At 40.6% G+C, this 144179-nt stretch overlaps 9 protein-coding genes across 22 annotated transcripts in view; 1 reads left to right on the top strand and 8 right to left on the bottom strand.

Moving 5' to 3' along the window:
• neb (nebulin) overlaps positions 1-3649 on the bottom strand; it is a 67704-nt gene extending 64055 nt beyond the window's left edge. For 7 of the 8 annotated variants that reach the window (XM_083902638.1, XM_083902636.1, XM_083902640.1 and 4 more), the window contains exons 1-2: positions 3574-3649; positions 2577-2681 (exon numbers count right to left, since the gene is read on the bottom strand). In XM_083902638.1, coding sequence (XP_083758764.1) covers positions 2577-2660 — 84 coding nt within the window. In that variant the 5' untranslated portion in view covers positions 2661-2681; positions 3574-3649. Of the gene's footprint in view, positions 1-2576; positions 2682-2874; positions 2970-3573 lie in introns of all 8 variants that reach the window. The other variant, XM_083902637.1, reaches the window with a different exon arrangement.
• A 3897-nt stretch (positions 3650-7546) lies between these two features.
• Positions 7547-14785, bottom strand: arl5a (ADP-ribosylation factor-like 5A). The gene is made up of 6 exons (XM_083902772.1): positions 14467-14785; positions 10505-10565; positions 10069-10216; positions 9891-9974; positions 8844-8995; positions 7547-8186 (listed from the first exon to the last, which is right to left on the bottom strand). Exons 1-6 carry the CDS (start codon positions 14510-14512, stop codon positions 8138-8140), a joined length of 540 nt encoding a protein of 179 aa, XP_083758898.1. The 5' UTR covers positions 14513-14785; the 3' UTR covers positions 7547-8137.
• Positions 14786-17865: 3080 nt separating this feature from the next.
• cacnb4a (calcium channel, voltage-dependent, beta 4a subunit) lies at positions 17866-34323 on the bottom strand (the record flags this gene model as incomplete). Of its 5 annotated transcripts, none has more annotated exons than XM_083902991.1 (14): positions 17866-18141; positions 18304-18480; positions 19492-19587; positions 19733-19954; positions 20035-20083; positions 20182-20240; positions 20597-20677; positions 21916-21935; positions 22093-22172; positions 22512-22639; positions 23084-23206; positions 23293-23412; positions 33651-33734; positions 34228-34323. In XM_083902991.1, the coding sequence occupies 14 exons, from the start codon at positions 34288-34290 to the stop codon at positions 17866-17868; spliced, it is 1578 nt and encodes a 525-aa protein (XP_083759117.1). The 5 variants fall into 5 exon arrangements, with proteins under 5 accessions (XP_083759117.1, XP_083759113.1, XP_083759114.1 ...); XM_083902987.1 differs by having other exon boundaries at positions 19733-19884; positions 19974-20083; positions 34228-34290; XM_083902988.1 differs by having other exon boundaries at positions 19733-19884; positions 19974-20083; positions 34240-34290.
• A 3896-nt stretch (positions 34324-38219) lies between these two features.
• Positions 38220-48741, bottom strand: stam2 (signal transducing adaptor molecule (SH3 domain and ITAM motif) 2). The gene is made up of 14 exons (XM_083902115.1): positions 48608-48741; positions 46128-46212; positions 45688-45763; positions 44640-44735; positions 44394-44540; positions 42361-42427; positions 41962-42160; positions 41253-41347; positions 41062-41144; positions 40865-40952; positions 40720-40774; positions 39755-39899; positions 38834-38994; positions 38220-38445 (listed from the first exon to the last, which is right to left on the bottom strand). The coding sequence occupies exons 1-14, from the start codon at positions 48645-48647 to the stop codon at positions 38232-38234; spliced, it is 1551 nt and encodes a 516-aa protein (XP_083758241.1). The 5' UTR covers positions 48648-48741; the 3' UTR covers positions 38220-38231.
• A 1178-nt stretch (positions 48742-49919) lies between these two features.
• On the top strand, positions 49920-55941 carry hacd2 (3-hydroxyacyl-CoA dehydratase 2). The gene is made up of 7 exons (XM_083902250.1): positions 49920-50060; positions 52580-52697; positions 52922-52940; positions 53194-53282; positions 54082-54203; positions 55063-55241; positions 55614-55941. The coding sequence occupies exons 1-7, from the start codon at positions 49936-49938 to the stop codon at positions 55694-55696; spliced, it is 735 nt and encodes a 244-aa protein (XP_083758376.1). The 5' UTR covers positions 49920-49935; the 3' UTR covers positions 55697-55941.
• A 2503-nt stretch (positions 55942-58444) lies between these two features.
• tnfaip6 (tumor necrosis factor, alpha-induced protein 6) lies at positions 58445-73441 on the bottom strand. 3 transcript variants are annotated; one of them, XM_083902124.1, is made up of 9 exons: positions 73369-73441; positions 71980-72167; positions 64907-65067; positions 64501-64676; positions 63019-63156; positions 60866-61027; positions 58840-59068; positions 58723-58763; positions 58445-58643 (listed from the first exon to the last, which is right to left on the bottom strand). In XM_083902124.1, the coding sequence occupies exons 4-9, from the start codon at positions 64598-64600 to the stop codon at positions 58516-58518; spliced, it is 798 nt and encodes a 265-aa protein (XP_083758250.1). In that variant the 5' UTR covers positions 64601-64676; positions 64907-65067; positions 71980-72167; positions 73369-73441; the 3' UTR covers positions 58445-58515. The 3 variants fall into 3 exon arrangements, with proteins under 3 accessions (XP_083758250.1, XP_083758249.1, XP_083758251.1); XM_083902123.1 differs by lacking the exon at positions 73369-73441 and having other exon boundaries at positions 71980-72273; XM_083902125.1 differs by lacking the exons at positions 64907-65067; positions 73369-73441 and having other exon boundaries at positions 71980-72273.
• Positions 73442-75009: 1568 nt separating this feature from the next.
• itgb5 (integrin, beta 5) lies at positions 75010-112706 on the bottom strand. Its single transcript, XM_083903256.1, has 16 exons — positions 112156-112706; positions 110897-110982; positions 109462-109669; positions 109130-109379; positions 107924-108092; positions 106613-106774; positions 105615-105710; positions 105422-105511; positions 103867-104001; positions 99212-99386; positions 97631-97885; positions 82795-83017; positions 82610-82710; positions 77110-77229; positions 76860-77026; positions 75010-75582 (listed from the first exon to the last, which is right to left on the bottom strand). Exons 1-16 carry the CDS (start codon positions 112232-112234, stop codon positions 75487-75489), a joined length of 2412 nt encoding a protein of 803 aa, XP_083759382.1. The 5' UTR covers positions 112235-112706; the 3' UTR covers positions 75010-75486.
• A 978-nt stretch (positions 112707-113684) lies between these two features.
• Positions 113685-119820, bottom strand: LOC310938361 (uncharacterized protein; the record flags this gene model as incomplete). The annotated part of the gene is made up of 9 exons (XM_083902854.1): positions 119240-119820; positions 118168-118253; positions 116562-116769; positions 116230-116479; positions 115698-115714; positions 115523-115596; positions 115340-115413; positions 114991-115213; positions 113685-113978 (listed from the first exon to the last, which is right to left on the bottom strand). The coding sequence occupies exons 1-9, from the start codon at positions 119316-119318 to the stop codon at positions 113685-113687; spliced, it is 1305 nt and encodes a 434-aa protein (XP_083758980.1). The 5' UTR covers positions 119319-119820.
• A 13332-nt stretch (positions 119821-133152) lies between these two features.
• etv5a (ETS variant transcription factor 5a) overlaps positions 133153-144179 on the bottom strand; it is a 14827-nt gene continuing 3800 nt past the window's right edge. The window contains exons 6-13 of the mRNA XM_083903090.1: positions 141377-141500; positions 140394-140702; positions 139971-140299; positions 137325-137387; positions 136360-136428; positions 135988-136157; positions 135791-135892; positions 133153-134970 (exon numbers count right to left, since the gene is read on the bottom strand). Coding sequence (XP_083759216.1) covers positions 134740-134970; positions 135791-135892; positions 135988-136157; positions 136360-136428; positions 137325-137387; positions 139971-140299; positions 140394-140702; positions 141377-141500 — 1397 coding nt within the window. The 3' untranslated portion in view covers positions 133153-134739. The remainder of the gene's footprint in view (positions 134971-135790; positions 135893-135987; positions 136158-136359; positions 136429-137324; positions 137388-139970; positions 140300-140393; positions 140703-141376; positions 141501-144179) is intronic.

Below are 144179 nucleotides of genomic sequence, written 5' to 3'. Positions count from 1 at the left end.
TTAATATCCTCGCCGACACGACATGTGATCCCGAGCGCTCTAAATCTGTGAAGTCTATAAACGCCGGACAATAACGTGACGCTAGCTCTATTTTTGTGTGTCATTTCATCGCCTGTTGTCCGCGGTTATCAGTAGCTAGAGCACACAGCAATACATCAGCTGCTTACACAGCTTCATAATCCCCTTTGCCTGTTCAACCACAGCGGGTAGCTTCATCCAAATGACAAAAACTGATTTCCAACCAGGCAAAATAGGTTTAAACACATTTTCTCTCAACCGTCTGTGAGTTTGCTGCTTTTAAAAGACATTTAAAGGTGACATTTAATGGTAGAAATTCACTTCAAAAGTAACTAAACTATACGGAGGCCGCCATTATGTGCCGCCATGTTTCTACAGCAGCCCAACTGGACAAAATAGCCAGAGCGCAATTTCTGCACATTTTGACGGAGAAAACATCAATCTTGAACATGTAAATGACACTATTTATTTGGATCTGTAAATTGCCTGAACAAAAGGACAAAAAAGGTCTTTCTTTCAGCTAACCCGACCCATCTTCATAACAAGCTGTAGACACCTACACAGAGATGCTAGCCAGACCTTAGCTAGGAAAAAAATAGCTAAAATTCACAGTTTCACCACAGATCAGAACAACTTTCAGTGTTTTAGGAGCGAAGTTTTGATATGCGGTTTGGGTATGCGTCACTACCCGATCTGTAGCTGTATTTGTTCTGATTTTTTCCGACTACTTCCTGTTACCGCTAATGTTTCACGACAACTGTGGAACGACCGCTAAATAAAAACACAATGACATCATTTTATTCAATAATAAGTAATAATATTTCCTTCTGAAAGACAGCTCGGGTAGTAAAACCGCTGAAGCAGCGATGCTAGCCAGAAGCTAGTTAGCTAGTTGCGAAGAAATGTGTAATGCGACTAAAATTCACTTTCACTACAGACAACATCTTCCAGTGTTTTAGGGGCGGCGCTTTGACAAAAAGGCTAATTTCTCTAGCCTATGTTTGCTAGCATTTCCTCACTTGCTAACACTAGCTTTAATGCTTTTAGCACCTCATACAAAATCAAATTCACCCACTTTATCACTGAAGCACACTATCCAGACAGAAAATACTTTTTTTTAATACTTAAAGAGGGAACTAATGCTTTCCTATCAAAAAACCTCACACTACGGAATTTTTCCACAAATAGAACACCCGCTGCTCCGCGAATAGCTCGTCTAACTTAGCCTCCCTGAAATTAACCTCCCTGTATTCAACTGGTATCACCTTGAAACTTCTACAGTCACACCAGGTTAAACATACTGTATGAGCAACCAGAGCTGAGAGAAAGAACATCTCAATCGTTTTATTCAACATTTTGTTCGTAAGTAGGCTTCCGTTATCCGGATCTATCAGACAGGAGAGAACCATAGTGATACGACAAAAATACCTTTTTAATTTTTTCCCTGAGTAAAGTTGGTTTAAAGGCGGTTAAAGTCATTTGCTAAGCAGATTCGCAGCACCGACTGTGACGTGAACATATTCAGAGTGTGATTTACAGCTCTCCTGACTTCTTCGTCCACTCCATCTCTCTGCCAATGTGCCTTAGATGTCCACTTCTAAATTTGTCTGAATGCCAGACGGAGAACTCTACACTGGAGCCCTCAGTGACCTGAAGAGTTCATTCAGACTTTTAAATTAAAAATAAAGGATTTATACACAGTACATTATCAAATCTGAGCCTCGGTATGTTTCTCCCCATTCTGTAGAACAGATAAGAAGCCATCTTACTTTCTTTGGCTCAATAGAGAGCAATATTTCTCCACAGTGTAGATGAAAGTGTTAGTGAAACCAGAGTGTATTCTACTCCCGTGTGTCCCGACTCCGCCTCCCAGGCGATTTACATCTTTACGGTTGAAAAAGATGCTAAATCGCAAAGCTCGTGAGTTATACGGGAGTGAAATGATTCCATGAGTAATTGTTATTGTTGTTACAACAAACTCATTCAGACTCCCCTATAAGATACGAGCGACCGATATTGCGAAGGAATACGAGGCAAGGCTTAATCCCATTTCGCCAGGAAATAAGGGATTAAGAGGTTAGCCTTCTGTTTTCACTCTTCCATTGGACACTGACGCTGAGATAGATTCAACAAAAACACAACACAAATACACAACATGGAGCCTGAACGCAGCATGGAAACAAGAAAACACTGAAATCTTATTATTAGGAAGATGGAATTTTCCTAATAAATAAATCTGGCACAGCCTTAGATTATGTGCAACTCTAACGACGTCTTATAAAAGAGATTACAAATTGGTTCAACGGTTGAAAATCTTTGCTCAAATGCTGCAAAATGCAAATTAAATCCAAATTAAAACTGTTATTCATGTATTATAATAGCTTAACTTCAGTTTGAATGGTTTTCTGTAGGATTTTTTGACTAGTCGTAGATGACGAGTGATAATCTGGACCTGCAGAACCAGGAAATGGGTTCAATCTGCTGAATCCAATCAAATTCTAAGCATATTTTTTGCAGATTACGTCAGGTAATTTAAGTAAACGGCGACGTCCACTTACCTCCTCCTCTATATACTCCTCCCCCTCTTCCTCCTCTTCCTCATATTCCACATATTCCTCATATTCCTCCACCACTTCCGTCATTTTGAGACGGCGTTAGAGGCTCTACGGAGGGGGAAAAAAAGAAAAATCAGTAAATTATACTTAAATGTGCACAAAGAAAGGGAAAGTGACTGAAATGTTGAACCACTGTTGTCAGTAGAGAGTGACTTAAAGGACAACAGAAAGACGGTTTATGATGAGGGTTTTCCAACAGTTTTTAGACTAAAATAATAATAATAATAATAACAAATCGTACCAGCAAAAGATTCCCGCGGTATTTGCTGACAGTAAGAAGGCCTGCCTTGCCATCCACTAGGGCGCTCACACTTATACTCCCACTATGTCCAGATCCTAAACAAATAAATGAAGAAATAAATGAATGAATAATCGGTTCAGGTTGAGGCGAGGCCTTTCAGAGACAGAAGTTTGACGGCTGGCGACAGCTGCCCAAACAGCGCTCCAGCTATTTGACATGTAAGCTAATGCCGGCGCGGCCTGATTGGTGGACTGCGTTTAGCAAATGGGAGATGCAATGCCTTCTGAGGCTGCAGGTTAAATATAGGACGGCAGGACGAACACCCACCAAACCCGCGCCCCCACTTTTTTTTTTTTTTTAGCCCTTGATTAACCTCATCTTTGAATGAAATATGTTTTTAAACAAGAAAACGCGACACACGAGTGGATTAGTCGAGACAGAAATGAGCAGGAAGCTGCTGAGATTTGTGCTTCTGCTGCTGCGTCTTCAGATAAATCCAAAAAGGTTTGAAGAACCCCGTGAGATCTTGAACGGTTTGGTTACTCCATCACTGTGCAGCAGAGCCTTCAAAGTCCTTATGTCCGCTAAGCTCCCTCCAGGATGCAGATGGCAGCAGAGGATGGAGATAAGGGACGTCCAAGCAGATGCAGCAAATGTAGATATGTGTAAGGTTGTTGTCGTTTCCTTCTCTTTGCTTACCAGTTATCTTTAAAGTCTCCCAAGCCGCTATAGCCTCCCCAGCTTCCCTCCAGAGAAACGCTGGGCAACAGCACACAGCTGAGGTTTGTACCCAGGTTATCATGTGGCCCGCTCGGCCAATCGCGGGCCGGCGCTCTCGGGTTTCAACGTCTAAATATACCGAAGTGATCCTTACAGAAAGGAGCACCTGTTGGGGCGAATGCATCAGCGGTACAGTTTTGAGGGAGGAAGGCTTTAAGGCACGAGTGGTGGTGGTGGTGGTGGTGAGTTTTTGGGGGGGGGGTTGGTGGTGGTGAGGGTCTGGAGAAAACAACAGTCCCCACCCTGAGTCAGTGCGTATCTACTGGATGAGATGTTGACAAAATGCTGCCTCTGGTTGTTTGGAAGTGGATCCGACCATGAGTAAGAACCGAAGCCCGTGAGGAGAAGGTTAGCTGAAGGCCTACACGGGCGGCTAGTGCCAGATCGATTGAGGTCATCATGTTAAAGTGAACCCTGCCCCCACACCCCCACACCCCCATCCCTCAGAAATGAGTGGGAGTCACAAACAGAAGACAAAAATGCCCTTTAGATCAATGACAACACCACCAAATATAATGGAAATCACATGTTAATTAAGGTACAGTGACTTAAATTATTTGGTTTCAGATGAATATTCCTCATCTCAACTTTTCCCATTCAAATATATTAAAGAACCTATGTAGCCTCTGGGTAGCATCAATGCTAAACATATGTTTAGTTAAATTTCTGCCAATTGAAAAAAGCATTTTACCCAAATTTCACGTAGTGCACCTTTAAAAAGGACATGTATTATATTGTTCCAAATATCACCTACTGCGTGGATCATGCTCCTGTGATGGATTTGTGATTTATATAAAATAGCCTGGAGAAAATTCTACCTGTTATACATGGGGGTTATTAAAGGACCTGTATGTAAAATTTAGTACTAGATTATTTTCATTTGGCAGAAATTGAGGATTGTATGAATTGTTGTTTATCATTAGTTCATTTACAGAAGCCCGAAAGGACAAACTAAACACCTTTTTGAGTTATGATGCTAGCTGAAGGCTAACTGCTACATCTGCTATATTAGTGATTTGAGTGCATGAAAATACTACCGAAATCTAAGGGGAATTGTTTGAGTTAAAATCTGGATGTAAACATAAACTGAATACATATAAATAAAAGTTTTCTATCACAAATTTTTGTAGTTCATTACCCATATTAAACCTTTTGTGACTTTAATGTCTTATATTTCACATTCTACAGTCTCCTGCTGCTGTAATGCAATAACTCCCCAGTTATAAGGTCAATAAAGTGCATTAATCTATATTTCTATATGTAAAATACAGCATTCCCTGTGTGAAAATGTAAGCTTCTGTACCTCTTCTTGACTCTGACACCGGGGGAATCACTGAGACGGATGGCAGCAGCTGAGTGTTTCCCTCTCACCCTCTGGAAAGAGGTCGCCGTCGTCCGACTGTGTGTAAGACGTCCTCTTACAGCCCGGTCGTCATTGGCAACATCAACGCTGAAACTGAGACTTTTAACAGGCGTCATAAACACATTTACTACACGTTAGACTTTTAATGGCTTTACATTGCTGTTGTTCAGAATAATAACCCACAACTGCACTAAAGAGCCGTTTTTAAACGTCATTTAACCCAGTTTGTGTTAGTCAGCGTCTGTTTGTTTTTAGGATTTCATGTTAGCGAGACGAGGACAAATTTCCACCTTAAGTGAGCAATTAAGTGAGATGCTCTCCCAGTGCCGAAAATGTCAAATTAAAGGCGCCATATGTAAGAATGTGGCCAAAAACAGTTACTACACTCAAATTCAAAATACCGTGTTCTATTAAGTTTCGTTCAATCCGCCATCGTAACTCAGACGTAAGTGGCAACTCGTGGTAGCTCTGCAGCTGAGACTCTACTGACTGCACATGCTTAACAAAAATAAGATAATTCAGTTAGCAAAGCTGCTGTTAGCATTAGCATTAGCGAACAGTACCCACTGTCACGTTACAAAGTTTTTGTTTTTAATTCATGAGCGAAGGTTGAAAATAATAAAGAACAGATATTCCATTTGCTAAGCCACCGTTAGCATTAGCTTAGCTTGTTTTCAGGTCAAAATTATTCTCTTCACCTAAAAGCAAGATAAAATACAACACTTTTAACATTTATTTAGGACGCAGGATTAGCCAAACCTATACTTTCTTCTGAAATGTTGGATTTTTAGACAATTTTACCGAGAAAAGTCACATTTATATGGTTGTTTATAGTGAGCGTCTGTTTCTTTTTATGACTTAATGTTGGCGAGAAGTGAGCAATTAAGTCAGATGCTTTTTTTTGCTGTGAAAATGTCAAATTAAATCGAGACAAAATACACTTTAAGCTTTTAACGTGACTGAAATGTTTGGATTTTTGGACAATTTTACCTCGAAAAGTTCCATTTATATTAAATGATCTTCTGTTGACATTTGGTGGCACAGACTGTAATGATATAAAGAGTCAAAATAAAGCTGCGGCTACAGACCGTGTGATGCTTAGTCACTGGAAAAAATGAGCGATGATGACCAACAACACAACACAACACAACAGCTGCTGGAAACACAAACCACAACAACAAGCAAAGCTGCCAACTGTCAAGATTCTAATAATGAGGTAATGACGCTAAAAAGAAACGGATGAAACACACAATGACTTTTCAAGACCATACTGGGGAGTTACAGGACAAAAACGCCATGTTTTATACATCACAGAGTCACTGTTTTAACATAAATTAAGACCAAAGGGTTTAAATAGTTTGATTTTTGTTAATTTGTTTGTTTTACGACAGAAAAATAGCCATACGCATCATTAATGTACCTATTTTAAAGCGTCAATGCAGAATCAGCGTTAAGTGGCAGAAAATGGAATAAATACAAAAAAATCCACTTACATGAGATTTTTCCTGATTCTTCTCATTCCATCACAAGCAGATAGAGGTTTTTTTTTGTAAATTACGTTTTAAATCATCAGAATTCAATAGTGAAACAATAAAATCACTGGCGACTAATGGAAATTAGAAATTATTTTCTTTTGAATTTTGCTATTTCTTCGCACCTGAAATTAAACTTTGTAATTATCAGCAAATAGAAAGTCCCCTTTTAACACAAAAATCTCAAAAAGGGCCGGAGCCTTTAACCGTTACAGCCTCGACATCATGTTTTTACGTAATAATTCCTAAAAAAGGAGAGTATCTAACGCTGAAACGATCGATCATTAAATTAATCATCGACTATTTTAATAATCGATTAAACAAGATTTCTGATTGTTTTAGCTTCTTAAATGTGAATATTTTCTTTGTTTCTTTGCTCCATAATAACAAATAAATCATTAAAACTGAATCATTTTAGTTTGTGGTCAAAACGAGACATTCGAGAATTTCTTGACATTTCATGGACCAAACGATTCATAAAGAAAATAATAGAAAAAGGAAAATAATGGTTTGTTGCAGCTCTAAACCCTCGTTAAACAGTGTCTCCCAAACCTCAAAAAGTGATGCTTTCAAATGTCTTGTTTTACTATAAATAAAAAAAATACTGTTTTAATGATTTATTTGTTACACGGAGCAAAGAAACCGGAGAAAATCCACATTTAAGAACTTGTGTTCACATTCTGTACCTGCTCTTATTCTTCTTCTTGACTCTTTCTCTCCTTCCTTTTTTTACTCCTGCAGCTGCCCTTCATCACTCTGTCCCTGCAAACTTCACGTGACAAATCCTGCCCCCTATAGGTCTAAGAGGGAAAGAACAACTCGGGTTACAACACAATCGACACACATACACACACACACGACTCAAAAGTGACGTGAAAGACACCAAGCAAATCCCCTCAAACAGATAAAAACACTTTATTTCACCCATTATTTTCACAGAGACTGAAAGACTGAAAGAGGGCGCTGTTTGTGATTTCACCCTCTCTTATGTGTCTTCATCTTCTTCATCTTCATCGTCGTCTTCGTCATTCTGCTGCAGGCACCACATTAAAAGAGAATACTGGACTGTACACACAGCAGCAGAGTTAGAGTTAGACAGAGGAGGGCGATGAGAATCGCCACAGTCAGTCCGGCAAATACTGAAAGGCCACGCTGAGCTGCAGGAGCGTCAGTTCCACGTCGGACGCTATAGCGTCGCTGACCTCTTGTGTTTGTTTGTTTTTTTCTGAAAAGAAAAAATAATAATATAATAATAATAATAATAATAAACCGTGCACAAGTTTTTTCAATTTTAAATAATTTGAAGTCAATTTTTTTCCCATTGTCTCATTTTTCCGTCGTTTCCTTCGGAAGAAGGCGGTAAAATAAATTATCACAGGAGAACGGGAACGTTTTGGGCCGCTTGACCCCCGCGTGTCCACTTCACAGAGGGGGACATCTGTCCATCCGTTTGTCCGTCCGTCTGTCCGTCCACGACCTCACCCCGCTTTCCCCTCCTCTCCACCGTCCTCTATTCAAGCTCACGATTGGAGGCAAAGACAGAGAGAGTGAAGGGGGGGAGCGCACTCCTGACCGAGGTCAAAGGTCATCATCTCACGCGCAGCCGTGACATCATCCACTCCAGACCCTGGCACAACCTGGATGTCAAAAAAGAAAAAACAAGATGGCGGCAGGAGCGTCGTCAATGAGGAGAGAGAGAGACGGGAATTTAGACTAAAACTCTCTATGTTCATATTTAACAGTGATAATAAAGTTATCCCATACAAACTGATGATATAGAATCATAATAATACATAAAAACACATACAAATTAGGGCTGAAACTGACAATTACTTTCATAGTTATGGAGTGTGTAGTGTGCGGTAAAAAAACAAGATGGTGGCAGGAGTGTCGTCGAGGAGGAGAGAGAGATGGGAATTAAGACTAAAACTCTGTATGTTCATTTTTAAACGGTGTTAATAAAGTTATCACATACAAACTGATGATATAGAATCATAATACCACATAAAAAACATCCAAATTAGGACTGAAACTTTCATAATTCATTAATATGTCAATTCTTTTCTTGATTCATTCGTCGTTAATGTCCAAAAATGTCCATCAAGAGTGTTTCCTTTCAATATTAGGCCTCAAATTAACGTTAATCATCATTAACTGTGACTGTGCCCAACGTTGTTTTACAAAAACACGATTCTTTCTTGTTTGAAATCAAAGAATCACGTCACATTGAATAACAATAAGTGTCCCCCCCCTGAATGTGAGCTGTAGGGTGTACTGTAGGGTGCAGTACTCACCCCTCCCCTGTGAGGGCGCAGCAGGCCTGGATGTGCCACTGGTGGTCCTTGATGGACGTGAGCTGCAGGCTCTGTGAAATCTCAGCCACAGACATGCAGCCTTTCACATCTTGTTTGTTGGCGAAGATCAACAGTCCGGCCTTTTTCAAATCCTGGAGGGCGAAAAAAAAAAACACTACTCTTTAAACACTGTAGTACCTACGTCAGGCCAGTAGGTGGCTCTTTCAAACATCGCAGCAGCAGCAGCTCAACAGATGAATAACTAAATCTGGTGTGACGTGGATTCTTCTTCTCAATCAACATAAAACGAGGGCTGGGCTATATATCAAGAATATATCTGGATTATATCTTATATAATATATATATATGTATATGCGTGTGTGTGTGTATATATATATATATATACACACACATATACATAGATATATACATATACACATTCTCCTCAAATTTATGCAATAAATTCTAACACATAAATATCCATCATTTAAAGGAATAAAGCAAGCAATTACAGGTAATAAAAGGTGTAGATTAAATATTTTAAAAGGTTTTGAGCCAAAACCTCTGATTTTACCAGTTTATGACCAAATATTTAAGCATAAACAAGCATTTAACACCGACCGACAGACATTTCTTCCTTTATTTTCACGTCATCACCAGGTTTACAGGTCACAGTGACACGAAGCTTATTTTAACCTCACTGACCACACCTGTTGCGATGAGTTTACTCCGTGTAAACACTGTGATCCAGATTAGTTTTGTTTTCACGGAGCAATTTAAGCTGTGCTGGGAGAACAAAATAAAAAGTGTGAGTGACATTTTCCTGCTGCTTCTACCTGTGGTTTGTTGTCGCGGTCATTGGCAGCCAGTTTGTAAAGATTAGGGTGGCGTATTATAATAATATTAAGAACGGAATCTCACGTCAACGACAGAGAGAGAGCGACAGTGGACAGTGTCCTGCGTAGGCCTAGTTTAAATAATAATAATAATAACAATAATAATAAAAATAAATCATTCATAGATATTTTGTCAGTAAGTGGTGCTCACTTCGTGTGCCAACATCCTGTAGAGTTCTTCTTTTGTCACAGAGATCCTTTCTCGGTCTGTGCTGTCGACCACCACGATGACAAACTGCGCGGAAAAGAAGGCGCACAATAAAACGTAATCAGAAACAAACAAACAAAATGTCCGACAGAGGACGTACTACACTCAGTGTGGTCATTACCTCTGTATTTGTGTAGTACGTGTTCCACGAAGACCTAAGCGACTCCTGTCCGCCGATGTCCCACATGAGGAAGTGAGTGTTGTTGACCACGATCTCCTCCACGTTGCTCCCGATGGTCGGAGACGTGTGAACCACCTCGTTCATAGAACTGGAGCAAAAGGAAAAGGGAAAATATGGTTTTAAGAAGTCAAATTATAAGAAGAAGGGTCTGAATATTACAAGAATTAAGTTGTATTATAATGACAAAGTTCTTATAGTACGACATTTTGCCTCCATCCACATGATGTCACAGCTAATTCTGTCAGGACCGTAATTAATTGCAAATAGGGCTGAAACAAGTACTCGATTCATAGATGACTAAATTGATCGTTTCAGCTTCTTAAATGTGAATATTAGACCATCGTACAGCACTGCATAGACAAAATTATTTACTTACAACTGGTACAGTATTGTGGTCTTGCCGGCGTTGTCCAGGCCCACAACAATAACTTTGTGCTCTGAAAGGCAAAAACAGACAAAAAAAAACTTATTATTATTTAATGTCCTTAAATGAAATCTGTTTCAAAGACTATGAAAGAGCAGCAACACCAGTGAAAAGCTGTTCCAGTAAGCGTTCAAACACGTGGTTATAACACTGTGCTTCTTTCACACATGAGTTAAAAGATAGTGGGTGTGTGTGTTTCTTTTTATTTATACAGCAGCTGTAGAAACACAGAGAGGCTTCAGTTAAGACCGTTCAGTTTCGCTTTATTGACAAAATAAAGCTGTGAAATCCTGCAGTCGGCACAAGGATGTGATGAAGTTACTTTTCCTAAACAATAATCTTATAATAGTTAGGAGTTATACGAGTGAGGGTGCGGTGGAACAGAAACCTGTGAGGGCTTTAAAAATAAAAAAACACAAGAGTATCATTCAGAAATGAACTGCACTTTTTTGACATTTCATGGATCGTATCATGAGTCCATTTCCTGAAGCGACGCCATGTTCACTGGAATGTTTTTCAAACGCGACGAGGAACAAAGATCGTTTCCTTGTACAATAAATAGAGCCTGAACCATGTGAACCTGAAAGACTCACACCTACTATGAGGAAGATCAAAACCACATTCCACTTTCTCATCAGCATCAGCATCACGTTTGGTTTTTTGGAAAAAAATTCTGCATCATAAAAACGATCAAAAAGAAAAGCCAACACCTTTGACACAGACTCACATTAACATATAATACCGGAGTAGTTCTTCCAGTTTGAGCATCAAGTTCTCTTTAATATTCTAATGCCACAAAGGAGCGTCAGTTTTCAACGCCATTGTAGTTGCAGGGTTACGAGTAGAATTTCAGCGAGTGTAGAAAACCTGTTATTTGTGTCACGTGAGGTAAGTGAATTACCACACGCACTTCAGACTCCAGCTGTTACCAACGCCTCGCTGCAGCTGAGGAAGTGAAAGTGGCAACAAACACAAGTTCACAAGACCAAAATGTGGGCCGCGGTGTTTTGTATAAACTCCACAGTTTCGCGTTCAACCTCACACGTGTCACCGACTTTAACTGTCGCGCAGAAGTTTGAGGATCATAATAACGGTTCAAATCTAACGTCAGGACGCAAATAACAATTATTTTCCTTCTTTTACGACCAGCGACGCCAAGAAAAAAGAATACAGGGACAAAGACGTGCTGAGGATAGTTTAAAACAATTATACCTAAATAAAACAGGTTATAATAACATAGTAACAGCAGGGCGTTACTGAAAATAATAAGAAATGATCCTAGCAAAAAGCCTGACAGTAACTGAGGCTGCAATTAACCATTAATTTCATAACACATTCATATGTGGTCATTTTCTCCAAAATTCTCCAAACCCAAAAAATCTGATAAATTCATATCTGAAAAAGAAACAAATCTGAATTTTGTAAATTCACATCCGAAAAAGAAAAAATCTGGTAAATTTAGACCCGAAAAGAAAAATCTGGTAAATTCAGCCCCGAAAAAAAAAAAAAAAATTGTAAAAAAAAATTCAGCCCTGAAAAAAAAAATTATCGTACAAAAATCAGACCAGAAAAATAAAAACTCTGGTAAATTCAGACAGGAAAAAAAAAATTGTAAAAATAAATTCAGATCCGAAAATAAAAAATTATTGTACAAAATTCAGACCAGAAAAATAAAAAAAATCTCATAAAAAATTCAGACCTGAAAAATAAAAAATCTCGTAAAATATTCAGACCTGAAAAATAAAAAATCTCATAAAAAATTCAGACCTGAAAAATAAAAAATCTCGTTAAATATTCAGACCTGAAAAATAAAAAATCTCGTAAATTCAGACCAAAAATAAGAATTATTTAATGAACTCAGAAAAACTGTTTTTTTTCAAGTGAATTCAATACACTTCTACAGTTTTGAAAGTAAACTGAGGAAAACACTTACTAAAGTCAAACTTATGAGGGTGTGTAATGTTAGCTTTTATGTCGATAGAACAACAGATAAATAAACTATTGTCTTTTTAACGTGCCGTTTAGTTTGGTCTCTGCAGGGACTGAGTGTCGTCAGCTGACTGTCCTCATGTCCTCATGTGACGTGGCGTCAAACTGCACACAGTGAAGTAGTCACTTCACCTGCTCCTTTCTTACACATTGGAGGATAATAAATACTGCGAGTACAAAGTCGAGTGATTCATCCTCACGTCATCCCCGGGGCGATTTGCTGATGTGGCTGATATTTCTGCTCCTGTGTTCTGTTTGTGCAGAGATCTCCTGTGATCACTGCGGTCGAGCCAACGCTGGACCAGACGCAGCAGCAGAAACAGCAGCAGAAACAGCACGAGCTCAAGTTACAGATGTTTGGAAACCACCTGTTTACTGATTCAAGATCACAAAACACGGAGGAGGAGGGGGAGGAGCCACTCGGTTTCATCTGACCTGGACTCAACACTGAAAACACTGGAAACACAACACTGATAATCTGACGTTAATCTGAACTAGGGCTGCAACAGTGAAGCACTTAATAAACAGTGAATGATTGTCAGTTAATTTTATAATCGCTTAAAGGCTTTGAATGTTTCTTAAAAGGGAATATTTTCCAGTTTCTTTGATCCATAAAACAACAAGATATCATTTTGAGGTTTCATGGACCAAATTACTCAATTAATCTGGGAAATAATACCAAAACTGATATTTTAAGACCATATAATAACTAAAATACACAACAGTAGAGATGATACAAAATTATCACACATCATGTTAAAAGTCTCTCGCAATCAGTAATTATAAATTCTAGCTTTTCTAGTAATTCAAACAAATCGAGACATATCTCCAGATTTGTGTATGTTTACGGGAAGCTGATCATATTAAAATAAAGTCACATATCAAATTATCACATATGAATTTTATTAATCGCAATAATTAAAATAATAATAACTGCAATAATATTTAAAATTGCAATTATTCGAGTCAGATTCAGAGGAAAAAAAATCTGAATAATTCATTCAGAAAACAGAACAACATATCGTGAATCGCAATTTCCCGGTCACGGTTTTATCGTCTAATAATCTCTACTCAACTGAGGATAGTTTAAAACAATTATACGGAAATAAAACAGGTCATAATAACATAGTAACTAGGCTTTTAGCCAGCAGGTCATTACTGAAAAGAATAAGAAATTATCGTAGCTAAATCCTAGCTAAAAGCCTGATAGTAACTGAGGCTGCAACTAACCATTAGTTTCATAACACATTCATATGTGGTTATTTTCTCCAAAAATTCTCAAAACACAAAAAATCAGGTCAATTTAAATCTGAAAAAGAAAAAAATCTGTTAAATTCAGACCCGAAAAAGACGAATTTTGTACATTCAGACCCGAAAAAGAAAAAAATATCAGAAATTCACACCCGAAAAAAGAAAAATCTGTTAAATTCAGACCCAAAAAAGACGAATTTTCGTAAATTCAGACCAAAAAAAAAGGAAACAATCTGATAAATTCAGACCCGAATGAGAAAAATCTGGTAAATTCAGACCCGAAGAAGACGAATATCGTAATTGCAATTTCCCGGTCACGGTTTTATCGTCTAATAATCTCTACTCAACAGGTCAATTATCAGTAATATATTGAGGTCCTAATCTGAAAAACATGACATTATTATATATTAAATGTGAGTACAATAGAATTAAAGTGTGATGACTGATTGTCGTAACACACACACACATGAAGAGTAAAGTGACAGTGACACACCTTCGGTTCACAGAGCGTCATGTTAGCCGAGGCTAACGCGAACCGAAGCGGACCCGTGTTGTATCACAGCGGGCCTCCTCCGTCTCCTCCTCCCACCACTGAACCACCACCTTCCACACCATTTCTCCCCGTCATTTTTAACACACAATGACACGACACTATTCCGCCTCCTCCTCCTTACCTTGGTGATTAAAAAGCCTCCATAGTTTGGTGAATAATATTCCCATGGCTGACGGCGACGGCGGCGCGTGGTTCCGATGCCAGCTCGCGACGGTCCGCTTCTCTCGTAGCTAGCTGGCTAGCGTTGATGCTAGCAACTTTTGCCTAGCTAGCTGGCTCGCTAACTACACAAACGAGCATTGTCGCGTGAATTAACGTGTACCGTGTCTCCTCCATACGGGCGCGTGTGTGCGTGGACGTGACGCTTCCGTTCGGTGTCACGGTTTTTAAGAATGAAAAGAAAAGCGAAACGCGAAGCGAGTGAACTTTCGCTGATTAGCGTCAGCGGTGAAGTGGAGCGCGCTCGGGCTCGTTAGCTGTCAAAAGGTAGCGCGCATGCGCAGTAACGCCGCGCAGCAACAACAGCGTGTGCTGCGACACTGGACTGCTTTACGGTAACAGTGCTTTATTTACTTTATTACAAGAAATAATAATACCTTTTTAAAACAATACAGATATTTGTTTTCCTCTGAAATGTAAGATTTATATGAAAACGTGTATTTATTTTGACAAAATTTAAATGGAAAAAGGCTGTTTTCCTCTAAAATTGACTTTTAAAATGGGATGTTGATATTATTTTCGATAAAAAGTACATGGAAAAAAGCTGTTTTCCTCTAATATTGAAGTTTTATATGGGATGTTTATATTATTTTTGACAAAAAGTACATGGAAGAAGACTGTTTTCCTCTCGTATTGAAATTTTACATGACATGAAGTTTTATGTGGGATGTTTATATTATTTTTGATGAAAAGTAGATGACAAAGGCTGTTTTCCTCTAATATTGTTTTATATGGGATGTTGATATTATTTCTGACAAAAAAAGTACATGGAAAAAGGATGTTTTCTTCTAATATTGAAGTTTAATATGGGTTGTTGATATTATTTTTGACAAAAAGTACATGGAAAAAGACTGTTTCCCTCTAAGATTGAAGTTTTACATGACATGTTATATGTATCTTTAGAATAAAGATGTGAAAAAAAGATTAATTTTGAAGAATTAAGTTTAAAAAATCAGTTTTCTGCTAAGATTTTTTTAATGAAATTTGAAGCAGTACAGAACATCTTATTGTACATGGTAAGTTTCGCATAAATGTGATTTATCCTTATTTAACCCGTCTATATCATTACATAACTCATTATTTAACTCATTTGTCTAGTGTTGTACTTTTTCATTATTTTCTTACCCAGATGAACAAATAATAAGTGAGAGTGTGTGTTTTTCAAATATCAAATATCAATACAACAGCATCAGGGCAGTTTATTTGTTTTTAAAATGCACACAGACGTCTAAATCGATCAACGCCTCGTTCTCTTTGACGACAATAAAAGCTACTGTAGTATGTGGCGGAGAAGAGCGCGACTTCATCTCCACGTCAGTGTTATCTTTACAAATAAATAAATGTCATATTAGAGCAAATATTAAATGACAAGACACAAGAACATGTCGGTTCGTTTGTCTGATTTAAAAACAAGTGCTTTTTTTTATATAGTTTATCACTGATTCTATGTCAAAAAAAATCGTAAATAAATAACAAAGTAATCATGGAGAAATGTTACAAATGGAAGCCCTCAGTTTACAGTAAGTCATTCGATAAAATCCTAGTTCCACTGGTCCAAAGAGATTCATGGCTCATGACGAATGTTTGACGAGTCTCCTGAGCTCCTGATATTAAAGGGCCAGTTCAGGGTTCGTTCACCTCATAAAATCGAAAATTAGAACCGTCTTTTCCAGGCAGAAAAAGTGAAGTAAACCGCTCACTCGCCACACACCAAACCCCATAGAGAAAACAAGCGTTTTTGTCTTCACTGCACACAGGAGCTGTCCATCCACTGCTGCCTATGTTAGAATATAACACATAACACATAACGTGTTGTTGAGTGACATTCGGTGTTTGATAAACTTAATTCAGATTTACCTCGGTGACACAATTGTATCAAATGTGGCAGAGGTAGACCAGCAGCTACTGTGCGCCAATGAGCTAAAAACGCTGATTTTCTATATGGGATTTGGTGCAAGAGAGCTAGCGGTGAACGGATTTCAATTCCCAGTAAGAATTAGCTGTCTTAACAAACTTTAAAGATATTGTAGACACAAGTGGACGTGGTTTTTGGTATAGACTGAAGCTACTAATCACACTAAGTATGTGTTTATAAGTCTATAAGTTTATAAGTATCTTAGTTTGTAGCCTTAGAAAAGACTTTGAGGTGAACTTTCAGGGAAGGGTTTTGCTTTATCGGGGCTGCCATCGAGTCACGATATATCTCTCAGTACCTCATACAACCACAATGCAAAAAAAAAACAAGTGCTGGACACTAGGCTAACGCACATTAGCGCACATTAGCCAATGACGCGTTTCCATGACGACTGACCAGAAAATGACGCGCGTGACGTCATGTTTACATGCCGCGACACCAGAGTCCAGGCACCGTTTACCAGTTAGCTCCTTTAGCTGCGTTAACTCCTTTAGCGGCGTTAGCGTTAGCCTACAGTCGAACCCGAGCCTGAGTCTGTTTATTAAACGAAAAGACATGACGTCATGCACGCCTTTTTCTAGTCGGTCGTCATGGAAACGCGTCGCCCGTTAACGTTGACGCCGTTTAACGCCGCCATCGCGTTAGCGCGCCCAGCACTAAAAAAAACAACAACCCTGAACTATCACTTTAGTAGTTTTTCTTTCATAATATTGACATCTTTTAAACAGAACCCTCTGTCCCTGACATAAACGCTACATCTGTCAACGTCGCACACCTCGGTTACGTCTTGTTCCTGAGGTTTGGAGCTTTGAAATGTTTGTGTTTTTATACGGAAAAAAGACAAAGAAAGGATGCAGGTGAATGCACACGGGGTGGTGGGGGGGTGGGGGGGAGTTCCTGCAGAGGACACCAAGACGGCGTCCAATGTCAAATCTGTAAAACTCTGCATTTCCACGATGTTAATAATAATAATAATAATAATAATAATAATAATAATAATAATAATAATAACACGCACACCAAAGGGGGACAGTGGCTTTAAATTCTGCTTCTATTTTCCGGCTTCTGGGTGCGTGCAGTCAGGCTGGAGAGTTCTCCCGACACCTGGCACTGGATTCTAGGACCGGAGTGAGCCCTACCTGCATGCTACAGTGACAGCTGAGGTTCAGAAGAGCCTACACTACCTCACAAACCACAAAGTCTTCTCCTTACTCTTTGTGTGCTACATTCACCGTCCCCTTTGTTCACGTCCACAGAGTCTTTTTCAGAGTTCAAATGTCCGTTTTTTTGGCAGGAGCCGAGGCCCGAAGGGAAGAATGAGGTTCTACACATGGATACGAGGTTGTTAAAGAGTCCAGACGAGTGCAGTCGTTTGTTTTAAAGAGCTCAGAGCCGGTGCCTGGATTCCTGGCTGAAGCCTCCCGGCGAGCCCCGGTTGCGGTGAGGCTTGTAAGCGTCCTGGTACGGGTCCTGGTACGGGTCCTGGTAGTCCTCCTCCACCAGAGGCGAGTGGTCCCGGCTGTGCTGCGAGCCCGTCGACAGGCGGTTGCGGTTCTTGCGCGCCCGCTCGTTGTGGTAGTTCTCGTCGGCCGGCATCAGGCTGCGGCGTTCCACGGGCGAGTGGTCGACGGTCGTGTGGTTGCTGTTCCGGTTTCTCTGGGCCTGTTTGAGAAGAGAGGAGGTTTAAGGCACTTTATACAAGACTGACGACACCAATGGACGTCCAGTGAAACACTAGTTTTGTCAGGAGTTCAACTTCTTTGGTTCCAGAACTAAAGAAGCCTCATGGTCCTAACCCCACAGCTACAGAGTTTACTCGTGCACCTGAATGGCGGCAGGATACGGAGACAGCGCGGTGGAGCCCAGGTTGCGTCCGAGGAGGGGGTTGAGCGGCGGGCTGAGTGACGTGTGCGTGGCGCGCCAGTACGCCTCCAGATACTCGGCCAGATGTTCGCAGGCGTCTTCCAGCTGGTTCTCGTCCAGAATGATGTCAAACATCTCCTGAGGTTTGGACGGGAAGACAGACACGGGAACGTGAAGCTGCATATGTTCGCTTTTCACACACTTTTACACATTCATGGTTGATGTGTAAAACTTTTTAGATGTTTAAAGGTCTTCTGAGCTCGCTCCGCCCTTTCCCAAGAACTACGGTGGCCTTCACACATCACCCAAAAGGATGACATTCTCCTCTTTTATTTTCTCCTCTTTACTTTTCAAGTAAAAAATCTGACTTTTCTATACAGAATCAGACTTTTCGAGTAGAAAATCCGACTTTTTTATAGAAAATCTAAATTTTCAAGTAGAAAATCCGACTTCTCAGGTGGAAAATCAGACTTTTCTATGCATAATCTAACGTTTTGAGTAGAAAATCAGACATTTCAAGATAATACGACTTTTTGAGTAGAAAATGACTTTTCCAGTGGAAAATCTGACTTTTCAAGAAGGAAAACTGACTTTACTATACAGAATCAGACTTTTCTATAAAGAATCTGACTTTTTGAGTCAAAAATCTGATATTTCAAGAAGAAAATCCAACTTTTTGAGTAGAAAATCCAACATTTTGAGTAGAAAATATGAATTTTCAGGTGGAAAATCAGACTTTTCTATACAGAATCTGACTTTTTAAGTAGAAAATTCGACATTTCAATTGAAAATCAGGAGTTCTCGAGTAGAAAATCTGACTTTTCTAGTACAAAATCCAACTTTTTGAGTATAAAATTCAACATAACAATAGACAATCCGACTTCTTGAGTAGAAAATCTGACTTTTCTATAGAGAATCTGACTTTTTGAGTAGAAAATCACACATTCCAAGAAGAAATTCAGACATTTTGACTTGCGACTACAACCGGAAAGTAGCACAAGTGTCTGTTTTCGAAGTGAGAAACATGTCCTTGCCTAGCGCAGGATTATTCCGAGGTGATTTTTAACCTAAATTGTTTACAGTTACCTAGTTGACATACTTTTATGGTGGTATATTTTTTGAAAAGTTTCCAAAGTGACGTTTACTCACAGAAGGACACTGTGAGAGTTTCTCAGCAGCGACGAGCTGCACATTCAAGTGTTTGCTCTGAGATTTCCCTCTCGATTTGATCAGACGCTGGAGAACCTGAGGGGAAACACGGAGATGAAAAATGTCTTTAAATACCAAAGACTGAGAAGTCAAAATCTGTGTTTTTTGTGACTTTGGTGAATCCAAACAATCTCCAAAGTCACAAAAAGAGAGAGCTGCAGACGTGACCTTGGACCTTCACCTTTGGCGAGGACACTTTGACGTGGACGATGATGGGCGCCAGCGAGGTCTTGATGAGCTGTGCGGGGTGGTTGATGGTGTCTGCGTCCAGCACCACCAGCTGCAGAGACCGGGCCAGCTCAAAGATCCTCTCGATCTCACTCTGCACCTCGGCTGTGAGGAAAACACGAGATTTAACGATATCATTTATATATAAGTTATGTTCTGTCCAAAGACGAAGACGCTGAGTGGTGAAGGTTTACCGAGGCTGGAGCGAGTGTTGGACCTCTCGATGATGGCCCTCTTGCTGGGGTTGTTCAGCACTGACCTCTTGGCCAACGATATGTCAGCGGTTACCCTGGTGATGGATATCCTGCAACAGCGTGGAAACGTCGTCTTTTTCCTTCTATGTCGAGTGCATTGTAACTTGTTTTTGAACAAAACAGCGTAAAAACTCCCAGAGAACCTTACCTTCCATCAAACTTGTGCTTCAGGAAGTCAAAGAGTGCTTTCTGCATCATGTCTGTCACCTGCAAGGAGGACGGTACGATGTGATGAGAAGAAGACGACAGTGTAGATCAGTCTCCTCAAAGCCTTGCTGTGACGCAAATTATCCTCTGCTTCTAATTTCAAACGGGGCTTCACATTTTCCAGACTGGAGCAGTTTACCCAGAAGGTTGTTGCCATAGCAACGCCCAGGACGGGGAGGCGAGGACAGTGATTCCATGACAACAGACTCCCAACTCCTCCGCCTCCTCCTCCTCCTCCTCCCTGTCCTCTTTTACTGTTTGTCCTGAGGCTCCAGTAGTAAGTGGTGAAGGCATGAGTCAGCAATAATAATAATAATAATAATTATAATAATAATAAGGAGGTCTCATGTCCTCACCTCATAACCTTTCAGAGACGGACCTACGAGGACGACCGGCCTCATGGAGGGAACCACATCGTAGGGAGGGACGTGTTCAGCCTGCAGGGGCGTACATATGAAACATTTACATACATGTATCCTCAAGTCTCCGCCTCCAAAAACCACATAAACATAACTTTAGTGATGTTTTAAACCTAATGATGTTCTATGTGCAGTGATCTTTACTGTGTTTGAGTGCAACATTTATCATGTTCATGTATTTATGTTTTCTACGATGTGTTCTTTGAGGTTTTACTGCAGTATGTCCTGACATATATTGTATCATATCACGCTGTCTTGTATCATATCACGTTGTATTTTACCACACATCATATCGCACAACACAGTGTTTTATTGTATTATATCGTATCGCATTGCATCGTACTGTATCGTACCATATCTTATACCATACCATAACACTGTATGGCAAAGTATTGTAAAGTAAAGTAACGTATCGTATCAGAAAGTATCGTATCAGAAAGTATAGTATCTTATTATAAATTACTGTATCGTAACGTATTGTATCAGAAAGTATCTTATCGTATCATAAAGTATAGTATCGTAAAATATCAAAAAGCATCATATCATAAAGTATCGTAACGTATCTTATCATAAAGTATCGTATCGTATCATAAAGTATCGTATCGAATCATATCGTAACATATCAGAAAGTATCATATGATAAAGTATCGTATCATAAAGTATCATATTGTAACGTATCGTATCATAAAGTATCGTATCGTATCATATCGTAACATATCAGAAAGTATTGTATCAGAAAGTATCGTATCATAAATTTATAATATCGTAACGTTTCGTATCAAAAAGTATCATATCGTAACATCGTATCATAAAGTATCGCATCGTATCATAAAATATTGTATCGTATCAGAAAGTACAATATCGTATCAGGAAGTATCGTATCGTAAAGTATTGTATCGTATCTTAAAGTATCGTATCGTATCATATTGTAGCATAAAGTATCGTATTGTATCATATTGTATAATTTTATATCGTAATGTTGTTATATCATTTTGTATCATTTCATATTGTATCTCATTGCATATCTTAAAGTGTCATATACTATCTTATCCTTTGGTATTGTATCATATTATGTAAAAAGTGATCGTACACATGTAACAGTTGTGGTAACATGTTCTTACTTTACTGAACGAGTCATCAGTAATTAAAGTTATTTTAACATGTTTTTATAGAAACTCTGTGGCCTCCGTCGGTTTGATGAATAGCAGGAGTTAAAATAGTGAAGATATTTTTGAGGTGATTTATCGCACACTCACCACTTTCTGCTTCTGCTTTCCTGTAAAAATAAGAGAGAGAGAGAGTGAAAAGTGCGAGTGAGTAAGTGCTGCGTCCTCAACTGGGACGACACCTGAGATTATATTTAGCCGCGATAAATCCACACAGAGCAGATGAGCCAACGTCGCTGTGACGTCGCAGACCTAAACGAGACGAACCTGCAGAGTTGGGGTTGGGCTTGAACGTTCCCGACACCATTTCTCCAAGACTGGACGAGGAATTCCCACTGGCTTTATTACTGCAGAGGACAGAGAAGGAGAACGGTGTGAGGACATGAAACCAGACGGTGGTTCTTCTGCCAGGTTCTTCTCAGAGTTTCTGTTTGAAAGCACCAGACGTTCTTCTCCATTTGTCTTTTTAGAACTTCACTTCAAACTGTAGGGGGCAGCATTGCACCTGGTGGTAGAACTGAGAAGAAGAAGAGCTTCCATGTTTGGCCTGGATCCAGTCACACCTCTGAGAACTTAGACCTCAGGCTTTCCTCCACCTGACTTCCTCTCCATCTGCTCCTCAAACACTCTGTTGTCTTATTTAATCCACAGAATCTGAACCTCCTTCTCCATCGTCCTTCACTCACCCGGGGAAACGTCCTCTCTTCTGCTCCAGCTGCACTCGGATGTTCTCCAGCTTTAAAGGACTCGGGATGAAGCCGATGTCGCAGCCTTCCTTCACCAGGCGGCCGATCCACCAGTCGTTGTTGTACTTCTACAAAAACACACAAAAACAACTTCCTGTTTACAGTTGTTCACCGATCAATGTGACATTTCTGTGATGGGAAGATGCTAATTATTATTATAAATTACATCATAATGAATGAATGAATGGATAAAAGAATAAAATATATATATATAATTAAGTGAGAAGTAAAAGCCAATTTTCCCATTGACTTCCATTGAAATGGACTTCGCCCCCTGGTGGCTATTCACTATATTCTTACTTCCAGGTTGGCTTCAGTAGGAAACTGGAAGACTATATATATATACAGTACAGACCAAAAGTTTGGACACACTTCCTCATTCAAGTAAATGGAAAGGTGTGTCCAAACTTTTGGTCTGTACTGTATATGTATATACATCCATATATACATATATACAGGTATATACATCCAAACATACATATATACACATATACACACATATATACACACACCTCTTTGATGTGGAGGAAGTCCTTGGCATCGAAGGAGACGGCAGTGCCGGCCACAGGGACGTCCTCGTCCAGCGCTCCGCAGTAGCTGACGTTTGTCCTCACGGCAAATGCCACCGCTTTAGTCTGGAAAACACACCTTCAGTTACACGTCTTAACCACTGGAGGGCGCACTACAGTGTTATTTTTTCCCCTCCCTGGCCGTGACTGACCTTTGCCCTCTCGAGCTGAACAGTGGCCTGCTGCTCCTTCTCCTGCGGGCCGCCCTCCTTCTCCTCGTCCAGGGACACATCTGAGTCTGACGGTCGGCTTGTGTACGAATCAGCTGAGCCCTGGGACACAGAGAGGGACATGGGGGAACACAGAGGGACACAGAGGGGGACACAGAGGGACACAGGGGGACACAGAGAGGGACATAGAGGGACACAGGGGGGCACAGAGGGACACAGAGGGACACAGGGGGACACAGAGGGAGACATAGAGGGTCACAGGGGGACACAGAGAGGGACACATGGGGACACAGAGGGACATAGGAGGGCATAGAGGGACACAGGGGGACATAGAGGGACACAGGGGGACATAGAGGGACACAGGGGGACATAGAGGGACACAGGGGGACATAGAGGGACACAGGGGGACATAGAGGGACACAGGGGGACATAGAGGGACACAGGAGGGCATAGAGGGACACAGGGGGACATAGAGGGACATAGAGGGACACAGGGGGACGTCAAAATAATAATCATAAACCACCAAAAACAACCTTGTGTCAGAGGTTAAACTTTACATCACTTTTACATCAAGAACCACATGATCCTCCATTACACACACTTCCTGTCACTGAAATTATGGGATGGCAACAGGGACGGAAAAGGACCCACATCACTTATTGTATCTTAAGAACACGTTTACAGCGTTTTCCTCAACCTTTTCTGGATGGAAATATACGTTTGTTCACCACTATCACGCCTTCACCAAACCCCACAGGGAAAACCAGCGATTTAGTTGACTGTGGCTAACGGCGCAATGTTTTGGTGCTTTGTTACCATCAGGCATCACATGACTTATGTACCCGACCTGCAGCCGAAACACAAAGACGAGCCAGCTTCACAAATAGTCAGATATACCTATATCCACGTTCCTTTGACAGCATAATAACGTTAATGTTGACAGTACGGCAGGTGATGTCGCGTCGTCCTTGTGTCAGTAAAGAACAGCACTTACCAGGAGATCATGTTACATAGAGTATGAACATGTGTGTGTGTGTGTAAACACTGATCTCACACACAACAACGCTGCCTTAAGGTTAAATTCAATTCAATTCAACTTCAACAAATATGCCCAGTTTCTGTGAACCGGCCTGGATCAGGATCTGCCTGAAAACAAGGCAGTCAAGCTGATTTTAGCCATTTAACAAAACAATCACTTCATAATATCTACACTTGATTAAGTCTAAGTCGCTTTACAAACTTCAGTTCTTCAGCAGAGTCGGACTTTTTGTCACAAATCGAATCAGTTAATTAAGCAGAAACTATTCATTAGTCGCCGGGAACAGAATGGAAATCATAATTAAGCGCTTTCTGCTCGTCAGTTTTGAGCGGAATTCACTGGTTTCTTTCGTCCTGCAGATTCAGCCAAACGCGACAAAAAACCTGGGCCTCAGCACAAATGTGTGTGTGTGTGGAACAGATGACGGCACAGTGTGTGTCCTCACACACACACACACACACTACATATGCTCCACTTCATTTGTCTCACGTGAACATTTCATTAGCAGAGTTTGTTACTTTGTGACCACAGCAAGTACAAAAATATGGCTTTTGTAAATATAAAAATGATTTACACATTATTATATTATTATTTGAAGCTAAAAACACGCGTGGGCAAAATTAAAATTCACTCACGGTGTAAAGCTCACGGGAGGAGGAGGAGGAAACATGCTTACCAAGGTTTGTTTGACATGAGCGCTAACACATGATGTATGGCTTTTAAAATTGTGCCGCGCTCATCACTTTCTCCGTCCAAACGCCCGCGTTCAGCAGAAACAGCGGTGTTTTTTATTTAATTCCACGATGGCGATCGTGTTTACGGCTCAATATTTTAACGTCTGTTCTGTCGTTAAAAATGTTAAAGTGCTATATAAACTGTCTGTTACTACAATTTCTCATTTCACCACAACCTGTCTAGGCAGATGGCCACACATCTTTGAGTCTGGTTCTGTCTCATTGTGTTGATCTCTGATTGAATCATTGAATCTGGCGGTCCGTGGGTCCGCTAGGGGTGGACAATTTTTTAAATTATATAGTAAAATATTGCAATATTTTCCACTGCAATATTATGTCGCATGTATTAAGCGTATTCTTTTTTTAGCTGCACTTGGCACCACCTAGTGGACTGAAACGTAAAAAAAATTTCATGCTAATCCACGAAAAGTTTCACGCTCACTAGCGCTGTTGTGTGAGTTTATCGCAATAAATCCTCGATATTTTGCAATATGTGTGATAAATTTGCATTGTGGTTTTACACCAAATAGTAAATAATACGTTTGCTAGTACATTATTATAAAAGTAGTAATACAAAACCGGTTCTAATTAAATATGCTCGTTTTCTTGCATCATTAATATATTTAAGTCTATATTGCTAATACGTCATTCGATATGAAAACGTATTTAGCATATGAGTTCTAGTGAAAGACAGAGAAGGTTCTATTGCATAATCAATAATTCAATGATAATAAATGGTGAGTGTGTGTGTGTGTGTGTGTGTGTGTGTGTAGCAGAGGATTTGAAGTGTAGTGAGTGTGAGAGGGTGAACGGCGAGGATTAATGCGAGTGTCCACAGCTTCCAGGCTCTTCCGCTAACGATCCGCCCAGAGCCCGGGGAGTCTTTCCACCGTACAAACAACTCTTATTTACTGCCTCATTACAAATGAAATCTACAATTGGAGAAGTGACGGGGGGGGGGGGGGAAGAAAAAGCACAAACCTCAGTGGTCACTAAACGCACAAGCAACGGCATAACAAATACCACAAATTACCATAAAAAATTGAATTTATTGAAGAATGATCTATTTCGCTGACCAGTTAGCTAGCTTGTTAGTTGGTTAGCCAGCTAAATCATCTGCTAGTTAGCTTGTCGGGTAGCTAACAAGTGATTTAGCGAGCTAGTTTAGAAAAACATGATTTGTTCTGTGTATGTACAAAGTGTAGCTATACTTCTTGTTACCTTTAATATATCACAACAGTTTCTTAAATAAACGTTTTAACTTTATAAAGTTAAATAATAGAACGAAAAATATCATAAAAGCTTGTTTGTTGTTTAGCTAGCAAAAATTGGTCCATAGTTAGCTTGCCAGAACGCTAACAAGAAAGTTAGCTAGCTAGTGTTGATCTGTTTCCATTTGTTCTGTGCATGTTTTATTTTATGTTATTAAGTTAATTGATAAAATTAACAATATCATGAAAAAAGTGTTTTTGTTTTTTTTAAGAACTATCTATTTAGCTTCCTAGTTAGTACGCTATTTAGTTAGATCACTTGTTAGTTGGTTAGCTAGCAGAAAAACAGTTTATTTAGCTTGCCAGTTTGCTAACAGGTACCTTAACTGGACTGCGAACCATCTATTTAGCGCTCTAGTTAGTAAGCTATTTAGTTAGATAGCGTGTTAGTTGTTTAGCTAGCAGCAAAACTGTTGTTTATTTGGCTGGCCAGTTTGCTAACAAGTAGCTTAGCTGGACTGCGATAAAGAACTTCAAACTGTGATCAAGAACTTCACAACCCGCCGGAAATTAATATCATTATTAGAAGACACTAGCTAGTTATTAGTAAGTTAGTTAGTTAGTTAATATATTAATTTATACATGTGTAAAAGTTGATGATTATTATTAATTCACACTCAGATATGAAATGTCTTCATATAACGGGCTAATATTAGTTTGTTTGGAAACAGCAAATGTTCAACATTTTAGCTTTAAAAACATGATTTTACTAATTTAATCTCCGTCTCACACACACTCACACACACACACACACACACACACACACACACACACACACACACACAGTGAGTTGTTTATGTGGTGATTATCAGCGAGTGTCGAGTGTGTAGTCTTGACTCTGTCGTGTCACACTCTGGTCTTATCCGTCCAGACGCCAGTCGTCCGTCCTCTCGTCTGCGTCTGAACTCTTATCACAGGACCAGGATAAAAGTCTAAAAGTGGTCTCTCCTGTCTCTATCTTCACGACGTCCACCGGGAATCCATTATCTCTGTCACAATTTAAAGCCGCTGTAGATCGGTAAATATGTTGTTTTTGTTGTTGTTGTCGTGTCGCCCGGTGACACTCGTTCACAGTTTGTCATAAAACACAATCCTGAAGATTTATTGGTGAGTTAAAGAAAGGTCTTGACAGATTCTGGTTCAGTGGGGTTCCCTCCTCCCTCCCTCCCTCCCTCCCTCCCTCCCTCCTTTCCTGCCTGCTTCCTTCCTTCCTTCCTTCCTTCCTTCCTTCCTTCCTTCCTTCCTTCCTTCCTTCCTTCACACTACAGCTTCTGCATCTATTGATTTCCTTTCCCGGCCACTTTGACCCATTTTTATCCAATGGCTGCTCGTCAATAATCCTGTTTGCTTCTCTGTGACAAAGACAGTGTGTGTGTGTGTGTGTGTGTGTGAGTCATTGAGTTTATATAAAAAACATACTGCCATTATTTTATGGACAGATATTGCGATGAGATCCGATTATAACTGCAACGAATTATCGTTTTTATACATTTAATAAAATATTTTATGAAAAACATAAAAGGCAAGTCCAACAATTTAACATGACAGTATTTTTGTAGTATTACGTAACATCAGGAACATTTTTTGTAATTTTTTTGTAAAATTAAGAAAATCACAAAACCGAACAAACATGAAACATTAGGAAATGCACGTAAATGTAAAAAAAATGTTGTAGCGTAACTTTAAGTGTAACAATTTTGTAAAAGTAACATTTTTTTGGTAGCATCGGAAAATTTTGTAAACATTTTAGGCGACAGAAGTAATTGTTATAACACTAGTAACATGTTCTGTTGTTCTGCGTTTTGGTAAATTTGCGGGATTAGGTTAATTTTTTGACAAGACGTTATTTTTGTAATTTTACGTCACAAGTTTTTGGTTTGTTTTTGTAACTATGTTAGTGTGAAATTAAAATTTTGTAAAAACTTTGCTACTTTTTACATGTTTACGATTATCACAATAATATCACGGATTGTGGTTATTTTTGGGTGATTTATTGTGTTGAGAGGAAACTTTTTCTCTTCATTTAAACACACATTTACTACATGGAAACAACATCTGAGCTCTTCCTAATTCGTCAAAATTTTGTGGATTCTGTCAATTTGCTAAACATATTGTTCTCGTAAAATCGCGATTTTTTGGGATTTTTGAATTTCACCCTAACACACATTTTACATCCTCAAATGTCTCTCTTTTTTTCGGGAGGCAGAGGAACGCGAACGTTTTCTTCTTCGCGAGGCGTTTAAAGACGTCGCAGCAGCAGCAGCAGCAGCAGTTACACCACAGCGCGAGATCATTATCTGCCTTTTTTCTTCACAAAACCCTGATGATGATGATGATGATGAAGAAGATGAAATGTGAAGGCTACAAAGGACGAAGATGCTCCACATAAACAGAGCAGATCAGAGCACACACACACACACACACACACACACACACACACACACACAGCAATATCTCACAACATCTCCCCGGGAGAAAAGTGCACATTCAGGCTGCACACACACACACACACACACAGAGAGAAGGTGTCTCCATGGAGACCACACACACACACACACACACACATGCACGCACACACACACTCGCTCACCGCCTCCTCCGAGTCTTCGAATCCATGCAGGTACAAGTTATCGTACATGGAGGATCGGGGGGTTTCCCCCAGAGCTCTGCTCTTCAAACGCAGGAGATCAAGACGTTCCAGAGAGGACGGATGAAGAAGAAGAGAGGAAGAGGAGGAGGAGGAAGAGGAGGAAGAGGAGGAGGAGGAGCAGGAGGTTCTGCCTCCACATGAAGCTCCAGAGCAGCAGGTGGACAAGAAGAAGAAGAAGGTGTGGTGGAGCTGCTGCTGCTGCTGTGGATGTTACTGCTGTGGAGCGCAGGAGTGAACGCTGGTTCCCATCATCATCATCATCATCATCATCATCATCATCATCATCATCATCATCAGCAGGAGGTGTGTTTGTCTCCAGAGGCAGAAGTGAGCAGCAGAGCTGGCATCATCATCATCATCATCATCATCATCTCATCTGCTCATCGTCCAGGCTTCACCTCACACCAGCCAATCCCGTCACTCAGTGACAGGGGAGACACGCTGCCTGCTGATTGGCCGACGCAGGCTCCAGTCAGAGGAGGTGAGGAGGAGGAGGAAGAGGAGGAGGAGGAGGTGGGGTCTGCAGTTATCCAGTAGATTTTAAATTTAAAATTTAAAAAAAATCACTCACAATGAGTCGATGACGATGACGTTAATGACTTGATTGAACAGCGAAGTGCCACAAGGGGGAGCTACATCTCTCTGCTCAATTAAATATATAATACTTATATATATATATATATATATGTGTATATGATTATAATATTTCATAAATGTTTTCTTACATTAGTGTCCAGTTTTTACACGATTACAGTAAATTTAGTAAATTATAAATGTAAAGTTTTGGATTTTTATAGTCTTATTACTTTTTAGTGGAATTAAAGAATTATAAATTAAGTCTTTTTTGGTAAAGATAGATACATGTTTTTTGTAAAATTCCAACTTTTTTTGTAATGTCAGAGTTTTTCATACTATGCAGAACTAAAAATAAATAAAAAATAAACGGGAACATGAATTTCAAAAAATGTAAAAAAATGTGTGGGCCTTACCTTCTACAGAAAATGTCAAAAAATGTTGATTAATTATTATTTATGAAGTTAAAAAAGTGACTTTTAAGCACACAGTATGTATTGCAGATGTAGATCTTCTTTATAGAAGAACAACATCGCCCTCTACTGACCAACTATGTTATAGCAGCTGCACATGTACAGAACGACTGTCAATCAAACCTTTCACACAGAATTCAAAGGATTCTTATTTAAACTTCCTGTCAGTGGTGTTTATTTTAATATATATTTTTTAAAATAATAATGTTCACTTATATTATATAATATATTTATAAATATTTAAAACACAGACTGTAAATCAGTTTATGTAGAAATGACAGCTGCTGTAATAACGTCTCAATCCACACTAATATTTGATATTGGTATTATTGTCTCATATGTTACGTTTCTGTTCTTTTCTTTAGTTTACATGTGAAAATGTAAATTTATTCATTTGGAACATGTAAAAAAAAACTGTATTTAAACATATTCACTAATGACTTCCTCTTATCTTTATCATTTAGATATAAAAGTATCATTGGTACATTTATCCTGATCAAAAGTAGGACATTTGCTGATTTACTGTGTGTGTTATTCAGTGTTTTGTTGACGCTTCAGAAAAAGGTTTCAAGGTTTTTTAGGTCGTTTCATAAAAAGCGTGAAATTCTTCCTGTTTTTCTTTGAAATGAAGAGAAATAAAAACTGAATCATAAACACTAACTGTGTCAGTGGAGCTGCACATTTCCTTCCTGTTTGATCAACCTTCTGAGTTTGACCCGCGGCGATGAAGGGCAGCGGTCGCTATGGAAACGTGGAGGGGGGAAACAAAAGAGACGCTCTCCTCCTCACCTGATGACGACAGCGGAGGAGTTACAACCACGACAAAGACGACAAAGACGAGGTGTTTTCTTTCATTTCTTCTTCTGTCTGTTTCACCTCATGTGTTTGTTGTTGTTGTTGTTTGATTCTACTTCCTACCTACTAATAACAAAGTCACTAAAGAGTTTAAAGCTAAACTCAGTCACTTCTGCTTGTTTTTGGGGGGTTTTAATAGTTCCTGCTGTGACGACGAGGTCTACTTAAATTTCCAAAATCTACTTATCGTTCCAAAATCTACTTTTAATTCCAAAAATATACTTAAATTTCCAAATTCCAAAATCTACTTATATTTCCGAAATCTAAATGTTGCAAAAATCTACTTATAGTTCCAAAATCTACTTAAAGTTGCAAAAATCTACTTAAATTTCCAAAATCTACTTAAATTTCCAAAATCTACTTACATTTCCAAATTCTACCTATAATTTGAAATTCTATTTATAATTCCAAAATCCTGTCTATCCACTGTCAAAAGTAAAGGTCTCTATGTCTAAAAAGGATCTATAATTTTTTTTTCCAAAAATATATTTAAATTTCTAAAATCTACTTAAATTTCCAGAAATCTACTTAATTTTCAAAAATCTACTTAAAGTTCCAAAAATCTACTTACATTTCCAAAATCTACTTATCGTTCCAAAATCTACTTTTATTTCCAAAAATCCTGTCTATCCACTGTCAAAAATATAGGTGTCTATGTCTAAAAATGATCTATACATTTTTTTTTTCCAAAAATATATTAAAATTTCTAAAATCTACTTAAATTTCCAAAAATCTACTTAAATTTCCAAAAATCTACTTAATTTTCCAAAAATCTACTTAAATTTCCAAAAATCTACTTAATTTTCCAAAATCTACTTAAATTTCCAAAATCTAATAAAATTTCCAAAATCTAATAAATTATAAGCAATTACAACCAACTCATATCATGAGTCATGTTTCTCACCAAACTCCATAGAGAAAATCAGTGATTTTAGCTCGCGGGCAGCAGGAGCTGCTGGTCCACTGCTGCCTCGTGTGGTCACTTTGTGTCACTGAGGTCAATCTGAACGAAGGATTTCAAACACAGAAGTGACAAAACAACACAGTTGAACTCGGTGATGGAGGCAGATGTGGATCAACACACATCTGCGTGCGGTGATGTTAAAATCACTGATTTTCTCTATGGGGTTTGGTGCGGGGGAAACGTCGCCATATTTAAAAAAAATAAAATATAAATATCTGGCACCAGGACGATGATAATACATCACTGTATTTATATATTGTCCCATTTGTGCGTGTGTGTGTGACCTACATAGAGGAAGTAGAATGCAGCAGCAGCAGAAGCAGCAGCACAGGTGTGGTCATAAATCACCTGAGGTGATTAGATTTGACAGACTGTCAGTTGGTGAAACCATTTACGACCCGACGTTAGGTGTATTTCCTGGGAGACGCGCAGTGTTAGCGGGAAACTGTGTGTGTGTGTGTGTGTGTGGGACGAAGCTAGCCAATGACAAAGTGTCCTTGTGTCTCTGCGTGGACTCTATGGCCTCTCTGTTCCCGTGGTAACTTGTTAGCGGGATGTCAGAGTCCAGAGTGTGGTGAATCACAGGAGGGAAGTCGTACTGTCACCGCGGTACAGGTATGAAAGAAGGATGAATTATACATGAGTGTGTGTGTGTGTGTGTGTGTGTGTGTGTGTGTGGCAGCAGAGCGCACTTACAGTCCCACACCAAAGACAACCAAGGCCATTGATTCAGGAAACTCCAGCAGAGACGCAGCGGTTCAGCGCTGAAAACAATCTTTTATCAACTTTTATGGTGGAAAAAACTACCAGTTTTACTCGTAAAGGACCAAAATTCATGCATTTACCTTTTGAAATAAAACGCACAACATTGAGATTTAACTACTTTCTCACGTCTAACATCGCTTTACCAACTCATTATAAATCTGTGATTTAATGTTTTTAAAGCTCTAGAGTCGTGGTTTTCAAACTTTTTATACCAGGAACCACCTGAGAAAATACATATAATATATATATATGTGTATATATATACACACACACACAAACATACACACAAGAGCGTTGAATTTTCAGACACTACTACGAAACTACAGGAGCAGTTTGTAGGCATAGCTCCCAGCTAGTTTTACTATGCTAACTGTAAATCTAGCTTTGTACAAAGTTAGTTTTACCAAGCTAGCTTTACAAAGCTGAATTTAAAACTAGCTTTACAAAGATAGTTTTGCCAATCTAGCTTTACAAACCTGACTTTAACACTCGCGTTATAAAGCTAGCTTTACAAAGATAGTTTTACCAAGCTAGATTTACAAAATTGAAATACAAGCTAGTTTTTCAATGCTAGTTTTAAAAAACTGAATTTAAAACTAGCTTTACAAAGCTACCTTTAAAAAGATAGTTTTGCCAAGCTAGCTTTACAAAACTGAATTTAAAAGTAGCTTTACAAAGCTACCTTTACAGAGATAGTTTTACCAAGCTAGCTTTACAAAACTGAATTTAGATGTAGCTTTACAAATTTAGTTTTACCAAGCTAGCTTTACAAATATCACTTTAAAACTAGCTTTACAAAGATAGATTTACAAATATAGTTTTACCAAGCTAGCTTTACAAAATTGAAATACAAGCTAGTTTTTCAATGCTAGTTTTACAAAACTGAATTTAAAATTAGCTTTACAAAGCTAGTTGTATAAATCCTACACATGAGTCTTTGGAAACACATCAAATATGTTCCTATGTTCCTGTATTTACGTGTGATTTTGTCCTTTTACGTGTCAAACGTGTCTCACCTGTCTGAGGATGAAGCTGGTGGACGTGGTGCTGCCGTCGGACCTCTTCAGTCGACTGCGTCTGGAGTACGTTCCTCTGTTCACCTGAAGGAACGAAAACAACACGAATCACAACATACATGGACTTTATTTATAACAAATATAATAATAAATATGATACTTTTCAATGCAACAACCAAGGAATGATGTTTATTTTGGTCTTCTCCATGTCTACGTGATGTTTGCATTTAAACGTGTACCTAATAAAGTGGCCACTAAGTGAATAACAACATATTGTTTTTTATAGCTGTGATAAAATATCTTCTTTATTTAAAAAAAATGTATGGATTATAACAAGTAAATTATAATATAGGATGTTAATTTGCCTCAGAATTAAACACGAGCTTCATTTTCCCCCTTTGCTGCAGCTCATTAATCCTCATAATGAAACTCCATCAGGAAATGTTTGAATAATTAAACACTATTCCCTTCATTCCATATTCTGTTAGAAAGTGAGTGATGATGATGATGATGATGATGATGATGAGGATGATGAGGATGATGATCATTTCCCCCGTGTTAAACGCACTGTTGTTACCTGGAAGACGGGCTTCTGCAGCGCCTCTCCAGCCCCGTGTCTGGTGTAGATGTGCCGGGACATCTCGGCCAGTTCGTCGGTCCAGGGCGGAGGTTGCCTCTCGCCGGTGCTGCTCCACTGGAGCTGCTTATCCGGCAGCGGACAGTTGAGCACCGGCTCCAGCTTTGCTCCGGAGGAGGAGGAGGAGGAGGAGGAAGAAGATGATGATGAAGAAGCAGCAGCAGCAAAGTGTCCTCTTCTGTCCTCTTCCGTCTCTGCAGCACAGATGAAGTCCGTCCACAAACTGCGATGCTCCTCCTGAGTCCTGACCCTCCTCCTCCTCCTCCTCCTCCTCCTCCTCCATCATCATCATCACACGCAGCGGTTCCTGGAGTGGTGATGCGTTCACGGACATCGCAGCGCTTCACAATTCCGCAGCTCTGCACAACATTTTAGTCCAAAACAAACTTAAATAAAAGCATCTTAAATAATAATAATAATAAAAAAATACACTCCAAAGACCACGCCCACATTCTATTCTGAGGATCCACATTAAACTTTTTAGAAAACTAAAATTAACAAGAGGTAACGTAAAAAAGTAACACTCGTCACCTTAAGTACAAAAAGGTGCACGAATATTAACCGACTATTACATTCATTAAATGTGAATATGTTCCGTTTTCTTTGCTTTATATAATAAATAAATCATTTTGGACAAACGTAGACATTGAGATTTTTTTTTTTTTTTTTACTTTTCTTGCTATTTTATGGACCAAATAAGTCATTTGCATGACATTACATATGCATTTTAAACAACTTCAAACCTAATTTTAAAAAAATATCAATATTTTTACACTTCAAATACCATTTAACACAAGCAACAGATATACAATATTTGCACTTTGGGCGCCAAAAAAAGTCCCATATCATCATAATAATGATCCATATTTTTACATTTTAATGACAAAAACACAAAAAACAAGTGACATTTTTTGTCCTTACGGTGGCGAATGCAACTATTTTATTATTTACACATGTTCTATATGATATAAAAATATAACACATAACACAAAAACACACCACATGTATTTTGTATTTATTTATTTATTTATTATTATTATTTCAAAGAATATTTATAGTTGGTTTGCTCTGTTACAAAAGCAGTTTTAAAATCCTGGATAAAGAAACTTATTCCTGGAATAGTTTAAATATACATAATTACACACACATATATATATATATATACTGTATATATATATATATATATCCAGCGGATTCAGAGACTAAAATTACTCGCCAAAGTTCTACCTGTGTCCGTTCTTTTGATTCTTTTTCCTACAGAGAAACAAGGCATCCAGTGGTAAATAAATGTTTACAAAGCTAAGGTGCAAAAGTCATCAACCAGGTATTTTACATCTAATCATTCTGTACAGAGCCTTTGAACATGAGGCCGGTGAAGGAGACAAAGACGGTTCTGGATTAGGATTATCTCTGCGGAGCGACCGCGACAACCAGCAACTAGCATGGTTAACAAAAACAAAAACAAAAAAAAATAATCACATTTTTGATCTTTTTTTTTTTTTTACAATATTTTCTAAAGCAAAATAAAAAATAAATCAACTGTGAAACCACGTAAAATTACACACGACGCCGCCGATAAGAAAGTACACGCAATCATTTTTGACCGTCGAGTAACTTAACGTGACAGTTCAGGTTGACTGACTGTGCTGTGAGCGCCCCCTGCTGCTAATAAAATCTACACGAGCTTAAGTCTGCGATAGCATAACAACAATATCTCACTGTTTGACTTGAAAGTGAAGTCTGTAAAACCGCTCACTCTCCCTGCACCAAAGCCCATAGAGAAAATCGGCGATTTTAACCTCACAGCACACAGGAGTTCACAGGAGCTGCTGATCCACTTCTGCCTCCACGCGTCACTTCACATGAGCGATGCAGCGACTTCGGCATCCGGAATTCTTCATTCGCGTCGACTTCAGTGACACAAAGTGACCACACGGGGCAGCAGTGGACCAGCAGCTCCTGTGTGCTGTGATGTTAAAATCGCCGATTTTCTCTATGGGGTTTGGTGCGGGACAAAAAAGGGTCTTTAAACGGTGAAAAAAGCAGGCAAACATATCTTTTTTTTTAAATTTATCGTAGACTTAAGTTTGTGTAGATTTAAACTAAGCTTAAAAATAAACCCGCTGAACTGTCACTTTAAGGAAACTGCTTAAGGAAAGAAACAGAAGAGATGCACCATTACGTCAGATTAATAATGAACACACGACAAGATCAACTACCGTTTTTTTTTTCTTAGTTCACCCTAAAATCTGGTGATATTTGCAGGGGGAAAAGTGTCGTTTTACAAGAGTAGGCCCTCACACACACACACACACACACACACACACACACACACACACACACACACACACACACACACACACACAAGGCAGAGGGTTTGAATGAACCATTTCCACAAATATAACTTATAACGGATGATCCACAGCAGCGATGAATGCTGGTGAAGAAGAAGAAGGAGGACTCTTTATGACTCTGCAGGAAAAACATGAGCGCGTCATGTGACGCCTGCCCCACCGCGCTTGAATCTTTAGTTTTTTATGTGCAAAAAGAGACAGAAAGAGAGAGAATATTTGCATGAACGCAGGTAAAGAGACTGGAGTACGTATGGAACTCGTGGACGTGTCAGGGAAATCGACACGGGGGCAGAAAATTAGACATTTTCTTTACGTTTGTTGTCACTTTTTTTTGAGTTGGTTTTGGTGAAAATAAACAAGTTAAAGTTCAGTCCCTTTTAGTCGGACGGTCACGTGTCCAAGGCTACGTCCAAAATACATCTGTGTCCACATTAATACGCCTTAAATCTTATATATATATGTTTATATGTATGTATGCATATATATATGCATACATACATATGCATGTATATATGCATATATATATGCATACATACATATGCATGTATATATGCATATATATATGCATACATACATATGCATATAGACACGTATATATATGTACAAATACGTATGCATGCATACATGTAAAATGCATGCATGCATACATGTACATATGCATACGTATATATATGCATACATATATGTATATGCATACATATGCATACGTATATATATGCATACATACATATGCATACAAATATATATATATATATATACATACATACATACATATACATGCATACGTATATATACATATATATATATTCATACATGCATACATATACATATGCATATGTATTATATATGCATACATACATATGCATATGTATATATATGCATACATACATATGCATATATGCATATATATATATATGTATATACACACATACATATATACACATACATATACATATACATACATACACATATATACACATACATACACGCATATATATATATAGTCGCATTTGACAGGAAGTGGATCATCAATTTGGGGCAGCAGCGTTTTAAAAGGTCAGAGTAGTGTCGGGTAGAATAGCTCGTTTTTTTTCTGAATGTCTTTCATTTGTGGAAATATTCTGTCTGATAAGTCCAACGTGTCACACAGTCGACTGCCGCTGCTGCTGCTGCTAACGTGCTAACGTGCTAAGTGTCCCAGGCGTCGCCGACGACGTGTGCACTGTGGCGTGAAATAACTGTGAAATAGTCTGATTTCCATTAACTCACGCCTCACCGACTGCACTGATGGAGGTGGGGGGGGGGGGGGTGGGGGGGCAGGATGGGCGGGAGCAAAACCAAACCCCCTGCCGACCGCCCAGAAATCCAGCCGCCCGCCCACCGCGTGACACACACACACACACACACACACACACACACAGCAGAGGCGCACACCTCGGTTACTTCCACACTCCTGTGGTGTGTTCAGTCCAGCTCCACACACACACAGGACACACACACAAGGACACACACACACAAGGACACACACACAGGACACACACACACACACAGAGAGAAAACGAGCAGGTGAAACCATCAGAAGTGAGTGTTTTACAGCAGCGGTTGTTGATAGTACGCCGCCTGCTGCTGTTGCTGCTGCTGCTGCTGCTGAGGGGGCGGGACCTGGTGATGGGGAGCAGCCATTGGATAAGACACAGGATGCATGTTAGAGTTGTGATAGGCGGATATGTCCATGGCCACGCCCCCCTGCGGCGGGTAAACGACCCCCGCAGCCTGGCTCATGTACTGAGCGTTCATGCCACTGCTGTGGAGAGAGGGAGTAGATATACAGTGTATATACATATGTATGTAATATATGACATTATGATATTAAATTTAACAAATAAATAAAAGAATTCCCATCCGATGACTTTCAAAGACTGAATCATTCTGGAAAAGCAGAGAATCATCAGCATAGAGACGAACAATGAAAATAAAAAGCTACAGTTTGGACTGAACCATCCTCTTTTGAGTACACACTGAATATGGGTCATTATCACATTGATGTCTAACGTTATTCAAAATGTTATTTTTAGCTCTTTTTTTAATGGTTGTGTTCGTCGACTAGCGGTGTTAGGAGGTGCTTTTATTGTGAAAATACAACTGATGTCACTAATGTGATTGGTGCAGATCCTTCAGAGACGTTCTCTTACCTCATGTAAGGAGCCTGGGCGGCTTGGTTGTTGGGCGGCGCCGACACATTGGGGGGCAGCGAGTGCAGCGGGCCGGGCTGGTCGCTGGGCAGATTGTAAGGCTGGACCGCAGGCATCGCTGTGTGCAGGTAGGGGGCAGCAGAGGCTGGTCCGAGGTAAGCCTGAGCGTGAACAGGGCGAAACAGGACATGTCATTTCAACTTTGGTCCCTTTTAGATATTAGGGCGCAAAAACAATGAGATTAGATAAATCATATTGAGCGCTAACCTTTGTTGGTTCGTGGCTAACAGCGATGCTAACAGCGATGCTAACACTATGCGTGTCAGAAATGACGTAGGAATTTGGTATCGCAGATTAAACACATTCACACTGCTCTAAAACCAGTGGGATTAAACTGTTTCGTTTTACGAGAGCTAGCTTCATAAACGCAAAGGGAAGTCGCTGAAAATAACCATGAAATTACCTGAAATGTTGTGTTAAAGTGACATTTTTTTTATGGTTTAATTCTGTGGTTAATTATAGTCCAGTGCGGTTTATTTCACCCCATTTTCCATGGAAGAGGACGTCACACATTTATACTGAGGTCTGCACAAAAACTAGAATATGATGAGGTTTTTGCGGAGAGCAGAGATGGGGGGAGGGTCTGCACGTTTCTAAATCTCCAGGGAGAGACGGTGACATCAATCATTAGAGATAAAGAGAAACAACAACTGAGCAACCAGAAGCAACATTTAGAGGAAAACAGTGAAACTAAAGGGTTAAATCCATCTTAACTTATCCTCATTTATCATATGAATATCAATCAATCAAATCAATCACAAGAGCAGGAGTCTACGCTCACACAGAAAATCATCGACTTCCAATAATTCACTGCATCATGTGTTCATTAATCACATTTTTGTGTGTATTTGGGCGTCTGACCTGCATGGAGGCAGACGGCGGCTGCGCGTACTGCTGCTGCATCTTGGAGTAGGACGCGTAGAACGGAGCCTCGTTCATGAGCTTGTTGTAAAGCTCCAGAGCCTCCAGGACTTTCACGTTCAACTCCGACAACTCAGAGTGTTTCCTGCGACACAGAAAGACAGATTAATAATACTGATACGAATTCATCCGTGAGTCATTTGGTCCTCAAAATGTCCGAAAATGATGATCGGTTAGTGAAAACTTCAAAAACATCGTAAAAATATACGGAAAAAAATTAGTAAAAACTTCAAAAAACATCTCAAAAGTATTCTGGAAAAAAAGTTGTAAAAACTTCAAAAACATCTTAAAAATATTCGGGAAAAAATTAGTAAAAACTTCAAAAACATCGCAAAAATATTCGGAAAAACAGTAAAAACTTCAAAAACATCTTAAAAATATTCTGGAAAAAATTTGTAAAAACTTCAAAAACATCGCAAAAATATTCGGAAAAACATAGTAAAAACTTCAAAAACATCACAAAAAAATATTCGGGGAAAAATTTGTTAAAATGTCAAAAATTACGTACAAATATTCGGGGAAAAAATGTGTAAAAACTTCAAAAACATCGTAAAAAAAATAGTAAAAACTTCAAAAACATCGTAAAAAAAAATATTCGAAAAAAATTTGTAAAAACTTTAAAAACATCCTAAAAATATATTTTTTAACGTTTTTTCAGAAATATTTTTTATGATGTTTTTAAAGTTTTTAGTTTTCACGATGTTTATAAAAGGTTTTACTTTACCATGATTTCTTTTTTGAAATTTTTTTTTTTTTGCTATACTGACTGACAATTTTTCGTAAATAACCGTTTACGATGTGATCACGTAACTATGACGACCTGTCCGTCCTAACTCGGAGTTCAAACTCGCGTCAAAAATCGGATCAATAATCATTTCAATGTTTTTATTCAAAAACGATCGTACCTGTCGATCTCCTCCAGCTTCTCGTCGATCATGGGGTTCATCTGTTCACACGCACCTGCTCAACAATTACACAGACGTGGAGTTAGGAAAACAAGAGCAGCAGCAGGAACAGCAGAGAGTTTACACTCAGGATTAAAGTCCTCACCCTCCAGCTGGATCAGCTCTGCACAGTCTGGAGACGGATCTGCAGGATCTGCGTTCTGCAGCAGAGCCAACGTTCTGTCCATCTTCGCCTGCACGAGGAGGAGCTCAGGGTTTGTGACTTACATTTGACTCTGTCTATTACATGTATCGCACGTATCGTCTAAAATAGAGCAAATTAATAAAATAACCTAATCTGACCTCATCTATGTAGACGGGCTCAGGCTCAGCTCTGGGTTCTGGACTCGTCTCTTCAGCGATCGGCGTCTTCTCCGCGTACGGCGCTGTAGAACGAAAAAGGTCACATTTGATCATGCGTTCGGAAACATTCGTTCCATTCCAGGTGAAAATTGAGTAAGCGCCGTCTAGAATAATAATCCCCGTCATCATACCCGTCTCCGGCTCAGCGTTCAGATTGGTCGTGACAAAGTTGGACGGGAAAAGGCCGACTCCTCTGTGGTTCTCTCCTTTCCACCAGTTTGGATCGCTGCGAAGAAAACGGGGGATTATTCAACGGGATTATTCATCAGAATATTCAAACAGAAACTCTTTACCAGACCCTGGTAAGTTTCATCACTTTTGCAGGAGCTACAGCTTCAAGATGCATTCAAGGAGCCTCGTAAAATTCATCACTTATATACACAATAAGGTTTCAGAGATTAATCGATTGAGATAAAATAATCCTTTGTTAGTCGCGCAATGGGGGACATTTAATCCACAACTAAATGAATTGTCAACTATTTCGATAATTGATTCAGGTTTTTCTGATCTTTCAGCTTCTAAAATGTGAAGATTTTCTGCTTTCTTTGCTCCATTTAACCAAGAAATCTGTAGTTAATTTTACACAAATTAAGTAATAACAGCATGTTGGGTTTAGAAGAGCAGCTTCATGATGCATTCAAGAAACCTCGTAAAATTCATCACTTATGCAACAACTAATCAATGAGGATTAAATAATTTGTGAGTTGCAGTGATGAGTTGCAGCCCTAATACATGTATTCACAAAGCGTTAACATAGTTATATAGCAAATAAACAAATGTGTGAAAAATTGCGTATTTTCAAAATAAAGCTCCTTTATTATATTTAATGTCAAATTTTACCTGTCGTCCAAAACCAGAATCACCTCTCCGGCTTTGAAGGTCAACTCGTTGTCTTCCGCCGCCTCAAAGTCGTAGAGCGCGCGCACCTTCCGAGCCTCCGGCGCCGCGCCGCTGTTAGCGTAGCTCGGGGGGTCGGAGGTCGAGGCCGGGGGTCGCAGCTCTGACTGCTGCTTCTGCTCCTGTAAGGAGAGCTCGATGGCTGGAGAGGGAGGACGAGGAGAAAAGAGGAGGAAAAATAAGAGGAAAAGACGACCTCTGGGCTTATGGAATAATGAGCTTTAGATTAGTTTAGATTAACTTCTTAAAATAAAGGTTAATAACGAGGTCTAATCCTTTAAATTAGTGAAGAAAATAATAATAATAATAATAAAGCAGATAAATGTTCGCGTCCCACTTTACCTTTGGCCAGGTCGTCGTCGTCAGCTGGTTTGCTGGCAGCAGGTGCGCTGACCTTTGTGGGCGCCCCCTGTGGTCAACATAGGAAACAGAAGGTCACGAATCACAGTGTATGTGTGTGTGTACATACACATGAGAGAGAGTGACAGCAGCGTCATCTGTAGACCATATCGGGAACTCCACGTTGGTCAGACGTTGACCGATAATCGTGCTCGTTTTTGCCTTTACTTCGTCTTACCGCCACCTACTGGACTGGAGCTGTAGTGCGATTTTATTATACCACGCTCTGTTTTATCATAAAAACTGATTTTTCACGCATTAGATTCAAACACATTTTCAATGAATATATGACATTTTAGGTACTTTTTTTGTTTGTTTTTTTACTCATGAATACAAATAATATTACCATTATTACAGTTAATAGAGTAAAAGTAAGGTACAATACTGTGTTTCAAAGACCCTGAGGAAATACTGTGCCATATTAGCTCCATACACACACACACACAATAACACTTTAAAGGTTATGTGCACACTTCAAACACAGCACAGTCTCTCCATCTATAAGCAGCTCACACAGCTGAATGTGCTATTTACGCCGTGTGGAGCTAAAAGTAAACGGCAGTGACACAACAGTAGTATTTGTTCAAAAATGAAATCCAAAAAAAAAAAAAAAAAGTCGAATCCCCGTCGACAGACGACCTTTAAGTCGAGCGTGAACGCGAGTCGAGGGTAAACACTCGGCAGCTTCAGCGCAGCGGGGGACGCACAGCCGGCCTGCTGCTGTTTGCTCAGGGATTAAATATCATACCTGCTGCCTCCTGTGCCACCTGCTCTTCATTAAAACAGGTCGCTAACACACACACGCGCGCATACACACACACACACACACACACACACAGCATGAGAGCAGATGACATTTCTACTGAAAAACCAACAAAACCTTCACGCGCCACATCCTTAGATAAACCTACCAAAAAATAACCCCAATTTAATCCATATAAACTCTTAGCGTCAGGTGATACGAACACTTCCTGTCACGATTATCTTGACGGAAACGATCATCGTGATTCACGACGGTTAAATCTATCCAACTTAAAGAGCGGTGTTGAAACTCCGGGTCGACTGATAGTGGGTTTTTCCAAGGCCGATAATAACTACGATATTTGGAACTAAAATGCGTTAAAATATACAGTAAAAATTGTAGACAGAAAACTTTGTTTAAATACCTATAAAGAGTAGAGGTGAGAATCACAGGGTACCTCACGATACGCGGTCCACGATACCGATAATATCACAATACAACGAGAGCAAACCACCTCTGCAGTTGGACGCACTAAAAAGCCTCATATATATGTATATCTACACATATATAGGTACTCAAGCATATACAGTATTCAGTATATCGGTATTCAGTTATTGGCTCAAGCACTCGCGATATATCGCCATATCGGATATCAATTCTTTGTGTCCGATTACCGATATCAAAAACTTGTTTATAAACATATGACGCTGTTAACAACACATTTGTGCCGAGTCATTTTTGAAGACATAACAATTCTCCAACTGTGTCACAAATATTGTTCTCCCAAAAAGGAAGAAATGGGATTGTGTCAGATTTTACATTAATTTGACCGGTATCTGACTGATACAGATACTGACCGATACCGATAACGGATATATTTTTGTGTCTGATACCGATGTCAGTCAGACCCTAGTTATTTTCAAGGTCCTGCTGCCGAATTTTAACATTCTATTCTTTCCCATATCTGATCCAGTGATTTGGACCAGTATCTGACTGATACCTGATCCGGAGATTCGGACCAGTATCGGACTGATACCCGATCCAGTGATTCGGACCAGTATCGGAGCGATACCTGATCCAGTGATTCGGACCAGTATTGGACCGATACCCGATCCAGTGGTTCGGACCAGTATCGGACCGATACCTGATCCAGTGATTCGGCCCAGTATCGGACCGATACCGAGTATGGTATCGGCTAACAATACCCCGGTTTCTTACGTCAACATCGACAAACCTGCGAGGACGAGGAGGAGAACGCGATGCCTTCCTCTTTCAGAGACTTGATGGTGGCGCCGAGGAGACTGAGCTGTGGATCCTTCTGGAAATTGTCGGCCCACTCCACCATCAGAGCTTTGAGCTTCTCACACACTTTAGGATGACCCTGTGTGAGCGACACACACACACACACACACACAGTCATGTAGAAACTTGACTTTACTCTACTGTAGAGGTAATATGACAGCAGACTAAGAAGAGTTACCCGGCTCAGGACGCTCCGCACTTCACTGGAAAACTCTCTGGAGCAGATTTCCAGGTGGAAGATTTTGCCACAGTTTGAAACGCAAGCACTGAGCAACTGCAGAGGAAGATTAGACAGAGTTTAAATTAAGATTAAACAGCTCACATGGACCAGATTAAGAGTTTCTGGTGCATTTTTTATGAAGGACTGGAGAGAGATTATTTTTAACCCTCTGCAACAGTGAATTAGTCTGCGACGAGCGATGGATTATTTTTTAATCCGCAGCTATTTTGATCGTTTTAGCGTCTTAAATGTGAATATTCTAATTGATTCATTGGGAAAATAAACAAAAAAGGGTTAAATGTGGAATCATTTGTATATTCTTTAACGTAAAGAAAAGCCTTTGTTGAAACTAGGGGTCGACTGATATCGTTTTTTAAAGGCCGATATCGATAACCGATATTTGGAACCGATATTCAATAAAAAATCAGTAAAAAATGTAATGTTTAAATGCCTATAAAGAGCATTAATAAATAAATAAAGTTCTGTGCAAACAAACAAAAACAGATGAACGATGACGATGATGATGTAAATAATAATTTGCAGCAGCCATAATGAGCAGATCGACTGTAATCTCACATAATTCCGATGACAACAGCTTCAGAATCGTCAGAGTGGATGAAAATAAACATAAATCTAAAAATAGAGGCGGGGGCTTGTGACGGGAATTGTTGACGATGACTCAGAGAAACAGAGAAACAGCTCTCGTTCTCCTCAAACTCCCACTTTAATCCACGAGTTTGTCTCTTTGTCTTCTTCTCTGACTCTGACTCTGCTGCTGGAACAAGTGGTAAAATCTAATCTAATCTGACAATGTGGGAATATTAAATCAGCTTCTTAACAGAGACTGAAACTTTTCACCTTTATTTGGCAAATCTATCCCATTTGTTTCCAGTTGGATTAACTTGGAACTGTTGCACTTTGACATCAAGTTATTGGTTGTTGATTTTTCAGATTAAATCAGTTTATTTCACGCTTGCTCTCAAAATGAAAAAGTGAAGAAACTCACGTTGAGCGCCTGCATGGAAACATGAGGCACTTTGTGATTGACTCTCTTCATGATGGCTCTCAAACCGTCCTTTGGTCTGGAACAGAAGAGAAGACACGAGCGTTTAAGGCATCGATCGATCAAATCTAACGTGTCATTCTAATGGATTATAATTTTGTGATGATGATGTTATTATCTGCCATACATGGTCACGATCTCTTCCAGACATGCTCAAACATTTCACAACTTTTATCGCACATTTCATTCACATAGAAGTAGATAAATAATAAATATATGGAGATTAGGTGAAAACCCAGATTAACACATTGAGTCTGGAGTCAGTTTTTCTGACACGTTGCCGTGTGGATTATTTTGCATAAATTCAAAGTGATATGCAAATGTGCTGCCCTCCTAACTCTTCCTACTACAGTTACTCGTAAAGGTTTTGTTGTGCAGCTCACCCGTTGGCCGTCGTCCCAATCTTGTCGCAGATGTCCATGATCAGCCCCCAGTCGTCTGTCGTGTTGGTTTCGTTGGTCGCCTTCTCTGGAAATAAAGCACATATGGTCGTGTGAGAACGTTTTCAGACGCCAAGAGAGAGAGAGAGAGAGAGAGAGAGAGAGAGTGGCAGAGTTGGAACAAAGACTGAGATTAAAGATGAAAGAAAGAGGTGGAAAAATATTCCAGTAAATCTGCAGCTTTTTCTCCAGTGAAACTATACAGCATCAGTACAAGAGGTGCCATACTCAGCTGATATTCATCTAATACGATACTATACTCATCGGATACTCGTCTATAATACGATACTCATCCGATACGATATTCACCCGATATTCATCCGATACGATATTCATCCGATACGATATTCACCCGATAATCATCCGATTTGATACTCATCCGATCCGATATTCATCTAATACGATACTCATCCGATACGATACTCAGCTGATACGATATTCACCCGATATGACACTCATCCGGTACGATATTCACCGATACTCATCTAACAAAATACTTATCCGATGCGATACTCATCCAATATTCATCTGATACGATATTCATCTGATACAATACTCATCTAATACGATACTCACCCAATACTCATCGATACGAATACGATACTCATCTGATACTCATCTATACTATACGCATCTAACACGATACTCATCCAATACTTATCAATACGATACTCATTCGATGCGATACTCATCTGATACTATACTCACCCTATACACAACTCATCCGATAGGATATTCGCCCGATACGATACTCATCCAATACTCATCTAATATGATACTCATCCGATACGACACTACACTCATCCAAAACGATAGTCAAGTAAAAGCCAATATGATAGTCAAGAAACAATATGATACTCTTTCAGTAGATGCGTCACTACGATACAGATTTGCTGTAATAATAACGCTGGTTGTGTCTTTGTGTCAGAGGAGTTCACTGCTCGTCTGTATCGTGTATTAACACGAGCAGGAAATGATTTCACTAAACATTTCCCCGTCACGAGACTCTTGCTTCCATTGTTGTGAATAGTTCATAGTGTTGCAGCGACAGAGAGTGGGTGAATATGACATAACTGTGAGGGAGAACGTCTTCTATTGTTCTGTTAACAGTTCAAAGTCAAACATTAACAGACACTTTAAGGCCAAGGGGGACATTTTTAAATGTTACACCACCTTCAGAAAGAAAAGAAAAACAACACAACACAGCAGTCATGAAAACTGGAACTGCCTGTAATCTGTGAATCGATGACTAACAGATTAATCTAAACTACTAAAATAATTGCTTCATGTCAACAGATCAATCACCAGATTAATGGATTATGAGAATAATCAATAGTTGCAGCCATAATTCCACGAACATTTGAAGCTTTAATTGGCAGTTTAACAGTGTGTTTATTAACTAGAAACCAGCTGTTTTTATTATCCTCATAAATCAGTCAATCATTGACACTTCACCTGTTGTAATCTGACTATTTTACGGGTTTTCTGCGATGACCATTTGCCTCAATTTCCTCTAGGCGTTATCTAAACTGATCTTAATCTTTACTGATGGAATTCAAATTTACAAAGAATATCCAAACAATAGAATAGCAGAATATGACAAAGATTAATCTGTGTGGGGATTATAAAGGCAAAAATCACAAAGATACATATGCAAATGGTAAGAAAAACTAGGAAAATAATAAATAACACAATTCAATGTAAACTGTTCATTGAGCTAGTTTTGTTTAACCAAAAGTCACGAGTAGCTGTGTTAAGGCAATAATAACTGGCAATCAAAACAGATTTTGATTTATTTATTTCAACTAAATGACGTTTTTCTTTCATTAAAATGTTACATTTCACAGCAAAACGATGTCTTTGTTGTGGAAATAATGTCATTTTTCCAGTGTGGACAGAGTCTTCTCATTGTGTTTATCTTTGTTGGCAGCACAAGCCAAAGCAAAACACTCAACTGCAGATAAACACTGAACATTTCAGAGGTCCGTTATTTATCGCAGCTTATTTCGTCATCGCTATATTCCAACTACGTCATCGCATGTCTCGTTGTTTTCTTTAATAACGCCTTGTGTGACTAAATAGGTCGTGATGTGCGATCAGGTGATCCTGCGCTTTAACTAGTCACTGTTTATGTGCTAACCCTTTCAAAGTAACACCGCTAAAGCAATCGATCTTTACGATCAAAACAACTCCGCGATCGATTAAGACGATGGCCGTTATTGACACGCCGTCAAATCACGAGTTCACGGGGGAAATAAAGTGAGACGTGTGGACGTTGTCGTTGCCTGTGATGACTAAACTAAAGCACTGACGCTAAGCTAACGCTAGCTCCCAAGTTGTGCTAGCCCTGCCGTTAACTCCCCCCCCCCCCCCCCCCGAAACACACACAAAAACACCACAGAGCCGGGGTAAAAAACACTTACCAACATCCTGGTCAAACGGGTTTTGGGCAAATAAAGGCATGGCGACGATTTTACGAGGCGATATGTGGAGAAATGTGAGTGTTTTGGCTCCGTAGACGAACGCTAAACCTAAACAAATATCTCTTCCTTGTCCATTAAACCTGCACTAGTTGCTCTTCCGGAAACGTAGCTGCCCTCAAATATGCCTGAACGTTAATCTTCAAAGTCCAACAGGCAAACAGGTGCCTATCTATATTAAATATATAGATTTATAATATAATCGTTTTGATGCTTTGAATTATCTGGTTGATTCTTTAAACATTGGAACTGTATCACGTTTTCCTGTTCTGCACAATACTGAGAAAGAACGCTTTGATGTGCGTCTCTTTGTTTTTACCAGTGAAATACTGACATCTAGTGGTGAGGTGAAAAATAAAAATATAATATTCGTAAATAATAAATATGAGCTGGTAAGCCTTATGATATGCTTAGTCATAATTATGTTATACTACATGTTATACTGTCAGTAAGGGATTAATATCTCATTATTATGACTTAGTAACTCATATTTATGACAGCATTGAATAATTGTAACTTATTGTTTTAGCACCTCCTAATTACACCTTAGTATCTCATAATTATGACTTTTATATTATAACAATCCCCCCCCCCCATGTGGTGGGAGAGATTTAGGTAGATTTGTAAGTCTTCTTCCTTTTTCTAAGCAAAAATGGCCAATGGCCACATAATATGGTCGATATAATATATTATTATCATTCTCACATTTCAGAAACACCAAAAGTTAATGTTTAATGTTGATATATGTTTAATTGAAAGATATGAAAATAATAGTATAATAATATAGTATAATATATAGGGGGAAAAAAAGAAATATATATATGACAAAAGTAAGAGGTTATTGTTTTGAGTGTTATGTATGTAGTACACACGGCGTCCTTTAGAGGGCGACGTTCTCAAAGAATGTCTCTTTTCAGTCAGAGGATTGCCAAAGATTAAAAATGTACGCCAAGATAGTTAAAGCCCTACGCGTTCTATTAAAATCAGCGACACTCGTAGATAAGCCCACTTAAAATGTATTAACTTGCAAATAAACATTTAAAATACAACAGAATTCAACATCCCAAACGGTATGTTTTAAATGTGACAGAAGAAGAGTAAAAGAAAAATATAAAAAAATCGCTTGGAAGCAAGCGAAGGCGGAACTGCCGAGATCGGAACCCTCTCGCCCGTCACTACGACACTTCCGTGTGTAACCTCCACTGTAAACCTGACAGCCAGCCGCCGTTGTCCCGGGGGAGCAGAGAGCGAGAGCACCGAGGGTTGCAGTCATGTCGACAGCGGCTGCGGGGACCGGCAGGGCAGCGCACGGCGATGCGGCCCCGAAGAAGAAGAAGGGACCCGGGGCTCTGGCCACGGCCTACCTGGTCATTTATAACGTTGTTATGACAGCGGGGTACGTACGTAACGTGTTCCCTCGTGCTAACGCTGCCGTGGTGACACAGTGTGTGTGCGCGCGCCTGTGTGTGTGTGACAGACAAAATAATAAGAACGATATTTATTGGTTTTAATAAACCGTGAAATATCAGGGCTCATTAATCGGCTAATCGTAACGTAGCGTAATTATCGCTATTGGCTTGCAGCGCTGCTAGCTACAACACGCTGTGTTGTGAGATTACATTTGAACGAGGTCGACGGTTAAATCAGATTAAAGACAGACACCTGATCACCTCACAACCGGATTAACCGACTACAGCGCCGCGCCGAAACGGTCGATTAATCGACCAGGAATTGGAACATTTTGACACTTGGTTTATTAGTTTGACGATTTATGTGTGTGTTCTGAAATGTAAATATAATCTGGTTCATTGTCAGATCTGTGTTATGTGGGAGTTTAACCAGATTAACTGAAGTGACTTCAGTCTGTGGACAAAATTAGAGATTAGAGGTTGAATTAGCCACATATTTCAGAAAAATTGAGGGTGAATTTTAACCACATTTCCAAGAATTTTGTGTGTGTTTCCATCCACTGTTAAGGTAGTCAATTCATCAGATTAACCAGTAGGGGGCGCTAAAGGTGGACTGATATGTGGTTTATTTTGTGGCCGATACTGATGTTTCGACAAAATGCCAAAAAAAATCTTAGATTACATCACTTTACTCTCAGAATACTGTGGAAAAAGTCTCAACTCTGAGATTAAATTTGGAATGAGATTAAAATGAGGAATTTCATACATATTGGCTGAGGTTTTTGCCAATTCTACACCAAATGACTATAGTATTTAACAGCAATTCTGATCGGTTTTTGCAAACATAATCCACATAATCCACAGTTTACATGTCATCAGTCAGTGTATGAACGTATTAACAGATTAAATAATAAAAGTCAGTGTTTACGAGGTGAAAAATGGATCGTTGAGACGTCAAAATACACATTTATACGAGTAATGATCATAAATTGATTTGTGCACGCCCACGTCACCATCTCTGTGACCTACTTATGTAGATATGAAGCATTTATCGCGAACTATGAACTGAGAAATGTGTGTGTGTGTGTGTGTGTGTGTGTGTGTGTGTGTGTGTTATAACTGTTGCACAACTGAACGCTGGCTGTTTTGTTGTCGCTCAACCAGTTTGGTCACATTGTGTCCCCACTCACTGTGGACGGGTCACACAGTGTCAGCTTTGTGTGTGTGTGTGTGTGTGTGTGGGGGGGGGGGGGGGGGGGGGGGGGGTGTGGGTGTGTTACTGTATACATGCAGAAACTACACTCTTTGTTTCTGGCCCTTTTAATGAAACTCTGCCGACCTTTGACCTCTGTGTCGGCAGACAAGCAGGAAATGATGAAACTGTGTGGATTAAATTAAATTAGAGTAAAAACTTTAATCACATATGACATTTATCTGATGATTTAGCACATTAACAAATAAGTAACTGTCATTTTTCCAATATTTGTTGACAGTAAACAGTATATCGTTATATTGTCTTTAGGCTTAAATCACAGTTCCCCTAAAGCTAAATTCATTATTTATTGTCCTTTATTTACTCGATAATTGAGATTTGTTTGAATTTACCTGCTAAGACATGAGTAGTTAACAAGTTTATATGCATCAAATCTACATAGATGTGCATGTATATACTGTGTGTATAAGCATATTTACACGTGTACGGTGGCCCAGAGGTGTCAGGCCAAATGCAAAAGCCACAACACAATTATAAAGGCCACAACACAAATGCAAAAGCCACAACACAAATTCAAACACCACAACACAAATGCAAAAGCCACAACACAAATATAAAGGCCACAACACAAATTCAAACGCCACAACACAAATTCAAACACCACAACACAAATATAAAGGCCACAACACAAATGCAAAAGCCACAACGGAAGTGAACGGATACGGATGTTGACAATGTGGCAGTTAGGACTTTTGCATTTGTGTTGTGGCGTTTATATTTGTGTTGTGGCGTTTGTATTTGTGTTGTGGCGTTTATATTTGTGTTGTGGCGTTTGTATTTGTGTTGTGGCGTTTGTATTTGTGTTGTGGCGTTTATATTTGTGTTGTGGCGTTTGTATTTGTGTTGTGGCGTTTGCATTTGTGTTGTGGCGTTTGTATTTGACCCGACACCTCTGGGCCACCGTACACGTGTGTGTATAACATAAATCTATAACACAATATAGACATTTAGAGCTGTAATCTCTTTAACGTGCTGTATTAAAACATCTATTATTCAGTAAAATTCACAATTATTCCTCTCGTCCATCTGTTAAATAACCAAATTAGAGACTATGTTTGAAAAAAGTGACATTTAAACATTAAAAACATTGCATTAAAACCTTAAAAAATAAAATATCAGAGGATTTTCCCTCCCCATTTAATTGTATCTATAATCTTAACTGTGTGTAAAGTCCAATAATCTGTGCCCTGAGTGAAGCCTCGGCGTTAATCTGAGGTGTGTGTGTGTGTGCAGGTGGCTGGTGATCGCCGTGGGTTTGGCTCGAGCGTACGTGGCCAGAGGAAGTTACCACGGTCTGTTTTACTCCATCGAGAAACCGCTCAAGTTCTTCCAGACTGGAGCTTTACTGGAGGTGAGATTAACGCAGACTGAGATTAACACATCACCACTGTATATATTTAATTTAACTCATGAAACATACGTTTGTATTTACTTGGAAGAGGCAGCGTCTCTAAATAGAAGCCATTTCCTGTTTCCTCTAACACAAATCTCACGAGATTATCTATCCCACGATAATCTGTCAGATTAATCTGATCATTTGTAACGTTTAATAACTCACTTTTCTTCTTTTCACAGATCCTTCACTGTGCTGTCGGTGAGTCTCGGCACAATTATTATTATGGGATTAAACTTCCTCAGATTTAATATTCCATGACTTTAAATGTCCAGTGTGTTTTATAATCTTAATTTCATAAGGTTAGAATCATTTGTTTTTTTTATTATATTACACGCTGGGTTTGTTTAATCTGATTTATTCCTTTAAGTTTACACCAGAAGAATATATAAAAAAAATGTGATTTCTGGGGTTATTTGAAAACCTGGTGTTTTAATCCGTTTTTTAATCTCAGGGATCGTCCCGTCCTCTGTGGTCCTGACCGGATTCCAGGTCCTGTCCCGGGTTTTCCTGACCTGGGCCGTGACTCACAGCGTCAGAGAGGTGAGGACACGTTCGTTTAACCCTCATCATCATCATCATCGTCATCGTGATTATCTTTAACGATTATGACGCCGTGTCCACGGCTACTTCCTGTTTGAACCTCATTTACCGTTTGTTCGTAGATCGGAGAACGAGTTTTTAACGTGTAAGTAACGTCGGACGTTTGCAGGGTTTTTAAAAAAAACGTGTGTTTGTTGTTGACGCTCGGGCTTTTTACTCAAGCTATTCTTTACTAAATTAGAGCATGTGTTTGATGATAATATGACGCAGAATTATTCAATTCTAATTCTACGCTAGTTTTCCGTGTTGATAAACGTGACAGTTTATTACAGCATTATACACATCATTGATTAAATGGAGGATCCGTTGAGTAAGAACCAGTGACATCTAGTGGTGAGACTGCACATTGCATTAAAGCTGAGGGCAGCAGCTAACGGGGATGCATTCAATGACCCTGGTAAAATCAAACATCGCCTACTATTGTGATAATCAGTCATTTTGAGAGGTTTTTCAGCTCCTTAAATGTGAAAGTTTAGACATTTGAGAGTTTGGGAAACAGCGCCCTCTGTCTCTGTGAGTGTGCGTTGATTGCTAACGTCGTATTTGCATCAGTTTTTTTTTTTTTTAATCTAACACCTGAGGATGGCGGTGACCTGTGGTGTCTGCAGTGTCTGACCTCAAACCGCATGATTCTTTTCCAGCAGCATGAGTCGAGGACACGTGTCCTCCCGTAACGTACGTGTCGTTTTTATTGTCTTTTAATTTTTTTTTAAAAAGTTTGCGTCTTTTTTCCGCGCAGGTGCAGAGCGAGGACAGCGTCCTGCTCTTCGTGACGGCATGGACCGTCACAGAAATCATCCGCTACTCCTTCTACACCTTCAGCCTCCTCAACCACCTGCCGTACCTCATCAAGTGGGCGAGGTACGACGAGACTCCTCCCCCTTCCTTCCTCCCTCCCTCCCTCCCATCTCGCTAGGGGTTAGCGAACGTATGACGTGTCCTCGCTAAGGCTACGTTTACGCGACGGCGATCTGAACAGAAATACGCAAAAGTGGCGTCGTGTCGTCACTTTTTATTCCCGCGTTTAGACGAGCGTTTTCGGTAGGAAATGTGCGTGGGTATGCATGCCAGGCGGCTAGGTGGCGCTGTGATAAGCTATCACAACAACACCGCCATGTCTGAGCGCATGCATAGAATCTTCCTTCTTCTCTTATCCGCGCCGCGAAAACCAAAACACGGCTAGCGCCTCTAAAACAGTAGTATATAGTAGACGGAAATACTACGTATTCACGTTTCAAGCTACGTTTTCACGTTTCAAGCTACGTATTCACGGTTTCAAGCTACGTATTCACGTTTTCAAGCTACGTATTCACGTTTCAAGCTACGTATTCACGTTTCAAGCTACGTATTCACGTTTCAAGCTACGTATTCACGTTTTCAAGCTACGTATTCACGTTTCAAGCTACGTATTCACGTTCCAAGCTACGTATTCACGTTTTCCACTCTGGGGGGCAGTTTCATATTTTTGCGTTTTTTAAGCCCCAGAAACGCCGCTACCGTCTACGCAGATTTTCCTCCCAAATACGCTAAATGCGGAATAGAAAGTGAAGACGCGACGCCACTTTTGCGTCTTCTGTTCACACCGTCGTCATGTAAACGTAGCCTTTGCGAGGACACGTCACACATTCCCTAACCGCCGTCTAAACGACAGGCACTTCCGATCAAATGTTTTGTCGTTTTTAGCCGCTAGCGTCCTCAGATCTAAAACCGTGTGTTGCAGATACACCTTCTTCATCGTGCTCTATCCCATGGGAGTGACGGGCGAGCTGCTGACCATCTACGCCGCGCTGCCGTACGTTCAGAAGACCGGACTCTACTCCATCACTCTGCCCAACAAGTACAACTTCTCCTTCGACTACCACTCCTTCCTCGTCCTCGTCATGCTCTCGTACATCCCCCGTAAGTTTTCTTTGAATGATGTCTTTGTTCTACGGAGGAAAGAAACCAGGAAATATTCACATTTAAACTCTTAAACCGCTGTTTTTCAGGCGCAAATATTCACAGTTTAGTGTTAAAATGTTGAAATTAAACCAGCTCTCAGCCCAGTTTCTTGGCATTTCCCAACTTTTTATTTATATTCCCTGGTTTCTCTGCTCCATTAATAAACAAACAAACATTACAACTTCACTCATTTTGGTTTGTGGACAAAAACAAGACATTTGAGAACATCATTTAGAGGTTTTTCAACCTTTTATAAACTGTGAAATCATAGTTTTGAGTGTTTTAAACCCCGTGTTTTTGACGTTTCTCTTCGTCTTGTTTCGCGTCCAGTTTTCCCGCAGCTCTACTTCCACATGGTCCGACAGAGGAAGAAGGTTCTGGGTCACATAGAGGACTACAGCAAAGTGGAGTGAGCGCCTGCGGCGTCTTCTCACACACACACACACACACACTACACAAAACTACACACACAAAAACAAGTGAAAAAAGAAACCAAAACAACCAGAGGAAAGACGAGGATCAACAACAACATCAGCAGCGTGATTTTTGCTGTTTTTTAATTTTGATTTAACTCTTTGAGAGATTTAAAAGATGCACTGAGCGATCGTTTTGTTTTCCCCGCAGGGCGTCTTTGTGTTTTTGTTTGTTTTTCATTCATTTCCGGCTCAGAGTTTGACGACATTCCTGATTTACTTAAATAAACTGTTTCCATTTTGTTCTCACGTTTGTGTTTTTTTATCTGTTTTTCACTTTCTAAGCTTTCTTTTTGACTTTATTCAGTTTTGTCCTTTTTGTTTCGTTGTTTGTTGAAGAAAGCGGTCGATCGGAGGTCTCAAACTCGCGGCTCGTGGGCCACATGTGGTCCGCTAATCGGTTAAATGCGGCCCAAAAAATTTAAATCATGTTATATAACTAAACCAGGACAAAATATCCATATATTATAAATAATATAATAGAAAATATTATATTAAAGATAGTAAACTAATATTTTTCCTCCAACTATCACCACAAGGTGGCAGCAGAAGTGATGAAATTTACAAGGTTTCACGATAATGATACCGTTGAATATTTCAATAGCATCTTGGCTCGAAATGCTAACCCCTTTATTAAATGTATTACATTCACATGTTTTTGCTATTTTTTTTTAAATATAGTTATTTTGCCTCATTCACATGCTTTTATTGTGAAGTATACATCACTCTGTGGCAAAACAAACGCTTTTACTTTGTAATTCTGTGAAATATCAGATAACAGAACTGAACGTTTCAATACTTATTCCAGAACACGACGACGATGATGATTAATCGTCAGTAGCAGCAGATTAAAATAATCTTTAGACAAAACCATGTAGCCCAGATTATGTCATAGTCTGTCGTAGATTATTGTCGTTAGAGGATTTTATTTTGCAGACTAAAATAATGGTTTATTATTTAAAAATGTGAGAAACGGTTGCGTTTTTGAGGTGAATTTACTAATGTTTAGTGCAAAAAGTACCTTTAATTATTATTATTATTTATTACCTCAAGCAAGGAAGTGATGTTTTAACAGATTTTTAAAAAACTTAATAAAAAAAGACAGGGTTTGAGCAAAGATAACAGACTGGTTTAGCTCTAACACTTGATTCAATTGATCTGCAAATGTCTGACCACTAGAGGGCAGCGGTGTTCAACTAAAGAACAAAGACCAGCTTTGGTGGGAAATGATTTAATTCTCAAAAGTCAGTTTAAGAACCGTGATGAAATAAACGATGAACAAAAGTTATAGTTATTATATTTCTTTATGTTAATTTACTTTTAAAAAGACTGGTAATTGGAAATATTTACTAATTTGGGTAAACTGACTCCTGTGTTTTTGCTCCATAATCCTGAATCTCTTAATCTTAATCTCTTTCATTCTGTAGCAAACACCAACATGATTATTATTATTGTTGTTGTTGTTGACGACTGTTTGTTGAGCATGATTCTGGACTCTTGTTCATGAAACTGCATGACAGTTGAAATCATGGATGCCTGGAAAAATGATGATGATGTGTTTTAAAAAAAAATACAAAAGCATGGCTTCTCCACAAAAGGCTCTGCTAAATAAAAGTTTTGATACAAATGTTTTGCATGAGGCAGCAGACTTTTGTACAAGTGTGAACGATGACGATATTATATATTTACAATAAACCTGTGACATGGGAAGAATATTCACTATTTTTATTTGATACAAACTGACGAGATTTATATTTAGATCCTCACTGGGGCGTCTAAATTGCCACAATATCTGTAATCTGGATGATACTCAGTACGTTGGTAGCGTGTCTGATCCTGTGTACGCGTACCAAATGTCATTCAAATCTGACCAGTTTTGACCGAGATATTTAATTTTGTTTGGCAGTTTTGCCCATTGAAAAAGAATGGGATTTCGTGAAAGTTTGATCCTGTTTTGTGACGTCATCAGTGGGTCGATCCTTACCAAAATTGAATGGGAACATACTTGGGTGATCACCTACCCATCACAAAAATTTCACATTGATTCGTGAAAAAAAAAAAAAAAACGCAGACAGGAAGTTGCTAACACAAAGACACATTTACAGAGGTTTTGTCGCCACTAAAAAAAAGCTGTTTCAATCCATACAAATTGTTTCTAGACTCATAGCAAACCAGTTTAATTTAAAGTTCTAGAGGCTAAAACGTGTTTTTGAAAAGCTACAGAGTCCTTTTATCCACCCAATACTTTTAACATTTAATCTGTGAAGAGCAAAGAAACTTTCACCTACCTTTAAAACCTCACACTGATGGACCTCAGATCTCAGCTGTGGGAGAAGAACTCAGGTGCAACCAATGTCTCCTGATCATCAAGAAAACATGTGACCTTCAAATAATCTGGATTTAAGTTCTCGTCCACACTTTGGTTTGGAAATTGTTCAAATTTGAGGGTTTCACTTACTAAAAAACAACCCTGTCCACAAGTTCTGAAAAACATCTTTATCTAAATCTAAACAGGTTTTTTTGTCTAGAGGACAAGGAGACAGAGAGCTTACTGCCACCTAGTGGACGGAGGCTGAAATACAACACAAAATCACTTTCGTAAAAGATTGACTGCTACCAAAACACAGAAAATAAATGAAGCCTCAGGACAAGTTATTTCAAAATAAGACGACTGCAACACGACTAAACGACCTTAACAACTCCTTTATTACAGTTCACGAGGAAACTATAAAAAAAACGTTGTAAATACAGCAACGTGATTACGGCTCAGCGAAGTCGGTGTCGTTGTGTGGATGCGCTAAAGTCGCATTAAAGGCCGTGTACTGTAGCTGAAAACCTCCGGACGTGACCGAAGCGTCGGTGAGGAACTTCAGCGTCGCCACGTTTCCTGGGAAACACGGAAAAAAACTGTCAGCGTCACGGCGACTCACAAACATTCAAATAACCGCGTACGCAGACGATCTCACCTGTGGTGACGATGTCTTCAGGTAAATAATCCCCACAGAATCTGTCAAGAAAAACAGTTTCAGTCACAGATTCAGATTAAATTTAGATTTTTTTCAATCAAATTCTGTCGCCCTCACCTGCCAACGAAGCCCGAGATGTCGTCGTAGCTGTCGTAAACCTCCAGGTAATCGGCGAGACACGACACGTCGTCCTCCACGTCAAACTCCAGGAAGCGCAGGTGGACTCTCTGACCGAGGCGGGCGCGGATGTGCCAGTAACAGATCTGCTCGTTCTGGTATTCTTCAGGGAAACCGGGAGACTGAATGATCTTCTGCTGCTCCGTCAGAGTTCCACCACACTCCTTCGCTGCGAGACACACGAGCGAAGTCATGGAGTTAGTTATTATTATTTTTAAAAAAGTCACTCAGTTGTTTAGTTTGTAGTGGACTTAAACACGAGGAAGAGTTTCATCCACTAGCTAGGCCATTCAGGCAATAGCTAACACACTCACTCATCCACTCGCTAGGCCACTCACAAGCTAATTCAACAACTAGTTATCCCACTCACCCAATTACAAGCTAGCACACTCACTCATCCACTAGCTAGGCCACTCACAAGCTAACTCAACAACTAGTTATCCCACTCACCCAATTACAAGCTAGCACACTCACTCATCCACTAGCTAGGCCACTCACAAGCTAACTCAACAACTAGTTATCCCACTCACCCAATTACAAGCTAACACACTAACTCATCCACTAGCTAGGCCACTCACAAGCTAATTCAACAACTAGTTATCCCACTCACCCAATTACAAGCTAGCACACTCACTCATCCACTCGCTAGGCCACTCACAAGCTAACTCACCAACTCACTAGGCCACTCACAAGCTAACTCTCCAACTCACTAGGCCACTCACAAGCTAACTCACCAACTACTTATCCCAATCACCCAATTACAGGCTAGCACACTCACTCATCCACTAGTTAGGCCACTCACTCAATAGTTAACACACGCATCCACTAGCTAGTTCACTAACAAGCTAACTCAACAACTAGTTATCCCACTCACCCAATTACAAGCTAACACACTTACTCATCCACTAGTTAGGCCACTCACTAATTAGCTAACAAACTCACTCATCCACTAGTTATCCCACTCACCCAATTACAAGCTAACACACTTACTCATCCACTAGTTAGGCCACTCACTAACTAGCTAACAAACTCACTCATCCACTAGCTAGGCCACTCACAAGCTAACTCACCAACTAGTTATCCCACTCACCCAATTACAAGCTAACACTCACTCATTCACTAGTTAGGCCACTCGCTAACTAGCTAACACACTCACTCATCCACTAGCTAGGCCACTCACTAGCTAACTCACTGACTGGCTAGGCCACTCACTCACAAGCTAACACACTCACTGTTTTCTCATTGACGTCATTAAATCTGCTGCATCTTTACTTTATTTACTCATGAAGGTTTATATAAAGTCATAGCAAACATAAACACGTCCTCGTACTAATGTACTGTACATTTTACAAACATAAAACACATGATGCCCCTGTGTGTTTATACGTATATACTTATATGAAAAGCACACATTTCACATTAGAGCAGTAATAAAGTCAAAGAACCCCCTGCCGTGTTTTCCTTCCTGTGGTGAAACTGCTCATGGGAAATGTTAGTGTGTGAGCGCTGGATCATTCTGCTGAGTAAGACAAACCACAAACACATGGGGGTGGGGGAGTCCACTGACAATGACATCAAACAGGTTATTATTGTTTCTTTTTCTCCTTTAGTATCCCTTAACTTAATCAATATTGAATTAAACTGGAAATCAAGTCAAATCAAAACCATGTGAATTTGAATGAAACTGATCCAGTAAATCTGCGGTTGTCGTCGTACGCCGATGACGCTGTGATGTTTTTGTCATTACGACTCACTTATCACTCACTCATTCCACCAACACCTTTATCCACACTGATGCTCTCATTTCCTGCCTCAGGGTTATTCTTAGTCTGACTGTGATAATCCACAGAGTCCTGGTTCTCACTGAGGTTCTTCGTGTTTGACCGAGAACAAACAAACAGCTCCTGAGTCTGTGGAGCTTCAAGAAGATAAAGTGTAAACAATGAGGACGTCAGTGTGGACTCACTGTGAGGATTGTAGCAGTAAACGTCCCATCTCTCGTTTTTGTTCAGTCTGTATCCGTAGTCCACGATGCCGATCTTCCCGAAGCCGCAGTGAGCTCCGGGTTTGACGATGGGGTAACCGACGCGACCTTTGTCGAACCATCCGGCCGAACACACGTGGAAACCTGAACATGAAAGACAAGAAAACATCTGTTTCACTCAAGGACGCAATTAACATAATAAGCCTTTTTTTTTTCCTTAAACAAAAACAGATCTGGACTTTGTCCACGGACACAAATCCAGATGCGAGAACTTAATAACATATTGCAAAGCTTCATTTTGCTGCCAAGTGAAGTGGAACTGAGAAACTACGGTGGCCTTCATGTAGCATACAGTTTTGTCCCTTCTGGGCTACTGTACAAACAAAACATCATTTTAAAGACTGTATTCAATACATTTGGACAGATTCCGTACACGGAACCTTTAAAACGGGATCTGTGACTGTCGGAAAAGCTAGCAATAGCATGCTAGGCACTTTCTCTGCCCTTTTTGTGACTTGCTAACTCAAGCTAACTCCTGGCTGTCATCTCTTAGCTTCAGCTAAATGTGTCTCAGAGTGAAACGGTTGATCGCGTTCGTGTGTGGAACTTTTGTCGGACTTCCGGATTTCCGGCGGATGTATTTCATGCTAACAGTGTTGGCGGTTTCAGCGGTTTATCGACACTCTGGCAAACTAACGGCAAATTTTGCACGACACGAGGGTTTCGCATGCTACGTCATCAATCTGGAAGGCGGCCATTTTGGATTGGACAGAAAATACAGTAAACAACACGACCAAAGTTAACCAACGTTGCTCAAAACGGTCAATTATTGCTGTGTTTTTTGCTGCACTAATCGTTTCGGACCAAGAAAAACATTTGTATTGCTACAGATTGCTTAATGTTCTGTCCTACGCTTGAGTTTATTTATGATTTTGTTGACCAACTCATTCTCCCAGAACATTTTTGGCATCTAAACGTAGATTACCATCTCGCCAAGACAAGAAAGTCTTTCCTTTGAATCGTACGCCTCTGAGGAGTAAAATACCCTAAAATACAGTCAGTTTCTGTTAATCTCAGTTGTTGTTTCAGGGCTCTGGTGTCGGGTTACGTTACAGCAGACTGATCCAGATGAACCGCAGACCTCCTCAGAGGAAACTCAGCTGGGAGACTCAGAAATCGCTAACTCATGCCTGGACTCGGTCTGCGCTGCGTGGGAAACGCTTTTTTAAAAAGGTGTTAACAGACGTTCACTGGTGTCCTGAGACCAGACCACAGACCACCGTGACCTTTGACCTGTGGACGTGTTTCTCTGGTCGTTGTGTTAAAAGCATTCCACAGAGCTGTGTCGTTCACGGGAGAAAGGAAAGACAAACACGGACAAACACATGAATGATGTCCGCCGTATATCTGCTGCTGTCTCAGCGTATATATGTCAGAACCTATTTTGTCCGTACGTGGCCTTGGCCTCTTTATACGTCAGCTGGTATAGTCCTTTACGGGATTCTTTTTACGGGAAACTTTTTAAACCTGTAAACTGTGTAAATGTTTTAAACCTGTAAACTGTGTAAACCTTTTAAACCCATAAACTGTGTACATTTTTTAAACCTGTAAACTTTGTTGTGTAAACTTGTAAACTTTGTAAACGGTGTAAACTTTTTAAACCTGTAAACTGTGTAAACTTTTTAAACCCGTAAACTGTGTAAACCTGTAAACTGTGTAAACTTTTTAAACCCGTAAACTCTGTAAACTTTTTAAACCTGTAAACTTTGTTGTGTAAACTTGTAAACTTTGACAACTTTGTAAACTGTGTAAATTTTTTAAACTTGTAAACTGTGTAAACCTTTTAAACCCGTAAACTGTGTACATTTTTTAACCTGTAAACTGTGTAAACTTTTTAAACCTGTAAACTGTGTAAACTTGTAAACTTTGCCAACTTTGTTGTGTAAACTTGTAAACTTTGCCAACTTTGTAAACTGTGTAAACGTTTTCAACCTGTAAACTGTGTAAACTTTGTTGTGCAAAATGTGCCAACTTTGTAAACTGTGTAAACATGTAAACTTTCCAAACTTGTAAAGTTTGTAGATTTCAAAAAAATTAACATAATTTAAAAAAAAACCGGAGTATTTGTGTCAGACCTATTTTGCGAGCGGCCTCCAGTTGTCCGTACGTGGCCAGCGCTCCTCCCTCGTATTTGCACACGGCCTTGGCCTCTTTATACGTCAGCTGGTATCGTCCTTTACGGGATTCCCGGTGGTAAACTCCAGCTGCTTGTTCTGTCACGGGAGAGAAAACAGAGAATATACGACAACTCAAGAGTTTGCTTTATCTGCTGCTACAGGAACAGCTTTTTAGCCCTCTAGGGGTCGCCACAGCCACAGCAGAAACACCTTGGTAGATATTTTTCACGTCAGTTTAGAATGTGAGGATAGCTGCCGGGATTCAAACCAGCAACCCTCCAGTTACAAGCCAAGTTCCCTCTCCACTAGAAGAAAATAACACGTAGATACAGAATGCTACAATATGCGAACTTGAGCACGAAAAGAAGTTGCGAAATTTTGGCTAAAAATTGGTGTAAATAACTTGTGGAATAGATCGGAATAAACAAGTTTTTGTTTTTGTTGCCAGTCCAGGAGTCGTCACAGCGGATTTGGGGAAGATTGCAGGGACTCAAACTAGCAACCTTCTGGTCACAAGCCAAGTTTTATCGCAGCTAAATACAAAACGAAAACAATGTAAAAAAATCTGATGAGTTTTTTTGATGACTGCGAACGCACCATAAAAACACGGGGAAATCATGCTAATTAATTAGCTAAAGTATGAAAATCGCGTTTGTCACGTCTGTTACGTCTGTTAAATATGAACTGAAATAAAAATCATTCATTCACAACATGCTACAACAAAAAACTGGACGACATGAGCTGCAACTTCTTGATTTTGATCACCCCCTGGTGGTGGGAGGCAGTATAGGTAATGAGCCCCGTCTCCTCCATGCTAAACAAATGGGACAAAAGCCAAACTGAAAAGTCAAAGGACAACAAATCCTGCCCTAAACATTACTTTATACTTTAGAAAAGTACTTTTATTCATTATTTATTTGGACCCTGATCTTTGTGGTTGAATGTCAGAGTTAATCTGCCACACCTACAGTAAACCTACCATAAACTAACCATAAACTAACCAGAGTTAATAAAACCTGAGTAAATGAGGCTGTTGTTCTAAAAACACAAAGACTGAGTTTGTTTGTTTATATTTCACTAGAAACAGAAGCTTTTACATCATAAATGATGTCATTTTTGCTTCAACACTGTTTATATTTGAATTAATCTCGTTTTCTGTTGAAAATGAAAGTCACTTCCTCTGGGATCAATAAATATATTTATGAGTCTGACTTTTCATCTCCTGTCACTTCAGTCTAATCATCGACATCATTCAGATTTAGAGGAAACAAACGAGTTCATTATAATGATGTATTTTATTCTCTTGAGTCCTTTTCAGTCACATCAACATCTTTAATCCTCACAGATTGAGGTCAAATTAATTATCTGAATTCCAAGTGGAACAAATGATTTGAGGCGACAGCCGCGGAACAAAGAGAGTTTAACCCCTTAAGGACTCACCCAGCCATATGGAATTATGGAATATTCCGTTAGCGTAGCTCCAAGCCTGCGCCTCCTTCAGCAGGAGCCCGAGTGTCCAGAGGAGACAGAGGAGCTGCATCCTGGTCCTGCAGCTGTTCTTCTTCTCCAGATGTTTCCACAGGAGCAGACTCCTCTGCTGCAGCCCAGGCTGCTGCCTTTAAGTACCACACACACACACACACACACACACACACACACACACACACACACACACACACACACACACACACACACACACACACACAGAGGAGGAGGTGACTGACTGAACACTGTTACTCACCGAGAAAGTGAGTGTTCACTCATTCACTACAACGTTGTACTGTAAATCTATAAATGCATCATTTACCTGGAAGATAAAAGATGTAGAAGTCATTCAAATACTTACTTAAATGAGCTTGTTGTGGGGAGATTAGAGGCCGTCTCTACTGCCCCCTACTGTCTGTACTGCTGTGTTGCGAGCTCGTATCGCTGGAAGCGGCTCGTCCATACAGATTTTTACATGGGTCATCGCATCGATTAGCGTCTTATAGCTTCTAGATCTAGACGCTAATAGACACATCAAATTACGCCCAGTCAGTGCTAATAATGCGTCTGTGCATTGACTTTGTAAACTTTGTAAGCTTGTAAATTTTGAAATTTGGTCATGTTTGGAAACTGTGTAAACTTGTAAACTCTGTCAACTTTGTTAACCTGTAAACTTTGTAAAAAAGTGTAAACTTTTCAAACTTTATAAACCGTGTAAACTTTGTAAACTTGTAAGTTGTGTAAACTGTTCAAACCTGTAAACTGTGTAAACTTTGTAAACTTGTAAGTCTTGTAAACTTTTCAAACCTGTAAACTTTACAAACTTTGTAAACTTTGAACGTGTACGTTTTGTAAACTTTTTAAACCTGTAAACTTTATAAACTTTGTAAACTTTGTAAACTTGTACGTTTTGTAAGTTTTGTAAACTTTTTAAACCTGTAAACTTTATAAACTTAGTAAACGTGTAAGCTTTGTAAACTTTTTAAACCTGTAAACTTTGTAAACTGTGTCAACTTTTTAAACCTGTACTCTGTAAATTGTGTAAACTGTGTAAACCTTTTAAACCTGTTCTTTGTAAACTGTGTAAACTTTTTTAACCTGTTCTTTGTAAACTGTGTACACTTGTAAACTTTGGAAACTGTGTAAACTTGTAAAGTTTGTAGACTTCAAAAAATTTACATAATTTAGCTTTATCTTCTTTTTATTTCCATGTTGTTTTGTTGTTGTTTTCTCCTCCTTTTTTCATTATTTTAATGTCATTGTCATTAGAAAGATTTGTTTTATCCGTTTCATTTGTAAGTCTTACACAAGTCTTTAAAACAAACATCTGCACAAACACGTGCTTCGTTTACATGACGTGTGAGAAAAAAAAAAACCTGAGTATTTGTGTTAGACCGACACTGATGTGACGTAAACACTGAAGCTGTGGGAGACACCTAACATCTGGAAAAACCTCCCTGTGAGACACACACACACACACACACACACACACACACACACACACACACACACACACACACACTGTTGAGTAACTGCAGAAAGTTTCTCTGCAGGAGGACAAAAAACCACACTTTTAAAATACACAAAAAAAACAGAAATTTCAACAGAAAATCTACTAAATTGGTAAAAATTGGTTTGTTTTTAATGTTCTGTTTTTCATTGTTGTTTTGTTTATTTTTTGCCATTAAACAAAATGTGTGCGTGACTCTCGAAGGTTTTTGCTAAACTTCCCATGGAAAAATGACTTAGCGGTGTTTTAAATGTAATAAACGTGGAACGATATTCTTATTCTTGGATGTTTTATTTTGTCCACAATTGGAAATTATATATATATATATATATATATATATATATCAGTATACTGTATATAGCTTCAAAGAACCGGAAAATGCTAACCTCAGCTCACAGCACTTCTCACATTAACTGATACTAGCTTTTTGCTTATATTCCCCACACGTACCGATGTTAGCTTTTTTGCTAGCATTTCTCAGATTAGCTGAAACCAGCTTTTTTGCTAGAATTTCTCACATTAACTGATACTAGCTTTTTTGCTTAAATTCCCCACACGTACCGATGTTAGCTTTTTTGCTAGCATTTCTCACATTAACTGAAACTAGCATTTCTCACATTATTTAGTCCACAATTGGAAATTATTCGGTTTTAATCATTTCTTTGTCAAATGGAGCAAAAATGTATACATATATACATATATATATATATATGAATATATATCAGTATACTGTATATAGCTTCAAAGAACCGGAAAATGCTAACCTCCCATCACAGGAAAAGATGATTAACTCTTTTGTGTAATTAGAAGTAAAAAAGCCCAATTTGTGATTCATGTTTTCTCAGAATCATGGGTTACACGCACACGAACACACGCACACGCACGCACACACACACACACGCACGCACGCACGCACGCACACACACACACACACACACACACACACACACACACACACACACACACACACACACACACACACACACACACACACACACACACACACACACACACACACACAGAGGGGGTAAAACGCTGCTGAATTGGATCCAGATTTGGGAGGAAATGACTCTCTCTCTCTCTCTCTCTCTCTCTCTCTCTCTCTCTCTATCTCTCTCCTGTGGAAACTTTATCTTGAAACATTGTGACATGATTGTTGTTACATTATTACAAATGTTTCCATGTGGACCACAGTGACACAACAGCAGCAGCAGCAGTTGCAGCAGTAAACGTCACATTAAAGTCGTCTGTGAACGATGACACAACTCAAACACAACCACAGACGTTAGTTTTACATGAAATCAGAATTAATGTAGTGATTTTTTACCCAGAATCCCCCACAACGTTAGTGTTTCCAGCAGCGGGGAAGCAACGAGAAACAGACTTTTAGACACTAAACAAAAGACTCAGCTAAAATCTACTGTGTTAGATTGAGCTGTGTCACCTATTATATATATTTAAAAGTGTTGTTTTTTGAATTCGGCTTTTAAAATTCTTTGTTTGTTCAAATCGACCTCAGCGACACAAAGTGACCACACGAGGCAGCAGTGGACCAGCAGCTCCTGTGTCCCCCTGTGAGCTAAAAACGCTGATTTTCTCTATGGGGTTTGGTGTGGGAGAGTGAGTGGTTTACAAAGTTGACGTTGTTATAACATGTTCTTAAGACATCGTAGACTTTATAAATAATAAGAATAAGTGCGTTGAACAGGATCGAATCACACTGTCCTTTAAATACAGTTTATAAACATAGACGCAGGACTCAGGACTCCAGAAAAGAGGTCAAAACTGCACAAAAGTGAATGTGAGATATTATCTCTATATTATTATTATGTGGAGCCTCCACTGAGTTAATGACAAACACAAGGTTTTTGTTTGTGACCTCCTGCTGCTGCTGCTGATGATGATGATGATGATGAAGCTCAGCTGATAAGAGCAGCAAACTTTTCCATCACACTCTTTTAAAACACAAAGTCTTGTGTAGCTTTAAAGTGGTTTGAAAATCAATATAAATAGTTTACATCAGCAGCAGAACAAATGACGCAGCTCCCTCTCCCTCTATATATATATATATATATATATATATATATATGTGTATACTGTTTAAATATTTATATTTAAGTGTATATATAAGCCCCTCCCACCACATTTAGACTTGTTTTTACCCGATGTCAACATTATGTCGCAAACTAATCATATTATACAAAATGATATGTCAAACATGTTTATGGTCTGTTTTATTCTTACTGTGTGTGTGTGTGTTCTTGTACCTGCAGCATACTGAGGACCAGTGAGGGTTTTTAACCAACAAAGTGAGGTCATTTTTTACGAGGTGAGGACATTTTGGCCGGTCCTCGCTTTGTTTTCATTGAAATCACTTCCTGAGGTCGTAAACATGTTATACTCTGTTCTGTTATGGTACAAAACCCGGTTGTAGCATTTCTCACAACTGAAACTAACTTTTTTGCTAGCATTTCTCACATTAACTGAAACTAGCTTTTTTGCTAGCATTTCTCACATTAACTGAAACTAGCTTTTTTGCTAGCATTTCTCACATTAACTGAAACTAGCTTTTTTGCTAGCATTTCTCACATTAACTGAAACTAGCTTTTTTGCTAGCATTTCTCCCATTAACTGAAACTAACTTAGTGAGGACCAGTGAGCAGGTTTTTAACCAACAAAGTGAGGTAATTTTTACGAAGTAAAGAATGATATTAGCTTTTTTGCTAGCATTTCTCACATTAACTGAAACTAGCTTTTTTGCTAGCATTTCTCACATTAACTGAAACTAGCTTTTTTGCTAGCTTTTCTCACATTAACTGAAACTAGCTTTTTTGCTAGCAATTCTCATATTAACTGAAACTAGCTTTTTTGCTAGCATTTCTCACATTAACTGAAACTAACTTAGTGAGGACCAGTGAGCAGGTTTTTAACCAACAAAGTGAGGTCATTTTTACGAAGTAAAGAATGATACTAACTTTATTGCTAGCATTTCTCACATTAACTGAAACTAGCTTTTTTGCTAGCAATTCTCATATTAACTGAAACTAGCTTTTTTGCTAGCATTTCTCACATTAACTGAAACTAACTTAGTGAGGACCAGTGAGGGTTTTTAACCAACAAAGTGAGGTCATTTTTACGAGGTGAGGACATTTTGGCCGGTCCTCGCTTAGGTCATAAACATGTTATACTCTGTTGTTTAACACAGGTCCTCAATTTGGTACAAAACCCGGTTCCACCTGCAGACATTTTATGGAACTGTACTCCAGTTTTTTTATAGATGTCATTCATGAAGTAGATATTTGTAATTGTGTTGATTTATAAAGTGGAAATGCTGGTCCTCAGTATGCGGCAAGTACAAGAATGTGTGTGTGTGTGTCCAATACCAGATGGAGAGAGGACGGACGAGTGGAGAGAGAGAAAGTGATGTGAGGAATAATAGTCTCTTTGTTTCACTGCTGTTGTTTTTTTTAATTCATATGGTCTGTTTGTTCTGACTTCCTGAAACAAGCGTCTGTCTCATTAGGACCAGGTTTTGGTCTCCATGACGACCACTGGTCCTGATGAGGTCAGTGTTTACGAGAGGAAACAAAACTATTATTGTTTCATTTGACCCTTTTTAACCAAACACATGAGCCATTATACTTGATAACAATCTCACACTCATTGTTGCCTTGTTTGAAATTAATATACTGGCGCCCCCTGGTGGTCACATCCCACACTCACAATCCACAGTGTGGTTGTGTGTGACATATCGTTCGAAGATAGTTTATAGACAGATGCTCACTCCACTTAGAAATGACACTAACCGGGCACATCACCCGTTTACCACTAGGTGGCAGCAGCACATAAAGAGAAGCAGTCTGACTGTTTCAGAGATTCAAATCAGAAACAACGTGACCGGAAATCAAATTAAATCACGTTTTTTTCCACTAAATTGTCAGTTTTTCTCTCCACAGAAACAAAGATATTTATCTGTGCTGCTTCACTTTTATGTTACCACTTAGAAAATTAGCTTAAAGTTAAATTATTGATCAGTTTAAAGGAATATAAATAAGTTTCAAAAGAGCACTCCTGATCAGAGTTTATTTGAAATTATTCATAACATTGAGCCGTCTTTTATTCTAAATTGAGGATATATTGCATTTTTTTTCTTTTAGTTTTCTTTGTTTATATCATTTTATGTTACTTCTTTCTTGTAAAAGTGGTTTTAGTCTCAGCGAAATTTTTATTATGAATTAATTAGTTTTTGATAGCATTTCTCACATGAACTGAAACTAGCTTTTTTGCTAGCATTTCTCACATTAACCGTAACTAGATTTTTTTTACTAGCATTTCTCGCATGAACTGATACTAGCTTTTTTGCTAACATTTCTCACATTAACTGAAACTAGCTTTTTTACTAGCATTTCTCACATTAACTGAAACTAGCTTTTTTTACTAGCATTTCTCACATTAACTGAAACTAGCCCTTTTGCTAGCATTTCTCACATTAACTGAAACTAGTTTTTTAACTAGCATTTCTCACATTAACTGAAACTAGCTCTTTTGCTAGCATTTCTCACATTAACTGAAACTAGCTCTTTTGCTAGCATTTCTCACATTAACTGAAACTAGCTTTTTTTACTAGCATTTCTCACATTAACTGATTCTAGCTTTTTGCTTAAATTCCCCTAATGCTAGCTTTTTTGCTAACTTATTCATGTATCACACTTACTGATTATAGCCCTTTCACCCTTAACACAATGACTTTAATTCCAAAGTTTCCAAATTTTCTGTCTAAAGTGAATCTGCTGGCTGAATGATTTTCAGTTCCACTATGTGGCGTCTCAGTCGAGCCAGAAATGCTCAGGAAAAAACACAGACTGTGGTGAGGAAATAGAAGTGGTTAAATGGAGAAAAAAGCCAAATAAAGGAAGTGAATTGTGTAAAAAAAAGTAGGACATTTAGTGGGAAGGCTGACAAAAAAACAGAAGAGAAAATACGAGGTCACGCAGCAGAGTCGACAGTTTTCTACAACGATAATCAATCCTCCGTTATTCCCTCGTACTGAGCGTCAGGTCAGTCAGCAGCTAAACAGAGAATCGACGTCTGCTTTGTCCTGATCAATACTTTAAAGGTTTGTTTTTGTCCTGTTTCCAACTCTGTCAGCCAGGATTTAAAGGAAAAGCCCAGGACATCAATCTGGGTGTGTAAGTAAATCGGTGAATTAGTAAATTGATGAAAACAAGCACTTTAAATCAGTTGCCTACATCTCTACGAGGCTAAATTCAAATTTTTAGTCTAACCCAATCAAATATACGTTTTGTTTTGCCGTTAGACAGATTTTCTGCCTAGAAACGTAACTTTATAAACTGCTCACTGTTAGCTTTTTTGCTAGCATTTCTCACATTAACTGAAACCAGCATTTTTGCTAGCATTACTCAGATTAACTGAAACTAGCATTTTTGCTAGCATTTCTCACATTAACTGAAACTAGCTTTTTTGCTAGCACTTCTCACATTAACTGAAATTAGCATTTTTGCTAGCATTACTCAGATTAACTGAAACTAGCATTTTTGCTAGCATTTCTCACATTAACTGAAACTAGCTTTTTTGCTAACACTTCTCACATTAACTGAAACAAGCTTTTTTGCTAGCATTTCTCACATTAACTGAAACTAACTTACTGAGGACCAGTGAGGGTTTTTTTTAACCAACAAAGTGAGGTCATTTTTACGAAATGAGGACATTTTGGCTGCTCCTCACTTTGTTTCCATTGAAATCACTTCCTTAGGTCGCAAACATGTTATACTCTGGTATAAGCTGCTGGTCCTACTGCTGCCCCGTGTGGTCACTTTGTGTCACCGAGGTCAATCCGAGTGAAGGATTTCAAACACAAAAGTTTACAAAGTGGCACAAACTTGAGTTTCTATTATCGCTTTTACCTGAGCTCTGTGTCTCCACAGACACGAATGAGCTGTCTGCAGGCAGACGACTCTCATCCGTTGAGGAAAGGAGGGAGGAAAGGAGGGAGGAAACCCACTCAAAGCCACAGGGAAGGAAGGAGGGAGCAGAGATTTATGAGCTCACCTCGGGCAGGAACAACAGAGCAAACACCGGCCTCACGTCACAGCTGAGGAAAGAGTGAGAGACACCGTTATGTTATGTTCACGTTCACGTACGTTCACGAGTCTCACGTCGCTAATCATGTCACGTCACCAGAGCGAGAGCGAGAGCGTGAGAAGCCGAGCGCGCAATTAAAGGATCGTCCTGCAACATCATTATCGTCATTATACGCGGGAGGGGTCAAACCACAGAGGTGTCAATTACAGGAGTGCGAGATATAAATAGTGATGGAGTCTCTGGGTCTCCAGAAGACACGGCACAGCACGGCACTCAATGGGACCTTCCTGGCTAAATAAAGGACAAAAAACATAAAAAACTAACTTAACGTAGGGCGCAAATCGCCAAAATTGAAAATGGCCGACTTCCTGTAGCGTTGAGGCCACGGTTACGGTCGACTTTTTTGTTCGTCTTGGTCTATAACGTCTTCACACCAAGTTTCGGGAAATTCGGTGGAACTCAAATTTGCCTGTTTTCACCAGAAGCGGCGCTATCGAGCCCCTGAGTCCGGGAACGATGCCAACATTGCATTTTCGTCAGACCTGAGTTTTTATGCACGTTAACTCCCTCAAAAATGACCGCAAAGCCATGGATGTAATAATAATCTGAAGGAATAATCTGAAGGATTAACAGCGATGCTAATTTGTGGGATTCGCGGCACGGAAATTGCGTAAAATTATAAAACAAGTAAAAGAATCCACTTAAGTCTTTGAGTTTGTATGTCAACTTAAACAGTGTGGACGCACCTTTACGCAAACTACGCAACTTTCACGTCTTTTTCAGGAGTTGCGTGACTCCGTCCAGTGAAATTCGCGTTACAGAATTTGCGTAAAAATAATCCGTTTTTTGGTTTAATTTGTATGTAATCTTACTGAAATTCAAAAACTCTAACTCATAGTGACTCCTCCTCCTTCCCGCTGGGACAGACAAGCTCCGCCTCTAATCTGAAGTAATAATCTGAAGGATTAACAACGATGCTAATTTGTGGGATTTGCGGTGCGTAAATTGCGTAAAAAATAATAAAACAAGTAAAATAATCCACTTAAGTCTTAGAGTCTGTATGTAAACTTTCAGTGTGGACGCACATTTACGCAAACTACGCAACTTTCACGTCTTTTTCAGGAGTTGCGTGACTCCGTCCAGTGAAATTCACGTTACAGAATTTGCACGAAATAATCTGTCTTTTGGTTTAATTTGTAGTGTAATCTCACAGGGTGAAGAAAAGAAAAAAATCCAACTCCACAGTGACTCGTCCGTCTTCCTGCTGTGACAGACAAGCTCCGCCTCTTCCTGTGGGAACAACAGCAGCAGTAGATTTACGAGTTTCCAGCGGCCACGCCCACATCCGTCAGCACACGTCCAAACCTTTATTTACAACATTCCTCCACACAGTCTGACCTTCACGGGGTTCAAAGTGTTTTTGCTCGAGGGCACAGAGGCAGTGGGAGCTGAACCCGCGACCGTGGAGTCTGTGTCTGGGCTCTAAGTGAGTGATGATGTCATCATGGGTGTAACCGATCTACTTTATCACAGGAGAATGTTTGAAGGTCTGCGATTGATTTTGAACTCCGCGTTTCCTTTGGTTCTCCAGCAGATTCTGTTCAGGACGATGAGAACGCAGACGATCCGGCTCGTGTTTTCATCTCCTCTGAGCAGAAGTTCAGGAAATCAGGACGGTGAAGCTCGGAGCTCAGCAGTTTACGTTCTAATCCGTTCATCGAACTGCGATTTTTGGTTTCTGAGATTATCTCGCCTACATTAATCTGACTCTTTATTCTCTTAGTTAATTGTTCAGTCTATAAAATGCCATATCTTCTGTCCCCCATTTTTCCTTTCACCACAACCTGTCTAGGCAGATGATGCACATCTTTGAGTCTGACGCAGATTTTCAGCCGTTTACGTCATTTGTCGCTGGAAAATAAATAAAGAAAGTCAAGTCACAATCGCTTTTCCAGTAGACGGTTCCAGCTCGACTCGATTCAGTGTTTTTACTTTTCCATCAGTGATAGAACCTGGTGCTTTTTTTTTTTAGTACCTGCTCTGACGAGGTTCCAAGTGAGCTGATACTAAAATACTTCCAATTACAAAATCTACTTATAATCACAAAATCCATTTCTAATCCCAAAATCTATTACTAAACCCACAATTTACTTACAATCCCAAAATCTATTTACAATGCCACAATCTATTTATAATCCCAAAATCTATTTCAAATCCCAAAATCTGTTTCTAATCCCAAAATCTATTTCAATCCCAAAATGTATTTATAATTTCAAAATCTATTCATATCCCCAAAATCTACTTACAATCCCAAAATCTATTTCAAATCCCAAAATGTACTTATAATTTCAAAATCTACTGATAATCCCAAAATCTGTTTCTAATCCCAAAATCTATTTCAATCCCAAAATCTATTTCAAATCCCAAAATCTATTTCAAATCCAAAAATCTATTTATAATCCCAAAATCTATTTCAAATCACAAAATGTACTTATAATCACAAAATCTACTCCAAATCTTTATAATCCACTGATTCAGTTACAAAAACGACTGCTTTACTTTAAGTTTGTGTCGCGTAGAAAAAACCACGTCACGGCCGTTTCATGCAGCCGTTATTATGACGACTCCGCCCACTTTGAGGAGGAGGAGGAGGAGCTACAGTATAAAGTCATGGAAAAGGACCAAAGTGAGTAGAGTGGAGCTAGAACTGTGTCATAGAAACAAAGTCGTCTTGTTGTTGTGACTCATCAGAAAAAGTCTGGATTAAATCATCTGAAAACCATCAGTCCTGATCTGGTTCTGGTTCTGGTTCTGGTTCTCTGATAAAAACACTTCCCAACACGAGTCACGAGTTCATTCAGTGAGTGAGTGAATGTTTATCCTGCAGATTCAGACACAGAAGTGCAATTAGAGCTCAAACAACACAAAAAGAACACACAATCATCCTTAATCCTAATCTTCTTCTTCTTCTTCTGTGCAAACTGAAGGTCAGAGAATCTACTGTTTAGTAAATGTTAGTCGTACCACGTCACAGAGATAATGTGTGTGTGTGCAGAGTTTAGACCTCAGTTTAGAAAAATATACAAATAAGAGTCTCTCGTCTTCTCTGTAAAGACACAACGTCCACAAAGTCCACAAAGTCCACAAAGTCCACAAAGTCCCGCCTCCTTCCCCGTCTCCTCCCTCTGTCTTCAGACTCAGTTCATGTTCATCATCACAGAGACAGAGAGAGGAGAGTGTATCGTCCATCCCTCAGTCCTCCAGGGAAGTGTGTGTGTGTGTGTGTGTCGGACCGGTCCTGCCGAGTCCCGACCCGACCGACTGACCGATCAGTGGACGCCGCCGTTGTACGACTTCCCGTACATGTCGAAGTCCGTCTCCACGAAATGTGTGGTGACGGGCTGCTTGTACAGAGGGTTGGACGCCTGAGGGACACAAGACGTCCACGTTATTATTGTTATTATTATTATTATTATTGTTATTGTTATTATTATTAAAACATGAAAGAATCCAAATCACATTTTATCTGATTATTAATCTGCTTGAGTCACAACAGGGCTGCCAAAGTTAACCGCTAAAATAACTCCTTATATGGACGTCCTGGGGGTGTGTGTGTGTGTTTATACGTCTTCTTATGTGATGTTGACTGAAAGTTACAATTAAAGGTGCATTATGTAATAAATCATAAAATCCTCCTAATATGTCACAGAGACTCAGGAATAATGTTCATATAACAAACTGAACTCACCAACAACAACAGTACAGACAAAATATTTGCATTAAAAAAAATATTTTTGCAGACTGCAAATCATGTTTATGTTTTGAAATCATGTTTTGGCGTCATGTGGCGCCACCTACCGCCGTCTACCGATCATTGCAGTCAGTAGAGTCTCAGCTGCCGAGCGACCGCGGGTTGCCAGTTACGTCAGAAAACGAAACCTAAAAGACTTCGGTATTCTGAATTTGAATGTAGTAACCGTTTTTGGCCACATTCTTACATATGGCGCCTTTAATTTTATATCATATATTAAAAAACCACAAAAAAAACGAGCCAATCTAACTCTGAACTGTTACGTATTTACAAATTCAATATATGCATTTTGTTTATTTATTCAATTAATTAATTAATAAAAAATGTGAGTAATTTTTGCTCAGGTGTCTATAAAGTTGGTGAAAATTAATAAAAATAGAATATAAAAATATAATTTAATCAGATTGCCCATATGATATGGGTTAAAAGTTGTGAACACACACACACACAATAATCAATAAGTAATAAATATTTATTTTATGTTATTGTACTAAGGCCTCATTGTCACAGAAACTGATTTTTCTTTTTTATTATTATTATTATTTTTCTCTATAAATGTTTGAATTTAAATAAATGTATTCGTTATCCAGCCTCATAACGACTCTAACTGCTGTTGTATGTATGCCAGGCCTGTAGGTGGCGCTGTGAGGCTGGAGATGCAATAGAGAATGCAAAAGCAAGAGAGAGGCGGGGCTATGACATCATCAAAGATGCGTTTTAATAAAGCGTAAAAAAAAGCCTGGCGGGCCAATTTAAAGCCTCTGCTGGTCCAACTTTGGCCCACGATCCCCACTTTGAGCAGCCCCCGCTTTTACGTTACAGCGGCGTCGTTGGTTAAAAGTGCAGTTTTTGAGGATTTTTTAAAAACAAAACAACGCGATGTTTTCTCACCATCTCGTATCGAGCTCGTGAGCGAGCGCTCTGGAAGCGAGCGAACTCGCGCCGGTCGTGGAAGGTGATGACGAGCTTCCACACGGCGAGCAGAACCAAGCCCACCAGCAGGATGCTGCCCACCACGGCCAGGAGAACCATGAGAGCGTCAGGACCGCTGCCGCAATCTGACCACAACAACGACGACAAAGACGACGTTACACAACACTGTTGAGTTTCAAAAGAACGAGCGTGAGTTCGAAACCCTGACCTGGCTCTTTGAGCGCGGTGAGGATGGAGCGTCCGCTGGCGTGCTCCGAGTACGTGAACCTCATGATGCAGTCGTTGTCGGTTTTGTACAAACACATGACGGCGCTGGAGTCGTCCGTTTCTGAAGGAGAGACAAAACAACAACATTTACTTCATACTGAGAGATTAGGGTTAATTTATTCATCGGTAACTCACTCAGAAACAAGGATCTGCTGAAAATGTTTGCAAACCTAATAATTTTAATTCATTTTTGAGTTAAAAAAAAAAAAAATTGAAAACCTCTTAAGGAATAATTTTAATTAAATTTTGAAAATTCAGTAAATGATCCATTTGCCCTGATGCAGTTTGACAGTGAGCTGACTTTAATCTCAAAAACAAAAAGTATCTCGGAATGACTTGAAATTTACCATCATAATAGTCGGCATCGTCCTGAACAAGGATCCGTCGAAAATATTTGAAAACCTCTTAAGGAATATTTTTCATGAATTTTCGAAAATTCAGGAAATGATCCATTTGCCCTGATGCATTTTGACAGTGAGCTGACTTTAATCTAAAAAAAAAAAAAGTATCTCGGAACGACTTGAAATTTACCTTCATAATAGTCAGCATCGCCCTGAACAAGGATCAGTTGAAAATATTTGAAAACCTCTTAAGGAATAATTTTAATGAATTTTTGAAGATCAGGAAATTATCCATTTGCCCTGATGCACTTTGACAGTGAGCTGACTTTAATCTAAAAAAAAAAAAGTATCTCGGAATGACTTGAAATTTACCATCATAATAGTCGGCATCGCCCTGAACAAGGATCCGTTGAAAATATTTGCAAACCTCTTAAGGAATAATTTTAATGAATTTTTGAACATTCAGGAAATGATCCATTTGCCCTGATACACTTTGACAGTGTGCTGAGTTTAATCTCAAAAACAAAAAGTATCTCGGAATGACTTGGAATTTACCATCATAATAGTCGGCATCGCCCTGAACCATTATCCATTGAAAATATTTGAAAACCTCTTAAGGAATATTTTTCATGAATTTTTGAAAATTCAGGAAATCATCCATTTGCCCTGATACACTTTGACAGTGAGCTGACTTTAGTCTCAAAAACAAAAAGTATCTCGGAATGACTTGAAATTCACCATCATAATAGTCGGCATCGCCCTGAACAAAGATCAGTTGAAAATATTTGCAAACCTCTTAAGGAATAATTTTAATGAATTTTTGAACATTCAGGAAATGATCCATTTGCCCTGATGCACTTTGACAGTGAGCTGAGTTTTTTCAAAAAAACAAAAAGTATCTCGGAACGACTTGAAATTTACCATCATAATAGTCAGCATCGCCCTGAACAAAGATCAGTTGAAAATATTTGAAAACCTCTTAAGGAATATTTTTCATGAATTTTTGAAAATTCAGGAAATCATCCATTTGCCCTGATGCACTTTGACAGTGAGCTGAGTTTTTTCAAAAAAACAAAAAGTATCTCGGAATGACTTGAAATGTACCATCATAATAGTCGGGATCGCCCTGAACAAGGATCTGTTGAAAATATTTGCATATCTCTTAAGGAATAATTTAAATGAATTTTTGAAAATCAGGAAATGATCCATTTGCCCTGATACACTTTGACAGTGAACTGAGTTTAGTCTCAAAAACAAAAAGTATCTCAGAATGACTTGAAATTTACCATCATAATAGTCCCCATCGCCCTGAACAAGGATCTGTTGAAAATATTTGCATATCTCTTAAGGAATATTTTTCATTAATTTTTGAAAACTCAGGAAATGATCCATTTGCCCTGATGCACTTTGACATTGAGCTGAGTTTTTTCAAAAAAACAAAAAGTATCTCGGAATGACTTGAAATTTACCGTCATAATAGTCGCCATCGCCCTGAACAAAGATCCGTTGAAAATATTTGCATATCTCGTAAGGAATAATTTTAATGAATTTTTGAAGATCAGGAAATTATCCATTTGCCCTGATGCTCTTTGACAGTGAGCTCAGTTTTTTCAAAAAAACAAAAAGTATCTCGGAATGACTTGAAATTTACCATCATAATAGTCGCCATCGCCCTGAACAAAGATCCGTTGAAAATATTTGCATATCTCGTAAGGAATATTTTTCATGAATTTTTGAAAATTCAGGAAATTATCGTTTTGCCCTGATGCACTTTGACAGTGAGCTGAGTTTAATCTCAAAAACAAAAAGTATCTCAGAATGACTTAAAATTTACCATCATAATAGTCGGCATCGCCCTGAACAAAGATCCGTTGAAAATATTTGCATATCTCGTAAGGAATAATTTTAATGAATTTTTGAAAACTCAGGAAATGATCCATTTGCCCTGATGCACTTTGACATTGAGCTGAGTTTTTTCAAAAAAACAAAAAGTATCTCGGAATGACTTGAAATTTACCGTCATAATAGTCAGCATCACCCTGAACAAGGATCAGTTGAAAATATTTGAAAACCTCTTAAGGAATAATTTAAATGAATTTTTGAAAATTCAGGAAATTATCCATTTGCCCTGATGCACTTTGACAGTGAGCTGAGTTTAATCTCAAAAACAAAAAGTATCTCAGAATGACTTAAAATTTACCATCATAATAGTCGGCATCGCCCTGAACAAGGATCTGTTGAAAATATTTGCATATCTCTTAAGGAATAATTTTAATGAATTTTTGAAAATCAGGAAATGATCCATTTGCCCTGATACTCTTTGACAGTGAGCTCAGTTTTTTCAAAAAAACAAAAAGTATCTCGGAATGACTTGAAATTTACCATCATAATAGATAGCATCACCCTGAACAAGGATCAGTTGAAAATATTTGAAAACCTCTTAAGGAATAATTTAAATGAATTTTTGAAAATTCAGGAAATGATCCATTTGCCCTGATGCACTTTGACAGTGAGCTGAGTTTAATCTCAAAAACAAAAAGTATCTCGGAATGACTTGAAATTTACCATCATAATAGTCGGGATCGCCCTGAACAAGGATCAGGAGTAGGATAAGGAATAATTTTAATGAATTTTTGAAGATCAGGAAATTATCCATTTGCCCTGATGCTCTTTGACAGTGAGCTCAGTTTTTTCAAAAAAACAAAAAGTATCTCGGAATGACTTGAAATTTACCATCATAATAGTCAGCATCACCCTGAACAAGGATCAGTTGAAAATATTTGAAAACCTCTTAAGGAATAATTTAAATTAATTTTTGAAAATCAGGAAATGATCCATTTGCCCTGATGCACTTTGACAGTGAGCTGAGTTTAATCTCAAAAACAAAAAGTATCTCGGAATGACTTGAAATTCACCATCATAATAGTCGGCATCGCCCTGAACAAAGATCAGCTGAAAATATTTGCATATCTCTTAAGGAATAATTTTAATGAATTTTTGAACATTCAGGAAATGATCCATTTGCCCTGATGCACTTTGACAGTGAGCTGAGTTTTTTCAAAAAAACAAAAAGTATCTCGGAATGACTTGGAATTTACCATCATAATAGTCGGCATCACCCTGAACCATTATCAGTTGAAAATATTTGAAAACCTCTGAAGGAATATTTTTCATGAATTTTTGAAAATTCAGGAAATCATCCATTTGCCCTGATGCACTTTGACAGTGAGCTGAGTTTTTTCAAAAAAACAAAAAGTATCTCGGAACGACTTGAAATTTACCATCATGATAGTCGGCATCGTCCTGAATAAGGATCAGTTGAAAAAATGTGAAAACCTCTTAAGGAATAATTTTAATGAATTTTTGAAGATCAGGAAATGATCCATTTGCCCTGATGCACTTTGACAGTGAGCTGAGTTTTTTCAAAAAAACAAAAAGTATCTCGGAATGACTTGAACTTTACCATCATAATAGTCAGCATCGCCCTGAACAAGGATCCATTGAAAATATTTGAAAACCTCTAAAGGAATAATTTTAATGAATTTTTGAAAATTCAGGAAATGATCCATTTGCCCTGATACACATTTGCTGCACAGCTTTTATATTTCCACACAAATTCCCGCTTAAACACTTTTTATCTTTAGCTAAAATAATTAATTACATACAGAGACACTCGTCTACATATGAAAATGTGACATTGTTTAAAAAAAGATCACGTTTTTTTGGCAGTAAAATCAGAAGAAAACAGAGAGACGGTGTTTTCAGTCACTCTTCATCATGAGGGAGGATGAGGTCAGAGCCTCCTCCTCCTCCTCCTCTTCATACACAAACTATCTGGAATGTACATGTGGACTCTATTAGCAGCAGCAGTCAGATGCTGGAATGCTCTGAAACAAGTGGGCTCAGGTCCAGAGACCAGCTCACGTCTTATTTTAGCCTCACGAACAAAACTAAACACGACTTAAAAATCCGTATAAACGCGTATGATGAAGGTCAAAGGTCACTGTGAGCTGGTAAACACTGTCACTTTGTTGGACGGCCAAACGTAATGTGGAAAAAAAACTTCAAAATGAGTTATTGTATAAAGTATAAACGTAAAACTTTTTTTTCGTCCTTTATGTATTTTATTAGTTTTATATTTATCTTATTTTTAACTGCATTTAGAATGAAATAGAAACAAAGAGAATGTTTCATTTAGTGCGAGTTATAGATTTAAAGGTAAACACAGAGGGATTTAGAGCAGAGACGAGATCAAAGGAGTCACATGACGCTGAACACGCTCGTGTTTGTTCAGTGTGTGTGTGTGTGTGTGTGTGTGTGTGTACACAGGGATTTTATACATGATGCACGATGAAGTGAACTCAGGGTTTGGTCGAGGGTCAAAGGTCAAACAACGTCTCTAAATGACACCTGCTGAATAATGATAATAATAACACATACACACACACACACACACACACACTTTGGCCTGTAGTCAAACCTGTTACCATGGTAACAGAAACTTTCAAAGGCGAAAACATCAGTTCATGCTTAACGCAGCGACACACATCTACAGTTTTAATAACACACGCACACACATGTCAGCTGACTGCAGGTTACCATGACAACTGATGAGAGCAGACAGAGTCAGGGAGGTTTGTAATGAGGAAAAGAGGGAAAATGTTAGAGACGACGCAGATGTGAGTGTGTTGGTGTGTGTGTGTATAAAGTATGTAGAGTGTGTGTTTATGTCTCTGTGGGGACCTTAAAGACCTGGTTTTAGGATTATAAATTGGGTTTAGATTCAGGTTAGTATAAATGTGTGTGTTTAGGACCTTAAACATTGACCTTGTCAGGACTAGTTGTCCTAATGGAGACCAAAACCTGGTCCTAATGAGGCAGAAGCTCATTTCTGATGATTTATGGTTAAAGTGTGTGTGTGTGTTTCAGGTATTCGTCATGTTGTGGGGACCTAAATCTAACCTAAGTCCTATTCAGGGGACTTGTTGTCCTCATAATGTCAAATATTCCATTTTTAAGGTGGAGATGAATGACTGTGATGTGCTCTGAAGTCATGGAAACCAGACTGTGTGTGTGTGTGTGTAGAGTGTGTGTCCACACCTAAAGCCTCCACAGTGATGATTTCATCCTTGCACAGACGCTGGCAGGTCTGGTTGTCTGCAAACTGTCCCGTGTTGAAGAGCCGACACTCGATGCACTCCCTGAAAAACAAGCACAGCTTTAACTCTGTTTATTTCCCAAACGTCCACAGTGTGAGCGGAAAAATTATAATTTTTTTGTTTTACCTCTTGGTGCCGCAGGCGTCCGGACAGGTCGGACACTTCTCGCACGTGTCCCCGAAGGCGCCCGGCTCGCTGCACTGGCAGCGGCCGCACGCGCAGCTGCCGCGCCCGCTGCACATGCGGCCGTCGTCCGACACGCACGTGGACGTCTCCGTGGAGCAGTTGCAGTTGTCGCCGACGTAGCTGGCGTGGCACTTGCACTCGCCGCAGTGACACTCGCCGTGACCTGGGGGGCGAGAGAGAGGGGAAAGAGGAGGAGGGTCAGATCCGTGGTGGATACGGGGGTGCGCGGTGGTGCATCTGTACAGGATAACACGTCTGTGCTCGAGAAGCAGCTGCCCCGAGGTTTGAAGACGAGCGGCGGCGGCCGACGATCCTGAGACAAAGCGCTTTAACAGAATTCCCAGCGTGGATCAGAGCAGCTGCGGAAAGCGGCGCACGCCACGTTTAATTCACGATTGACAAACACGCGACCTTTTTAAAGTTCTGCTCATCTGTTATTGTGAAGCGAGTTCATTTCTGTGTCTGTTCTACAGATTACAGCTGCTTTATACTACGTTCATCCATTCATACTCATTCACTCACACACCAAAGCCATCTGGTACAGGAAGTAGTTGTACTGTATCACAACGTGTCATTTACGTAGGGCGCAAATCGCCAAAATGGCAGACTTCCTGTTGAGTCGAGGCCATGGTTACGGTCGACTTTTTTGTTCGTCTTGGTCTGTAACATCTTCCTGCCAAGTTTTGGGGAAATTCGGTGGAACTCAATTTTCCCTCTGTTTTCACCTTAGGGGGGCGCTACAGAGCTCTTGAGCGATACCAATATTGCATTTTCACCAGACCAGAGTCTTTATGCAATTTTCTTTAACCCCCTCAAAAATCACCGCAAAGCCACGGATATAATAATCTGAAGGATAACAACGATGCTAACTTGCGGGATTCGCGGTGTGGAAATTTTGGAAAATAATCGGCAAAATTGAAAATGGCCGACTTCCTGAGTTGAGGCCATGGTTACGGTCGACTTGTTTTGTCTGCCCTTGAGCAATGCACAAGTCCAGGAACCCTGAAAAATGACCGCAAAGCCACAGATGTAATAATAATCTGAAGGATTAACAATAATGCTAACTTGCGGGATTGGCGGTGCGGAAATTGCGTAAAATAATGAAACAAGTAAAATAATTCACTTATGTCTGTACGTTAACTTTTAGTATGGACGCAAACTACGCAACTTTCATGTCTTTTCATGAGTTGCGTGACTCAGTTTGCGAAATTCGCGTTAGAAGAATTTGCATAAAAATAATCTGTCTTTTGGTTTAATTTGCATGTAGACATGAGACAAGCTCCGCCCTCTTCCCACCAAGTTTCGGGGAAATTCTGTTTTCAGAGTTTTTATGCACGTTAACCCCCTCGAAAGTGATGGATTATTATAATAACGGAATTATAGTTCTGGAGATTGACATAAAAAAAATTATACTGCAGCTTAAATCACCGCAATTCCACATTTTCAACCCTCCGATAGAGCTGAAGAACCAGGAGAAGTCAGGGGTGGTGAAATTCTTTCTGCTGCTCAGATAAAAGCAGCCATTATAGATTAACCACAGCGCCGTGTGTAACAGGCGGGGGATAATAACGACGTAATCTCTCCGTGGAGAGCGTTTGAAGGAAGCGGCGCGTCGCGACACGTCCGACGATCGCCTCGCGCGTCGACGCAGCTGCACTTGCACTTCTTTTCCCCTCCTTAAAAACAAAAATCGGACTAAAAGGAAATAAAGAGTGCAGTCTCGCCCACAGCAGCAGTGTGCGGTCATTTAAGGTCACACACCCTGCGTTGGTAATCGTGACTCAGCCTCATGCCACTCATCATGGCAGCCGCCGCCGGCCCAGCTTTGGGAGTGGTGCTCAGTTCTAACGGAGAGTTCCAAGACGAGGAAGTGGCACGACGCAGATAAACGAGACGGAAAGTTTCCCGTGTGTCGACCGTCTTTGAGGATCCGGCTCTAAATCACAGCCTCCGTGTGTGTGTTTGTGCGTTTGTGTGCGAGTGACGGTGTAATCTCGCGGTTCTAATCCCAGACTGCGGAGAAGGAGAAGAAACCGCTCCTCAAACGGACGCCGTGACCCAGTTTCTCCTCGGAAACGCAACATAATCACAGTCTTTAGAAATGAATGGATATAAAGTCGTCTGCTGGTGTCTGTAGCCCCGCCCCCCCCCCCCCCCCCTCTGCTGTAATAAACAGGACACAGTGAATTATTTCCTGTCTGTTAATAAGTGACCTGTGTCTACCTGTGAACGTGACGTTGAACACATGAGCAGGGCCACAAGATAGTGACTGTCTGACTTTTCTACTTGGAATAGGCTACGCTTAGGTCTGATGTTGCTAATCGGACTGTAAATATTATACTGCCAGGCTGAAGGCTGACATTTCCTTTGCTAAATGTTGGAGATTAACGTTAATGTTTTCAGGGCTTTTTAAGTCTTTTTCATCTGTGTCAGTTTTGCCAGAACCAGGACTATCTGGAAACAAACTCCCAGAGGAGTGCAGGTCTGGAAAAGTCTCTTTTAAATTCAAGGTTGGACACTAAATCCCATTTCATTTTACGACATAGATTACTTTACGCAGATGACACTGTGAAATACCTCTTGAAACACCTCCCTTTTTGAAACACCTCCCTAGAATAATAATAATCTGAAGGATATCAACGATGCTAACTTATGGGATTCGCGGTGCGGAAATTTTGGAAAATAATCGGCAAAATTGAAAATGGCCGATTACAGCAGCAGAGACGACCACTTCTACCATAAAGCTGCTTTATACTACATTCATCCATTCATACTCATTCACGCACACACCAAAGCCAGCAGGAAGTAGTTGTACTGTATCACTTTTTGGTACGACAAACGCGCTAATTTACGTAGGGTGCAAATCACCAAAATTGACGACTTCCTGTTGAGTTGAGGCCATGGTTAACATTTACTTTTTCGTTTGACTTGGTCTGTAACATCTGCCTGCCAAGTTTCGGGAAATTCGGCGGAACTAAATTTTGCCTCCATTTTCACCTTAGGGGGGCGCTACAGATGCCAATATCGCATATTCGTCAGACCTGAGTTTTTAATGCACGTTAACCCCCTCAAAAATAACCACAAAGCAACGGATATAACAATAATAATAATCTGAAGGATAACAGCGATGCTAACTTGCGGGATTGGCGGTGCGTAAATTACGTAAAATAATAAAACAAGTAAAACGTCTTTGAGTTTGTACGTGGACTTTTAGTGTGGACGCAAACTACGTAACAGGTCTGGAAAAGTCTCTTTTAAATTCGAGGTTGGACACTAAATCCCATTCCATTTTACCACATAGATTCCTTTACGCAGACGACACCATGAAATAACTCTAGAAACGCCTCCCTTTTTGAAACACCTCCCACCAAACGTCTACGAGAAAACCAGCGCCGAACACGACGCGAGTCAACATCCGGGGCTGTAGCGCAAAGCAGATGTTTTGGAGCCGCCGGGTTTGTTTTCCGTCTCCGTTGGCTAACCCTGTCGGGCCGCGCTACTTGACGCACTGCTGAAGAGCGCGAGGGCCAGTAAACGCTGCTCATGATAAACACAGCTGTGGCAGAGGAGGATCTGTGCAACCCCGGCCTCGCTCTGCTCGTAGGTTTCCCATGACGTCTCTGTTCAGACGCTCTGTCAGCCTGAACAAGCTAAGAGAGGATGGTACGATCTCGGATACTTCCACAGCTGTTTTGCCGTCCCGTGAAGCAGTGAAACGGAGACGTGAGACAAGGGGGAGGAACGAATCTGAGCAGGGGAAGCAGGCTGTCAAAGTGCTCAGTGTCCTGGTTCACTTCCTGATCGCTAAGTTCATTCACAGATTGCACCTTTACCAGGAAGAGAAGGTCCAGAGGAGATTCTGGAGCTTTCATCACTGACAGTGAAGCACGAACACACACAGAGGTGGAGAGACAGCAGATAGATGGTAGATGGCCACGTCTGCAACGAAGGACAACAAAGGAGGACGTCCCAGCAGCTCAGTTCGTCTCAACAAGGCGTCAAAGTTTCTGCAGACGTCGAAAAAACATTGGTCGAAAGGGAGTAACGTTTTTTTTCTGTCGCCCAATCAGCCTCACCGTACCGTACAGTTTTAGTCTCAAAAAATGGAACTTCTGGTTTCAAGTCCGTGCCACAAAAAAGAACTACAACGCTCTAGTTTAGCATCTAGACTTATTTTGCTTACTAATGCGAGCCAAAGACACCTTTTATCATTTAAAATGAACCAAACAAATAATCCAGGCAATATTGGACGAACAAATTAGCTTCTACGGAATAAACAAACATCTGCAGCACACGGAGGAGCAGTTTGATGAACTAATAAACAGTATTTCATCAGATAAACACGGATTTTGTGGTACTATTATATATATATATATATATATATAAATATATAATTAATCTGTCAACTGTTTTTAAATGATTATGACAAGTACCATGAAAACCATGACCTACTTATGACTTATCAGTCAGATTTATTATAATCTGAATAACACCACAAAAAAATCACTTTCCTTGAAAACAGGAAATTATCATCTCTCGTGAAGCTCTGCAGTTATGGTGGAATGTTTACAGCCATGTTTATTTATGGTCACAACCATTTTTTGTGTGTAAAATTATATACACACAGGTATTCTGGTCCCATACGAGCAGGATTTCCCACAGGAAATTGGCACGAGGAGGAGGAGGAGGAGGAGGAGGAGGAACTGCATCCCGTTCATCTTCTCCAGCCTCTGCAGCGACACAGTTAAAATGTTTGTTCGTGTGACGCAGGCGAATCCGAGAGAACCACAGGTATTTGAAATATTCAGAGAAGCTTGGCAACTGGTGCTCAGCTGAGAGCAGAGAGGAAAGCCACGCTTTCAGTCTGCAGCAGCAAATGAGGATGGTTTTCCTCAAACTCCGACCCTGAAACCAAGTCTCCACCTCCAAAAAGACCTTAAAATCTGAGAGCACCAGACAAAAATGTCCTCACAAAGACGGGTTGGAGTCAGGTTTTGGTCTTCACAAGGACAAGAATAGGTCAATAAAATACAACCCTAACCCTAAAACCAAGTCTAAACCATCAAAATGTCCTCACAAAGACCGGTTGGAATCAGGTTTTGGTCTTCATAAGGACTAGAAAAGGTCAATAAAATACAACCCTAACCCTAAAACCAAGTCTAAACCATCAAAATGTCCTCACAAACCCTAACCCCAGCCCTAATCTAACTACTATTAAAATCTTAGTTCCTCAGAAATGAGGTCCTGCCTCATAAGGACCAGGTTTTGGTCTTCACGAGGAAGAAAAGATCAACAAAATACAGAAATCCCTACCAAACCCTAACCCTAATTCTGTCCCTGACCTAATCCCAACTCTAACCTCAAATGTCCTCACAAAGACAGGTTGTAATCAGGTTTTAACCCTAACCCCAACCCTAATCTTACCACTGTTAGTTCCTCAGAAATGAGGTTTCTTCCTCATTGGGACCAGATTATGGTCTCCACGAGGACTACTGGTCCTGACAAGATCCTAAAGAGGTAACAAATCCAAGTTCACACACACACTCCTGCGACCACAGGAAGTGGACAGACACTTCCTTCTCATCACGTAAGCACGTTATTAATGAGGGTTCACGGAGTTTAGCGTCACAACCTCTGAGATCTTTTGTAGAAGACGACTCCTCCAGAGTCAGAACCTCCAGAGAGGCTTCTGGTTTGATACCAGACTGTTTCAGACGTTTTACGAGGCCGTTAAACTCTGTTTAAAAAAAAAAACTAGAATAAAAGTCGAACAGCTGAATAATTCCACCCTCGCGAGGCCTGACGTGACGTTCGGACTGTTCTACGACAGCTGAGGCAGAGTAACATCTGACAGCGACACATCTGGCCTTTAAAAGTGTAAAGAAAGACGAGTGAATCGCTCCTTTGTTCACTCTGTATCTCTGCAGACTCCCACACCTCAGGTTTAAGTTTCTCTCTGTGGATAATGTTGTTGGGATTATTTGCATAAAATGTTGCAGCAAAAATCCTCCTAAAAATAACCCCCGACAGCTCATTTCCTCTTCATATACTGTAATCTCTCTCCCCGCCTGTTTACTTAACCCTGTCCTAATGGGATGTTGAAATCCAGAGAGTCTCCAGGCAGAAAATAAGCCCGTTTCCATCTCTGCAGTGGAATAATAGGCTGTGTTTAATGTCAGAGACGTCCCTGAGAAACAGGATCGTGACACGAGCTTTAATAATTCAGCATACGTTACACATTTTTTACAGCTCGCCGGTTAACCGTCGATCACAAATCTCCAAACGTTGAGTTTTATTCTTGAGTCTGGAGTCGTGAAGGAGTGGCGTTCCTTTGCTGCGCTGCAACATGAAGACAGTTTACAGATAAAAATAAATACAAACCTCAGCCAAGGACACTCAGTTTCCCACAGTCTACACACTTGTATTACAAGGATATGAACTACTTGTTGTAACAATCAGATCCTCCGTGTCCTGGTTATGTTTTAGGGTAGTTTTCACACCTAATAGTCACCACTAGATTCGCTACGATTGGGGAACCGAACCCTTTCGAATAACCTATTCCCCCTCCTCGCCTGAGGCGGCGCTGCATCAAGAATTACTGAAGAAAGCATAATAATGACAGAGAACTCTATGACCCGACTCTGACCCCGAGAGCAAACACCAGAATACGACTGCACGACTCTGAATGAAAACTCTCTGACAGACCAACAATATCACACATGGACAATGAAGAAGAAAAACCCACTCAGGGTTTAATTACACACAGGGCTGTGGGATAATGTTCTGCTCTGAAGTGTGTTCTTTATTATGTCTTTAAATGAACAACATACAGACTCTGAGGATTTAAACAGTAGCTCTTTGTGGATTCATGTCCATAATGTGATGATGTCTCTTTAGACTTAGGCTTCACCAAGTGTCCAATAAAAGACACAGAGACACTGGTCTCCATGATTTCAGACATTAATGTCCATTCATTAATCATAACTACTACTGTCCTAACTCTAACCTTAACTAGTACTGTCCTAACTCTAACCTTAACTAGTACTGTCCCAATCCTAATTACTACTGTCCTGAATGTAACTATGACTGTCCTAACCCTAACTACTACTGTCCTAACCCTAACTACTACTGTCCTAACCCGAACTACTGCTGTCCTAACTACTACTGTCCTAACCCTAACTATTGCTGCCCTAACTACTACTGTCCTAACCCTAACTTCTGCTGTCCTAACTACTACTGTCCTAACCCTAACTACTACTGTCCTAACTACTACTGTCCTAACCCTAACTACTACTGTCCTAACCCTAACTACTGCTGCCCTAACTACTACTGTCCTAACCCTAACTATTGCTGCCCTAACTACTACTGTCCTAACCCTAACTACTACTGTCCTAACCCTAACTACTGCTGCCCTAACTACTACTGTCCTAACCCTAACTACTGCTGTCCTAACTACTATTGTCCTAACCCCAACTACTGCTGTCCTAACTACTATTGTCCTAACCCTAACTACTGCTGCCCTAACTACTACTGTCCTAACCCTAACTACTGCTGTCCTAACTACTATTGTCCTAACCCCAACTACTGCTGTCCTAACTACTATTGTCCTAACCCCAACTACTGCTGTCCTAACTACTATTGTCCTAACCCCAACTACTGCTGTCCTAACTTCTACTGTCCTAACCCTAACTACTGGTGTCCTAAGCCCACAAATAATAAATGCCTAACCCAAACCCTTAACCTAAAACCAAGTCCTATCCATCAAAAAGCCCTTTACAGTTGTGAGGAAAAGACAAAATGTCCTAATTTTGAATGAAAATGTGTCCTCACAGCCTCTCACACGCACACGCACACGCACACGCACACACACACACACACGGAAGCAGCTAAACTGAATCCTGCCCATTTGTGGTCGAGTCCCATTTCAGAAGGCCCAAAAATACACCCAGTGGGACAGAAAGTGAACAGAAACAGTGATGGAGACAGACGTCGTGCTCTGATGACAGGAAGACGAGCCACAAAAACAAGCCGCCGAGAAAACCATCCCATAAATACGACAGGAGGAGGAGGGAAACTGCTGAGGAGGAGAAAATTAACAAAGAAAACCCTCTATCACAGACTAAACAAAACAAAGAAACTTTTGAGTGTTGTTTTTTGTAATTTTCAGCTTCTTAATTGTGAATATGTTCTGGTTTCTTTGCTCCATATAACAAAGAAATCATTAAAACTGACTCATTTTGGTCTGTGGACGAAAACAAGATGAGCTGCTGAAGTTGTAGTGTTTAGAGGAAAGTATACAAAAATGGAGATATAATCTCCAGGGAGGAGCCGTTATCTGGGTGAAAATGCCTTGTTGAAGCCAGAGGTCAGAGGTCAGACGAGATGAGAGGAACCTAAAGTATGAAGATCAGACATTTTCAAACGTCTACAGCAGCAGAAAACACCACGACAGCTGCTTCTCCTCCTGCCGTCATGTGTACCTAATAAAGTGGTTTTTCAAAAGCGTTGAATCCAAGGCTGAACGTGAGATTACGCAGCGTTCCGAGATAAAAACCGAGACAAAACAAAACCTTGTCTTCTCGCCACAAACTCGGCGAAATACGCAAACTCAGACAAGGAGATGGAAAATGTGGGCAAAAGTGTTCGTAAACAAAGAGAGAGGATGGTTTGTATTTCTTCTTCCAGATGAAAATCGTCTGCGATGTTTGCGTCTCCGACGCAACAAACACAGTAGTTATCATGCAAATGACCCTGGTGTCACCTTTAAAATGACTGGTGTGAGGAGCAGAGAGACACACAAACCTGAACCCTGAAACTAAAACAAAGATAACAGGCATCAGCAGCAGCTCGTAACATCACGCGCTCGACAGACAACAGTCATTATCGGCCGTGAAAACGCTGCTTACGTTAGTCACGGCGAGCAGAAAACAAAAGCTTGTAAAACAATAATAACAACAAGAGGCGACAACGACGCGCACACACACACACACACACAATGATCACCGATGTGACCTGTGTTTCATAACTGTGAGGCTAACAGCTGTTTCCTAAACACTGACATTTGCCGAGTCAGCATCTGCTGACGCTCCACAGAGCAAATAGAAAAGATCGTTATTATCTTGTTTTTCACATCGATATTTAAAGATAAACAATACGTTTGTGTAACTGCATTAGCCAAGCTCGCGTTTAGCCAACTTAATGTTTGACAAAAAAATACCAACAAAGTTTGACAAACAAATCAACACTATAAACACACAATAGCACACTGTGTTTGACTGATTTAGCCAAACTAAGGTTTAGCCAAGCTAACGTTTGACAAAGCTAACAACTGCTTCTCTGTGAAAGCCCCGTAGCTCCAACAATGATTGACGGCACAATGTTAAATGTGTAGCTCCTAACTAGCTGTGTTAGCATCTCTTGGAGTTAGCTCCTAACTTTGTGTGGCTCCTAACTAGCTCTTAGCATCTCTTGAAGTTAGCTGCTAACGATGTGTAGCTCCTAACTAGCTGGGTTAGCATCTCTTGAAGTTAGCTGCTAACTATGTGTAGCTCCTAACTAGCTGTGTTAGCATCTCTTGAAGTTAGCTGCCAACTATGTGTAGCTTCTAACTAGCTGTGTTAGCATTTCTTGATGTTAGCTCCTACCTATGTGTGGCTCCTAACTAGCTGTTAGCATCTCTCGAAGTTAGCTCCTACTATACACAGACTGGTTTTACAGAGTACGAACAAAACAACATAAAAAGCCACCATCTTTTCTCTGTTGTTGACAGTTGCAGGTTGAAGTGGACGAGGTCAAGTTTAAAAGACGTGAGCGTAAACCACAGCAGGTGATGGTTTGACAGCAGAGAAACTCCTCAGTGTTTCAGGTGACGAGGTCAGGGCGTGTGTGGCCTTGTACCTGCAGCCACTAAACATCTTTGTCTGCAGTCATGAAGTTCAGTCAGGTCTGAACGAGCAGACTTGGCAGGAAACGAGACACGTCGGTGTTTGTTTTTGCCTGGAGGCGTTTGGGGAAAAAGAGAGCGTCAGGTGCTGCTTTGTTCAGTCATTTAAAACTCAGATTTAAGACAGAAACTCATCCACACATAAACCTTACTCTCTTAACCTAACTTTCCCAAGGCATCAATATATACAGGGTCCTCGCACCTTAGATTCAAGGACTTTCAGGGACTTTCAAGGACCATTTCCCTCAAATTGAAAGACTGAATGTGCCATAAGATGGGAGGACAACTTGTAAGAGCTCGTCTTCGTCCATGGAGGTCCACTGTTCCCACACCTTGGTTGACATCCAATTCAGGGACCTTTCAAGGACTTTCCAGGGGCAATTCCCTCAAATTCAAGGACTTTTCAAGGACCATCTAGGACTTAACCACATAAAAACCTCCTTGTTTTTAAACTAACCAGTCGTCAGACCATTTAAGCTCAAAGGCCTGATGACGACCGATGACCTCCTTCAGCCGGAAAACACGGTTCCAGGCACGAACATGTAATAAACACACATGTTCTACTTTACCCTACAAGGAAAGACGTGTGTGTGAGTGTGTGTGTGTGTGTGTGTGTGACAGCAGCTTTTATTTACTGTATGTGGTAAAAGTAAAAAAAAAAAACGTCTGGAAAATAGAGCAGCGCTATTTCTGGCAGCTGGAGCTGGGCGCTGAGGTCATTATTTAGAATCAGCTGCAGATCTGGAGGTGGAGGCGAAGGTCAGGAGGAGGCAAGAAGTTCAGACTCTCCCAAAACACGAGGAGGAACGAGGAGGAACGAGTGGCACAGGACGTTCTGACAGTGAGGTCATGATAAAATGCAACCAGCTGATTTTTAATTTACTAAACACTTGTTTGGTGACTTTTTAAGCAAAGATTCTTCTTCTTGGGGCTTCTCGCCACAGCAGATCATCTGCCTATAAGTCCTCTTCCCTTGTGTCCACCAACTCCATGAGCTTTATCTCCAAACATCTCAACCTTGGTTCTCCTACTTTATCCCCAAACCATCTCAACCTTGGTTCTCCTGCTTTATCTCCAAACATCTCAACCTTGGTTCTCCTGCTTTATCTCCAAACATCTCAACCTTGGTTCTCCTACTTTATCCCCAAACCATCTCAACCTTGGTTCTCCTGCTTTATCTCCAAACCATCTCAACCTTGGTTCTCCTGCTTTATCTCCAAACCATCTCAACCTTGGTTCTCCTACTTTATCTCCAAACCATCTCAATCTTGGTTCTCCGGATTTATCCCCAAACCATCTCAATCTTGGTTCTCCGGCTTTATCTCCAAACCATCTCAACCTTGGTTCTCCTACTTTATCTCCAAACCATCTCAACCTTGGTTCTCCTACTTTATCTCCAAACCATCTCAATCTTGGTTCTCCGGATTTATCCCCAAACCATCTCAATCTTGGTTCTCAGGCTTTATCTCCAAACCATCTCAACCTTGGTTCTCCTACTTTATCTCCAAACCATCTCAACCTTGGTAATATGAAAGACGAATGAATATCCAGAGCCGAATTCATACGTTATTGATACGGCCTTGAAAGTAAGACTTTTAGGTGTACGGCAGCCGCCATTTTGGGGCTAAATATTGAGATTGGGCGACTGTTTCCAAGCGGAACTCACAAAACATCATAAATGTAGAAGAAGAGAGGTAAATATTGTTGAAAATGTATGATTTTCCATTCAAACCCAATATTCCAGCAGAACAGTAATCACATGATATTTATTAGACGAATAAAGTGACAAACTTCTCTGTTTCTGGGGCTATAAAATGTCGTATGGCGGGCCGGATTTGGGCCTGGGGCCCTCGAGTTTGACACAGTCAAACAAAACGGAGCAGACGGCTCCAGTGGAGCGAGGGGAAGGCGTGATGTTTGGATTCATTAGGCGCTCATTACGGCTCCACGCTGACAAAACCGGCAGAGGAAAGATTTAAGGAGCGCTCATGGATGAACGTTTGTATCCGCCGTCCGTCCTCGTCCGCCATGCGCCGACTAAACCACAAACACTTCTGTTTCTACTGGCCACAGATAAATACAGGCAGCCATTGTTGTCGATGGGACGGCGCCAAAGCCGGCCCCCGCCGTCACAAAGCGCTCTCTGTGGTTTCACGGGAACGGTCGTCGTGGGCCTGGGGATGAGCCAGTTTACCCTCACCCTTTACTTCTGCTGTCCGTCAGCCAGCGAGGCAGAGTCTCGGACTCGGTGTTCTGGGAACACGACGGCTTCAGGCCTGGGCTTTTGGCAGAGCAGAGCAAAGCGTTTCATACCACACCTCGGAAATAAAAGAGGCGGAGAGCTCAGACGCACATGAATCCACGTAGAGAACATTCATGTGTGGGTGAGAGGTTTGGGCGAAAGTACACATTTGAATCCAGACCAGTGCCAGACCCTTGAATTCAGAACTGGCACAGGGTTTTAATGGGAACTTGGCTGTCTTTGAAATAACAAATACGTGTTTAAAGTTGTAAATATAAGACCAAAGTTAAGAGTTGTGAGAGTATTTACATCTTTTCTGGTTTACAAAGGCCGTCGTAGTTCCCTCATAAATTCTGGTCTGTTAAGTCTACGATATGTAAACAGTATGTTTGGCGCTTTATTTTAATGTTAGACAGCGTTTTATGAAAGGAAAACTCAAGTTTGTGTCGCTTTAGAAAACAGGTCACTCTAAAACACCAAAGCCCATAGAGAAAATCAGCGATTTTATATCAAAAGCACAAGAGGTGCCATCACTAAGTTTATACGTGTTCATTTGTGAATTCTGTGTTTGGAATTTTTCTTACGGATTTACTTCAGTGACACAAACTGACCACATGGGGCAGCAGCAGACCAGCAGCTCCAGTGTCCCTGTGAGCTAAAATCACTGATTTTTTCACTATGGGGTTTGGTGTGGGAGAGTGAGCGATTTACAAACTTCAGTTTTCCTGTAGGAAAAGTCTGTCTAACAGTGAGATAAAGACGTGAACATACTCTAAAGATATTGTAGACTGTGATATCTAACCTTCAGGTACTGAAATATTCATTTGAAAGGTTAATTAAGCGATAACAGGGTGATATCACACTGATCATCAGTGTGCGGATGAGTAAGAACCTGCAGCGCTCCAGGTTTGATATTCTACCAGATTCTCAGGTCACCACAACAAGGCCCTGGAAGGCTGAGACACCAAAACTGAACACGAGCCGAACATCTGAACAACTACTTTGGCAGCTGCACCTTTAGAGCTTCTCTGAACCTGCAGGAGGAACAGCCTTTTCAGCTGGCTTTGACAAAACAAAAGGCAGGTTGGTTTGTGGTGGTTTTCAGCAGGAGTCCGGAGACACACCCAGAGCAGGTATGAGACGAGGATTCAACAGCACAATGAGCTGCAGACTTTAAAGGCTTTACCTCTGTGTCGTTAAAAGCCGGTGGCAGCTGTGGTTCAAACAGAAAACTTCACAACAAACAAGGGATTCAAATAAAGCTATAGTACATCATACACGTCAGGGATGTCATTGTTCTGCTTCGTGAACAGAATCAATGTCACATTGTTGGTTTTGCGGCGTCCTTCGTCAGGTAAAAAAACACCTGACTGAGGGAGCGTTTGTATGTATACAGCAGCAGAGCACGGGCGGGCGGAGACAAGAAGTGGTTATCCTGTCAAACGTCTGTTTTTTAAGCTTTAGAATAACGCGAAAAGCGGCGGTTAACGACGTCGACGTTAACACAACACAAGTTTCCATGACGACTGACTGAAATAAGACGCGCGTCTCTAAAGTAACGCGAAACTTTCACAGGTAGGTTATTGGTAGTGCTGCTTTTTTCATTTAATAAACAGACCGCTCCAGTGAGACTGTAGGCGCGCTAACGGCGCAAAAGGAGCTAATGCAGCTAACGGAGCTAACTGGTAAACGGTGCCTGGACACACTATTCAGAATTCACTTCTGGAACTCAACTCAAAAAAGTTGTTTAGCATAGTGTGGAACCTCTATCGCCCCCCTGAGTAACTACCAAAAGACTCTCTTTCTCGAGAGTTTGACTGCTTTACAAGACAACGTCATGTGTTGTCTTTTATTGTAGTGCCGCTTAAAGGGGAAATAAGTAGTTTATAGTGACATCTAGAGGAGAGGCTGAAATTTACAACAAAGACCTGCTGCTCTGCTCACCCCCTCCCTTCCCTGAGCGCTACGGTATCCGCAGCTGGTCAAATGTCGTCCTCGTCGTCTTTCTCCGTGTCAGCAGATGAGGTTCGTGAGGCGAGGGAGAGGGCGAGCTACCGCGGCCGTAGCAGACGAAGCGGAGAGAGAGGAGGCGGGACTTCTGCTACAAGTAAAGCGACGCTTGGTTTGTTCTCTCGCGTTTGTCCTTACAGGCTCCGGTAGAAACATGGCGTCTCGCTGCTAACAGTGGCTATGCAACCGCGGTCCGCGGTCATGTTATTTAACATGACTTTTTGAAACACTACGAAAATGAAACAAAAAATATTATACAGCGACTAGACAATGCAGGAGCACATAATATGTATAAAAAAGTGGATTTTGGGTTATATAAACCCATAAATACTACATATTGTACCTTTAATGCAGAGAAATTTGGAGCCGCATTTTTGCGGGAACAGCAGAAGCGACTGTACGTTTTTGGACTCATGCTCACGAGGAGCTGAAAATGGTGGTTGCGAAGTACGACCGAGTGTCCAGAATAACTTTTTTTTAGCAGGAGAATCTTCTTTTAAAAGATGTCTCCACAGACACCAAAACAAAAAAACACTACTGCATTGTATTTTAAAGCACGACTTAAGCACGGACGTTCTTACCAGAGCAGAGGACTCCTTTGTGTCGGGGGCACGAGAAGTCGTCGCACTCGCAGTAGCTGCCGTAGATCTTGCCGAACTCCGACTCGTAGCACAGACACTGGTTGCAGCTGCACTCGCCGCGGCCGCTGCAGATCTGCTTGCCCTCGGCCTCGCGGCAGGCGCTGAAGTACATGCTGCTGGCATCGCCCTCCTGACACTCGCAGCGGGCGCCCAGGTAACCCGGCTCACAGAGGCAGGTCCCGCAGTTGTACGTTCCTGAAAAGGAAATCAGTGTTTATTTTCCGTACATGTTTCTGAGCAGGTTTCTTCCACACCAAAGTCCATTGTAAAAATCAGCATTTTAAGCTCACCTCAACACAGGAGCTGCTGATCCACGACTGCCTCCTTTGGTTTAGTTTTTAATCGCATTTAAATTAATCCAAATAAAGAATTAGGAAAGCCGAAGTCAAAGAGTAACACATTAGAACTTAGTGATGGAGGCAGCAGTGGATCAACAACTCACGTGAGCTCCTGTGGGCTGTGACGTTAAAATCACTGGTTTTCTCTATGGGGTTTGGTGTGGGAGAGTGAGCGGTTTAAAAAGTGACGCAAAAGTTGAGTTTCCTGCTGGAAAAGGCTGCGTAACAGCAAAATGAAGCCACACCTATTGACATATGAAATCCTGAACATGAATCTGAAATGTTTCCATTCACTTTAGAGTGTTTTACATTTCTGAAAAAAAAAAAAAAACAGGGGCATAAATATGAGTTCCTGTTTTCCTGCCAAAGAAAACATGAAATAAAAAAACAACAGCTATTGAAATGTTTAATATCCATTTTAGCGTCTCGAGTAACATGTACTTTGGGGGTTGTGTAACTATCATTAACTCGACAGTGAGAGACTGTCCACGATCAGGTCACACAGCAGTGAAAGGAAGGAGTTTCTGCTGCGTTATTAAACTCTCAATGTGAGCGTTTGAGTTCAGAGGAAGTGAAGTGGGAGAAGTTTTCAGTCCTGTGAGTCACAAGGCCACTCATTACTGCTTTATTTTAAACCAAAAATATGGTTGAAATGGAGGAAAAAAGGCAGGAAAAGTCAAGTTAGTAAACTTAATCTAATAAATTAATCAAATCAAACAGCACATTTGTCTGGGCTTATTTAAGGGGAAGCTCTAATCTTTAACCTACTGCATGTTTTAATGCTGAAATGTATAGCTTTAAAAAACTTGTTGTGACCCAAATCACAATAAAAATAAATAATATGGATTATTTTCTCACTTAATCGATTAATTGGGTCCAAGAAAATGTCAAAATATGTTAAGAAATGTTAATAAAAATGATAATTTTTTACCAAACTATGAAATAAAGATGTTTTCAAATTTGTCTACAAACCAAAAACAAAAAAAATCAGCATTGACAGTGCATTAATAAATAAAACTTAATTCTATGCTTTATTTCAAACATATATACATAAATTCTGGAAAAAAAACTTTAAGTGGGACCCAAAAAATATTCCCCTCGACCCATCTGTGGGTCCCAACCTAGTGTTTGAGAAGCCCACGTGTGTGTGTGTGTGTGTGTGTGTGTGTGTGCAGGGACGTACCGATGGAGCTGCAGATGCTGCTGTTGCTCTGCGCCGTCTGACTGCAGCCGCAGTCGCACCGATAATCCACCGTCACCTCCAGGCGGTCTTTGAAGCCCACGGGTTTGATGGTGAAGCTGTGGTCGGCGCCGCGCGGCGGGCAACTCCTCGCCTCCACGCTCACGTTAAAGGACACCTGCGACAGAATACGGGGCGGCCTTTAAAGGGGGCGTATTGTACCGTGTTTGTCCACGTTAAGCTAGTTCCATAAGGATGAAGCACCACAGCAGTTCAATCGCCCTGCTGAAACAGCCCTGTTCAGAACACTCTGTTTAGTAGTATCTCTTTAGGTCCACCTTAAAAGGTCCACCTTAAAAAAAACGGATGGACTCCAGGGTCAGGATGGCATTTAAGTACTTTTTTTTTTTTTTTTTACTTTAAAGGGTAAAATACATATGTAAACAATAGCAAAGCGTTCCTCTAAACTGCCGCTTCAGTTCAGCTCCGGAAACGAGTTAACAAATTAATTAAATTGACAGTAAATGTGAGTCACCAGTCCACACGACCACACTGTGGTCACATGGTCTCACAGAGTCATGTGATCACGTGAGCGACTGACGCTCGGGTTTTTTACGAGAGACGGACAAAAACAACAACAAAACCAGTCAGTGTAATCTCACAGAAATCATCTCAGATGATGGAATTCTTATGACTGTGCAGCTGTAACTGAATTAAACCAGAGGACAAAATAACACCAAATCTAATTCAAACGCTCCTGAATTAGAGGCAAAAAAAACATTTTCAGTCACTGCTTCTCAAACAAAAGTTCATTCATGTTAGCGCTCACACTAAACTCACGTAGCCTTCGTATTCACTCAGTGAGAGCATACGTACATGAGTGAGAGTGTAACTTTTCTTTCACACTTCTTGGTTTCACAGCTCCCTCTCGACTACTTTTGTCTGATCTGATTGAGATGCAGCAGGAGGCCTCCACACAGCGTTCACTGGCAGCCTGCTCCACCTCCACCTCCTTTCACTGCTCGGGGGTTTAAATAAAGAAGAATCCACCCTGTAACCCCCACCCCCCCCCCTCCGCGTTCATTCATTCATTCATTCATTCATTCATTCAGTGCATCAATCACGCTCTGCAGCAGCCGTTCCCACCCCCGACAAAAACAGCAGAGGAAAGTAAAGCAGCAGAGAAGAGGTGAAGCTCACTCTGCTCTCGCCTTTCTATACAAACTGGAGACTCAATACTAATTGTAAGTGAGGCCTGTGTGGAATATAAATGGACTGTTTCAGAGGAACAGAGCTCTGTGCACAAGTAGAAACAACACTTTAAAAAAAAAAAAAAACGTGGGAGAACACAGACACAACCGACTTTGAGGCACAGACGAGACCTCGCAAAACCAGGCTTCTTTTTTTGCGCTCCCTCGCTTGTTATTTGCACTCCCTCGCTTGTCCTTTGCGCTCCCTCACTTGTTATTTGCGCTCCCTCACTTATTCCCTCGCTTGTTATTTGCACTCCCTCGCTTGTCCTTTGCGCTCCCTTACTTGTTATTTGCGCTCCCTCACTTATTCCCTCACTTGTTATTTGCACTCCCTCGCTTGTCCTTTGCGCTCCCTTACTTGTTATTTGCGCTCCCTCACTTGCGCTCCCTCGCTTGTCCTTTGCGCCCCCTGTCTTGTTATTTGCGCTCCCACGCTTGTCCTTTGCGCTCCCACGCTTGTCCTTTGCGCTCCCTAGCTTGTTCTTTACGCTACCTAGCTTGTCCTTTGCGCTCCCTAGCTTGTCCTTTGCGCTCCCTCACTTGTTGTTCGCGCTCCCTCACTTGCGCTCCCTCGCTTGTCCTTTGCGCTCACTCGTTTGTCCATTGCGCTCCCTAGCTTGTTCTTTATGCTACCTAGCTTGTCCTTAAACGGTCCCTAGCCTGTCCTTTGCGCTCCCTCACTTGTTGTTTGCGTTACCTGATTTGTTGTTTGCGCTCACTCACTTGCGCTCCCTCGCTTGTCCTTTGTGCTCACTAGCTTGTTCTTTGTGCTCCCTCACTTGTTCTTTACACTCCCTAGCTTGTTCTTTACGCTACCTAGCTTGTTATTTACGCTACCTAGCTTGTTCTTTCCGCTCCCTAGCTTGTTCTTTGCGCTCCCTCGTTTGTTCTTTACGCTCCCTCGCTTGTTTTTTGCGCTCCCTCGCTTGTTCTTTACGCTCTCTCGCTTGTTCTTTCTTTGCGCGTGGTTTCTGTTTGTGGGCGTTTTTTTTGTTAGGAAGCAGCATGCTGATTGGCTACTGAGTTTCGGAGTGGTAGCTTGCTGGGCTTGAGAGTCGCTGTCCGTCTGGAACTCGGTTCCCGTCGACAAAATCCAACGTTTGTCAGATTATAAACGTTACATATTTACAATTTGTGGGATATTGACGGGGAAAAACTTGGGGAACTTGGGTTTCGCGAGATTTTCACGGAAAATGACATCCAAATCGTGACGATTTTTGGAGTTTATTTACAAATGAAACTCCTTTCTCAACTGATGTGGATATTGATCATGTGACCTACAAAGATTCTCCGCCTTGTTTAGAAACAAACTGGGACGGAAGCATCTCGTTTAGTGAGTCACGAGCGCTACGTCCGACACAGGAATCAAAGCGACAAAACTCAAATGTAGACGAGTTAAAAAGACTTTAAAAATCCCTGCAAACATGACATTAATCTCCAACATTTAGCAAAATAAAAGTCTAAAACCTCCATATCCAACAGAGGAGTCTGGTGTATTTAGAGTGTGGACGTAGCCTGAAGGATCCTGAGGATAAAAATCCAGCGACACGTCTCGAGGACAAGTTCAGGCTGAAAATTAAATGGTTTAAAAAATGTCAGCTTGTGCGAGTTTCTACAGGTTCTGATGAGAATAAGCACACAGAGACAGAAAGAGTCCAGTCTGAAGAACTCTGTGACGCTTCTGCTAAGTGACCACAGCGCTAATCAACGTTAACCCTCAGGCCATTATTGCTGAGCTGCTGTGGCTCTAAAAAAAAAAAAACCCCAAAAAACGCAAAAGGCAGCTTTTCTTTTTTTTAATCCCAGCTGTGTTTCACTGCCGATTGAATCCAGCTGAAAGGCAACAGGGCAAATATTCCCTCAGGAATGACGAGCCTCTGCCAAGACAGTGGATGCGACGGTAACTGGAGAGTTCCCTCGCAGAAGATTAATGAGGTAAGAAAGCAAAATATTATTTACAAATCTGTGGAGGGGGAGGTGGAGGTGGAGGGGGGGGGGAACAAAAGGAGGAGAAAGAGTCTAGGTCGGGGGGGAGAGTGAGAAGTAAATGTCGCAGGGTGGTGGTGAGTGTTCCTCACAGGTGTCTGTGAAGGTGTTTTGTTACAGTGAGAAGTAAAATAAACCTCCTCCTCTTCTTCCTCCTCCTCCTCCTCTGCAGTTTGGACTCATCAGAGAGAAACGCTGCCAAAAGTCTGGAGGAACAAGCCAGGGACTTTTTATCCTCGAGCTCCATCCACAACGCTGAATTTTGCAACGTCCAAAACACAACCCTGGAGGTTTTTGAGCTCCAGAAAGTGAGACGTTTGAAAATGCCACGGAACCGACTCCATTTTAGCTTGAAAATTCTAAAAATCATCGACTATCAGAGTGAGAAACAGCCGTGTAGAACATCTTGAGAAAAATATCTGATGCTTAATCTCAACATAAAACAGCATTTTCCTTGTAAAAACTCAAGCTCGGTCTCTCCACACCAAACCCCATAGAGAAAATCAGCGTTTTTAGCTCAGGGCGACACAGGAGCCGCTGGTCCACCGCTGCCTCGTGTGGTCAGTTTTTGTCACTGAGGTCAATCTCAACAAAGTAATTTGATAGCCGAAGTCACAAAATAACACTTTTAAACTTGCTGATGGAGGCAGCAGTGGATCAACAACTCCTGTGAACTCCCGTGTTGCTGTGATGTTAAAATCACTGATTTTCTCTATGGGGTTTGGTGCAGGGAGAGTGAGTGGTTTACACACTTCAGTTTCACCTGTTAAAACCTTTGTTTTACTGTATAAATATGATGATGACGCAGCATTCAATGCTTTACCTTGTCATTAAACAGCCTTTTCTGGCTGGAAAATAAGAGTCTGCAAACAGCTCGCTCTCCCACACCAAACCCCATAGAGAAAATCAGCGTTTTTAGCTCATGGCGAAACAGGAGCCGCTGGTCCACCGCTGCCTCGTGTGGTCAGTTTTTGTCACTGAGGTCAATCTCAACAAAGTAATTTGATAGCCAAAGTCACAAAATAACACTTTTAAACTTAGTGATGGAGGCAGCAGTGGATCAACAACTCCTGTGAACTCCCGTGTTGCTGTGATGTTAAAATCCCTGGTTTTCTCTATGGGGTTTGGTGCAGGGAGAGTGAGAGTCTAGTTTCTAATCAGAAAATGCTGCCAAACAGCTATCACAGACTTTGCCAGGTGTTTAAAATCTTGGTACACTACACATAACCGTAGTAGTATGAATGTAGCCTAAATAGAAAACGAGAGTAAAAACACTGGAAGCAGAAATTGGCTTCTATCCGTCTAAAAGCTACGAGTAAATATTTCATCACTTGAAAAGCGTTAAATGATGTAGGTGAGGAGATACAGGCCTGCGTATGAGTGAATAAATAAATGGTGTGTTCTGGTGAAGGGACTCACCGTGTCTCCGATCTTCAGGTCGGCGCACTTCTTCAGACCCGGCAGAGGTTTTCCGTCCTGACAGGTGGCGGTGAAGGACAGACTGATGTCCTCGGGGTGGTCCCACACCGTCAGCTCCACTTTAGAGCGAATGTTCTGAGGAGGACGAGGGGAGGACAAGGGGTTTGAGATAAGACGACGATTTACTGCACGCATTTCCAGCCACTTTAAAAACGACAGTTCGGGTCTTTTGAAGTGGGATTATATGGAAACGTGTATCTAAGCGGGGGGAAAAAAAGCTTATTTTAGCCATAAATAAAACCACTTGTTGAACAGAATATACACTCGCTCACATATGCACCATCTTTAGAGAGTGTTTTGCGGCTTTATCTCAACCGTTTCCAAACTTTATGAAAGTTTGAACCCTGCACCAAACCCCATTGAAAAAAAGTGACGATTTCAATTCACAGGAGACGACTCGCAGGACTCTGCTGCTGCTGCTTCATTTGGAACGTTTGCGCTACTTCAGTCGATCTGAATAAAGGATTTCAAGACGCGAAAGTCGCAAAACAACACATTTTATATATTGACACTTGTATATTGAGGCAGCAGTGGATGGATGACTCCCGTGTGCTGCGACGTAAAATCGATGATTTTCTCTATGGGGTTTGGTGCCGGGGGGGGAGGGAAACTTCTGTTTAGGTCGTGTAACAGTTATGATGTAGATTTAATTAGGTTATGTGGTTTTATTAAGCTGTCCATAGAGCTTCCTGCAAATTAAACACACACACACACTAAAATCACCTCAGTTGTTTTTTTAACTGGAGTGTGAAAGACTGAAGTGTGTGTTTGGCACATTTTTAAACTTAATCTCACCACAACCACAAGTGTGTGTGTGTGTGCGTGTGAAATACCAGCAACATCTGGTGGCACACGGACACACACACACACATTTAGTAACCGTGTGAGTTCACACCTCAAACATAATTAAAGCCCCAGTGTGTAACTTTCAAAATGACCTATATATTTAAAGTTACGCAACTGGCAGTTTTACATACACTATCGCCGTTTTAAATACAGACAAATACTTTGCGCTCATATTCTTGTCATTACGGTAGCAGTCCAATCGCAGGCGAGATTCGCCGGCGTGTCACAAATGTGTGACGTCAGCTTCTCAGTACCGTAATATTCCTAAGCTGTTGAATAACTCCAGCAGCTGCAGCGGTGGTGGTGGATGTGATGTGGCAGCAGGAATGTTAATAAAGCACTTCATTCAAACACTCCCACACACACACACACACACACACACACAAGCGTGGCACGCTGACGCCGCGGAAAAAATCTGTCCACTCCACGCAGGAAAACATGTGAATGGAAACCAGTGTCTTTAAAGAGTTCTTTGTTGTTAAAAAAAATAGAATTCAAAACGTCCTTTTTTAAACTCAGTGGCAGTGACTTTGGAATCCTGACAGATCTGCGAGGTTATTCCCTAGTTCAGGAAGTGTTTCCGAGTAAGGACGTAGGAAAGTTCTGTTTACAAACACACAACACACAGGAAGTCGCGGTCTTTACTCACGTTGTACGCCGCGATGATGAGCTGGATCACGTTCTTAGAGTCCTGGTCCAGGATCTCAACCGTCGTTCCAGGAATGAGCGCCGTGAAATTCTAATTTTAGTTTTGAAAAACAAATAAGAATATAGTGTTGTTTTTTTATATATATATATATATAAAAAGGGTGAACAGAGACAGATAAATGATAAAAAAGTACCTTATAAATAACGTAGAGACGCTTTGTGACTGCGAAGATGAGGAAGATGTTGTTTTCTGCCAGTTTCTCCCCGAGGAGACCCAGAGACGGATAATCCTGAGACAGAGACACAAATATAATCTACACTTTTCTGTGTAAACAACCTTTAGAAATTCATCATTTTGTTTCTTTCTTCAAAGCTACAGAAGAGGATTTGGACCAAAAACAGGAAAAAAAACTGTCCAAATTCTGAGATTTAAGAGATTAAATTCTGCAGAATTCTGACTTTTTTTTAATTCTGACTTTTTGAATTCTGACTTTTTTTGAATTCTGACTTTTTGAATTCTGATTTTCTTCAAAAAAAGAAATTCTGACTTCTTTTTAAAACTGAGTTTTGTTTTGTAATTCTGTCTTTTCTGGGATCCTGACTTTTTTAATTCAGTCTTTGAATTCAGACTTTTTTTATTCCGTCTTTTTTGAAATTCTGACCTTTTAAAATTCTGTCTTTTTTAATTCTGACTTTTTTCTTTTTTTTAAAATTGACTTTAAAAAAAAAAAATCAGACTTTTTTGATTTCTTCTTTTTTTCTTTTTTAAACTCTGACTTTTTTTTTAATTCTTTTTTTGAATTCTGACTTTTTTATTTCTTTAAAAAAAAAAATTCTGACTGTTTTTGAATTCTGAGATTAAAGTCAGAATTCTGGCCTATTTATATTATTATAAAAGTATTATTTTTAAAATTTTGTATCCAAAAACATTCACATGTGACTCTCATCCTCCTCCTCTTCCATAAAAAACTACAAATAACAAAGAAATCTTTCAAAATGTAACATGTAACCTGACTTTGACCAAACACACACACACACACACGAATAACACACTAACTTCCTGTCAGTGATAGTAAAAAAAAACAAAAAAACAGAGGAAATTCCAGCGTAATCTGGAGTTTCCTTGTGTTTTTCTAAGACAGCACGCCTTTATTTATCCGTCTTATTGCCCGTTAGCGGCCGAGCGTCTCACCATCTTGGTGGAGGCGCTGTACTCGCTGTCGTCGCTCAGGTGACAGAGTCCGTCGTGAGGCTCCACCAGACCTCCCAGTCTGCCGTCCAGAGCCAGGTGAGGCACGTCGTCTGTGGCAAACACCAGCAGGTGATACGCCTCCTTCCTCCAGCCGATCTCCTTCTGTGAGCCACACATCAACACTTTTATTAGAAAGAATAAAAGACATTCGGGTGAATTTAAAACTCCATGTGATAGTTACTTTCCCTGGTAACTAGTTACTTAAATAATGCTGTAATCAGTTACTTTTGGGGGGTAAAGTAACTACTCAGTGTAGGTTATTCATTACCAGGAAACCAGGAGAGCTTTTCTCGATTATTTTTGGACAAAAATGCCAATATTAAAAGTCTTAAAATCTTGCCACACATACATTAAGAAGAGGATATGAACATAAACGGACACGTTTTGAACTGTAAATGTTGTATTAAAGAGTGTAAATGAGTAATAATAGTTTTAATGACAACAAATCTTTCAGTTTTAATGTCATATTTTACATTCTGCAGGTTTTAATGACCTAGTTTGAATGATTTTGTTTGTTTATGTTGTTATTTTTGACTGTTTTTTCACTCAATTCCACTGTAAATGAGGTGGGAAAATGTTTAACGGATTTAATGCAAACATATTCTAAATTCCACAACATTTCCAAACAAACGACGACAACAATGACAGCAGCAGCAGCAGCAGCCGAGAGTTTTCTGCAGCCGAGGATAAACTTCAGTCTTTGTTGTCGTCGGGACACAAATAATCTGCCGAGTCATGCGTGAGTCGGCAGAAACGCGACGTAGAGACGCCCGACTCGAAGCAAAGTTAAAAGTTCCCCATTTTTCAATCTCTGCTTTAGTAACTATTTAAAAAAAAATCAAGATTTGAATAATCGTATCTCTGGACACAGCCCCCCCCCCTCCAGCCGACCCTTGGTCACCATGGTAACCAGTGTTGTTTGAAATAGCAGCAGCAGTGCAGTTAATTACAAGGCAGGAGAATCTCACAGGGAGTCGTTCTCTTCCTGTAGAAAACAATGTGACATTAGAAGAGGAAGAGCGACGACGATGTTTGAGCAGCTGCACCAGACTGCACTTCCTGTCTGTGTCTGTCCGTCCGTCTGTCTGTCACACGGCTTTTCATTAACAGACAAATGGGTCAGACGCTCGTCACGTGGGGACAGCACAGCACTTTCACAAGTGGAGTTTTAAAGAACTGTCCTCAACAAGTCCGAGGAGGAAGTGTTGATGATGATGATTACGAACGAGTCAAAGTGGAAAAACGCTTCACCTTACAAACGGCCGCCTGCAGGATGGCGTCGAAGCCGCCCTCAGGCGCGTCGCGGTTGCGCGACACCATCTGCTTCTGCACCTCCTGGTTGAAGCGGTCCACCTCGTCCGTCAGCGACAGGATGTGACGGAAGCCGAAGGTGGGGACGCAGTTAGGGAAGAGCTTGTATCTGCGGACGGAGACGAACACACGCAAGAGTGTAAATAAATATTCATTCATCTGTCTATTTTTCATGTGTCCCTAGTACACACACACACACACACACACACAGTATAACCCAGTTGTGAAGTGATGCGTGAGGCTGAATCGGTGAATCAGCTCCAGGGCTGAAAACGTATGACGCGCCGCAGCTTATTCAGCCTCAGTTTATTCCGTTTCTTTTCAGACGCCATTTTATTCACTGTAAATGATTCACGGAGGGAATTGTTATTATTTCTCCTTCTATTATGGGATGTTTAAGACCACGTTTAAGACGAGTGAGAGCAGAGATCTTTGTCTCAGGTGTGTTAATAAATAATAAAATATGTCATTTATCTGTGATTAGAGGCGGACTAATAATAAATCATAATAATAAGCATTAACTGATTATTGATTCTGACTTTTCTTCTCAGATTTTGATTTTTTTATTAAAAAGACAGAATTTTGGGATTAATCTCAGAACTCTAAATTTATTAGAAGAATTCTACTTTAATCTCAGACTTTTCTTCTCAGATTTCGAAAAAAAAACATTTACAAAGAAGCCAGCATTTTGGGATTAATCTCAGAACTCTGAATTTATCCATAGAATTTTACTTTAATCTCAGAAATCTCAGAGATTTTGAAAACAACAACAAACAAATGTTCACATGTGGCCCTAATCCTCTTCTATACATATATATTTACATAATATTGAGATGATATATTATTACATATTTACTGAAAATACTGTATAGAATTGCACTGCAGTGCAAAGATAAAGTGTCACATTTCAGAGACAGATGATCGATGTTGTTCAATAAATAGTGACTGAAGTTACGTTGGATTATTTGTTATCATTTAACGATATAAATACATGAAAATCTGCATGAGTCACAGAAGAACCCAGGTGAGTTGACCTCTACAGTATCTGTGATGCAAAAAATTAGATTTGACGGAAAAGTTAAGTCGAGACATTTGAAGAGTTTGGCTCATTATATCATATCTTAAAATCCAGACATGAAAACTCACCCATTGCACGGATTCTCCTGATACTTTGGCGCCGTGTAGGAGAACGGCGACATGTTCTTGTCCACGAAGGAGCCGAAGCCCAGCCTGAAGTTGCTGGTCAGCTTCCCCATCTCGTGCGCCAGCTTGGTGCCCAGGTTGCGGATGGTGTCCAGGTCGTCTTTCATGGAAAGAGACAGGTCCATCAGGTAGTAGAGGTCCACCGGGTAGTCCTCGACCTGCCGCACCTGCAGGCCGAAGAACGTCTGGTCTCCTGGACGGACGTTCGAGAAGAACGTTAGCGTTTAGGCTTTGGCTGAAAAGTTCGCATTTCTAGTTCTCCCGACTCTTCTCACCTGGCCGCAAACTGAGCGAGATTTGCTGCGGCGCGATCTGGACCACGTCATACTGCGTCGAGCCGGACCCTTTAGAACTCAGGGGCCTGTTCTGGAGCACCGAGAGGCTGCTGGTGGGGTTCTCGATGTAGCGAGCCTCGCAGCCCCTCCTCTGAAGGTTGTGACTGAAATCGCAGCGTGGCGTCAGAGTGCGGCCCTTTCCGAAATCCTGAAGGACGGAAACGAGGAAACGTTTGAGTGCAACTAGAAAAGCACTCGGAGAGCGCAAACCTCCGCCAAGGCAGCTCAGCAATCCACCCATCCCTCCATGGATCACGCCCAAAATGTAATCATGTGTTCCTGGTCCCATTGTGGACATTTCCTGAAAATTTCATCCAAATTGGTCTGTGACAGACAAAAACATTTTTGGTCCAAAATTTGACAAAAACGTCATACTATACTGTCGTCCAGAATTTGAAAAAAAAAAATTTTGGTCCAGAATTTGGCAAAAACGTCAAACTCTACTATGTCGTCCAGAATTTGAAATTTTTTGTGAAAAAAAATTTTGGTCCAAAATTTGACAAATACGTCATACTATACTATGTCGTCCAGAATTTGACAATTAAAAAAAAAGAAAAAAAGTTTGGTCCAGAATTTGGCAAAAATGTCAAACTCTTCTATGTCGTCCAGAATTTGACATTTTTTGTGGAAAAAAATGTTTTGGTCCAAAATTTGACAAAAACTTCATACTATACTAAATCGTCCAGAATTTGACAATTTCTTGGCAAAAACATTTTTGGTCCAAAATTTTACAAAAACGTCACACTATACTATGTCGTCCAGAATTTGACAATTTTTGTGAAAAAAATGTTTTGGTCTAAAATTTGACAAAAACGTCAAACTATACTAAATAGTCCAGAATTTGAAAAAAAATTTGAAAAAAAAATTTGGTCCAAGAATTTGACAAAAACGTCAAACTATACTAAATAGTCCAGAATTTGAAAAAAATTTTGAAAAAAAAATTTGGTCCAAGAATTTGACAAAAACGTCAAACTATACTAAATCGTCCAGAATTTGACAATTTTGGTGAAAAAAAATGTTCACAAGAGAGCAACAGTATCTATTTTACTACAGTTGGGAACTCCAAAATATTTTTGATTTATCTATGTTGAACTATAGTGCACCAACCAAAACGACCCCATTTTTGCAGGAACACCAGACCACAAAGATCTGGTTCTGTGATATATATATATATGTATATATATATATATATATATATGTATATATATATACATATATATATATGTATATATATATATTGCTCGATCCCTGTGGATTTAAAGTGCACAGTTAACCATCGTTTTTTTAGAAGGTTTTTCCTTCAAAATGGCGGTTGGCACTCTAATTGTGCACACATCTTGGTCTAAAACAAACAGTTTTGCAGGTGAAGTCGTACCTGTTGTGCGCACCAGGCGCAACTTGGGTGAATCAGGAGGCATTCTTCACAGGAAGTAGCACTGCCACTCATGCACACGTTAAAACCTGACAAACAGACACACAAATGAAACATAATTAAGGACAGAACGCGGCCTTGGGAGTGTGCATAAAAACAATATTTTAAAAGAACAGCTCAACCCAAACCAAACCAAAGCAAGAGTCAGTGATGATTATGTGCTGCGTTTATCTCGGGTTTGTGGACTGAATGGTTTCTACGATGATTCTAGTGTTACAGTGTAAAAAGAACAAAAACTGCAGCCAAAAAACCTCCAAAGTTGCAACACGGAGCCAACGACAACTGCTCATTAATTCACAAAAAAACCCCACTGAGATTTGATTCAAGGGTGATAAACAACATCTGTCGCTGATAGTTTTTAAGAACAAAACAAGTCAAACTGTCTGATATTTATAAAAAAACTGGGTTTGTTTGGGTTTGGGTTTGTTGTAGTCAAGACTAAGACCGGGACAAGTCAAGACCAAGAACCAGACCTGTACCAAGACCAAGGAAGGACAGGAACGAACCAGAGCGACATCAAGACAAAGTTAAAGGCAGACTAAGGCCAAATCTGTTGCAAGACCAAGACCAAGGCAGTTCCAGATCAAGTCAAGACCAAGAGAAGGCCTGACCTAGTCAAGACAAGACCAAGACCAAGACCAAGGCAGTTCCAGATCTAACTTGTACTTGAGACTGCGACCAAGATCAAGGCAGGACAAGGACTGAGTCGAGACCAAGATTAAACTTCTACATTGTTCAAGAACAAGCTGGGAGACCATTTCAAGACCTAGTCCAGACATTTACCAAGACCAAGACAGGACAAGACCCTTTATAGACCTAGGCCAGATTGTACCAAGACCAAGGCAGGACATGTAGTGGACTCCTCTGCGTCTTGATACAGTCTTAAAACACTCCAAAACTTGGTCTTAAGTCACGGTACAAGTCTAGATAGAGACAGGGTTAGTTACCTCTAGTTACCCTAACACTTATTCTCAATCTCTAGAGGTCTTGGTCTGGTTTAGTGTCTTTATTATGACTTGAAATGATGACGCAAGATCACATCACGGTATGCCGATGTCTGTGGTGCAAACACGGTCTGACGAAGTTTGTCGATGTGACGATGTTTGTGCTGCAAACACGGTCTGACCGTGATGTTGTTGCTGTAATAACAGTAATAACAGAGTGAGGACACGCTGCTGCTGCTGCTGCTCTCTGTCACCCACCTCCGGCCGTGTGCGTCAACGTTCCCAGGATCAGGCAGCAGAGAGCGGCTCGCCACATCCACGTCCCCGGGCTCCACATGGTGTCTCCGTGCGTGTCCGGGAAATCTGATAAAATCCACTCACAGCTGATGTTTATTTTTTTACCCGTTATTGTTTTTTTTTTTACAACTTTCCCATGTTAGGACCGAGTGCGTGAATACAAAACCATGACAGTGCAGCGACCGGTGATCATCCAACTAATCTGCGCTCATGCTCCAGGATCCGTGCGCTCCAGGAGGGCAGCAGCAGCAGCAGCAGCAGCAGGAGGAGGAGCGGGGTTTCCGTGGACCCGCGTCCGGACACTTCCAGAGTCTGCAGCCGTCCACGTCTCCACTACTTCGGCCACTTCTTCATCCATAAACCCGCAGACAGACACGACTCCACCGCAACAGCGACTTCTCCTCAAGGCTCCGCATTCATGGCTGCGCAACTGTGCGTCAAAAGCGAGGCAGAAAGACACGCACAAACACACGCAAACAAACTCAAATCCCCCCCCCGAAACTCCGGTGACTTTCCTCGGTCAGATTTCACTGTTGACTGTGCTCGTTTGTCCGGTTCGTGTCCCCGATGCTGACTCCGCCCACTCCAGAACCAACTAACCAGGGATTACGCAGTTAACCCGTTCACTGCTGATGTGGACACCTAGTGGTGACTCCCAGAACTGCATCCAGGATCTGTTGAATAGCTTTAAAGGTCACTAAACACACACAAAAAACGTTAAAGGTGCAGTGTGTAAAATGTGATGTCACGTGTAAAATTATTTTTTTTTAAGAAATTTTAATTTAAAAAATAAAATAAATATATATATATATATATATATATACATAATATTTAAATAATATTTTTGGACATTGTGAGGTCGTCTTAAATAAAGGCTTTCTAAAGAGTCAGGACTTGGACTTATTCTTTTTATTGAATGTTAAACAAACAAACCTACTGTGAGGAAACAAACACACTTTTAGAAAATAAACTTTTTGAAATCCCCTTCAACCTCTTATTCTTGAAATAAAAACATTAAATTTAGTGACTGCGGGAAACCAGTCATCTTTAAATGTTCCACCTTACGGCTAAAATAATCTCTGCGCAACATAAACTGTGGAAACAGCGGTTTTAGAACTAATTTAAGCTCTTTTTTTTAAGCTTTAAATTTAAAAATAAAACAACTAAAGTCATCGTCAAACCTTGAGTTCTGCTGCTGACTGAAACTCTGGTGCCATTTCTCAGATATTCCTGAGGTGAAAAAGCTTTGACACAACTAAAAATGACTATATTGACCCGTTCTTACTTAAAAATCTAATTCAGTCACTGTGGCAAACACGCAGACTTGTAAAGTACCTCAAAACACAATTCTAGAAATCTTTTAAAACAGATTTCTTCAAAAAAAAGCAACTGCTTTTTAATCCAACTAAAACCCACATGTTGGAGTTTGCAGAAACTCTGCTCTTAATAATGAAAAACCTTCGAAATACTTGTTAAAACAAACACTGATTCTATGACAGCAGCTCAGACGCCATGTCTCTGATGGTGCTGAGCGGCAGACGAATGAGGACGCCCCGGTGTTTGGCCCTCAGCTGCACCAGAGCGTCCACAAACCTCTGCCTGTCCATGCCGGGGTGAAGGCGCCTCAGCTCCGACATCAGGTAGTCGATGCTGTCCATGGTGCCAAAGTGCTGCGGGACAAACGTGCCGTGGGCCGTGGGCGTGAAGGACACCACCGTCCTCCTCCTGACGCCGGAGCTCACGGGCGGAGGAAACGTCGACTTGAGAGAGGACGCCGTGTTTGACTGAGGGACGAGAAGGAGACTGAGCAACGCGACGGAATGTGGACGAGGCGGGAAATACCTGAGAGATTTAGCTACGGAAAACTGAAGAGACACAGAAAAGGTTTGGATCCTCTTTTTAAAACAGAGACAATCAGTTTCTGTAGATTATATCTGATTTTTACACGCGATACAGATATTTATTATGAGTGTCGTGTTTTCAATAAAGTATTCTGAGATTATAGTCAGAATCAGAAAGTTGGCATTCTGAGATTAAAGTCAAAATCGGAAATTCCGAGATTAACGGCATAATCAGAAAGTTGGAACTCTGAGATTAAAGTCAGAATCAGAAAGTTGGCATTCCAAGATTAAAGTCAGAAATCAGAATTCTGAGATTAACGGCAGAATCGGAAAGTTGGAACTCTGAGATTAAAGTCAGAATTAGAATTCTGAGATTATAGTCTGAATCAGAAAGTTGGCATTCTGAGATTAGTCAGAAATTATAATTCCGAGATTAAAGTCAGAATCAGAAAGTTGGAACTCTGAGATTAAAGTCAGAATCAGAAAGTTGGCATTCCAAGATTAAAGTCAGAAATCAGAATTCTGAGATTAAAGGCAGAATCATAATTCTGAGATTATAGTCTGAATCAGAAAGTTGGAACTCTGAGATTAAAGTCAGAAATCATAATTCTGAGATTAAAGTCAGAATCAGAAAGTTGGAATTCTGAGAGCAAAGTTGGAATTCTGAGATTAAAGTCAGTATCAGAATGTTGGAACTCTGAGATTAAAGTCAGAAATCATAATTCTGAGATTAAAGTCAGAATCAGAAAGTTGGAATTCTGAGAGCAAAGTTGGAATTCTGAGATTAAAGTCAGTATCAGAATGTTGGAACTCTGAGATTAAAGTCAGAAATCATAATTCTGAGATTAAAGTCAGAATCAGAATGTCGGAATTCTGAGAAAATTCCTAAATTCATGGGGACCTCAGTGTTTAAGGGTCTAGCTGTGGATAAGACAGCATTGGTGTCCACTCTCACCTCCTCTCTGTCAGAGACTCTGGGTTCAGTTGTGAGCGTCTGTCGTCTGGTGTCGTCTTCCTGTGAGGACATGGATGAAGATGAAGCAGCAGCAGAGGAACCAGCAGCTCCTGGTCCACTGATGATCTCCACGTGTAAAGTGTGACCGTCCACGCTGAAGTCGTTCATCTCCTTCACCGCGGCCTCAGCAGACTGGAGGTCACTTACCGTCGCTATGGCAACGCTGTAGAACACAGACAGCGACGACACAGAAGTCACAGAAAAAGTCTTTAAAAGTGATAAATGTAAATAATGAAACATGTGGTAACAAATGCAGAAAACACAGATAATAAAAGTCAGAGGAACTCACCTCAGATGGTTCTTTAAAACACTGATTTTCACATCAGAGGCTCCATATTTCTCAAACCACATCATCACTTCACTCTGGCAGAGACAACACAGGTTTTTGTTATAGAGCCTGCACTGCCCCCTGCTGGCAAGTAAACAGAAATCAACTTTTATTCTTGGCTGCAGCGAGATGGTGCGCGCTCACCTCTGTGACATCACCGGGCAGGTTAGTGACACGCAGCAGTGACGTGGAGTCAGTGGCCTCGTCGAGTGCACAGTCTGTGGCAGAGATGTTGGCAGGTGTTCACATCCCACAATAAACATGATTATTTCTTTAGAAATGATGATTGTGATTAAATTACATTTCAAACGCGGCTTACTGTTGGAGACAGTAATTCTTCTCAGATTTCGAAAAAAAAACATTTACAAAGAAGCCAGCATTTTGGGATTAATCTCAGAACTCTGAATTTATCCATAGAATTTTACTTTAATCTCAGAAATCTCAGAGATTTTGAAAACAACAACAAACAAATGTTCACATGTGGCCCTAATCCTCTTCTATACATATATATTTACATAACATTTAGATGATATATTATTACATATCTACTGAAAATACTGTATAGAATTGCACTGCAGTGCAAAGATAAAGTGTCACATTTCAGACACAGATGATCGATGTTGTTCAATAAATAGTGACTGAAGTTACGTTGGATTATTTGTTATCATTTAACGATATAAATACATGAGAATCTGCATGAGTCACAGAAGAACCCAGGTGAGTTGACCTCTACAGTATCTGTGATGCAATAAATTAGATTTGACTGAAAAGTTAAGTCGAGACATATGAAGAGTTTGGCTCATTATATTATATTATATCTTAAAATCCAGACATCCAAACTCCAAACTCACCCATTGCACGGATTCTCCTGATACTTTGGCGCCGTGTAGGAGAACGGCGACATGTTCTTGTCCACGAAGGAGCCGAAGCCCAGCCTGAAGTTGCTGGTCAGCTTCCCCATCTCGTGCGCCAGCTTGGTGCCCAGGTTGCGGATGGTGTCCAGGTCGTCTTTCATGGAAAGAGACAGGTCCATCAGGTAGTAGAGGTCCACCGGGTAGTCCTCGACCTGCCGCACCTGCAGGCCGAAGAACGTCTGGTCTCCTGGACGGACGTTCGAGAAGAACGTTAGCGTTTAGGCTTTGACTGAAAAGTTCACATTTCTAGTTCTCCCGACTCTTCTCACCTGGCCGCAAACTGAGCGAGATTTGCTGCGGCGCGATCTGGACCACGTCATACTGCGTCGAGCCGGACCCTTTAGAACTCAGGGGCCTGTTCTGGAGCACCGAGAGGCTGCTGGTGGGGTTCTCGATGTAGCGAGCCTCGCAGCCCCTCCTCTGAAGGTTGTGACTGAAATCGCAGCGTGGCGTCAGAGTGCGGCCCTTTCCGAAATCCTGAAGGACGGAAACGAGGAAACGTTTGAGTGCAACTAGAAAAGCACTCGGAGAGCGCAAACCTCCGCCAAGGCAGCTCAGCAATCCACCCATCCCTCCATGGATCACGCCCAAAATGTAATCATGTGTTCCTGGTCCCATTGTGGACATTTCCTGAAAATTTCATCCAAATTGGTCTGTGACAGACAAAAAAATTTTTGGTCCAAAATTTGACAAAAACGTCATACTATACTATGTCGTCCAGAATTTGAAAAATCTTTTCGAAAAAAAAAAAGTTTGGTGCAGAATTTGGCATAAACGTCAAACTCTACAATGTCGTCCAGAATTTTACATTTTTTGTGAAAAAAAATTTTGGTCCAAAATTTGACAAATACGTCATACTATACTATGTCGTCCAGAATTTGACAATTTAAAAAAAAAAAAAAAGTTTGGTCCAGAATTTGGCAAAAATGTCAAACTCTTCTATGTGGTTCAGAATTTGACATTTTTTGTGGAAAACATTTTTTGGTCCAAAATTTGACAAAAACTTCATACTATACTAAATCATCCAGAATTTGACAATTTCTTGGCAAAAACATTTTTGGTCCAAAATTTTACAAAAACGTCACACTATACTATGTCGTCCAGAATTTGACAATTTTTGTGAAAAAAATGTTTTGGTCTTAAATTTGACAAAAACGTCAAACTATACTAAATAGTACAGAATTTGAAACATTTAAAAAAAAAAAAATTTGGTCCAAGAATTTGACAAAAACGTCAAACTACTTAATTGTCCAATTTTGGTGAAAAATTTTCACAAGAGAGCAACAATCTCTATTTTACTACAGTTGGGAACTCCAAAAAAATGTTGATTTATCTATTTAACTATAGTGCACCAACCAAAACGACCCCATTTTTGCAGGAACACCAGACCACAAAGATCTGGTTCTGTGATATATATATATATATATATATATACGTATATATATATATATATATATATACATACATATATATATATATACATACATATATACATATATATATATATACATATATATATATATATACATATATATATATATATATATATACATATATATATATATATATATACACACATATATACATATATACACATATATATATATACATATACATATATACATATATACACATATATATATATATATATATACATATATACACATATATATATATATATATACATATATACACATATATATATATATATATATATATACATATATATGTATATATATATTGCTTGATGTGGATTTAAAGTGCACAGTTAACCGTTCGTTTTTATAGAAGGTTTTCCCTTCAAAATGGCGGTTGGCTCTCTAATTGTGCACACATCTTGGTCTAAAACAAACAGTTTTGCAGGTGAAGTCGTACCTGTTGTGCGCACCAGGCGCAACTTGGGTGAATCAGGAGGCATTCTTCACAGGAAGTAGCACTGCCACTCATGCACACGTTAAAACCTGACAAACAGACACACAAATGAAACATAATTAAGGACAGAACGCGGCCTTGGGAGTGTGCATAAAAACAATATTTTAAAAGAACAGCTCAACCCAAACCAAACCAAAGCAAGAGTCAGTGATGATTATGTGCTGCGTTTATCTCGGGTTTGTGGACTGAATGGTTTCTACGATGATTCTAGTGTTACAGTGTAAAAAGAACAAAAACTGCAGCCAAAAAACCTCCAAAGTTGCAACACGGAGCCAACGACAACTGCTCATTAATTCACAAAAAAAACCCACTGAGATTTGATTCAAGGGTGATAAACAACATCTGTCGCTGATAGTTTTTGAGAACAAAACAAGTCAAACTGTCTGATATTTATAAAAAAAACTGGGTTTGTTTGGGTTTGGGTTTGTTGTAGTCAAGACTAAGACCGGGACAAGTCAAGACCAAGAACCAGACCTGTATCAAGACCAAGGAAGGACAGGAACGAACCAGAGCGACATCAAGACAAAGTTAAAGGCAGACTAAGGCCAAATCTGTTGCAAGACCAAGACCAAGGCAGTTCCAGATCAAGTCAAGACCAAGAGAAGGCCTGACCTAGTCAAGACAAGACCAAGACTAAGACCAAGGCCGTTCCAGACCTTACTTGTACTTGAGACTGCGACCAAGATCAAGGCAGGACAAGGACTGAGTCGAGACCAAGATTAAACTTCTACATTGTTCAAGAACAAGCTGGGAGACCATTTCAAGACCTAGTCCAGACATTTACCAAGACCAAGACAGGACAAGACCCTTTATAGACCTAGGCCAGATTGTACCAAGACCAAGGCAGGACATGTAGTAGTATGTCTGTGGTGCAAACACGGTCTGACGAAGTTTGTCGATGTGACTATGTTTGTGCTGCAAACACGGTCTGACCGTGATGTTGTTGTTGTAATAACAGTAATAACAGAGTGAGGACACGCTGCTGCTGCTGCTGCTGCTGCTCTCTGTCACCCACCTCCGGCCGTGTGCGTCAACGTTCCCAGGATCAGGCAGCAGAGAGCGGCTCGCCACATCCACGTCCCCGGGCTCCACATGGTGTCTCCGTGCGTGTCCGGGAAATCTGATAAAATCCACTCACAGCTGATGTTTATTTTTTTACCCGTTATTGTTTTGTTTTTTTACAACTTTCCCATGTTAGGACCGAGTGCGTGAATACAAAACCATGACAGTGCAGCGAGGTTTAAAAACAAACCCCGGGCCGGTGATCATCCAACTAATCTGCGCTCATGCTCCAGGATCCGTGCGCTCCAGGAGGGCAGCAGCAGCAGCAGCAGCAGGAGGAGGAGGAGCGGGGTTTCCGTGGACCCGCGTCCGGACACTTCCAGAGTCTGCAGCCGTCCACGTCTCCACTACTTCGGCCACTTCTTCATCCATAAACCCGCAGACAGACACGACTCCACCGCAACAGCGACTTCTCCTCAAGGCTCCGCATTCATGGCTGCGCAACTGTGCGTCAAAAGCGAGGCAGAAAAACACGCACAAACACACGCAAACAAACTCAAATCCCCCCCCCGAAACTCCGGTGACTTTCCTCGGTCAGATTTCACTGTTGACTGTGCTCGTTTGTCCGGTTCGTGTCCCCGATGCTGACTCCGCCCACTCCAGAACCAACTAACCAGGGATTACGCAGTTAACCCGTTCACTGCTGATGTGGACACCTAGTGGTGACTCCCAGAACTGCATCCAGGATCTGTTTAATAGCTTTAAAGGTCACTAAACACACACAAAAACGTTAAAGGTGCAGTGTGTAAAATGTGATGTCATGTGTAAAATAATTTTTTTTAAAGAAATTTTAATAAAAAAATAAAATAATATATATATATATATATATAAATAATATTTAAATAATATTTTTGGACATTAAATAAAGGCTTTCTAAAGAGTCAGGACTTGGACTTATTATTTTTATTGAATGTTAAACAAACAAACCTACTGTGAGGAAACAAACATTCTTTTAGAAAATAAACTTTTTGAAATCCTCTTCAACCTCTTATTCTTGAAATAAAAACATTAAATTTAGTGACTGCGGGAAACCAGTCATCTTTAAATGTTCCACCTTACGGCTAAAATAATCTCTGCGCAACATAAACTGTGGAAACAGCGGTTTTAGAACTAATTTAAGCTCTTTTTTTAAGCTTTAAATTTTAAAATAAAACAACTAAAGTCATCGTCAAACCTTGAGTTCTGCTGCTGACTGAAACTCTGGTGCCATTTCTCAGATATTCCTGAGGTGAAAAAGCTTTGACACAACTAAAAATGACTATATTGACCCGTTCTTACTTAAAAATCTAATTCAGTCACTGTGGCAAACACGCAGACTTGTAAAGAACCTCAAAACACAATTCTAGAAATCTTTTTAAACAGATTTCTTCAAAAAAAAAGCAACTGCTTTTTTAATCCAACTAAAACCCACATGTTGGAGTTTGCAGAAACTCTGCTCTTAATAATGAAAAACCTTCGAAATACTTGTTAAAACAAACACTGATTCTATGACAGCAGCTCAGACGCCATGTCTCTGATGGTGCTGAGCGGCAGACGAATGAGGACGCCCCGGTGTTTGGCCCTCAGCTGCACCAGAGCGTCCACAAACCTCTGCCTGTCCATGCCGGGGTGAAGGCGCCTCAGCTCCGACATCAGGTAGTCGATGCTGTCCATGGTGCCAAAGTGCTGCGGGACAAACGTGCCGTGGGCCGTGGGCGTGAAGGACACCACCGTCCTCCTCCTGACGCCGGAGCTCACGGGCGGAGGAAACGTCGACTTGAGAGAGGACGCCGTGTTTGACTGAGGGACGAGAAGGAGACTGAGCAACGCGACGGAATGTGGACGAGGCGGGAAATACCTGAGAGATTTAGCTACGGAAAACTGAAGAGACACAGAAAAGGTTTGGATCCTCTTTTTAAAACAGAGACAATCAGTTTCTGTAGATTATATCTGATTTTTACACGCGATACAGATATTTATTATGAGTGTCGTGTTTTCAATAAAGTATTCTGAGATTATAGTCAGAATCAGAAAGTTGGCATTCTGAGATTAAAGTCAAAATCGGAAATTCCGAGATTAACGGCATAATCAGAAAGTTGGAACTCTGAGATTAAAGTCAGAATCAGAAAGTTGGCATTCCAAGATTAAAGTCAGAAATCAGAATTCTGAGATTAACGGCAGAATCGGAAAGTTGGAACTCTGAGATTAAAGTCAGAATTAGAATTCTGAGATTATAGTCTGAATCAGAAAGTTGGCATTCTGAGATTAGTCAGAAATTATAATTCCGAGATTAAAGTCAGAATCAGAAAGTTGGAACTCTGAGATTAAAGTCAGAATCAGAAAGTTGGCATTCCAAGATTAAAGTCAGAAATCAGAATTCTGAGATTAAAGGCAGAATCATAATTCTGAGATTATAGTCTGAATCAGAAAGTTGGAACTCTGAGATTAAAGTCAGAAATCATAATTCTGAGATTAAAGTCAGAATCAGAAAGTTGGAATTCTGAGAGCAAAGTTGGAATTCTGAGATTAAAGTCAGTATCAGAATGTTGGAACTCTGAGATTAAAGTCAGAAATCATAATTCTGAGATTAAAGTCAGAATCAGAAAGTTGGAATTCTGAGAGCAAAGTTGGAATTCTGAGATTAAAGTCAGTATCAGAATGTTGGAACTCTGAGATTAAAGTCAGAAATCATAATTCTGAGATTAAAGTCAGAATCAGAATGTCGGAATTCTGAGAAAATTCCTAAATTCATGGGGACCTCAGTGTTTAAGGGTCTAGCTGTGGATAAGACAGCATTGGTGTCCACTCTCACCTCCTCTCTGTCAGAGACTCTGGGTTCAGTTGTGAGCGTCTGTCGTCTGGTGTCGTCTTCCTGTGAGGACATGGATGAAGATGAAGCAGCAGCAGAGGAACCAGCAGCTCCTGGTCCACTGATGATCTCCACGTGTAAAGTGTGACCGTCCACGCTGAAGTCGTTCATCTCCTTCACCGCGGCCTCAGCAGACTGGAGGTCACTTACCGTCGCTATGGCAACGCTGTAGAACACAGACAGCGACGACACAGAAGTCACAGAAAAAGTCTTTAAAAGTGATAAATGTAAATAATGAAACATGTGGTAACAAATGCAGAAAACACAGATAATAAAAGTCAGAGGAACTCACCTCAGATGGTTCTTTAAAACACTGATTTTCACATCAGAGGCTCCATATTTCTCAAACCACATCATCACTTCACTCTGGCAGAGACAACACAGGTTTTTGTTATAGAGCCTGCACTGCCCCCTGCTGGCAAGTAAACAGAAATCAACTTTTATTCTTGGCTGCAGCGAGATGGTGCGCGCTCACCTCTGTGACATCACCGGGCAGGTTAGTGACACGCAGCAGTGACGTGGAGTCAGTGGCCTCGTCGAGTGCACAGTCTGTGGGAGAGATGTTGGCAGGTGTTCACATCCCACAATAAACATGATTATTTCTTTAGAAATGATGATTGTGATTAAATTACATTTCAAACACGGCTTACTGTTGGAGACGGTCGTTGGGTCTGGTTGTGTCTCAGCGGGTCCTGGTCCAGAAAGGTCCAGGCCTTCTTCAGCATCGTACCAGGCCTCGTCTGGTTCACACTCACCTTGGCGATTGCTCCTGTCTTGCGGTATGAGAGCGACCGCTCTCTTTGACTTCATCGTCTTCTCCGACGTTGCCTTTTTTCCCTGCGTCTGAGATTCCTGGAAAAAAAATCAACGGATTAGAGTCTTACAGTTATTTTCAAACACTGTGGAGGAGAACGTTCTTCTGTGAACGTACCAGGAACATGCCATCACCACAGTGTCCACGGTGGTCTTCACCTGATGTCTTCTCCTGTGGACTCCTGAGGATCATCTAAACAGGCAGATTACACTTGTTGATCCTAGATCACCGCAGTTTTAAATGTTCTGATATGATGGCGTTCATAGATTAAGTCTAAGCAGAGCAGGAGTGTAACTCGCTCCTGAGCTTATCTTCTCAGAGTCGACGAAACACCGCATCGTCTTAAATATCATGATAACATCATATCATGGCTTAAATATTGTGATATTTATCGTATCATGGCCTAAATATTGTGATAATAAAGCGTGATATATATCGTAGTGTGGCTTAAATTTCGTACTGTGGCTAAAATATCGTATTTTAGCTTAAATATCTCGACAATATATCGCGATATATCGTATCGCAACGTAAATATTGTGATAATATCGTATCGTAGCTTAAATATTGTGATAATATCCTATCGTAGCTTTAATATCGTGGTAAAATCGTATCATGTCTTAAATATCGTTTGGAGTCTTAAATATCATGATAATATCGTATTGTAGCTTAAATATTGTGTACTATATCGTGATAATATCATATTGTAGCTTAAATATCGTGATACTATATCGTGATATATCGTACTGTGACTTGAATATTGTGATAATATCGTATCGTAGCTTAAATAGTGTGTTAATAGTGTATTGTGGCTAAAATATCATATTGTAGCTTAAATATCTTGATAATATATCGTGATATATCGTATTGTAGCTTAAATATTGTGATAACCGTATCATGTCTTAAATATCGTTTTGAGTCTTAAATATCATGATAATATCATATTGTAGCTTAAATATCGTGATATATCGTATTGTGACTTAAATATTGTGATAATGTCGTATCGTGGCTTAAATATTGTGATACTTATCCCATCATGGCCTAAATATTGTGATAATATAGCGTGATATATATCGTATTGTGGCTAAAATAATGGATTGTAGCTTAAATATCTTGATAATATATCGTATTGTGTCAATAGTGTATTGTGGCTAAAATATCATATTGTAGCTTAAATATCTTGAGAATATATCGTGATATATTGTATCATGTCTTAAATATCATGATAACATCACGTCGTGGCTTAAATATCGTGATATTTATCGTATCACGGCTTAAATATCGCGATAACATCGTATTGTGTCCTTAATCTCGTGTCAAACCACTCCAGGTTTAAATGTTCTGATATGATGGCGTTCATAGATAAAGTCTAACCAGAGCAGGGGTGTAACTCGCTCCTGAGGTTATCTTCTCAGAGTCGACACACAGAGGCTTCAGTCGCTGCAGAGGAACCCCATCCAGGATCTGATCCCTCATGCGATTGTAATCCGCCTCCAGTTTTTGCAGCACACCGCCGATGTCTGGAGGCTGCTTTGACCTGAAGAGACGGATGTTAAAACTGGGAAAAGTTGCGGGGAAAAACAAACTTTTCGCTCAACCTGCACCAAAGCCCATAGAGAAAATAGGTTGTTTTTTTAGCCCATGGGGGACACAAAAGCTGCCGGTCCACTGCTGCCCCGTGTGGTCAGTTTGAGTCACTCGGGTCGATACGAATTGAAGATTTCAGACACCGAAGTCACAAAATAACACACATTTAGACTTTAAGACAGGCCTGACCACTGACCAGTGTGGATGCGTGTGTGTGGAGGCGGGGCCTCCCTCTGCAGAGGTGTGGTACAGTCTCCAGCAGTGCTGTGTGCACATGTGGTACTGCAGCGTGAGCAGGTGAAGCTCTGCTCGCTGAGCTCGCTCCAAACAGTCGCACTCCTTTGTCGACGCGTTCGCCGAGCTGGGAACAAATGTAACAAAATGTAATCTGATATAATATACAGGTATTATTGGTATTGGACAGCAAAAAGAAAATGTATTCACTTTATTTTACCTTTTCACTTTCCCTCTTTGTTCCTCCAGAGACTTCATCATTCGGATAAATTCCTAAAATGGTGGAAAGAAGAGGTTTTGAAGACGTGTTTCTTTGCTTACTTTTATGCACTGATTTCCTCATCTATTTAATACATTTAATCTGTTACGATTTACTTTTTAAATTTTCTTTAATGCCTAGTGAAATATCGCAATATTTAGCACGGCAATACGATATTGCTTTAAAGACCTTACTCAGTATTTTGCTGTATTCTGATAGAATTGTATTGTGACTTAAATATTGTGATAATATTGTATCGAGGCTTAAATATCGTTTTGAGTCTTAAATATCGTGATACCATATTGTGATAATATCGTATTGTAGCGTAATTATCGTTATAATGTAATCGTGATAATATGGTATTGTAGCTTAAATATGGTATTGTAGCTTAAATATGGTATTGTAGCTTCAATTTCGTTATAATATCATGATAATATCATATTGTAGCTTAAATATCGTTATAATATATTGTGATAATATCGTATTGTAGCTTAAATATTGTGCTAATATTGTATTGTAGCTTAAATATCGTGATAATATCGTATTGTAGCTTAAATACCGTGATACTATCATATACTGGCTCAAATATCGTATTGTAGCTTAAATATCGTGATACTATATCGTGATATATTGTATTGTGAATTAAATATTGTGATAATATCGTATTTTAGCTTAAATCTCGTGATAACATCGTATTGTAGCTTAAATATCGTGATAACATCATATACTGGCTTAAATATCGTTTTGTGTCTTAAATATTGTGATAATATATCATATTGTAGCTTAAATATCGTGATACTATATCGTGACATATCATATTGTGATAATATCGTATTTTAGCTTAAATCTTGTGATAATATATCGCATTGTAGCTTAAATATTATGATACTATATCGTGATATATCGTACTGTGACTTAAATATTGTGAGAATACCGTATCGTAGCTTAAATATTGTGATAAAACCTTATCACGTCTTAAATATCGTTTTGTCTTAAATATTGTGATAATATCGTATTGTAGCTTAAATATTGTGATACTATATCGTGATAATATCGTGTTGTAGCTTTAATATCGTGATACTATATTGTGATAATATCCTATTGTAGCTTAAATATCGTGATACTATGTCGTGATAATATCGTATTGTAGCTTAAATATTGTGATAATATTGTATTATTAAAACATAGAATAGACGATTAAACAGCATTTTTCAAACTTACCTCAGCAACCTCGTCCAGGTCTGACATGTAGAGTTCAGTTAAGACACTTTTATCTGCCGTCTGTGGATTCTCACACTGCGTGGAAGCTGCTGTGAACGTGGTCAGTGTTGTGCCGACCATGGCGTCACAGGTGGAGGCGCTGTTCTCTGGCTTCACGGACTCCCCGGTGTCTTCCTCTGCTTCAGCGTTGGCGTCGACCGCGTCCGATGAGACGTCCGTCTCCCATGAGACGTCCGTGTCCCATGAGACGTCCGTGTCCGATGAGACGTCCGTCTGAAGTGTTTTCGTCCGTTTGCTGTCCAGACGCACCGGGACGCTCACGTCGTCGTCCTCCAGGAAGCTCTGGAAGTTCTCGCTCTCGTCATTTGCGGCCTCGTCCTCGTCCTCCATCTCCCCGGTTAAATCCTGTCCATGTCCTTCTTTGTCGTCAGCCGGGAGCGGTGGACACTTGACCTGCTGTGGCTTCACTGACTGGACGATACTCCTAACATCAACATCAACAACGCTGCTGCTGCTGCTGCTGCCGAAGTACTCAGAGGAAGACTCATTTGACATTTTTGACCTGAAACATGAAACAATATTTCGTGATTTTGTCTATCGCACAAATTGCGTCTGACAACACTCGAGTTGAGCGGGAATTGACACGATTGTGATACATGTACTTGTTATTATCCTAAAAATAGACAGAGAATATCAGTAACAACAGATTTTTCCTTTTTTCAGACGATTCACTTTGCCGCCATCTAGTGGCCTGAGTGTAAACTAAATCCAGTTGATGAAAGCAGAAGTGTTCGCTCAGAGAAAACTGAAGATTTAGGCCGCTAATGTCGAGGAAATTCCGCTTTATTGGTTGCTTCTAGTGCTGATAAATCGAAAAAGACAGATTTTGGTTTGGTTTCAACTTATTTTAGCATCTGTTAGACAGAAAAAACAACAAATATTCTTTCTTTTTTTTTTACATATCGTTAGCCTAATAGCATAATTGCGATATCTGCCTAACTTTACCAATGTGCTAGCTAAACATTTTTTTTCTTTTTTTCCAAAAACGTTCAAATATGACTTAGTCAACTATGCTATTCGATTAAAATTGTAAATATATTCATCCCTAATGATGTTAAACACATGTTAATTTACAAGATAAAGTAAGTTCATAGTAAAAAGTAAAAAAATTAAAATGTAGATCAAATGAATTAAAGTGGTGGCAGTTTCGTACCAGAAACACCATTTCATAATTTTACGTTATATTTCTAAATAAGGGGTAAGAGAATCGTACTCACTGTAGCAGACAGACTTTGGCGGTGACGTTATCGTCGTTTTGTTTCACTAAAACGAGGCCGCTGCATCGCTCCAGATCCATGTCCAGAGAAAGGTCAGCTAAATCCGCCGCCTGGTCTTTGCGCACGACGACTCTGCCGGTCATCCGCTGCGGCGGCGGCGGCCGTCCTTCGTCCGCCCGGACGCCCTGAGCACGAGTCACGAGAAACAAGAAATACACGTACACATTATTCACTTATATACTGTATATTCACCCAAAAGAAAACAAAAGCAGAGTGGACTGAAAGAGCAGAGGTTGTACCCTCTCTGTGAGGACCCTCTCATGCCTGGGCTCCTGTGTGATGCTGCTGCAGGCCTGGGGGTGGACCAGCGGAGTCAAGTCTAGCAGGAAACGCAAACAAACCAGACATTAAATTCAAGTTTTTCCTTTTACGAATGTTGGTTTCTGAACCATTGTGCAAATCTTCACAAAGATGCAACCGTTTGGTCCATAAAATGTCCATAAAATATTGATCAGCGTTTAATTAAGCGTCATATGACTGAATGAGTCATTATGCGTGAGGTTTGCGTTTTACCACATTTGCCCGTCTCTGCTTCAGATGATGATTCACTTCTAAGGCAGAGGAGAGGATAAAAAAATGAATGAATGATGAATCACAATAAAACTCAACGAATCATTCACTCGCGTGTGACGCGGGCGTGTTATTAATTGATCCGCTGGATGGAAACGTACTTCTGACTCATGGACGTCAAGGGCGACAGGACAGGAGTGACCTTTCCAACGGGATCTGCATTTCATATAAAAACGTGTTAACTGTAACGTGTGCGTGTTTATTAAAAGGTTATTTACGCCTTGATTGACTTACAATTCACATAAACGTGATGGTTTGACACTTCTAAGGCGGGATGTCGTTGCAGAAACTGTCGAAATCCTCCTTCATCTACGAGAGAGAGAGAAAAGCATACGATTCATTAGCATTTCTGTTTCTCTGGACTCCAGTCTACTGTTTGTGATCTGTATTACATCACTTCCTGTTTGTCCTCTGTCCTTTGTTTTCAAGTCTACCCAGCAAATAGTGTAATAATAAATTAAAATGACAAAAACTTTGATGAAGAAGAAGCAGAACATTACCCAGTATGGTGTTTCTGTCGTCAAGAGTCAAATAAAGATACCAGCTCAGTAACTTTGGGTCGGTCAGGGACAGATAGGAATGAGCTTCCACCAAGTCAAACACAGACCTGTGGGACGAAGACAAAATGTCTGTTTTTGTCTTTTTGTCCACACGTCAGTGAGTTTTTTTGAAGTCTTCAGACTTAATATAACGGGACACATACCTCTCCAGAAAGAACTTCCTGCTCTTCTCTGTTGATGGAAGAAGAAGTGACATGAGCAATGAACCATATATTGACCAAAATGAGAACTGTCATGATGTGCAGTAGTTAGCAACTAGTAACTATTCAAACTTTTAAATGTGGGTGTTTCAGTCAACTTTAACTACTCAAATGTGTTGGTAAACGCGTACGTAAACCTCTCAAACTTGTAAATACAAACTAGTTAGCAGACTTAAAACTTCACATTTCTAGTCGCTGATTGAATTACTTGAACGTTTGCCGAATTAAACTATTTGCCATTACTTTACATTATTAATTTCTGGGTTAAACTACTAAAACGTGTAATTCCAGATATATTACTAATCCCAGATTTATTACTAAACCTTGGACTTTCAGAAAGGTTGGTCAAATTAAATCACAAAAAAATGTAACTACAGATATATTGTCTCATTTAAACTACTAAAATTTGTAATTCCAGATATATTGTCTGATTTAAACTACTAAAACTTTATTTACAGGTACATTGGCACAATTAGACTACTAAAACGTGCAGTTTCAGAAAGGTTGGTCAAATCAAAACAAGTAACTACAGATATATTGTCGAATTTAAACTACTATAACGTGTAATTCCAGATATATTGAGTGATTAAACTACTAAAACGTACTTTCAGAAAGGTTGGTCAAATTAAAACACATGACAACACGCAACTACGGATATATTGTCTGATTTAAACTACTAAAACGTTTATTTGCACGGACATTGGCACAATTAAACTACTAAAACTTGTACTTTCAGAAAGGTTAATCAAATTAAAACACATAAAAACACGTAACTACAGATATATTGAGTGATTAAACTACTAAAACGTGTACTTCCAGAAAGGTTGGTCAAAGTAAAAACACATGACACGCAACTACGGATATATTGTCTGATTTAAACTACTAAAACGTTTATTTACAGGTACAAGGGCACAATTAAACTACTAAAACTTGTACTTTCAGAAAGGTTAATCAAATTAAAACACATAAAAACATGTAACTACAGATATATTGTCTGATTTAAACTACTAAAACGTGTAATTCCAGATATATTGAGTGATTAAACTACTAAAACGTGTACTTTCAGAAAGGTTGGTCAAATTAAAACACATAAAAACACATAACTACAGATATATTGTCTGATTTAAACTACTAAAACGTTTATTTACAGGTACATTGGCACAATTAAACTACTAAAACTCGCAGTTTCAGGAAGGTTGGCAGACAAAAACGTGAATATTGGCTGATTTAAACGACTAAAACGTGTAACTACAGACACTTTGGAAGAACAGAACACACAAAAACAAACAATAACAGCTGTATTGGCTGATTTGAGATGCTCAAAGTAAACTTAAATTCGTAAAAAACATCGTCATTACAGACGTATTACATTTGAATTCTTCGTCTTACTTGGATTTGGCGTGATTTCGGTCACCGGATAGAATGACGCGTGCGGTCCCCACGAAGGCTGCACGCCGCCGGTATAATCCCAGGCCACGCACCGGTGCCTCGGTAAAAGCTCCACGGGCAACGTTAACGGGTAACAAGGCCACGCCGACGGGAAAGACACAACCGCGGGCTGATGACAGTGAAGATGAGCGTCGTTATCAACGAACTGCGCCGACATTTTACGACTGACCTAAAAAAAAAAAAAAAAATTAGGCTAGTTAGCTAAAGCTAGCTCGACGACAAGTCAAATTTGCCCGAACGTTAGCACTCTAAACTGCACTTTTAACACTCGTTACCCGCTGCCGTGTCGTCATTATCAGCCTTTGTACACAAACACTATAATATAATGTTTTAATTATTGACTCAAATTCAAAAAACGGGCTCCGGTTTGTCTCCACTCAGGTGCGGAGGCTAATTAGCTTAATTGGTAGCTTACAGTACCACTCCGCCTGCGTTTAAAGGAGGAGTCCGGCTAATTTCGCCTCACCCACAAATAATCTAATCTAACAATAATAATAATAATGGTAATAATAACATCATTTAAATAATTTTCTAATTGCAATAAAATTCACTTATATGATCACTATGTCCACTGACTTCACATAGCTAAATTCTCCATTGTGGGACAAATAAAGCATACTCTTGTGTGTGACTATATAAAATGTTTTTACATGTGAAAACAAATAAAGTATAAAATAAATATTGTACACTGTAAAAGGTAGTTCAGGCGTTTATGCACTAGAGGGCAGCAACGGCTAGTGTCAATTATAAATATATACATGGTCTGCCATTAAAACCTTTCTATGTGTGTTGTTGTACGTGTTCCCTTTTTTTTGGGTTAAAAACAACAAAAAAGACAGGACATTTAGTCTTTAAATTACATTTTTCAGCGTCGAGGCTTGGTTTGGTTTATGTATTATGTGTTATTTGTGTTGGGAGGACCTAAATATCTTTAAATAGTCATATTATGGCGACCTTATTTTCACCTTTCAACCATAATAATATAACTACGCATTATTATTGCCTCTGTTTATATGTTTAAATAAAGTTAATGGGGGAAAAAAAAGCAACATAAATGTGCCCTGAGTTCTAAGATAATATCGTAGCGTAGCGTAAATATTGTAATAACACCGCATCACGTCTTAAATATCATATTATGTCTTAAATATCATGATAATATCACATCCTGGGTTAAATATTGTGATATTTACCCTATTATGGCTTAAATATCGTGATACTATGGTGTGATATATATCGTATTGTGTCTTAAACATCGTGATAATATATCATATTGCAGCTTAAATGGCATGATACTATATAGTGATGTATAGTATTAGTATTATATAGTATTAAATACTGTGATAACACCGTATCATGTCTTAAATATCGTATTGTGTCTTATATGGCGTGATATATATCGTATTGCAGCTTAAATATCGCGATACTATATTGTGATATATCGTATTGTGTCTTAAATATCGTGATAATATATCCTATTGTAGCTTAAATATCGTGATACTATATCATATTGTGTCTTAAATATCGTGATAACATATATCGATTGTAGTTTAGATATCGTGATACTATATCGTGATATATCGTATTGTCTTAAATAGCGTGATAATATATCGCATTGTAGCTGAAATATCGTGATACTGTATCGTATTGTGTCTTAAATATCGTGATAATATACAGTATTGTACCTTAAATATCATGATATATTGCAGTGTGTCTTAAATATCGTGATAATATATCGTTTTCAGCTTAAATATCATGATAATATAACGTTTTTAGCTTAAATATCGTGATATATCATATTGTGTCTTAAATATCGTGATAATATATCGTATTGTGGCCTAAATATCGCGATTCTATATCGTGATATTTCGTATTGTGTCTTAAACATCGTGATAATATATCTTTTTTAGCTTAAATATAGTGATACTATATCGTGATATATCGTATTGTGTCTTAAATATCGTGATAATATATCGTACTTTTAGCTTAAAGGGAATGCGTTATGTCAATGTAATGTTCCCTGAAGTCATGGAAACCAGGCTCCCTCTGTGTGTGTGTGTGTGTGTGTGTGTGTGTGTGTGTGTGTGTGTGTGTGTGTGTGTGTGTTATGTAACACACTTTCAGAGGAGCAGAGCTTCACCATGGTAATTAGCTCCGCGCGAACACAACATGTCGGCCAAAATAATGTGAAATCTGGCCACTCGCCGCAACCATGACCCATAATTCACTGCAGCTCTGTGTGTGTGTGTGTGTGTGAGGCAGGCTGAGTGAATGCAGTCTTTGTGTGTGTGTGTGAGTGTGTGTGTGTGTGTGTAGATTGAAAGTGTACAGTGTTACATCTGAGCGGCCTCGTCTCTGCCTCGTGTTTGGATCAATCATTTACTCGGCCTCAGTTACTGCGGTCGTGTGGTGTGATATATACGATGAAGGGATGAAGGTCCACGCCTCTTTGTTTTTTTTAACTTTCACATCCACTCTCACTCTCTGCAAAAATAAAAACATAATATGATGATTTGATGTTGGATTAAAGGGAAAATATGTGGATTAATTGCAAAAACAACCCTGAGCTTTTACTCGCTCCAATTGAGTTTTTCCTTCTTTAACTGTTGTTTAAAAAGAGCAAATCATTGAATCATCGAACCCCGAGACGAGGCATGTGACTCCAGAGGGAATCGGCCAGGTCAAGCAGCGAGTCAGCTGACCCACAGAGGAAGACGACGATGATGATGATGATGATGATGATGATGATGATGAAACACAGCAGGACTGCAGGCGCTGAAGCATAGAGACCGTTTATTGTACCCAGTACAGATTCTTATAAACTCAGCAGTGTAAGAAACAAGGAGGACGAGGAGGAGGAGACTGAAGCTTATTACAAGTGCAGAGCGACCCCGTGACCCCGCCACGGCCTTAACACACAAACAACACATTCTCATCTCCAACCACAAGAGGTCACTGTCCTGGGAAGAAACAACAAAAACAAACAATAAAAACAGTCTGCGGTAGCTGCATCGCGGGGGGGCGGAGTTTTGTTTTGAAAAACGTACATGTCTATTAAAGCCAGAACTATACAGCGTATACATCCCAAAAACAAAAAAAATCAAAACAAACGCAGCCTTATAGCAAAAATATATACTTTATATTTATATAAGTCTTTGCCCCCGTTCAGAAACACACAACGGACTTTAAACGCGCACAAAAAAACCCAACAAAAATAAAAGATGCAGAGAATATCACAAATACCTTCTTTGTCCAGTAGAGACAGTCAAGCGATATGTTAGCATTATAAAACATGCAGATAAAAAAACGACAAAAAAAACAAAGACGGGAACGAAACTAAACCTTTGTTGCAGTTTATTTATTTACTTGTTTTGTTTGTTTGTTAGCATGCAAGTTTCCCGATGCTCCGGCCATGCTGCCGACGACAGACAAAAGTACGCAAAAATTAATCTGGTAAAAATAAAAACAATACGTGTCCCTTTTCTCGGAGTGTACTCTATAGAGCCTGCGGGGGGCAGCAGATACAAGGAGCGGGAAGTAGAAGAAGAACCGTTAATAAAAAAAAAAACAAAAAAACGTAACATTGACACAAAAAAGAGCCGGTTTTGCGAATAAAAAACACCAAAGAAGAAAAAACGTACGTTTTTATCTACAGAAAACGAGCAGGTTTGTCAGTTTTGAATATGTCGTACTGTGTGCGTGTGTGGTTATGATCTGTTTTTTTGCAAATTAAAAGCCCTTTTTTAACGGAACTCTACGCTTTTTCCGATGTGGCTACGTGGATCGTAAAAGGAGGAGGGGCCCAAAAAAGGCAACAATAGCGTTAAAGCTGCATTTAGAATAAACATCTTAAAGTCTTTTTTTAGAATGTATTTATTTAACGTCAGATAATGATTGTGTTTTTTTTTTTTTTTTTTAAGAAAAGCAGATTGTCACACAAAAGAAAAGAAAAAGTTTTTGCAGTCTTGTACAAAGGGCAGGGGCGGGGCCAGAGGGGGAAGTGGGCGGGGCCAGAGAGTCTAATTTCTTTAAAGTTTGGCAGGCTGTGGCGCCTCGCTTCGCTTCGGGTCTCCGTTTCCCTTTACTGTCAGGTGGGCGGAGCTACAGAGTTCAGTTCGACCTCAGCGGGGTCACATCTCGCTCTCTTTTTGTCGCTCGTCCCAACGGCGGCGGCGGCGCAGATTCTTCCCTCGTTGGTTCGTGGTTTTTGTTTTTTTTTCCCCCAGGGAGCAGAAGAGTGAGCCGCTAAAGGATCAGAGCGACACGTCCGTCTTTAACGTCCAGCTCTGGAGTTTAAGAGACTTTCGTGTGTGTGTGTGTGTGTGTGTATAAATGTGTGTGTGTGCGGTTTTGCGCTAGCATCTCCGTCCACGCCCCTCGTTAGTAGCCGTAGCCGTCGGGGAAGGACAGCCCCGCCACGCACTGCTCGCCGGCGTCCAGCAGGTACGGGGCGGAGTCTTCGTAGTGCGTGAGCGGCACGGTGTCGTCGTCCAGGCCCGGCACGCTGTCCGGGTCGGCCTTCAGGTTGGGCCGCTGGTTGTCGGGGAACGCCATGGAGAAGAGCGCCTCGGGGTCGCACACGAACTTGTAGACGTACCGCTCTCCCGCCACCTGAGGAACGAGCGCGAGAAACAAGACACAAAAACCGTCAAAATTTATTTTGGAATCTGACGCTGTTAACGTTTAAATATAATCCCCCTAGTGGGTGTAGGCAGTACTGCATTAAAACCTCAGATTTACCACATTTTTTTAAAAACACAGAATTTGTATCTGTACATATACAGATTTTGTATAAATAACACATGCTAATTATTAGCTTTTATTATATTTAGTTTAGTGTCAAGCGTTAACGCGTCAACAACGTTTAATGGCGTCAACGTTAGCGCACATTAACACGTGACGCGTTTCCATGACGACTGACAGGAAAAAGACACGCCATGCTTACTTGACTTCAGATTGTTAAAATTAGTCTGTAAAGTAACGCTAAACTTAAGCTAATGCAGCCAACTGAGTTAACCGATAAAAGGTGCCTGGACTTTGGTGTCGTGGCACGTGAACATGACGTCATGCGCGTCTTTTTCCGGTCAGTCGTCATGGAAACGTGTTGCGCGTTAAACCTATTGCACAGCACTAATTTAGTTGAATTAGCATTTTTTTTTAGCATGTTTTGTTTTGGCTTTTAAACAGTAATTACAATTATTTTGGTCAATATTCCAAAATATTTTAAACTCAAAATGATCGATTTACTCGAGCATTGTGCTAGCGCAGAGTGTACAGTGGGTCTAGGCACGGAGTGAACACCAGGGGGCGACAGAACGATAAAATGAGCTCCTACTTCTTTAACTTCTTGAGTTGAATAAATTGACTTTTCTATTGCACTACAGAGAGGAAATAAACAAACAAACAAATAAAATGGTGGACGTGCCTTTACCTTCTGCATGATGCCCTTCTCGTAGTAGTAGCGCAGCGAGCGGCTCAGCTTGTCGTAGTTCATCGCCGGCCGGTTCTTCTGGATGCCCCAACGACGAGCCACCTGAGAAGAAGAAGACGAAGAAGAAGAAGGATCATCGTTAGAGATCGTGTGTTTGAGTTTCACCCTGAAGGACAACTCGTGGAACGTGGACTCACCTCCTCGGGCTCGATGAGTTTGAACTCCATGCCGCGGCCGGTCCAGGCGATGAAGTGACCGTTGGCCGGGTCGTCCAGCAAAGTCACGAGGAACTGCCAGAGCTGCAGCGAGCCGCGGCGCTGGTACGGAGGCCCTTCACGGAACACGGAGGGTTCCTGTTTGACTTTACCTGCGAGTGGAAAGAAAGAAGAAGAAGACGACGGAGGACAGAAGGAGAAAGAAAGAAAGAGTTCAGTCAGTGATGTCCTCGATCGCAGCCACAGTGTGGTGAGAAATTCCTGCCAGATGGAGACTGTGAAGTGGACAAGCTGTTCATTATGAGCACAAGGCTCTCACAGTCCAGTTTTTCATCCGATTTATCTTATTCTTACCTTCTAATCGTTCAGGGACGACGCAGGTGTCGTCAAAGTAGAGCTGAGCGTCTCGGTCGAAGGAGAAGTCTGAAATCAAAGAGGACATACGCTTATTTTTCGCTGTCCACAAATAAAATAATAACAGTTTAAAAATAAAAAAAACACCATAAATGTATTAAAGGTCCATCTCTGAACTTGAAGAACATCAAAAAACTAAACTTTCTTCCAATGTTTAGTTTCCAATGTGAATTTTTGAAATAAAACTCGAGTTTAAACTGGTGCTGGGCGCGTTAACGCGATAGCGGCGGTTAACGGCATCAACGCTAACGCACGTTAATGCTATAGCGCGGGTTAGCGGTGTCAACGCGATATCGGCGGTTAACGGCGTCAACAAGATATCGGCGGTTAACGTCATCAATGATAACGCACGTTAACGCGATAGCAGCGGTTAACGGCGTCAATGTGGTTAGCGGCGGTTAACGGCATCAATGTGATAGCGGCAGTTAACAGCGTCAATGCACGTTAACACATGCCGCGTTTCCATGACGACTGACCGGAAAAAGACGCGCATGACGTCATGTTTGCGCGACTCCCCGATTGTTAAAATGAGTAACGCTAAACTTTAAAAACACATACATACGCAGTACATAGGTACGCTAGTTATTTGTCGCGCTGCTCTTTTCCTTTAATAAACAGACCGTTCCAGTTCCACTGTAGGCTAACGCTAACATCGCTAAAGGAGCTAATGCAGCTAACGGAGCTAACTGGAAGACGTCACGTGCGTCTTTTTCCAGTCAGTCGTGCGTTAACCGAGTGCCCACCACTAGTTTAAACCATTCAAACGTCTAAAATTTGCGCTACCATCTCTCGCTCTCATGTTACTACATAAAAGAAGATCCTCAAAGAGCAGATGATTGAGCTCTACTTTGAGCGTCATTGACAGATTTAATTTAAACATTGACAGATAATACGGTGAAACTTACTGTCGTGGTTATTTTGGTAGAAGCTCCCCGCTCTCCCGAACGATGAGTGACAGTTTGGCACTTCTGCAAACGACAAAGGAGACGTGGATTTAGAGCCCACGTCCTAAACATCGTCAGATCAAAATGTGTAAATACGTCAAAATCCCGCCTGACACAGCTGACGGATATATTTGGACGGCGGCCACCGAGCACCGATACGCTGCAGCTTTGATATCGTATCTGCGGGGTTCGTTCGTCGGCCTAAAATTGTGCATTAGGTCACGACGACAAATATACAGTATGGTAATAAAAAGAGCAGAGCACAGATCAGAGCACACAACACTGCACACAACATCCCTCGCATGTCCGCCAAGCCCTTAAATGGGATTAGCACCATGGCTGCTGTATTAAATCTCAATGACAATCGAGTTATGCCTCCTCGTCCTCCTCCTCCTCCCTGAGGGGTCGAGGCCTGTCTTCTGTCTCTGCACTGCAGTGCGTTACCAACCCCCCCTCCCTTCTTCTACTTCCTGTCTACTGATAAGAAAACCACAGATCAATCACGGGGCAAGTGTTTCCTCGAGCCGCTGACTCTTTTTTTCCCCCGCCCTCGTGTCTGCAGGACGTCATCGTTAAAGACAGAAAACAGAAGTTTGGGAAACTGATTATTTCCGTCAACTGTCACGGAAGCAGTAGCAGCTCCTCGTTAGTTAGCGTTGACGTTTTAATTTTTAAGTATTTTTTAACTTTAATCTAGGCTAATGGTACAGCAGCGCGTATCGACTCGCTCAAGACGCTGTTAGCATCAGGTTTTGCTCCAGATGATAGAAATTAGCATCAATAAGTGTTAGCATCGGCAAATTCGCAACATTGATTGACATTTTAGACATTTGTTTTGCTAAATGATGGAGATTAACGCATGTTTTCAGGATTTTTAAGTCTTTTTAACTTTAATCTACAGTTCAGGTAGGAGTCGAGCTGAGCTACAATGGTATCGTGGGAAAGCGTCTGGATAAGAAATACAAGATAAAGGGTACGGACGCTTCTCTAATTGCTCTAAATTATACGTATCAGCATCTTAATGACCCCGATGTCTACAAATAGCTGGACTGACTCCGTGACGTAGGTATTTAACGCGGCATTAAGAAGCTTTCAGAGGATTTGCCATTACATCACAACGCAGCGAGGACATCGCACAGACGGAGAAAGAATACAGAGACTGAGCAAAATAAATTAATGTAGCAGAGTTTCGAAGAAAGCATGATGCTAACGCATGAGAGCGGGGACAACAGCTGGGTGTGTGTGGGCGCCTGGTGATCAAACATTACGCCCACATTCACTGCGGCGAGTTTGATTTATGTGCGGCGCGAGTCAACAGCATCTCTGTCATGACTGTTTGACGGTGGGGTGGGGGGGTGGGGGCTATGTGGAGAGGATTCTGTCAAAGAATTTCCAGCCGCCGCCGTCGTCAGTGCAGCGCCGCAGGTCACCGAGTCCCCGGAGAGCACCGCGGCCCAGATCTATTCCAGGTAGAGGTTCAGTGAAGAGGCTCAGTGCACCTGCCTGCGTGACCCACTTACTGTTCGCCCTTGGAGGCTTACGCCGAGCTAAAAGACCCACTTTTACTCCCCTGACGTGACTCGGGAGGAATGATGCAGATTAGCCGCTCTTGGAGTGTGTGTGCGAGTGTCTGAGCGCGAGCTCGGCTGCTGATAGACGCTAGAACTCACAGGGAAGTGCCCAGAACAAACATGGAGCAGCACATTCCTCAAGCCTCTCAGCGCCTGCTCAGACAAGTACTTTTGTACTCACACTTGGTTCATTTACATAAAACAAGTTACTTCCACCAAGCGCCGACTTTTAAGTCTTTATCCATAACTGCAGTACATACTCCCAATCTGTATGTGGCACTGTAACGCTACTCGGCATATACACCAAAAAGTGATATATATGTTATATCTCAGTGGGTTCTACCTGGTTAAATAAATAAAAAATAAACAAAAACAGAGACGCTGGGCTTGCGATTTTTTACCATTCTGATACCCGTTTACCAAAAGTCCCATTTCAGTGCTAGCAAAACGGCGGTAAAAAGCGAACACACTAAAAAAAACTCTTATTGTTCTCTTAATTTCGGCCCCTCAATCTGAGGGAAATTGTCCAGATTTGCAGTCGAGAGCTGAATTTCTATTTCACGTATACGTTGAACTAGACCTGAACTCGTCCCGATGCTAGGTACCCAAAAACGATAGAGGCTGGTACAGAAAAGAAGATAAAAGGTACGAAAATAACATTTTAAACAGACGAGGAGACTAAATTTTTATGTTCTGTTGCCTAAAAGAAGCTAATATTGCAGTTAGCGGATAGTAGAAAAACGTTGCTGCTCACAACTAGCAGCTAGCTGGAGTTATTTAGGGTCTGTGACGAAGTAGACCGACTAGACCCGATGCTAGGTACCCAAAAACGATAGACGCCAATGGTACAGAAAAGAAGATAAAAGGTATTAAAATAATTTCTTAAACAGATGGAGGAGATTGGATTTTTATGTTCTGTTGCCTAAAAGAAGCTAATTCTGAAGTTAGCGGATGGTAAAAAAGACATTGCTTCTCACAACTAGCAGCTAACTGGTTATTTAGGTCTGTGACAAAGTAGAACAGCTTCGATGCTCACCAGAATCAAAGCAGAAGTCGCGGGGCTCCTGCTTGATGGCCATGGGGTGGAAAGAAGCCTGGGGTGGTGGTGGCACTGGGGGGCCCATGGTGGGCACGCCCTGCTCGGAGTAGCGTGGGTCGATGAGCTCCTGCTTGAAGCCCTGCGGAGGCACGGCCACCAGCGGCTCTGACATCTGACGGTGGTACGGTGGCCGTCCGTCACGTGGCATGTTCCTGCTGCTGCTGTGATTGCTGCTGCTGCTCGGAGGCTGAGGCAGGAAGTGGGCGCGGCCTTGACTGTCTGATGGCGGGAAAGGTAGACATGGCTCTGACATCTGCCTCTGGAATCTAAAGACGGAGGAGGACAGTGAAGATTAACGATGCTTAATGTTTGCTCAACGCTTAAAAAGGAGGCGACGCACGCCCGGACGAAGACGCTCACCTGTGCTCAGGTGTGAAGTTGTTAGCATCCTGGCTAATGGGCGCGCAGGGCACGGCGAAGGGCGGGCTGTGGCTGTGGAGCGGCAGCGCCTGCTGGTTGTGGTGGCCGGCGCTGGCTGTGAGAGGCTGCTGTATGTGCACCAGACGAGGCCCAGTGTTAGCGCCGGCTACATGGGGGTGAGGAGGAGGCGGCGGCGTGTGCTCGCTCAGCGGGTGACTTCCTGCTGTGCTGGTGGGGCCGCAGGGGGAGACGGGCGTGGAGGGCGGGGTTAATGGCTTGAACCCTGGAGTGGGCTTCCTGTCGCAGGCACTGTGGGCGGAGACATATGAGGAAATTGGTACATTTCTATCCCAAGATTGGCAAATGGCCAAACTATTAATCGATTAATCGTTAGTTGCAGCCCTGAATAATTGCTATCATTGGGATGAACGTGAATGGCAAATACAGTATTTTAAAGTGCCACAAGGGGGAGCCAGCATCTTTCCAGTCGCTCAAGGATCTCAAAATGGATCGCAATCGCATTTAAGGTTCTCGTTATTCCACCTTAAAATGCTATTTGATGCAGAACGATTGCGTTTTCCGAAATTATTTCAGGCACCGTTTACCAGTTAGCTCTGTTAGCTCCTTTAGCGCCGTTAGCGCGCCTACAGTGGAAGTTAAAGGAAAAGAGCAGCGCTACAAATAACCAGCGTACCTGCGTACTGCGTATGTGTGCGCCTGTTTTTAAAGTTTAGCGTTACTTTAGAGACTCATTTTAACAATCCGGAGTCACGCAAACATTAGGCCACGCCCGTCTTTTTCCGGTCAGTCGCCATGGAAACGTGTTGCGCGCTAACGTTGACGCCGTTAGCGTTTGATAGCACCAGTTAGTAAGTAAAATGTAAGTTTAAGTGATTTTCTGTGGGTTTTACATTAAAAACTACTTCAGACAAAGAGTAAATTATTCTATATTGTGTTAATGTTTACACCTGTATTGAATGTACCTGTAGCTGTAAAGGCACTTCTCTCCGTAGGGCATGGGACTCCTGTCCTGGCGACAGGGAGAAAGCTCTTTGGAGCTGCTCAGCTCTCGTTTGATCTTGGCTGGTGGCGGGCCATGAAACATCACTGGAGAAGAAGAAGAAGAAGAAGAAGAAGAAGAAGAAACAACACAATTGAGTGCATTAGATAAACTCCAGATATCACCTAATTGGAGCGATACACAGAAGTGCAGCAGTCATCATAACAACATTTGCAGCCTGATGGATAAATGGACGTGGCATGGACAGCGTCTGTGTATTCCCCGGGCTGACAGAGCCACTTAGCAGCTATTTATCATCCGCCCTAATGACGGCTGACTCGGCGCTCTGAAAACAGCCGTCCGTCGGCGGCTGCGAGGCAGCGCGATACGAGCGGCCACGCGCGCACACAGAAGCTATCAAACTTCTCGTCTGATTCCCATTAGGGCCGGGCAATACCAATACCCATGAATCAGTGTGGCTGTAATCTAATGGCGGTGAATGATTTTCTTCTCCCGGGCTGTAACCATTAGACAGTAGCTGCAGCTTTTTCCGTGTATCAGTGGCAGTTTCCGGGGCGCCACCTAATAGCCGAGCAGAAACTGGATCCCTGGACTCGGAGGAGCGGGAGCCAAATAAATCAGCCGCGGCGCTGATGGATCTAAACGGAGCTAACAATGGGCACGTGAGGTTTCACCAGCGAGCCGGTGAAAACCTAATGGCTCGGAGGCGGCTCCTCACGCGCACAGTGGAGTAAATAATGGGGCCGATTAGGCCTCTTTTCTTACTCTGAGACGGTGGATTAATGAGGCCGTGACACGGCTGCAACTTAAGATCTACTCCTTACATCTAAAAACACGTTTCCCTTGTTTTTTTCTCCATATTATATAAGCTTTCCTGGCTGGAAACGGAAGTTTGCGTGGCTCTGCAACCCCTGCACCAAACCCCATAGAGAAAACCAGTGATTTTAACATCACAGGGACACAGGAGTTCACAGGAGCTGTTGATCCACTGCTGCCTCCGTCACTAAGTTCAAATGTCTTATTTTTGTCAATTCGGCTTTTAAAATTCTTCGTTCAGATTTACCTCAGTGACACAAAGTGACCACACGAGGCAGCGGTAAAGCAGCAGTCCCTGTGTAGACATGAGCTAAAAATCACTGATTTTCTCTATGGACTTTGGTGTGGGAGAGTTACCTGCTGGCTAACAGTGAGATAAGGCAGTGAACATATTCTTGAGATATTGTCGACTTAAAGTGACGTAGATTCAGGGAGAAAAACGCTCACTCTCCCACACCAAACACCATAGAGAAAATCAGTGATTTTAACACCACAGCACACAGGAGTTGTTGACCCACTGCTGCCACATTAGGAAGTTTAAATGTGTTATTTTGAGACTTCCGGGTTTGAAACCATTCGTTCTGAGTTACCTCAGTGACACAAAGTGACCACACGAGGCAGCAGTAAAGCAGCAGACCCTGTGAAGCCATGAGCTAAAATCACTGATTTTCTCTATGGGATTTGGTGTGGGAGTGAACAGAAAGTTATGGCTGTTGAAAACAAGCAGTTAATTGAATTGTGAGCAGCCGTGTTTTAAGTCTGCTCGTCTTATGCTGGTTTTTCAAGGCGTTGCAGAGTCACAACGCGGTCGTTATTCAAATTCTGGAGATAACCATAGACTTAAATGGGCACAGACTGTATTAGGGGGAGTTCTTTTGTGAAGTGGCTGAATGTGTTTATGTCGCTGTTGGCAGCCATGTGTGTCGTAAAAAAAAAAAAAAAAAAAAAAAACACACCACAAACTGAAGCGTCACTTAAATACAATTATAAAAAAACAGCGATAATACAAGACGCTGCTTTTCTTGAACTCTGCGTCTCACCCACACACACTGATCTGACAAGTGCAAGGTCACAGACGCCACCGCGGCGACATGCACGGGGTCGGATAATGGGTTACAGCAGTGCAGGCGGGCGTCGCGTTTAACGGCCTGCTGTGCCACATAAAGCCAGATTTAAAAGGCAGCGTCGACGAAAGAGAGGCGGCGACCACACCCCTGTCTCCTACGCATCAGACGAAAAACACTCACTCGGAGAAAGACGGAGGCACATGAGATGCTCCGTTGGGCATAATTCAAACATTGAACGGTGCAGTAGTCGTACGGGAGGAAGCTAGCGGTGTTCGTGGACGTTAGCGCTACACTCTGGAATGTAGCCCAGTCGAGCAGCAGGGCCTGAGTGCGAGAGCGTGTGAAATCAGATTAGGGGGCTTGGCTCATGTGATGCCCCCCCACCCCCACACCAATCGACTGATTAAACTCAAAATGGAGGAAGAGGAGGAGGAGCGGCCTTCCTCACTCAGAGATGTGTTTTGACGACCGAGAGTCGTGTTTGTCCTCAACAGGGTGAAGAAATCTCACTCTTTAACCCTCACTTTCCTTATCTGGCAACCGTTAACCCTTTAAGGTACAAAGGAGCATTTTTTATTATTTAATTGTATTTACTTATGATACCAATAACAACTATACATATATATATATATATATTTATTTATTTTTTTAATTCGACCCTACAGTATTTCAGTTACAGGCCTCTACCAAACGGTTGAGACGTCTGTTCTAGTTCTAGTCGACCAAATGGTTGAGTAGTACCTTAAAGGGGTTAAGGAGTTGATGATGTCCTCTCACCCTTTTGAGTGTAATTTTAAATTGAAACGAGAGCCATAAAAACACCCAAACCAAAAGTATAACAAAAGTAAAAACAGAATCAGATCAGGAGACACAATAACAGGA

Source organism: Microchirus variegatus (genome assembly GCF_963457635.1).
Source record: "Microchirus variegatus genome assembly, chromosome: 16".
Lineage (NCBI taxonomy): Eukaryota > Metazoa > Chordata > Actinopteri > Pleuronectiformes > Soleidae > Microchirus > Microchirus variegatus.
The sequence above is the reverse complement of the archived record's forward strand: the minus strand, read 5'-3'. Positions and strand labels throughout refer to the sequence as shown.

Bases quoted from the DNA above. Each gene is read 5' to 3' on its own strand.
- arl5a (XM_083902772.1), bottom strand. From the start codon at position 14,512: ATGGGAATATTATTCACCAAACTATGGAGGCTTTTTAATCACCAAG. The intron at 10,217-10,504 runs GTAAGTAAATAA...CTTTTGCTCCAG, and splicing joins ACCACAATACTGTACCAGTT to TTCTATGAACGAGGTGGTTC. The intron at 8,996-9,890 runs GTGAGCACCACT...TTCGCCCTCCAG, and splicing joins ACAGGATGTTGGCACACGAA to GATTTGAAAAAGGCCGGACT.
- stam2 (XM_083902115.1), bottom strand. From the start codon at position 48,647: ATGCCTTTATTTGCCCAAAACCCGTTTGACCAGGATGTTG. The intron at 44,736-45,687 runs GTGAGTTTCTTC...CTTCCTCTGCAG, and splicing joins TTTCCATGCAGGCGCTCAAC to TTGCTCAGTGCTTGCGTTTC. The intron at 41,145-41,252 runs GTATGATGACGG...TTCGTTCTACAG, and splicing joins GAACGCTGAGCCGGAGACGG to CGCCGTACGCGGAGAAGACG.
- hacd2 (XM_083902250.1), top strand. From the start codon at position 49,936: ATGTCGACAGCGGCTGCGGGGACCGGCAGGGCAGCGCACGGCGATGCG. The intron at 50,061-52,579 runs GTACGTACGTAA...GTGTGTGTGCAG, and splicing joins AACGTTGTTATGACAGCGGG to GTGGCTGGTGATCGCCGTGG. The intron at 54,204-55,062 runs GTACGACGAGAC...CGTGTGTTGCAG, and splicing joins TACCTCATCAAGTGGGCGAG to ATACACCTTCTTCATCGTGC.
- tnfaip6 (XM_083902124.1), bottom strand. From the start codon at position 64,600: ATGCAGCTCCTCTGTCTCCTCTGGACACTCGGGCTCCTGCTGAAGGAG. The intron at 63,157-64,500 runs GTGAGTCCTTAA...CTCCCGTGACAG, and splicing joins CCATAATTCCATATGGCTGG to AACAAGCAGCTGGAGTTTAC. The intron at 58,764-58,839 runs GTGAGGGCGACA...TTTTCTTGACAG, and splicing joins ATCTCGGGCTTCGTTGGCAG to ATTCTGTGGGGATTATTTAC.
- itgb5 (XM_083903256.1), bottom strand. From the start codon at position 112,234: ATGTGGAGCCCGGGGACGTGGATGTGGCGAGCCGCTCTCTGCTGCCTG. The intron at 108,093-109,129 runs GTGAGTTTTCAT...CTCCGTCCGCAG, and splicing joins CAGGAGAATCCGTGCAATGG to ATACAAGCTCTTCCCTAACT. The intron at 77,230-82,609 runs GTGTGGACACAC...TCTCTCCTTCAG, and splicing joins CATCACTGTGGAGGCTTTAG to AAACGGACGACTCCAGCGCC.